Source organism: Symphalangus syndactylus, chromosome 14, assembly GCF_028878055.3.
Source record: "Symphalangus syndactylus isolate Jambi chromosome 14, NHGRI_mSymSyn1-v2.1_pri, whole genome shotgun sequence".
Classification (NCBI taxonomy): domain Eukaryota; kingdom Metazoa; phylum Chordata; class Mammalia; order Primates; family Hylobatidae; genus Symphalangus; species Symphalangus syndactylus.
The window spans coordinates 44,982,960-45,127,138 of NC_072436.2; the positions used below are offsets into that span (position 1 = coordinate 44,982,960).

Sequence of the window (144,179 nt, forward strand, 5' to 3'; positions counted from 1 at the left end):
CACGTTCTCAAATGTAGAATCAGACTGAGAACCGCCACCTTCATTTCTGGTTCCACTTTGCTTTTCACATACATTTAATAACAGCAATCACTGGAAACACAATTTCAAGAAGATATAACATCGTTAATACAAATATTGCATGCTCTAATGATGAGACTGACAAGTTACATCATCCCACAGGAATATTGCGTATTCTGTGCTTCCTGTGGAAATTTAAACTATCCTGCAGAATCTTAGTAAATTTGCTGAGACATCCTGGGCACCTCAGCACACTGTTTGGGAACTGTGGGTCTAATTAAAGAACATATAAAGCCAGAGTGAAATTAAATGCAGTTGGCCAATGAACAACATAGATTTGAAATGCACAGGTCCACGTATACATGAATTGTTTTCAGTAAAAGTTACAAGTGGCTGCATTGTATTCCATGATGTATATGTACAACATTTTCTTTATCCAGTCTATCATTGATGGGCATTTTGTTCGATTCCATGTCTTTGCTATCGTGAATACTGCTTCAACGAACGTACACATGCATGCATCTTTGCAGGGATGTGGATGAGGCTGGAGGCCATTATTCTCAGCAAACTAAGACAGGAACAGAAAACCAAACACCGCATCTTCTCACTTATAAAGTGAGAGCTGAACAATGAAAACACATGGTCACAGGGAGGGGAACAACACTCACAGGGGCCTGTCAAGGGAGGGCATTAGAGAAAGGAGCTAATTCATGCTGGCTTCAATACCTAGATGATGGGTTGATAGATGCAGTAAACCACCATGGCACATATTTACCTGTGTAACAAACCTGCACATCCTGCGCATGTACCCCAGAACTTTAAAATTTTTTTTAAAAAGTTACAAGTGGAGTGTGCTTGTCTCTCCTGCCTCCCCTTCCACTTGCCTCCTCCATCTCCTCTGCCTCCACTGTTCCTGAGACAGAAAGACCAATACCTTCTCTTCCTCCTCCTCAGCCTACTCAACGTGAGGATGCCAAGGATGAAGACTGTTATGACGATCCACTTCCACTTAATCAATAGTAAATATATTTTCTCTTTTTCATGATTTTCTTCATAATATTTTCTTTTCTGTAGCTTGCTGATTATAGTACTATAGTTCATAATGCATATAACATATAAAATATGTGTTAGTTAACAGCTTATATTATCAGTGAGGCATCCAGTTCATAGGAGGCCATTAGTAATTAAGTTTTAGGGGAGTTAAAAGTTATATGTGGATTTTCAACTGCACGGGGTTTCAGCACCTATAATGCCTGCAGTGGTCAAGGATCAATTGTATTCTATTTAAGAGATAACCAATATGGTTATTTTTTCAATATAGAAAATTTATGAGAAATGGCAAAAATGTGGCTGGAAAATGAATTTTGAACTAGCAAATGAATACCACCTTGAAAGTGTTTAGTTTTTGTTCTGAAGCTAACAGCGTCAAAGAAAGTTTTAAAGAGGAGAGAGTGGATTGGTAAATCTGTACATAGATAAGCCTATATATAGATATTTCTATGCATAGAGATAGATAAACTCGTGTGTGTGTGTGTGTGTGTGTGTGTATTATCGTTATGTTTTAGGAGCATAAGATGGTGGCCATGAGGGGAGGATTGAATTGAGGAGAAATTATAGGTAGGGAGACTGGCTCATACAATAATTTTAGTGCAAGTTGAATAAGAATCTTACCCAAAGTATTAGGAAAATATTCTTTTCAAGAATATATTAAATTGGCTGGGTGTGGTGGCTCACACTTGTAATCCCAGCACGGTGGGTGGAGGCCAAGGTGGGTGGATAACCTGAGGTCAGGCATTCGAGACCACCCTGGCCAACCAACATGGCAAAACCCCATCTCTACTAAAAATACAAAACTTAGCCAGGCATGGTGATGGGGGCCTGTAATCCCAGCTACTCAGGAGGCTGAGGCAGGAGAATTGCTTGAACCTGGAAGGTGGAGGTTGCAGTGAGCTGAGATCGTGCCACTGCACTCCAGCCTCATTGACAGAGTGAGACTCTGTCTCAAAAAAATAAATAAATAAAAGAATATATTAAATAGATTATGCGAATACAGGATTCAAAGGATTTAGTTAGCTATTAGAAGTAAAGTGATGTGTACATATCCTCTGACTCCTGGCTTCTTAGATTAGGCACCTAGGTGGAAGATGATGCTATTAGCTAAGCTATATCCTGACCTGCCTTTTGTATTCTTTTCACTCCTGTGAGCTGTGGATAAATTAAAACTCGGTTTAGTCTGCGTGTCAGCTGATCTCTAACATCATTGCTGGTGTCCATCACTGTTTCATTTTCTATCAATGCCAAACCATATTCCATGCTGAAGACATGGAATATTGCTAATTTTAGAGTTTGAGGGGCCCATGCCTATACATTCCAGGCTATTTTCAGATTTTGTTTTCAAGTCAAGCCTTATTAAGTCAAACCTATGCCCATTGGTAAAGGCACCCACGCAACTTTTCTATAATGAGCACACATGGGTAACAGTTAACACCCGCCTTCCCTCTGGATTGCAAACACTGCCCATTAAACACAGAGACGGGGCTTACTAGGGGAGAAGGAGGTTGGGGTGAGTGTGGGTGGGGGTAATGAGTTTGACCACAGTCAAAGCCTGAGGAGTTCTAGGTGCCCAGTGGGCAGACACACTCCTGATCTGGCCTTCGGAAGAGGTCAGCAGGTGCCCCCCAGACAGGGAGACATCATCTCAGGAGCAGGCTGGTATCCTGCTGTCCCACTGAGGAGCTGAGCATCCCTGCTAAGGGAAGCCTCCATTTGCAGGGTAGGTTGAGGGAAAGAAACTAAAGCAAGGGCAGCCAGTTTTTACAAGCAAGAGGACAGTGTACTTAGATGGAAGCTACCTCATGAATGTCAGGTGAAGAGGCAGAGCTAGCACTGATCATTCGGCATTCGCCTAACAAATATTTACAGATCACAGAACACAACAGATGACATCGTCGCTATTATTGATTCATGCAGGGAAAGAGACATCAAAAAATATATGTAATTATACTTTAAAAGTATTTACTGCCTTATAATATTTAATAAATAGCTCACCTCTATTATCATTGCTTCTTGCTATTCCTTCTTCTCCTGATATCCAGGAGCTTGATCCTGTTGGATTTTCTCATTCTCCTTTTCAGCAAGGATTTCGCCATGTTGGCTAGACTGGTCTCAAACTCTTGGCCTCAAGAGATCCATCTGCCTCAGCCTTCCAAAGTGCTGGGATTACAGGCATGAGCCACCACTCCTGGCCCCCAAAGAACTTTTATTTGTGTAGGCTTTATCAGCTCTATCTATTTATACTGATTGTATTTGAAATCAAAACTGGGAAATTTTTAAAATAATTCATTTAAAAATAACAAAAATAAGCTATTACAGTAGCCTTGCCTTCTTGGTGGGGGATCTGTTTCAACACCCCCAGTGGATGCCTGAAACCAAGGAAAATACAGAACCAGATAGCTGTCAGTCTTAACACGTTTCCCTTTGTGTCTTCCACATACAAATTTAATGACTTTTTCACCTTAACTAAGCCCCTAGCACTCACTGTGGCCATAACTTCTGCAGTTTGAGATGTGACAGTAAAGCCAGTACAATTTTTTTCTTCATTGAAATTTCATGGATAGAAGATTCATTCTTACTGCAGATCTTAGCAACCTCAGCATCTATTTTTTTTCTTAGTAAGTCGGAAACTTTGGCTTTTGCTTAAAGGAAGAAATTTATAGCTTTCTCTTTGGCATATCCAAATTGCCAGCATCACCACTCTTGTCCTTTGGGGCCATTATGAAGTAAAATAATGGTTTCTTGCACACAAATACTGCAATAGTCAGACGGTGTATCTGATCACTGAAACAGCTGAGTGACCAGAGCGTGCGTGGCAGAGACAAACGTGGACCCATTGGACAAAGTAAGGATTCACATCCTGGGCAAGACAGAGTGGTACAGCAGATTTCATTACACCACTTAGAACAGTGCACAATTTAACACTCAGAAATTGTTTATTTCTGGAATTTTCCATTGACTATTTTCAGACAGTGATGGACCATTTCTGCAGGTAACTAAAACCTCCAAAAGCAAAACCAAGTTTAAGGGAGGAATACTGCACATGCTAACTGAAAGCACATATTTTGGTGGAAAAGTCACTCTATTTTTTAAAATCTCATGAGATGAATCACATCATTTCTCATTTTTGCAAACTGTTTTAATGTCTGGCTTAAAAAACAGGTAGATCCTCATGGCTGCATGTGCAGTCACTCTGCTACAGTATCACATGCCACAACCTCAAGAAAATCCACATTGCCTCACAAGAGATAGCGAGTGAAAAAGGCAAATGACACTTAGTAGTTATTACAAAAAGAATACATCTGACTCCACCAGCCCTTTGGAGAGGGCCTGGAGCACCCCCAGAGCCCCTGGCCACACATAGAGGCCTGTGGCCCCAAGAACCTGCCTGCATGTGGCCAGCCCACGCTGACTGTGGACTGCTGGACTGTGCCTTCTAGAGCATTCTTCCATGGACCTTACCATTCTCAATAGTGGTAAAATCATGAATGTATATGTATTTTTCCTCTTATCATCTCTCAATGACTCATAGATAGGAGCATCTGGAGCATCCTCCACCACCCATGTGTGTCAGACCATCCTTGCATTGCTGTAAATAAATGCCTGAGGCTGGGCAATTTATAAACAAAAAAGGTTTACTGGCTCGCGATTCTGCAGGCTGTAGAAGCCTGGCATCAGTATCTGCTCAGCTTCTGGGGAAGCTTCAGGGAGCTTTTACCCATGAGAGAAGGTTAAGCAGGGTGGGTGCATCACATGGCCAGACCAGGAGCAAGAGAGAGAGTTGGGGAAGATGCTGCACACTTCTAAACAATCAGATCTCTTGAGAATTCACTCACTATCAGAAGACAGCACCCAACGAGAGGTATCTGTCCCCATGACCCAAAAACCTCCCACCAGGCCCCACCTCTACCACTGAGGATTAAATTTCAACATGAGATTCAGAGGGGACAACGTCCAAACTATATCAGCATGTAAACTAGAAAAAAAGGGCACATTTTAAAAAGTGCTAACCTTTTCAGAACAAATTATTCATTATGTCTCATCAATACTGCCACCATAAGTTAAGCTGAACTAAAAGGGTAGAAGAAATTGATTCTTTCCCTCTAATATTTGTACATGTCACAAGATAATTAGTTCCCCTAGCCAAGTCAGTCAAAAATTTAAAAATTATTTCTTGCATGTAATGTAATGCAGCTTACTTTGGTATTTTTTTCAGTTTTGTTTATTTTTTGAATTAAGAAATTTATGGATATCTAGGCCAGGCACGGTGGCTCATGCCTGTAATCCCAACACTGGGAGGCCAAGGCGGTAGATCATGAGGTCAGGAGATCGAGACCATCCTGGCTAACATGGTGAAACTCCATCTCTACTAAAAATACAAAAACAAAATTAGCTGGGCCTGGTGGTGGGCTCCTGCAGTACCAGCTACTTGGGAGGTTGAAGCGGGAAAATGGCATGAACCCGAGAGGTGGAGCTTGCAGTGAGCTGACATCACACCACCGCACTCCAGCCTGGGGGACAGAGCAAGACTCGGTCTCAAAACAACAACAGCAACAATAAAAAAGACATTTATGGATATCTAAATTGTGCTATTTAATATATAACTTATGATCAATCCCAGTCACGTAAGAATACTCTTGGGAAGCATGTATTGAATTTAAGCTGTGTTGGAGACCTAGAAATATATTGGGGGGAATAACTTGAGCTGAACAAGAGAAATATGAGACAATCTAGTACTACTTTTAAAAAACTATGTGAGGTTTTTGAAAAAAAAATTAGTCCAAAGTTTCTACTTCGTATTCATGCTTCTGATATCTCTTAAATTAGCATCATTATTATCCATTAGTTTCTATAACTAAAGCTATTTTATACCAGTTCTATCATTGACTGAAAACAATTTAAATTGCTGTAGGATTTAGGCTTCTGAAATGGAATGGTGTTTTCAACTCTGCTGTAATTTTGCGTCAGTACGGGCTGCTTCACCTTAGAGTGATTAGAGTTTTGTGAGAGATGTATAACAAATTGCAGGGCTAATCAAGGGAAAATTACCCAGCAGTTGAGGTGGGTTTTAATTAATTATATTGCTAGCTTGTTAGGGAGAGGTCTTTGAAAAGGTAATCAAAGAAACATCACATATGGGCTGTTTGTTCTCTTAGCACTATATTTAAAATGGAAAATTCTCGACTACTCTTCAGTCCATCTTCAAAGCCTCTCAAGGTCTTGGAGTGGAGTTAGGTGTCCTTCTGGTAACTTTCTGATTTGTCTCCCTTCTCCCTGTGTGGAAATAAACAAAAACCACTGAAATAAGAACAAACGAAGGGTGTTTGTTCAGAGCTTGCCATAGCAAGGGAGTTGGCCACCATCAGCTGTGTTGGCAGAGACTCAAAGGCAGGCAGAGGAGTGGGAAAGCTTCTTGGTGGCAAGAGGGGAGGGAAGACTCCAGGCGTGCCCTGATTGGAGGCTATTGGTGTGGAGGAGCTGGAAGTGACTAACTAGAAATAGGGCCTCCTGTGTGATTGGTTAGGGGGGTATGTTTGGCTTACTCTGTTGCCTGAAAAATATACAAGGCATTAAGAGCAGGCACCTGTTCCATTATTAACATCTATATCCACAAATTCTAGAACTGAACTCCTCTTTAAAGGAGGGTGACAGAAAGCACTTGCACATGGTGGGGGCGCGGTGGCACACACCTGTAATCCCAGCACTTTGGGAGGCTGAGGCACATGGATTACTTGAGGTCAGGAGTTCAAGACCAGCCTGGCCAACACGGCGAAACCCCATCTCTACTAAAAATACAAAAATTAGCTGGGTGTGGTGGTGCATGTGTGCCTATAATCCCAGCTACTTGGGATGCTGAGGCAGGAGAATCACTTGAACCCAGGAGGTGGGAGGTTGCAGTGAGCCAAGATCGCGCCACTGCTCTCCAGCCTGGGTGACAGAGCAAGACTCTGTCTCAGAAAAAAAAAAAAAAAGAAAGAAAAGTAAAGAAAAAAAAAACACTCCTCTCTATGGCAAAACACTAACCACAAAGTGCAAAGGAGCAATGAAAGTAGAAAATCACCAGCTTTGCAGGTGGAACCATAAATGGTGGCTAAAACTAGCAGTGACTGTTTCTCACTTTCTGTTCCTCTTTGAGACAGCCTCCAAGTATGTCCACACACATTACCTTTTAATTTGAAAGGAATGACTAATAACTTTACAGTGGGGAAAACTGGTAGGTACCACCTTAACCGAGTAACCAGTTAACCTCACCCAGGACTGGAACAAATAAACATAATGGGCCTTTTGCAAAGTATGCCCTGAAAGGAACATAACACTCTGTGGCCTTCCTGGTGAAAAAGATAAAGATACAGGACAAAAAGCATAACCTAAATTTAATCTAACTCTGATCGTGGGGGAAACAACAGATGAGCCCAAATTGAGGAACATTTAACAAAACAAATAGTTTGAATTCTGCAAAAATGTTAATATCATGTAACCAGTACACAGAGGAACTGTTTCGGATTAAATAGGCTAAAGAAACATAACAGCTAACTAGAACACATGATTCTGGATTAGATCCTGAATGGAATGTGCGGTTTCTTGTTTGTTTTTTGCTTAAAGGACATTAGTTGGATAATTGGCGAAATTTTAATAAACTCTGAGATTAGATAATAGTATTATTATCTATTTCCCTAATTATGCTATTTCCCTAATTATGATAACTGCACTCTTGTTACATAAGACAGTGTTCCTGTTCTTAGGAAACACAAAATGAAGTATTTAGGGTTAAAGGGGTATGTTGTATGTTACTTGCTTTATGACAGTTCAGGAGGAAACATAAAACAGTTGAGGAATGATAAAGCAAACACAGTAAAGTGGTGATATTTGGGAAATACGGACAACTGGTATTATTTGTCTGCGGACAACTGGTATTATTATTTTTTTCTGTAAATCAGAAAGTATTTCAAAATAAAAAGTTAAATGTGAAAGAAATTAAAATAAAACCTGTTACGAGGATTAAATGAGTTAATGCTTACAAAGGATTTAGAACATAGACCTTAAAATATTAATGATTAGATGTAATTATTATTACCATAGAATTAAGAAGTGGCAAGGCTACCTCTATCTGGCCTATACACCCTTATCCTTAATTCCCTCATCCCTGCACTTCATCATTCAGAGTTTGGAGAACTCCAATGAGACAATGGATAGAAAAGTCTTTACATAAACTGTGAAGCGCTGTGGTTTGGTGAGCGTCTGTGAGCTTGGATGTAAGCTTGGATGTGAACTCAGATTCTTGTGTGCAGCTACCTGATGATCTTTGTCTCTATTGCTGATGAGGTTCTTTGGAATCAGAAAGTTCAAATAACATCACTAAAGGGACAAAGTCAGGACCAAAACCCAGAGATCCCAACTTTCAGTTCTGTCTTTTTAATATTGGATAGTGGGCTGCAAGGAGAAGTTTAGGAAAGGATAGTTTCTTCCACATACTGACACGTTTTTCTATTGCTCTGTCTGGTAGAGCTCATTGCCAGCTGAGGTCAGGTTGTGGCCCCAGGACCCTGCCTCTGAGGCCAGCCTCTATTTCCTGGACGGCAGCCCACAGACTAGCGCGGGTGTCAGCAAGCCTAAGGGTAACCAATTGCATTTTGGTGTTATTGTTCCTACTGCAGATACTGAAAATGGCATCATTCCTATATCTGATGCTAAAAAATAATGTTTTTCTCTCTACCTACCTGAAAACATTGACAGAAAGGTAGAAGAAGCTCCTGCTGGCCGAGGATTTGGGCCCCTACACATATGCACACATATCCAAATACCTGAAGCATTTTTTTTCTAATGGTGGTCTATTTCCTTATGAACATTTCCAAAGACAAAAGGAACTACTTTTTAAAAAAAATCTATGGGTTGGCTAGGAAACAAACGTTTCTACCTAATCTTGTCAGTGGATAATGGGTTCCAAAAAGCAAGAATCTGAAATTCCTTTTTTTTTTTTATACTGTCGGCCACATGAAAATTCGTTTCACTGATTAAATAGGAGGAGCCCAGATATAGAAGATTTTCCTTTCTGAGGTACTAATTTCTCAAGCAAGGGAAGAAATCAATGTGTTTTTGCAATGCTACAGATGGAAAATCTCAGGTAAATCAGAAAACAAAGGCATCTTGTTTAGAGAAAGTGGTCCTGAAAGTTTCTGTTGGTGAGTTTTCTCATCTGTAAAATAATCTATAGTTTTATTGTGAAATTTGAGTGGCATAATGAATGGGAGAAAAATATATTTATATGAACAATAGGTAAGTGAAATAGCCCAGATTCACCAGTGGTGGAGTTAGAAAATATTTACTCTTCATCCCTGCCCCACCTGAATGCTGCTCAGCTGAGTAACTGAGCTTCCCGATTTGGTTGATTGTTCATGATGTGCTTCAAGTTCCTGAAACAGGAAGGAATTGTCCCTGTGAAAGCTTAGCTGGTTAGTTAACACAGGGTGAGAAAAGAATTGAGGAACACTGAATTTAAAAAAAAAAAAGAAAGGAAATTCTTATTATTATGAGCAAATGGATAACAGCAAGTGGATTTCTGAATGCTGCCTATCTGTAGGAATAAGTTTATTGTGTTTTGTTGTTATTGATGATTTTTTAAGGAAAATAATATTATAGTGCCAGAGGAACTCAGGAATTCCTCATGAATCTATAGACCAATAAAATAATTAAATAATCTGCTCCTTGTGTCTCTGAGTAATTAAACTAAAGGGTGCCAAAATATTTTATTTACCATTACACTTTGACAGAAGCAATCATCAGCATATAGCTTCCTGTATATAAACTGGCTTTGTGGTTTCTGTGGGAAGCAATAGATTCAAGTCGGTTTAGTGACTGTGTATTTACTACCTCGATCACAAGTAATGAACTCAATCCACTTAAAGTTTTACAACAGTAATTTGCATATTTGCCTTAAGATGGTAGTTTTTCTACTTCTATAAAGTTGACTGTTATTTGGACACTTTTATTTAACTCATTAAAATTTCTTTAAGATATCAATTTCGGCAGCATTTATGCAGAAAGGACAGTAAATGTATAAAATACATATACACTACAAAAAGTGTACAATTTTTTCTGTTTCAAGGTAAAGTGTTTTAATAATGGCCACTGTCATTTATTAATTACTACAATTTATTAGGTATAACATGTCAGGCACTGGGGGAGATGCTTTTAACACATGCTCTCTACTTACAACAAACCTTGAAGATAGGTACTTTTTTTTTTTTTTTTTTTTGAGAGGGAGTCTCTCTCTGTCGCCCAGGCTGGAGTGCAGTGGCACCAGCTTGGCTCACTGCAACCTCTGCCTCCCGGCTTCAAGTGATTCTCATGCCTCAGCCTCTCGAGTAGCTGGGACTACTGGTGGGTGCTACCACGCCCGGTTCATTTTTGTATTTTTAGTAGAGACAGGTTTCAACATTATGGCCAGGCTGGTCTTGAACTTCTGACCTCGTGATCCGCCCGCCTCGGCCTCCCAAAGTACTGGGATTACAAGAGTGAGACACCGCGCCAGGCTGAAAGTAGGTACTGTTATATCCATTATATAGAAGAGAAACAGAAGCCCACAGACTTTGCAACCCCCTCTGCGCCCCTCTACTATTAAGAGCGTGAGTCTTTCTGCAGTATTTCCTTTCTCTATCCCCACCGGCTATGGGTCTCTATCAAGTTGTTTGTTTCTGTTTTGTTTTGGTCACTTTTAACCACACTGTATGTATTTCACATTTATAAAATATAATTTTTCTTTTTTAAAAAAATATCTGTGTAACACATTGTTCATTCAGGCAGTTCCGCAGAATTCCATGTGTCACACATAATTAATACAATTGGGGAGATACTGAGTACGCGTTTTCGGCCCACACTTTTGTTTGAACACAGTGCATTATACTCACTCGATTTTAGTTTAATTCCTGTGCTGTTTTACATTTCTGTAAACTCTTTGAGGGAGTTCTGGGCGCCCACTGTCTAGCTCAGAGTTCCAGTCTAAGGTAGGCACCAATGAATGCTGAATGAATTGGGTAGCCAGTTAATTGCTTTTCCCCCCTAAAAAAAGTCTAAATTACTTAAATAAACGTACGTACTTGTGGATTTTTAAATAATACATTTAATGGAAGATCTCTGTCTCCAAAACGTGTGTCCTTCTAGCGATTTAGGGTGTGGGGTGGGGTGAGGGGTGACTAACCAGTCCCCCTGAGATGGGCCCAACCTTAGCAATATTATCCATCTACCTGGGATTCCCCTACACCTGAACAGCTTGTTGGGTCCGCGAGAGAACCAGCGGGGTGGGGCACCCAGTGCCAGGAGCGCGCGCGGTGAGCCACGGTGAAGTTCAGAGGAGAGTATTTACCAGCAAACAAAGAGCGGCGCGGTTCGGGTTCCTAGGACCAGCTGCCGCCGCCGCGAGAAAACGCAAGGGCCGCCGTGACAAGTGGACATTCCGCACGCGACCAGACGGACACTCGATCTGCACCTCCCCGCGGCTCCGCCCGCAGGCTCCAGCTGCCCAGCCTGCAGCTGCCCACTGGCTCCCGAGGCTGCTTCACCACGTGTCCCGCCGGCTTCTACCCCAAGAACTTTCCGTCCCTCTTGGGGTTGGGGACCGGCAGTGGGGAAGGGCGGGCAGGTGAGGGTCTCCAGGGAGCACCGTCACCGGACTTGGCGAGCTACCCTTCCCAAATGGAAGGTGGCCCGCTCCCAAGTCCATCCCAGATCCTTAGAGAAGCTCTGGAAGCGTGGGCCAGGCGGCAGCGCGAAGCCTGGCTGAGCGAGAGGAACAAAGGGAGCGAGCAAGCCGGGGAGGATGCTGCGCTCCCCTGCGCCCCACCCAGCCGGCTGCCAGGCGCTGCCAGGCGCGCAGGTAGCCTGGCCTTCGGCGCTGGCAGGGGGAGGTGTTGGAGAGGGTACACAAAGACTCACTTCCGCCGGGGCAGGCGCCCGGACTCCCTCCCCGCCGCCCACAGCCTGTGCACATTCCTGCATCCCTGCCCCCGCCCGGGACCCGAGTGCCCCGGGGGTGTCCAGGCACCGTGCCAGGCGGGTACTGTGCAGGTAACCTTCGGAAGAACTAGGGCTGGATGGAGGCGGCGGCCGGGGAGAAACACGCCTTTTTAGGCTGCCGTGCTGCCCCGCACCGCCCCACGCAGCCCAAGTCTGCAATCACTCTCCGCGAGAAGCAGAGATCCGCGCGCAGTCAGGGAGCGCCCCGCCTGCGCTCGCCGGCGGGCCGAGCTGCCGGGCCGGGGGCGCGGGGAGGGGGCAGCCCAACTTCCCAGTGCCCGGCTCCCGCCAGCTAGGTGAGCCTGGAGAGGGGAGGATGAAAGGGATGGCGGAGAGGGAGGGGGCTCTGGGGCGAGCGGAGCTCGGGGGCGGGGCGCAGCGCAGCCTCGGTGCGGGGGCCGGGAGCCGCCGCCTCTCCCCGGGGCTCGGGGCCGCGGTTCCTCTAGCCGCGGGAGCCGCCGCCGCGCTGCCCGAAACAATGAGGCGTGCGGCACGGGGCTGAGCGTAGCCTCCCGCCGGCTTTGAGGCCGAGCTACCCGCTGTGCCCTGCCGCCCGCGCTTGCAGCCGTCGCCGGCGCGGAGCAGCGCTGGCCCCAGAGAGGTGATTCGGCAGGCCGCCCGGGACGGGAGCGCGGGGCAGCTCCGAGACCCCACGGTGGCAGCTCCGAGACTCCACGGTGGCAGGAGGAGGACTCGAGCCTGCGGCAGGACGACTCCCGCCGTGCACTCGCCTTCTGCAGCCCCCAAGTTCCGCGGCGTGAGTCGGGAGACCCCGGCCAGGGTCCCAGCTCTAGCGGGCGTCAGTGTGAGTGTGGGAGCGCGTAGCGCGCGCACCCGAGCGGCTGCCGGGGAATAAAATGTGACACGCACGCCTCGGACTCCAGTGCCGCGCTGCCAGGGGGAGCGCCGAGCACCACGGTGTCGTGCGCTTCGAGGCGCAGCGTGGGGAGAAGGCTGGTAAGGCAGGACACTGGGTAAGGGTGGGCGACGCCTTCCTTGGTGGCGCTGCAGCCTCCGCGCTGGAGATACACTACGTGTTTGGGGCCAGACCCGTGTGTGGGGAATGTTGAAGGTGGTTTGGGGAAAAGCAGGAAATTCTGGAGAAGCGAACGAGAGGACGGCTTGCGCTTTGGGGACGGGCGGATACAGTTGTGTCCCTGTGGCTCAGTAACGGTGATCTTTTATTTTGGCTCTTTTGGCTCTGGAAGGGAGTGAAGATTTTTGTCTTTCTTCAGCCAACTCCCGTACAAAACTACACTTCTTAAAGGTTAAAGTGTGTTCTGTTGATTTCTGGTTCTCTGTAGCTATAATGTTTGGGGTAGTAGGGATCTTTACAATCCAAGTGTTAATTCTTATGTAGTTGGCAGGCGGCAAACTCCGCTTTTGGGTTTACTTTCCGCGGTGTACGGAGTGGATATTTGATGCATTCTTTTGAGTAGGGAGTGTGAGGTCCATCTCATTCGGATTTGCCGGTTCTGTGTTGGGGGACTGAGTGAAGTTAAACTCAATGGCTCCCGCAAGTGCTGCCTTCCAAAGAGCTGAATAGCTGTGTTTGGAGAAGCTGTGCTTTCCAGGAATTTAAATGAGACTTTTTGTGATTGCCTTCCAGGTCTCTCCTCCTAGTACCATATTTGTTTTGTCAGGCTGAACTTTCAAAGCTGTTTTGTAATCTGAGAAGCGCTTTTGGGGGGAAAGTAATGCTTGGCTGGATTTTTGTGAACTTATTTTTATTGGACATGCGAAAAATTTGACGAGAGGCAAACCATATTTGGTTGAAATCATTGTCTTTTGTACCACTGCCGTTCTGACCATAAAGGGGCATGCTGGCCCTCCTCGCCGCGGACTGTCTGCTTAGGTGAGGGGGTCTTTGGTGGGCTGGCAGCACACTTGAAAAACCCCATGCTGGTTACTTTGATGCTTCCATTTTTTGAAATTCTGACCAACATTTTTTGCCAACTTGAAATATAATTTATGACTAAGGAAGAATTCCAATAAAGTGAAGTGCTATATATATGATGTATATGTATATACATACACATATTATATATATATATGTGTGTATATATATGTGTGTGTATATATATATATATATATATATGCTGCAAAGTTAGGGTTAAAACTTCTTTTAAAAGGAAAAATGATATGTGGCCTTGAACCTGTTTTCACCCACTCCCCTTGCCCCATTATTTTTCTGGAACTGACAACCAAAATTTTTATAGCACTTGAGGAATTTTGTACTCATGCCTTAAAAGAAACTGTTGGCAAAGGTGAATGGATATTGTGCTCAAAACTAATGAAACTCTAAAATAATAGGTGAAGTGCCTTGAATTTTACTGCAAAGTTAAGAAGGCACTGTATCCAGTTCTTACTGTAATAGATACAAATGGTAGCATCTTACCTTTTTGCTTGGTGCTGTGAAAGCTTCTGGAGTTTTGAGTTAAATCTCTTGTAGAGATTGTGATAGGAGTCACTGCTTTATATGGAATACTGAGCTCCACAGTTTAGAGAGGCTTTGGATGGATACTCCTGGAGAGAGTGAGGTCAGAGCAAGGACCAACATTTGGTGAGTTTGCTATGTGGTGCACACGATCTAGGAAGAAAGGATACAAAATTCAGGATATTTAGACTACAGGATTCAAAGTTGAGACAATTTAACATTTGAAAACATATGAATGATTTATCATGCAGAAGAGGGCAATTATCTGTGTTGAGTTTCTGATGAGGATAATTAAGAGGGAAAAGGTTTACTCTGTGGGGTGAAGACATAAGTTGAGTTGTGGCCAATCCAGCCAGCAAAGATTGGTTAAATAGTGAAGGGACTGCTGAAAAAATTCCTGTACCTGCTTGTTTCTGGAGGTTCCAACCCGCCACCCCCGAGTTTCTCCTCTTTCTGAGATGATTTCAGTGTGTGAGGCTCTGGTCTGTTGCTTATACTGATACTGACTGAAATTTTACCCTCCAGGTTTAGAATTTATCCAAGCATTTCTCAAGTGATTAAATCTTTTCTGAAATGACAAACTCATTTCTAGGCTTCTGCCACTCCTGCTTAGGTAAATAAATGATAGGTTCCTTTCCAAAAACTTGGAGATATTTGTCCTCTGGGAAGCTCTTAATTAGTTTGCAGATTGCTGCCTCATTGGTGAGACTTTGAATAAAAATATCTTATGCATGATAGTAAGGACAGTCTTTGTTACTGCATTTGCTCTTTAAATGTATTGTGTTATTCCTGATTGAGTTTTTTCTTTTCCTGGATTTTCTGTAATATGATCTTAAAATTTAATTACTTAAATTAAATTAACTACTTAATTCAGCATGCATAAATGTCTAAGGGAATCAGATAGTACCCTCATGGCAGGTGTATGTTAAGCTTTGATTTTCTAAGCATTGAAATCTGAAATCTCATCCCTGAAAAAAAAGTGGGATGAAATTCCCAAATGACTATAAAAGTAATAATTGCATATAATTATATACTAATTTTGGAAAGTGGAAGGGAAACACTTCTCTTTCCAAATTTTGGAAAGTGTAAGGGAAACACAGGTGCATATTTGCACAGAAATTTTCAATGTTCTTACACCAATTGTTGATATCAATGCCAAAGACTGAATGGGCTGTAGATGACCAGCCACTGTTAGTGGATTACCACATTTTCATTTTAATATACCTACCATTTTTCTGAAAGCTCTCCTTCCAACTTTTGAGAAATTTGTTTCTAAATGTTATTAAGTACACAATACAAAGACATCAGTGTTAGAGAAACACGGATTTATTATGTCCCTTCCAAAATTTGAAATTTACTCTTGCTTGGTCCCAGCCACCTCCCACCCCTCCCATTGAATTGACAGGGGAACAGTTGCAATTCAAAATACTTGGAATCTACCTAGTCCACAGGTGAAATAACATTTAAAGGGGTTGAAGTATGACCTGGGCAGTCCTAAGGCTTTTCAGGAGTTGGTGATCTGGTCCAGCCCCAGCATTGGTCCTAGCCCTGGTGAAAGCAGGGTCCCAGCACTTGTGGGACTATTGTCTTCACTATGCCACCTGCAGGTTCCTGATTATCCCACAGTACCCAGCGCCACTGGTTGGTTGGGGGAATTGTTCTGTGCATGGAAATGACATCAGAGGCATGCTGCCCACTGTGGGGGACTTCTAGCTGGACAGAACTGTTCTGTGCCGTCCCGGCTTCTGCTGCCCTCTGTGGTCTTGTCTAGGGAAGAAGACCGAATTGAAGGCATGCAGTGGCTTTACAAAGCTAGAAGCATGTGAAGGCTAGGTTTGTAGTTTTGCACTGGACTTTCTTAGAGAGCCAAGGAAAGCTGTTGGTGCTCCTGCAGCGACCAGCAGTGGGGAAAGACAGCCTTATCAGAGCTCAGTTTCCAGGGCTGGAAAAGGAAGGCTTACATTAAATCCTTTCCAACATGTCTTCTGGTGTGAGATTCCACAAAATTGATAATTGTAAGTTGTGGCATACTTAAAAGCTAATTCCTGTGCAGCCCCAGGAGATAGTAGTAATTCAAAGAATAATAATAGTAACTAATTTGCACTTATGATGTACCACATCCTGCCATTTGCTTTGCACAGATTATCAAAGTGTACTTTAGCCACAATCCTGGGAGGTATCATTGTACCCATTTTACAGGCGAGAAGACTGAACCTCAGAAAGGTAAAGTGCCTTGGCAGAGCTGGGATTTGAACCTGTGTCTGGGTGTCCAAAGCCCCTGCTATTAGACTGAGATCCACTCAACAGAGGAAAACAAGAATGACAACTCCTGTCATTGTGTGGGGCCGGAGACCCAACTAAGACTGTAAGTTTTCATATCCTCAAACCAGGCTGAGCCTGCTGGATGGGGAAGATTGTATGCGATGGAAGAGGATGTCAGGGAGCCCACGTATATAGAAAGCATGTGTTCATCAGAACCTGGAAGCAGAAAAAGGTTTAAGCTGCAACTTAACAATGGGCTATGAAATGTGGAATATCCAGGCAGTCAATATTAGAATGAAATTTGGGCTGATATGAAGCATGTCATATCAAGTGAAATTTCCAAGGAAAAATTTAGGCTAAGATTCAAGAAAATGATCCATCTGCTTTGATTTACTGGGTTGGTAAGCATAGCAAGTTCAAAAAGTAGTCTCCTGGGACATTCAGAAATACATTGGCTAAAGCATTAGAGAATACACTGTAAAGAAAAATTCTGCAGTATCTTGATGATAAGTCTTTGTTTTCAGAAGTTTATAATTCACACATTAAGTTCTACTCTGGGCTGCTTCTACTGTTTGAGCCCGAGAGAAAAATGCTTTATTAAATTTAAAACAATTGGTTTTCCATGTTCAAATTATACAAATTTTTCAAGTAGAGGTTCTTGCATGTTGGTAATTGTGGTTTCTAAAATGACTTAGCTTTAAATTAAATATGGGAAAGGGTAAGTCTCTTAGATAATCCAATAGCTTTCATTATTCAGAAGTAAAATGTGAAAGTAGCTTCTTTGAAAGTGTAATGATGACTTTTCTGAAATGTAAGTATATTGCTATGTGCCAAAAACCCATAATTGTGCCACTGACCTCAAATGGGTAGAAAAAAGTACAGTTAATATGGGATTTGTTTTCTAAATGATAGAGCTAACCCAGTTACAAGATGGAACTGTACATATAGGATTAAATGAATGGATTTGTTTTTACTGTTAGAAGAGGGATCTTGCTATGTAAATTATATTTTAAAATTAGGGAAACTATACCCCATTAGAAATCTCTGTATGGGCCTGGTGCAGTGCCTATAATCCCAACACTTTGGGAGGCTGATGTAGGCGATTGCTTGAGCCCAGGAGTTTAAGACTAGCCTGGGCAACATAGCAAGGCCCCCATATCTACAAAAAATTTTTAAAAAATTAGCTGGGTGTGAGGGCGTGCACCTGTAGTCCCAGCTACTCAGGAGGCTGAGTTGGGAGAATCACCTGAGCCCTGGAGTTTGAGGCTGCAGTGAGCCATGATCACTCCATTGCACTCCAGCCTGGGTGACAGAATGAGACCCTATCTCAGAAAATAAAGAAATAAATAAAAGAAATTTTCGTATGAAAAAGAGGAATGTCTTTCAAAAGAATACATGTGCACACATACACACACAGACACACACACTTGCAAGTAAGTACCAGAGGAATAAATTCCCGCATTATGTGTTGTTACATCAGCAATCAGGAGTGGGAACTTGAATTAGGATACTTCAGCATTAATTGTTGGGATTCATGACTGTTGCCTAACAAAATCAGGACAAGAGCCTAGCCCTTCCAACTGAAGGAAGAACATTCTTTTTCCTATGTGGCTTATCTCTGGGAAAATTTTATCTTCCAAATTATATGGCTTGTGAGAAGCCAACAAAAATGTTTAAGGTTTAAACTTTCTCTTAGTTTATTATAAATAGGATACATATGGAAAACATACTTACGTGTGTACATATATGTGAGTGTGCATGTTTGTGTAAATGTTCTTTATGGCGACAGCAGACATCATGCTCAACATGCAAGAACCTCTACTCCCTTGGTCCCTTTGGTGATATGCAGAATGCATTTGACTGTTGAGACTAACTTTTACATTTGACTGTTGAGACTAACTTTTGAGATTGGCTTCTCAGGCAGGTCCCTCAGGGAACCTGGCCCCAGGTTGATGACTGGAATCCTACATATTGGTTAGCTGTTCTCTGTGTTGACAGAGATGAACCACTTGAGATGTTTTAGGTCAACTAGAAGTTTACCAAATACTATAGGTGATTCAATGTTTTTTTCTGGAGAGCAGGCGACTATTTGGAATTGCCCTGCATTATAGTGTCTTTTAATCACTATAGACATAGGCAAAATAATTAAGACCATAAGCCTAAGAGTTATTTTAAAAGAAAACTATGTGCTCTAATTTCTAAGGTAAAGTTTGAATAATTTATGAATAAATGGGAAATAGACAAGTGTAATATGGTTTTCTTTTAAAAGTATGTCAATATATGTATAGCTATGTATATAATTGGTCTATAATTTCTATTATATACATTATATACATTAGATATGTATAAACTGGTCTATAATAGTGTATAATTGGTCTATATGTAGATATAATAGTATGTAATTGGTCTATATGTATATATATAATAGTATATGGCCGGGCGCGGTGGCTCACGCTTGTAATCCCAGCACTTTGGGAGGCCGAGGCGGGCGGATCACGAGGTCAGGAGATGGAGACCACAGTGAAACCCCGTCTCTACTAAAAATACAAAAAATTAGCCGGGCGTGGTGGCGGGCGCCTGTAGTCCCAGCTACTCGGAGAGGCTGAGGCAGGAGAATGGCGTGAACCTGGGAGGCGGAGCTTGCAGTGAGCCGAGACTGCGCCACTGCACTCCAGCCTGGGCGACAGAGCGAGACTCCGTCTCAAAAAAAAAAAAAAAAAATAGTATATGATTGGTCTATAAGTATAATAGTATATAATTGGTCTATATGTATGTATAGATCTATATGTATAATATAGTATATATTATAGTTTATAGATTATTATCTATATATAATAGTATATAATTGGTCTATATGTATAATAGTATATAGTTGGTCTATATGTATATATAATAACATACAGTTGGTCTATATAATAATATATAATTGATCTATAATGTATATAATCGGCCTATAATATATAATTTCTATTATATGCATTAGATATATATATAATTGGTCTATAATAGATATGTATATAATTGGTCTATAATTTCTGTTGTTTAAAGGGCAGCTTACACCCTCTGAGTGACAGTGTAGTTAAAAAGCATTCTTCTTTGTGATGTTCAAAATTAGTAGCTGGGAAAGTTGAACTAATTAAGTAATTGGCCTGACTCAATACTTGATATGTTAGAATAACATTCATGGCGTGCCTTTAAGTAGGTTATTTCGTTAACTATTTGAGGTGGGAGAGTTTCCAAAGTTGGCTTGATAGTAGTAGGAAAGTGTCTGAAAGGTATGGCTTTAAAATAATGTGATTGCTTCCGTAAGTTAAATCTAAACCTTTGTTACTTGCTTCACTCTACACTTTGCCCCACAGAGTTAAAACACGTCATCTGTATTATCACAGATAATACAGATGCAGAGGGTTAACTGCGGGTGCCGAGGGTTAACTGTGACTGGCGTACAGATTTGGTTTGGGAATTACTGTGTGCATTCAGCACCTAAGCAATAGCCACTGATTACATCATGCTGTATTATCATCATATCCTATTAATGCCCCGTATATCACCATTGGATACATACACAGAAAAGGCAGGGTTAACTTTTTTTATTTGGCATTTTTTCAGTATTGTCTCATGACTGTTAAGCACAGTATTCTATGTAGAACCAGAAGTCGGTGAAAGGAAAGCTTTAGACTGTATTACACAATGTGCCTCTTAAGGGGTAATGGAAGGACTCCTGGCCTAAGGTGTGTTTCTAGATGGTGTGTATCTATCCCAATTATAATTTCGAAGCCCATGAGTATAATCAAGTGCTTAATGTGCATGTCTTACAGGTAAAACTAAGCAAACTCATTTTACTCCGTGTCGATCCCTGTCTTTCAATTGGCCAAATTAGCTCAATCTTATTCTTACCACACTGTGTTGAAAATGAGAGGTAGGTTTATGATGTAGGAATACGATCATCTCTCAGTATCCTTAGGGGATTGGTTCCAGTATTCTCCATGGATACCCTAATCCATGGATGCTCAAGTCCCTGATATAAAATGGCATAGTATCTTTGCATAACCTAGGCAGATTCTCCTGTATATTTTAAAACAATTGTTTCTAGGTTACTTATAGTACCTAATACAATGTAAATTCTATCTAAACAGTTGTGCTGATTTTGTTTTTTTTATTTCTATTTGAGAGACAGGGGTCTTACTGTTCTCTCCAGGCTGGTCTTGAATTCCTGGACTCAAGCGATCCTCCTACCTTGGCCTCCAAAAATGCTGGGATTACAGGCACATGCCACCACTATCAGCCTGGTTTTTGTCTTTTACAATCAGGGTCTCACTCTGTTGCCTAGGCTGGAGTACAGTGGTACGATCATGGCTCACCTCAGTGTCAACTTCTTGGGCTCAGACAATCCTCCCCGCTCAGCCTCCTGAGTAACTGGGATTACAGGTGTGCACCACCACACCTGGTTACTTTTTAAAATTTTTTGGAGAGACAGGGTCTCACTCTGTTGCCCAGGCTAGTCTTGAACCTCTGGTCTGTAGCGATCCTCCCGTCTCAACCCCCAAAGTGCTGGGACTACAGGCATGAGCCACTATGCCAGCCTACACTGTATTTTTATTGGTATTTTATTGTTGTATTCTTATTTATCTATTTGTTTTTCCAAATATTTTTGAGTCTTGGTGGGTGGCATCTGTGGATGTGGAACCTGCGGATGCAGAGGGTTAACTGTGACTGGCGTACAGATTTGGTTTGGGAATTACTGTGCGCATTCAGCACCTAAGCAATAGCCACTGAATTTTCAGGGTGGTGGGCACAACCTCCAGCCAGGCACCAGGGTGCAGCCCTTGAGGTCCCTGCTCAACGCAGACAGTAGGACCTTGGTCACAGGGCTGTTCCTTAGAACTGTTCCTCACTGAACTGAACGGCATACCCATATTGATTGGTTTGTTTCTCTTTTAAGTAACATTCAAGTTTGTGTGTGTGGAGAGGTTGTAGGAAACAGGATTGTAGAAAGGTGCTCACGCCTGTTTTTGTTTGTTTGTTTTATATATATATATGGTGGGTGGAAAATAAGGATTAATGAATGCAGTAAGGTATTTGGGCACTCTTGTTTATCTTGTGTAGGTGCCAAACAAATATTTTTATAGAGATGTGGTTAAGCCTCTTGGCATGTTCAACTGTGTACTTCAAAATAAAATTTTCTTCATTTGGTACTGACAGTCTCTAAGGCGGGGGAGAAATAGAGACTAAGTCACAGGCCCCATTGTTTATGATGGTAGAATGGGAGGTAGATACTAAATTTTACTAAAAGAAGCTCACAGGTGCTGATGTGTTCAGACGCTTGGGTGAGTGACGTCATTGCACCCAACGAAGGTGTGGAGCTCACAGGCCTTCTATCGTGTGTATATACATATATATGTAATATTTTAATCCAGATTTACTTTCATGTGACATTGTCAGCTCCATGTAATCTCACATGTCAGATTTCATCAACTTCAGGTACAAAAGATTGAGGTGGAATATTGCCCCCAAACCACCTACTGGGATTGAAGGTCTGCAAGAAGCCAACTTGGCTATATCCCCAGCTTGAAAATCACAGAAGGCCATAAGAGGATTTCCTAAACTTTCTGAAGGTGGTATTGTAGTCAGTAACCACTGGCCCATGGGATGCATTCCCCTCATAGTCTTCAAACCAGAAATGTCAAATGAACATCTCTGCATGATGTCAAATGGAATTTGGGGGGAGAACAGGGTACAAAGAAACATGTCATCTTTACTTTCCCCCACCAACCACCTTTTTTCTCTCTGAATAGACTCTTTGGAGTCCTGAACGTTTCTCTTCCTCATTTTCTGCCTCTCTAAGCACATGTCTTTCTCACCAATGTGCTGCTTCTGTCCACATGTGGAGGGAGGAAGCTGTGGCGCCTGCTGCCTCCAAGGCACAGGTTTACTCTGGCTTTTATGCAGTTACCCTATCTGTCTTGTTTTCTTCAGCCATATACCTTAACCAGAAAATTGCTACATGAAAAAGTTAATTATTAAATCTTTTTCCAGTGCCAACTTGCACAGAGCATGTGTATGGTTTGATGAATTTTCATAAACGGAATATACCTATATAACCAGCACATCAAGAAGCAATTCTTACCAGCACCCCAGAAGCCTCCTGATGCCCTCTTCTGGTCACTGTCCCCCAATGGGTACTCACTATTCTGATTTATATCAGAGTAGATTAGTTTTGTGTCACCTGCTCACCAGTTTATACTTAAAGTTTAAACAAAATAACTTTTAAACAATTTATCTTTTTTAGAAAAATAAGGTAAAGTTAACCAGGAATAAAGTATTGGTTGTGCTATTAAAATACAAAAGTTCAATATTTGTTCATCAAGTATTGGTTGTGCTATTAAAATACAAAAGTTCAATATTTGTTCATCATTGAAACTTTCATGCTGTCTGAAGTTCATTTTGTCATAAAAACCCCAGGATTGTTATAACATAAGAGCCTAGTTTTGCCGTTTGTGCAGTACTATAGATCTTCCTTCGGTAGACTGTAACCAGAAGACCAAAAGTAAATTTTAAAATGTAGTACAAGCCAGTACATTTTACTCTAAATCTTGAAGATATATTTTAAAATATTCCAGTTTATTAGAAATAATGCTGGACATATAACATTTATATGAAAAAAACACTTTAAAAATGAAATTTGTGTACAGGCATGGTGACTTGCACTTTTAATCTCAGCTTCTCAGGAGGTTAAGGCAGGAGGATCTCTTAAGCCTAGAGGAGTTCAAGATTGCAGTGAGCTATGATCGCTCCAGTGCATTTCAGCCTGGGGACAGAACAAGACCTCATCTATTTACAAAAAAAGAAATCTACCAACTGAGTTCAATTTTATTTGGCATTTAACTTGTAGCCTCTGAATTGTGAATTTGGAAAAAATTTAACATTGCAAGTGGACATTGATATAGGACTCTTAGCCCAAGGACTCTCTCTTGTTTCTAGATGATATATTTCTATCCCAATTATAATATAGAAGCTTACTATATGGTCAGTTCTAGAAGCTTTTCTACATAATATAATTAGATTCTCTTAGGAGATGTTTTAAAGAACTAGCTCATCAGGAAAAGTTCATCAGGACATGGAAGATTAAAGTCATATAGATTCCTTGTAGTTTTGTTCTTACAGAGAAATTCTACATTGCAATTTGGAAATAATGAATGTAAATATAAAAACCCAGTCCAGGCCTGTCCCTTACCCCATCAGTTCCTGGTCTGTACTTGGAGTGTGCTGACCAGCTTTGAGAGATGTGTCCATGATACCAAAAACTAAAGTTCAAAGGAATATAAAGAAAAAGTAGAATGGGCTGGGCGCAGTGGCTCACACCTGTAATCCCAGCACTTTGGGAGGACAAAATGAGTGGATTGCCTGAGCTCAGGAGTTCAAGACCAGCCTGGGCAACATGGTGAAACCCCGTCTCTACCAAAAATAGAAAAAAATAGCCAAGAGTGGTGGCACTCGCCTGTGGTCCCAGCTACTCTGGAGGCTGAGGTTGGGGGCATTGCTTGACCCTGGGAGGCGGAAGTTGCAGTGAGCTGAGATCACACCCTGCACTCCAGGCTGGATGACCAACAGAGTGGGACCCCATTTCAAAAAAAAAAAGAGAAATAAAAAAAGTAAAGTGATATCTTAAAATTTAGTAGAATGGAAGAGAATAAGAAATATAAATGTGATTTCAAAAGTGAAAAAGGAGAACAGGCAAACTGCCTAATGAAAATCAGATGTGCTCATATTATATTGTATAAATTCAGAATTTTCTTAAAGCCAAAGAAGTTGGCTTAAATACAGAGCCAGATGCAAATGGTACCATTTGGTATGGAGCTGCATATTTGGCAGCCAAAGCTGACACAGCGTTAAGGTTCTAATGATTTGGTGTCTGTTTCCTGAAAAGGAAGCTGCCTCTGCTACCTGCTGCTGCAAATGCTGGCTTGTCTACAATGTGCCCTTGGGCATGCGCTATTTAAGTGGCTTGAAAATATGTGATTATGCTTCATGTGCTTGTCCACAGTCTCTGCCCTTATGGAAATAGTGACATTTACAGTTTCTAGAGGGTGAAGTGTTTCTTGGGCTTCAGCATCCCGTGTTTATCATACTCTTTAAGGAAAAAATTGAGTGGAAGCAGCGCACTGCTCATAGCTAACATAGCATGTTCTATTAGAATTCATTTTACAGATGTCTCCATACACTCTTGCCCCTCCTGCATACCCATCCCTTTGCCGCTTTGGCCAAGAGTCCTCCTTCCAAACCTTAAGCTCGATTGTGCTGCATTCTCTTCTCCTTAGATTCCCCAGTCATCCTCCATTGCATACGGAACACTGTCTGCCCTTTTTAGAACATCATGTGCTTCTGGCTTGGATCCACGCTCATGGTCTCCACTTTCCTACTCCCCTCTTAGCCACAGCTACCTTCAGCATCTCTCCTTGACCTGGTTGTTATGGACTTGGTTCTTTCCCTCTCCTTCTGCCCGCCTCCCAACCCCTAACTTCCACCAACTCCCATTAACTTACCAGCAAGCCTTCCCTGACACACACACACCTAACATGATTTAATGGTGCCTACTTGCAGCACAGCATCATTTCTCTGTTGCTATACTTGCTACTCTGTTATAATTGACTTTGCTCCCTTCCCATCCCTGCTGAACTGTAAGTTCCTTACAGGCAGCCTCCAGAACTCCGTGTCCCAGCTATCGAGCATGTTGTGTGGTACTGAGCCCTGGAGGTTCTTCATAAATCTATGTCGAATGGATGGATCTAAGAGTCCTGTTAGACTGAAAGGATGGCTGTCCACTCCCTAAATGTGATTTCTAAAACAAAAGAGAGGAGGTTGGATTTTTTTCCCTCTTTCTTCAAGTTGAATCGCCATGAATAGAGCTCCTCAAATTCTAGTGATCTATTTATAAACAGAACATTCTCTAAGGACAAGACACCATGGCCCAGATGGGCCATTCTGCACATACACTGTCTTATACTTTGGAGTTGCCACTAATCACTTTGGAGAAACACATTTACTAGCAATGTTAGGAAATCACTGCTCAACCATTCAACCTCATAATTTTTGTGCCACTTGTGAATCTCACAGAGAAAACCTGACATTCACGTTTCTGTTGAAAATGATTAAAAATAGGGTTCAGCATCTTTGTTTCTTCCTTCAGCAAAGCATTCGGAACTAATGGACATGTGTAATCGGTAAATAATTAGTAAATATATTGGGTTGGATCTGTCCGTGGAGAATTTATGAAAGCACTTTGTCTTGGATTCATAAATGTTGTACAAATCCTACAATTAGAACTACATACATTTTCAGCACCTGGTGTGATAATAAGGCTGTTCCAGAACGAATGGGCTCAGCAGTGTTTTGTTATTATGCTGCCCACCCAAGAATCATGTATGAAATTTGAAAAAGGTACTTCTACACCAGGGGGAGTATACAGCGTCAGTTGTCCATGAAGAATTATAAATGCAGGGCTTTGATCTTGGGTTTAGCCCAACCCCATTGCAGATGGAGAAACTAACACACACCTTTAGCTTAAAGCCCAGGAAGCTGCTGTGCTGTCCCCTGCCTGTGTGTATCAGATGCATGGCCATGACCTCGTTCTGCCATCGCTCCCTGCAAGAGATGGCTACAGGGCTGGGGACATCTACGGAGAGAGATGAAGGGTTAGTGAGCATTTGGGGTCATTAGAGTTTATGTGGAACTTTGTATATTTTCAGAATTTCTTCCCAGACTCACATCCTTCTGAGTGAGTGTTTTGTTCAGTTTTATTTTGTTTTTTGAAATTTTTCAGCTTCCCAAAGGCAAGGCTAAAATCAGGGGAATGCTTGGCACATGTCAGTTAATTAAAAGGACTCTTTTCCTTACTCTGAACCTGTACTAGAATTGAAATAAAAAAAAATTACCAGCGATTGAAGTTAGGAACATTAAGTGATCTTCAGTATTAAATAGAACTTCACAGGATGTAATGAAAGCACATGAAGTTTAAAACAAAAGGAATCTCTTCTCTACTAAAAATACAAAAAATTAGCTGGGTGTGGTGGCGGGCGCCTGTAATCCCAGCTACTCGGGAGGCTGAGGCAGGAGAATGGCATGAACCTGGGAGGCGGAGGTTGCAGTGAGCTGAGATCATGCCACTGCACTCCACTCTGGTTGACAAGAGTGAAACTCCATCTCAAAATAATGATAATAAATAAATAAATAAATAACAAAAGGATGTATGTGGGGCACTTGAATAAATGATGTCACTTTTCCATTTATGTTAGACACAGGGACCTCTCATACAAGTGAGGAAAGAAGAGCCTAAGTGTGAGTGTCCTCACATCTGTGGAAATCATTTTAAATTACCTTCATAAGCAACTTAAAAGGACTTCAGTGACTTCATGGATGCTGACTATTCGTGGTTGTTATTCTGACTGTGTCAGCTTGGCAGTCCCCACCACTGCCTGGGGCTGTTCCTGATTTCCACAACATAAGCACAAACTCAGGTTTGGCCCTGGACTCATGCACCAAGCAAAGAAAACTTCATCTTCTATTAGGAACCTAAGTTGGTTCCTAGAGCACTTCAGCACTGCTGGTATTTCAGATACTATACAGTCATGTGCAACATACAACCTTCAGTCAGTGACAGACCACATATAACACAGGGGTCTCCTGAGATTATAATGGAGCTGCAAAATTCCAATCTCTTAGAGACTTGTAGCTGTTGTAAGGTTGTACTGCAGTGTGCATTACTGCATTACTTGTATTTTAGTGATGATGCTGGTATAAACCTACTATATGCCAGTCATAGAAAAGTCTATCATATACAATTATGTACATGGCATAATATTTGATAATGATTATAAACGATAATAAAGTAACGATAATAAATGTGTTACTGGTTTGTGTATTTACTATACTTCTATCGTTCTTTTAGAGTGTACTCCTTCTAATTAATAAAAAAGAAAGTTACCTATAAAACAGCCTCAGGCAGGTCCTTCAGGAGGATTCCAGAAGAAGGCGTTGCTATCATAGGTGATGGTGGTTCCATGCGTGTTATTGCCCCTGAAGACCTTCCAGTGGGACAAGATGTGGGAGGTGGAAGACAGTGATGTTGATGACCATAACCCTGTGTAGGCCTAGGCTAATTTGTGGGTTTGTGTCTTAGCTTTTAACAAAAATGTTTAAAAAGTGAAAAATAAAATAATTTAAGCATAGAAAAATGCTTATAGAATAAAGAAAAGATATTTTGTACAGCTGTACAATGTGTTTGTGTTTTAAGCTAAGTGTTACAAAAGAGTCCAAAGTTCTTAGAAAATAAGTTTATAGAGTTAAAAAGTTACTAAGCTAAATTACTAATCTTAAGCTAAAATTTATTATTGAAGAAAGAAAATCTTTTTTTGTAAATTTCGTGTAAACTTACACTTTGCCTAAGTGCACAGTGTTTATAAAGTCTGCAGTAGCATATCGTAATGTCCTAAGACCTTCACATTCGCTCATCACTTACCGACTCACCCAGAGCAACTTCTAGTCATGGAAGTTCCATTTATGGTAAGTGTCCTATACAGCTGTACCATTTTTAAATCTTTTATGCCATATTTTTACTGTACTTTTCCTATGTTTAGATATGTTTAGCCACACAAATACCATTGTGTCACAATTGCCTAGTATGCGGTACAGTGACATGCTGTGTATGTTTGCAGCGTAGGAGCAAAGCAATAGGCCGTACCACATTGCCTAGGTGTGCAGTAAGTAGGCTGTACCATCTAGATTTTTTGTGAGTACATGCTGTGATTTCATACAACGATGAAATTGCCCAAGGATGCATTTCTCAGAATGTGTCTCTGTCATTAGCATGGCATGACTATATTAAATTTAAAAATCTGTTAAAATTCTTTCACTTTGCTTAATGATCTTAGATCCCTGCACACCCCCAAGCCCTTTTCATTTTCCTTATGAGCCGTGCTATGCCATCTTAATAGGGTTTACATTGCCAGTTGGTTTCTCCACACTTTTTAATTATATTGTTGTCCTAGAGAAGTTTTTAGATGACTGGATGTGGTTAGAAAGGTCTGTGACTGTATTCCGGAATGTTAATGTCTAGGAAGCCTTCATCCTGTGCCCAAACCAACCTGTGAACCTGAAGAATGTTGCACTCTTCAGGAAACCCATAATCATTGGATATTGGCACTGGATTTGAAAGGATCTCAAGCTTTTGGGAGAAGAGATGAACTTGGCCTGGGCACACCTTTAGTAATAAGTTTGGTGTTTTGCTTGTTTATTTGTTAGATTGCTTTTTCAACTGATTTATATTCCTTGAGAATGTGTACTCTCAGGCAGTGAAAGTAAACACAATTTTGTGGCTTCCTAGAAAACTGGTAATAAATAATATGGATCTAACAAGAAGAAGTGGCCTGGGTTTACCTGTTTACATTTCATGACTATCCAAGCTAAGTGGAAGTTTTCGCATTTTTCACCCTCTTAGTGAATTACTATTAAACATTCAGTTTATACATCAAAATAACTATCTTTATTCGTTTTTGGAAAGAAAGGCTGTCTCTTGGTGTCCAGGAAACAGAAGACTAGCATCAGGCTGGGGGCTCTGCACAATTCCAGGACTCACTCTCTGGCCAGTGAAGGGTGGGGAGAATCTCATTCTGTGGGGATGTGCAAAAAGCGGCTGAGTGTAGCGCTCCCTGATACCCCAGGTGACTGCCTGTACAGAGCTGGCTTTCCCACCCTCCTCTCACTGGCCATCTTGCAGACAGACCCCAGGTACGTCACCTTCGTTAGTTGTGTTGGTCCGTCACACCACGTGAAGTGGAAAGTGGCACAACACAGTGGCTAGCCTCATCACAGTCTCCACAATTAAATAAAGGATTGGCTGTCTCCCTGGCTCAAAGGTCAGGTGCCTTGTGGGCAGGGCCCTCTGTTCAGTCCTGCTTGGTGTCGGGAAGGGGTGAGGTGCAGAGAGGACAGTCGGAGGCCCAGCCACCTGGGCAAGTGCAAGGGACAACAGCCAACGGGTGTCCCCTTGGAGCTGTCTAGGCTTAAACATCAGACTTGGATGCCCCCCACTGCTGTGTGTGAGTCTCCCTATCAGTCAACTTAATGAGAAGAGCTTAAAAACAAACAAACCCTTTCTTCCCTACCCAGGGTTCTTTCATGTTCTCAAAGGTCTGACTGACAGCTTTGAAGGCCCTGCTTCTGCCCAGAGAGCCAAAGCAGCAGCAGGAGGGGGCGTCTGCACTTTGTCAACAGTCAACCCATGCCCTCCCTGACTGGGTGAGAGCTGGAGCCTCTCTGCCCCATTTCCAAATTGCGGGCTTCCTAGGATGGGAGCAGTTATCACTGAGTTTAAAGGGCGGTCGATATTTTGAAGTTCCTGGGGGAGGAGATGAAAGGATGAAACAAGATGTATTACAGTTTGCTGCAGAAAATTAACAGAGTAGCCCTAGTTTGGTTTTTGTCCAAATACCTCAGTGGAAGAAGACAAGCTCTGTGCAGAAGGAAGCTGCCAGAGGCCCACACCCCTTTCCCCATTGGTTGTACCTGTTTGAAAGGTGCCCCTCCCCTCCAAATGAAGAATTCCAGGGAGTCTGCAGCTCCCTTCTGAATAAAATGGGGTCAACACAAAGGAGCTTTGGAGTCAGTTCGGATGTACCTGTCTTGTACTTGTAGAATATTCTGTTCACCACTCCCAAAATGCCCTCCAAAGCCCACCGCCCCTCCCCTGCCACCAGTTCTTAAGATATGGGAGCTCATCTCATTTGCCTTTATATCCCCAGTGGTTAGCAGATTTCTTCCACAGATGTTTGTTAAACAAAAGAAATTCCTTTCACCATAGATGTGGGTTTATTACAACCTAGCAATGGCCCACCACCAGTCTACTTTTGAATCTTACCACCAGCTTACAGCAGAATGTAATGACACTCCCTCAATGATGTATTTAATAAGTGCTTTTTCTTTTTCTGTATTGCACTCCCTGATGTATGCTCTCTAGCCACAATTCACACATGTGGGGGCACAATTTCAGACATTTGAAAAACAAGTTGACCTATGATGTTTCTGAAACCCCCAAACTCTACACAGATGCTAGATTGATGACAGTTTTGTCATATTGGATTCTCTCCTTGGCATTCTTCAGTTTCTAGTCTCCCAATCTGTTTCTTTCTCATCTCCCATCTCTGTCTCTGATAACGGCAGTTCTAAGTGTTAGCAGCAAGCATGTTTGAAGCACTGCTAGAGGCTTCAGGCGCAGTGATGTTCACTTTGGGACTTGTACACAGATATTTAGTTTATTATGGCCAGTTCTAAAAATTTATGACCCATGAAGAGTTTATTTTCAGTAAAACTGAGGTCAGAATTGGACATTTAATCTGAAATCCATATGGCACTGAGATGCGGGGTGCATGAATGCACTTTGTAACCTGTAGAGGGCAGTCTGTGAGGAGAGACGGGGCTTTGGAGTCCACATATTTAGTCTCAAATTCCAGGCCCTGCACCTTGCGGAGATTTGTGTGAGTTACCTTTTTCTTTCCTTCTTTCTTTTCCTTCTGTTTGTTTTAACAAACCACGAAAAAATTGACCGTATTCCAGGCTTCCGTTCCTTCCCCTGTAAAGTGAGAGTAAATGATCTGGTTCCTTTTGACAAAGTATTTTAAATTGCCAGCCAGAACACCTGTGCTGGGCTCAAAGGTGGCATTTGTGGCTATTATCGTTAGGACACAATAGAAGAATTAAAAGAAAAAGAATTGGCGGCATGTCTAGCACATTTTTTGGCTCTTGCTTAAGCAGCGTAAGTGGCATAGGGTTTTGTTTGTTAGTTTCGCTCTTGCCTTACCTTCTTATATATAATACCTTATTCTTTGAGATGACTTATGATTGATTTAACTTACAACCCAGACAGTGGCTTTTGTGGGGGGAGGGAGCGGTTGAGGAAGAAAAAAAAGAAAGTCTTGGATAGAAACCCCCTGACTTTGAGTCCTCCATGGGACACAAGCAAACAGAATTTTAATCTGCTGCTTCTAGTCCACATTTGGTGTTCAGTGGAACAAACCCTCTTTGAGACTGAATGCCTACTTAGCAGCCAGTGCAGATTTTGGCGGTGGGGGTCAGGCAGGGGGTGGGTTCCTAACCACACTGTGATCTGAAAGATTAGACCTGCATGAAGTGCAGCCTCTGCTCAGAGAGGTAATCAAGTATTAGGAGAAAAAAAAAAGCAGAAAGACTTTGAAGTTGCATAAACCTCGTCATTTGGGATTTCTGAGGTTCTTAGAAATGACTTGGCCTTTGTTGTCTCTAAAATCATAGGCTTTGCCGATGCATCCCCGAGTAACAGAGTTAGATGTCCCTGGCACAGAGTGAATACTTGTTCAATGAATGGAGAAAGCACAACTGAAATGATTCAGAGAATGGGGAAAAAATTAAGAAAAAGGAAGAGGGATAAACAATTGTCACATGTCCAGATTGCCAACAGTGGAATCGTGACAAAAATTTTCTGAAACTGAATAGCCCTGTTGCTTAAAATAAAAGGCTGAATAAAATGGGATCAACGCAAAGGAGCTTTGGAGTCAGTTCGGATTCAGATACTGACTGATGCTTCCAAGTTGTGTGACAGCCAGGTCTGGCTGTGGGACACTGTGCGAAATTAGAATGTGGAGCCATTTATTCAAAAAACAGGAAAGAAGTGCCCTCCAAGATACTAAAACAAAATGTTTTGCCCTTTCCTTCCCACTGCTTCCCTGCCTTCTTTTCCCTTCTCTTCCTTGCCTCTTGAATTGTCACAGTATTTTTAATGTTCTAAGTAAAGAAAAATTAAAAATTTAATTATTGGTGTGATTTTTGTCTGTTTATTGTTAACCTGTGCAATGCCAGTTTTAAATGCAAATTTAAAAGCATTTAACTTGTTTGCATAATCACTGAAGTTACACAATTTGTATTTCATAGCTGTTACATGCCTATGTATTTCTTTCTGACCAGAGCAGAGGAAACACTGCCAAAAACTAACTCTGTTGTTTTTATTTCACTTCTTGATACATGCGTGTTTTACCAACACGTTCTACCTTCAGCTTCCTGATGAGTAAGGCAGGGCTTTCCTTCTGTGTCACCATTTGGAGCACAAGTGTTTGGCCAATACAAGGAAATAAGAAAGGACATGATAGGGGCCTTGGTCGGTTGTGTTTCTTAAAGTACAATGGCCTTATTTTTGTGTTGAAGCTAGTTCTGGTTCTAACGGAAAGCATGGCCTCAGGGAGCTGTGGGATCCTCCACTTGTCCTAGAGGTGCCATACTCACCTTGCACTCGTTTTGAGTCCTGCTGAATTCCCAAGCATTGTGGCCTCACCAGAGTCCTGTGCTCATGAGGCATCATGAATGTTGTCTCCAAGTGGGCAGCAAGGAACGGTGGACGGGATGTGGCACACATATGACCCACGTCTGCTTCATCGTTCCACTCTCTCCCATCTGACTTCAGGTACGGCACACAAAGTCAAAGACAGAGTTATTGAGAACTTCACGCCAGTGGCAGGAGAGTATTAAAAGAAGTGTGGCTCTTCGGGGTGTCGGGTCCCACGTGACTGCACAGGTCACATGCCCAGCAAGTCAGCCCTAGAGACTTCTGATGGATTCTTAACCTCAAGGAGCCTTCATTACTTCATCATAAAATTGAGGCCCTAATATTACCTAACTCGTAGGTTGTTCTTCTGTTTAAATGAAGCCATCTTTATAATTTATGTACTAATATCCTTGGTACCTAATAAGCCTTTAATAATAAAGTTAATTCCTGCCACTTCTACTGCTGAGCAAGTTTTCAAATGTGATGGCTCTGTTGTGGTAAAGACAACCTAATGCAAATGCAAGTCAGGGTCATTAAATGTCACCTCTAGAACTGAGCAGGCTGCAAACAAAATTTTGTAAGTCACAAATATATTTTATTATCTCTTGAAAACAGTGTACAAATGAATAAGCAAATAAAATATAGTAGCCTAAAGGCTTTGGAGAACTAATCCATTTTATAAAACTATAAGGCCTGAATTCCAGTCCCACATCTCTTTAACTGCGGGAAACTTGCTTTCCTCCTCTGTACCTCCGTTTCCTTGTGTCTAAAGTGAGTGTGTCACACATGTCTGACATGGGCCCTAAAAATTGTTACATCATGGCTTAGTGTCTTACAATGAGGATGGACCTAAGGTAAAAGTTAAGCCACATAAATAAATGTTCGTAATAAGGACGAGATGGAGAGAAGAGGTGTAACAAATTTTACTATTGCTTACTACCTATTACTGTTACCTGTTGACCGGGTGTTTCCATGTGTTAAGCACTGTACAGCTCTCTTTCTCCCCAGACAAGGCTTTTCCCTAGCAGAACTGATGCACATGTACAGCATGTCAGTATCACGTAGACACAGGCTGTTTTGTAGCCACGTTTCGCCCCTGTAGAAACTCTAAGCATGTGCTTTCTGCATCTGTTTCAAGGGTTCTGCATACATAAAGCTCTCTAGGTAGGCTGAAATGCCTGGAATTAATACCTGTCTAAGGGCAGAGTTTTCTTGATGGAGTAAGATACAGTAGTGTGCTGGAGTTGGCTTGTACCTTTTCAGGAATTTTATGAGCCAGTTTAAAAACAAAGATGGCAAATACTCCACACTCATCACTTTCTGATTATTTTATTTCATTTTGCAATTTATTTCATATTATCTGCGCTCTCGAAGTTATTTACTTTTATTGTATCTGTGTGGTGGAAATACTCATACAATGATGAGCTCTTGCACATCGCATCCCAGTTCTGTTCAGTAACATCCCATTGGTAGTTTGAAATTGGCTATAGTGGAAGCGCTTACACCATAGAATGGGCAAACACTAACAATCAGGGTTCTTCCTCCACTCCCCCTCCCTGAGAGATGATTGTAAAACACTTAATAGCGAACTACTGAGTAGAAATCAGATTTACTGTCGGAGTTCCTTTTGGAAGATTCATTACAAGCTGTGGCTTTTGCAGACTATTAGAGAACCCATTAGAAAGTGTGAAAAGGAAAAAGGACAAGAAGAGAATGAAGATTCTTTGAGCATCTGTGCCTGGCAATACATTAATTGCCTTTCCTATGGAGCCCAATTAAAATCTTCCTGAAGGCGGGCCAGGTTGTATGATATTACATCTGTCTTCCAGTTGAAGAAACTGATCTGAGGTTTAATAACCTGCCCAAGTTGATACAGCTAATAAATGAAAAAAACTTATGTTGGAAATATATTTGAATCCAGGTATTTGTTACTCAAATGCTTATTATCTTTGCCTTCTCGAATGGAAAATTTGAATACATTTTGAAAAAGAATAGTGTTAAATGCTATAGTAAGATTTTTGTGAGTATAATGAATTCCATATTCTGTCTTTCATTCAAGTATTTGTACATCACACGCTGAAAGTAAAATGTGCCAATCACTGGTCACGTAAAGGTTCTACCCAGGGAGGAATAGTTACCTATGAAGTGTCGCAGGAACAGGGGAGAAGACCAAGGGCCATCAGGGCAGGAAGCTTAAGAAAACAACCCTTGCACAGACTTGCAGGTGTGTGTCTGGCAGTGCCTGTAGTCTCCAGGGCTTGAAGTGCTGCAGAGAGAGAGGTTGGTTTTGGTAGAGGTAACAAGATTTACAGGATTGTGGTCAGACAGACATCTGTGGGTCGTTTGGAGATTCCAACCAGTGGGTTGAACATTGTTTCTGTGGAATGCAGTTGCTCATCTTCCCAGCCTCCTCTGGCTTTTACTCCCTTGGATCTCTTCTAGTGCAGCCCTTTTAGGGGCATGCAATCCAAAGGAAAGTTTTGACATGACAGGATCATGGGCCACACACCCCCCCAGATTTCGTTTCAGTGAGTCTGGGATAGAACCCAGGAAGTTGCATTTTAAGCACACCTCCTTAGAGGTTCTGAGGCAGCACCAGGCACCACACTTCCAGAAATAATACTGTTTTGTAGCTTCTGTGCTGTCTTCCCAAGTAAGAGGAAAGAACACGCATGTAATGATAATAATATCTCTTCCTAGCTCCACATCATCTTTTATACCCAGTCTTTATTGATCCTCACAATTACCTTGTGAGATGTTCAGGGCAGTTAATTACTCTTCTTATTTTACAGTTGGGAGAACTGGGGATGGGAGAGGTTAATTAAGTAGTGCCAGGTCCTACCTTTAGCAAACGGAGGACCCAGATTTCTCAGTGTTTTGCAGGTGTATTTCCTTGGTTGCACAGTGCCCCATAGTGGCTACTGCCTACACGTTCTACAGGTGCCACTTCATGGTGGTCTGCTCTGGAACCAGCCTCAGAAACATTGTGCGTTAGAAAGGGGGTCACCTGTGCTCCCCAAAATATCTTGAACCCCGTTGGAATGATTCTACACACTTCACAGTGTGTAGTTTTGTTCTTGAGGTTCCTCATGCCCAGTTTCTGCAGCATCCTGTTTAGCTGCAGAACTCCAAAAACACTCAAGAAGCAAAAATCCATGATCCAATCTGTTCTGTATCATTGGATGACAAGGAGCATATCGTGAGTGGAATAGATTTCTGTAGGTTGTAAGTATTTCGGTCCCTTTCCATCACTTAATGACCGAGAACAAGAGAGCAAATGTGAGCCAGGCAACCCGTCCTCTCATTCTGTGTCTGCCTCCAGCTAGCTTTGTAACCATAGGTAACTCACCTCGTTTCTCCAGACCACGGGCTCCTCATTTGTAGAAAGAAATTTGGAGTCCTCGTAAGGCTTGTCCCAGCTGTAACACACATGATGGCAAACTTCCAAGGGAGAAAAATATCCCCAGGAGTACCATGTTCTTTAGCTTTTCTAATAGGAAAAAAAAAAAAAAAGACGTTTACGTTGTAGGCAGTGCACTCACGATTCTATTATTGTATTCATTTATTTTTAGGTTGGGAAAAATAGAAACGTATTTTATCAAATTAATTAGATTTAAAATAGCTCAATGATTTGTTTTCTCCAGCATTTAGTCATTTTCTTGGCTGATTTGCCCTGTCTCTGTCTAGAAATGTTTTTTTCTGTGCCCTGCCTCAGGTTGGTGCCTGGGTCATAAAGTACAGCGTAATAAAAGTAAAATCCTCTCAGCCCATGCTTCTCACTTGTTTTCACTTAGACTGATACTTTGTTTTATTGCAGAATTGGGACAAGCAATTTTACTCTGAGTTAAGCAACCAAGCCAGAAATGCTTTTTTTTTTCTTCACATAATCCAGTGTAAACCCATAGTAGCCATACATGGCTTAACTTGAACTTTACATTCTGAGACAGCCAGAACATTTTTAGGGTATTTTTTTTCTTTGAAATCAAAGTAATAAGCCTACACTGTTCAGAAATGAATTCTAGGTATAGATTTTTGTCAAATTCATCTGACACTTTAAATAAATTTCAGACTGATGAATTCAGTGTTTGTTTGATAGAGATCATAAACATTTTCCTTTCTTGAAAAGCAATCTAGGGAGTATGTATTTGTACTGTAGTTAATGCTGTGTTAAGTCAGTGTAATATAGCTGCTGCAAACATTTGTAGAGCAAAGAAAAAAAGCCTTTATTTAAATCTTGCCAAGAGCAGAAATAAAATAAGCAAAAGCACACTGGAGTGAGAGGCAACATAAAGACTGGTACTGCTTCACGACTCTGGTGCAGCAGCATTAGCATTTCATTTAAGCTGCATATCATATATGGAATGATCATTCATAATTTCATGTCTGACTGTGTGGCTTCAAGAGATGTTTGTTGAGTGAATAAATGATTGATTAGTGCTTTCTTTTGTGATACAGAACTGTCATTTAATCAGCGTGGAAATTAGATGCAGATACCCTTATTGTAATTCCATTTGTATATTTACATAAGAGTATGAAATAAGAATAAATGAGGTTGGATGCCGTGGCTCATGCCTGTAATCCCAGCGCTTTGGGAGGCCAAGAGCAGGCAGATCACTTGAGGTCAGGAGTTCAAGACCAGCCTGGCCAACATGGTGAAACCCCATCTCCATCAAAAAATACAAAAATTAGCCAGGCTTGGTGGCGGGCACCTGGAGTCCCAGCTACTCGAGAGGCTGAGGTGGGAGAATTGCTTGAACCTGGGAGACAGAGGTTGAAGTTAGCCGAGATCACGGCCACTGCACTCCAGCCTGGGTGACAGAGTAAGACCCTGTCTCAAAAAAAAAAAGAAAAGAAAGAAAGAATAAATGAACATCTATTTTATTTAGTAATGAAATATTCTTGGCTGACACAGGCACAATGAAGACTTCACCAGTTATTGCCACTAAATTATAGGATCATGGAAGATAAGAACATGTTGTATTGTCTTTCTAATCCCCACCATCTAGCACAGTGCCTGGATATATAATAAATGTCTAATCCACACACACACACACACAATTATATATAAAAATGGGTATTCTCATCAAGGGGTAGGTTGGCAGTTTATATGCCATGACTTATTTATAAATTGGGAGAAAGAGATTTCCATAGATCAGAGAGAGGTTAGGGCAGTAAGGAAAAAGGGCCGGGATGGGCTGAGATGAGAAGATAAACAGATTACTTGTTTAATATGGATATTAAAGCAGAATTCCTCAGGCTTTGTGATTCTTGGTGTCATCTCAGAGACACACAGTTTTTAGATGGTGTTTTTCTTCTCCTTTGCTGTGCTATTTTCCTGTGTCATCCTGGTTAGTTTTATGTTCATAGTCTGATGATTTAGCCACAATTAGGGTCTCACTCTTCTAATCTTCTTTTAATTTTTATCACTGACATTTCAAGAGCAGATTCAGGTTTCCAGCATTTGGCATGGGTGCCTCCTAAGTGTGTTAGACTATAAAACTGCTGAAGCCAGCAAAAGTTTCGTGCAGTCAATCAAAGCAGGGAGGGTATAGCTATGTTACTGTTTTCACTTTTCTCTTTTTCTAGTTCCATGCAACACAAAATAAACTTTCAGACATCCTTCTAAGTTTCCATATCCATTGTATATGGTTGAGTTTTAGCCAAAACCGTTTGTGAGGGAAGGCCTTTACTGATCTGGGATGGGGATGCTGAAGCCCATTGCACCTTATTCATGTAATTAGACGTGATAAAAACATTAAAATTATATTTCAAAAGTTGTTGTTAGTCTATTTCATAGAAGCTTCTTTCCATATCACAAAGTCTTTATGGAGTCAGTAACAAGTGGTTTGATCTTTATAAAGAAGACCTGTGATACAGCCATGTACCTGCTCATGTTGCAGTACATGGTGTACAGCTCTCATCTGCCTTACCCTTTGCGGCTCTTGTTTCCTTCATGTGAGATGCACTCCATCCCCAAGTACCTAACCCCTCACTAGCCATTTGTTCCCTGCTTAAATTTTTCTGCCTCCAAGAGACCTTCCCAGGCTCCCCAATTGAAATTATGCCCTAAGTCTTTTGTCTCACCACAGCACCTTAATCATTTCCTCCTCAATCTCCTTCCTGGATTGACTGAGTACTTACTATGTGCCAGGCACTGTTCCAGGCTCTGAGGATGCATGGTCAGCCAGAAAGACAGATCTCCCTGCAGGAGCTTAGAGCTCACTAGAGAAGAAAGGCAGTAAACAAATAAGCATATCCAGTGGCATCAGTACCAAAAATCCAAAGATGACCAAGAGAGGTAGAGAGAAAGGGATGCAAACGTGCTGTAGGGAAACCCTTACTGAATAGGTGGCGTTTGAGCTAAGACTTCAACAAAACTAGGAGGAAGCCAAGCCGGGTTCTAGAGCAGGCTTGTCCCAGGCAGAGGGAAGGGCCCAAGCAAATGCCCAGGAGCTGTGTGAGCTGACTCAGGGGCAGCAAGGGGTCGGGTAGGAGGGAGCAAGAAGCAATGGGTAAGAGAAGAGAGCAGAGAGACAAGCAGGAACACAGCCTTGTAGGCCATGGCAAAGGGTGTCTTTTTTTTTTTTTTTTAATTTGAAGTATAAGGAAGAATAATGGAGGGTTGAGCACAGGCATTGCCATATTAAAGTTCCATTAGAAAAGTGTCACTCCGACTGCTGCATGGAGCATCTACAGAAGAAAGACAGGATAGAAACAGGGAGACCAGTTCAAAAGTTCTTCATAGTTCAGGTGAGAGGTGACTAGGTCCACATGGGGGCAGTGGAGAAGGCAACGCATTGTCAGAGTCTAGATGTGTTTTAGAGTTAGGGTTATCTGGGTTTGCTGGTGGTTGGGATTGGATGTGGTTGTAAGTGGAAAAAGGAATCAAGAAAAACATCAGAGTTTTAGACCTGGGCAACTGAGTGACTGGCCATGCTATTTACTGGATGGGGAAGACTAAGGAAGGAAAAAAGAATAACAAATATTTGTTTGGACATTAAGATTGAGATTCTCAGAACACATTTAAGCAGTGATATCACATAGTTTATTGATTATGTGGATCTGCAGTCCAAGGGAGAAACCAAGGGTATAGATATCAACATGGGGAACATCAGTATATAGAGAACACAGCACAATTATAACTGTGCATGTGGGTAGCAGATGTGTATTTTCCATCCACTTCCAAAAGTATTCAAAAAATGCAACTTTATCTAAGTTCAGCTTAGGCTATATTTTGAGACCCCATTCCACTGAGAACAGGGAAATTTTACTGTCAATTCAGCCAACACTTTCAGGTGATTAAATAAAGTTGACATTGTAAACATAGGTTCTTTATTCTCCCTCTAATTCCTGGGGGCATAGACAGCCTCATGACATCAGGAAGATTGTCTAGTCCTTAGTAGCATCCACTTGCACATATGTTGTACTGTCGCAGCATTGGCAGCCAGCCTGGTCTCCTGCTTTGTGAAGCATTACAACATGTGCTGCCGTCTGCTGCCTGCCCCCACCCCCATGCCTGCACACCTTCTTTAGTTGTGCAGATTTTTCCTTCTTTGGGGCCCATCTGGCTGTCCTCCCTTGCCATTCTGAGCACAGACAACTCTGGCTCACACATTCATCACAGTGCTTCCATTTCCAGTGGGGTGGGGAATTCCTGCAAGATCCTCACATCTAAGATTCAGAGGTGCAGAGTGGATCACAATCCCTTCTACATTCAATCCTCAAACTTACCTAGGGCTCTAGTGTCCTCTTCCTCTTGGTGCTAGCCCAAGAGGGTTTGGTGTTGGCAGGATATGGGAATCCTCTTTGGAGACACTCGTTGGTATCTAGCTCATCTACTTCAACTCCCACTCTTGTTTTCCATCAGCCCGGAGATAATTTTTATCTTCCCTTGGCCAAAAGAAAACTGGCTTAGCAAGTATGCTTTCCATTTTTTGACCTTCCTTCTTCACTCCTTGAAATACAGCTTTTGAAATTAAAAGCCAAGAATTGACATAACTCCCCTCTGATTCCTTTGCCTCAATTATCCTTTAGGGCTGGGGAGTCTTGTGTTTATCACTGTGAATGGAGGAAGTTTGTAGGGTAAAAGGGAATGGAAAAAAGTCAAGTAAAACTACACAGTATCCTGAAGAATTTGTATAATTTCTCTCTTTGCCACATTACTGTCAGCTGAGTGCGGGAGTTCTTTTTGATTTTCTCAGCATTTTTACCTAGACTTCAATACAGAGCAGGTGCTCCAATGTCTGCAGAATGAGTAAAGTGATTAAAAAACATGAGTAAAGTGAGTAAAAAAGTAAAATGAGTAAAGTAGGTGAATGTGTAGTGCATGATCAGTTCTGTGCTCATGTGTACACATGCTCACATATACAAAAAAGCTTTTATGCTGCTGTTCACAAGGGAACAGTGACTGCCTGGTCATGACTGGAGTTTATTGATAAGAAGATATGACAGCAAGCTAGTCCTCAGAGATAGAAACCTCAGAAATTATTTTGTGATATTCAGAAATTGCTCATAATCTAGTAGTATCTTTCTTACTGGCATTGAAAAGTGAACACTGGACAAGTAGACTGGAGAGAAAACACCTGACCTGTGTGTACGTTATTCTTGTCAGCAGCGAGGCCTTGTTCTTGAGTGTCACCCCAGAAACCTCCTTAGACCGTGCTGCTCACACCTGCCCAAAGAGGCTATTCAACGGACAGAGAACACTCAGCTCAAGATGATCAGAGGGCAGAGCTAAAAACCCTACAGTTAGAAATTTCTTTGAAGGGCCATATTTTGTATTAAATATTCAAGTTGATTTTATATTTGACTCCAGAACATGTGTGTATATGTGTGTGGTTTTCTTGATTTTGTTTTGTTTTGTTTTTGAGATGGGGTCTTGCTGTGTTGCCCAGGCTGGAGTGCAGTGGCACAATCTCAGCTCACTGCAACCTCAGCCTCCTGGATTTAAGCAATTCTCCTGCCTCAGCCTCCTGAGTAGCTGGGATTACAGGCACCTGCCACCACACCCAGCTAATTTTTGTATTTCTAGTAGAGACAGGGTTTCAGCATGTTGACCAGGCTGGTCTCAAACTCCTGACCTTAGGTGATCCTCCCACCTTGGCCTCCCAAAGTGCTGGGATTACAGGCATGAGCCACGGTGCCCGGCCGTATATGTGTTTTAATATAAAAATTAATGAGTTTCTCTCAGCTCAAGTCTTCTATTAAAATCAACACCTCATGGCTGGCTTTTCCAGTCACTTCTATGGATAATGTATCCCATCATAAAAAGCAAGATGTTAGGTCGTTAGCACCTTGGCATTTTCTTTGAATAAGGTCTTAAAATTCCATCCTCAAAAATAAAACTTAAGTAGTGTCGATACTACTCTACCACAGCCTTTACAAAGCCTTGCAAAGCAAACAGCTTCCATCTGCACATGCCCAGGAAAATGCTTACCTGTCTATGACTTTCACTGGCACCTCTGCATCTGCCAAGGTGATTTTTGTGTATACCAGGATCGTCTTTTCATTTACACTTATTTTATGAAACCAAAAATTGACCCAGATTCCTGTGGCATATTATTAAATCTAAATATTGACTGTTCCTCATGTCATGAAAACTGAACAAATTGGTAGAATATCTAAATTCAAAATGTCCTTGCCAATGCATTTTTTCTTGGTTATTTTCAACAACACTGGGAGGTGATGAGAACAGATGTCATTGTCAAATGCCCTTATTTTGACTGCCTTCAAAGATACCAGATCCTGTCCTAGCTTCACCACACAGTAACAGGCAGTGCTTTTAAGTAATTAATACCTCACTGTCACTCATTTTTCACAAGCATAAAATGGGCTTGATCATAGCTCCTCCGTCATAGGATGTGAGGGAAACTGAAATGGTAACTGCTCAGCACCATAGTTGGTGCCATGAATGTCAAACAGAGGAGGGTAAAATCTCAAGGGTATTAGTGAAAAAGCCAGGTGAAGCTTTTGTCCTGGAGGTGAGCAACAACTTGGGCAGCCAATCCTCCCTTTTCCCTTCCACATTCAAGTCTAGATCTTGAACAAACCCATTTGAGGGACAGTTTGGGTCTATAGAGACTCACACCATGATCCATGTCTCTCAGTGGACTGGGGACTCCTTTTCTGTGGGAAGGATTAAAAGGTGGAGTGAGAAGCCAGGGTTGTTACGCTTGGTTTGTCCCTCAACATGGAAAGAGGAGAGATGCCATTATCCCAGACAGTTAGGAGCCAAGATGGAATACGTGAGTGCTTAGCTCAGCCTGCAGGCATACAGCAGAGCTGGGATTTTTACATACCTATTGTTTATGGGAGTTATACTTTATTTGCATTTTCTCTTTTAAAATATGTTATTCTATGACAACTCTGTGAGGTTGGGATGCTCTTCATTTTACAGAAGATGCAGCCAAGGTGCAAAGAGGTAAAGAAACCTGCCCAAGTTTACATGGATAGTAGAAGTCACGATTGTAATCCTTGTTCCACCAGAAGCTCAGCACTCTGTGAAGCCTTCATAAACCATTATAGCATTCAGTAATTCTTGTCTTGACTGGTCATGTCAAGACCAGAAGAAAGCTTTAACTAAATCTGGAGTTCAGTGTAAAATGTTAGATGTATGTTTTGTGTTACCAGATCAGCAAGAATTGTCACCTAAGGGGATTGATTTGGAAATAGAGATGTAAATATAAATGATTTATCTTATTTTAGAACTTTTTACAACTTTTATTACAACTTTATGTTTATAAATTTTTATTGTTTAAAATTATTGAATACTTTAAATATGTGGTAAAATAGAAAAACTAATATAATAAGAGTTTATGTACCTAGATGTAACACATATTAATGTTTTGCCATATTTACTTCCAATTTTTTCTTTATAAGGAAGGAATTCTTTAGTAATGAAGCAGGCATCCGCTCTCTCACTCATCCAAACCCCTTTCCTCCCTCCTCAGAGATAGCTACTAGGTGGTTTATATTATGTGTTTAAACATTTTACATAAATGGCCCAGTTCTGTATGTTTGTTTTGCAGCCTCTATTTTTCTCTCAACTGTTACACAGGAAGTTTACCCACAGAAATGGAGCTAAGAGATTTAGCTTTGCTTTATCTTTTTAAGTGTAGCTCTTACCACATAAAACACCATTTCCAAAGAGAGAAACAAATGCCATGTGGGGCCTTTGCAGTCATCTGAATGGGTGCCCCTAAGCACCTTTTCTTCCTTGGGTTCTTGTGAGAGGCCTCACTGGTCTGGACTGAAGAGAGATTCTGGAATTTGAATCTACAGTATCCTTTTCGTTCATGCTTGTTACTCAAGAATTTAAATACTTCCCAAGAATGAAGTCACTTCTCCAAGGGCAAGGTATCATGTGCTATATATGCCACCTTATGATAGACTTAATAAATATTTGCTGAATTATAGCAGCATAAATTACAATAAGCTGATTAACACAGTGAACCCATTAGAAGACATTTATCAGATATTCAGCCCCTGACAGGGTTACTTTTTATGACTGAGACACTAAAGAGAGGTCTTTATTTAGGCAGGCCTCATTCTGTGCTTATTAGCTTGAGTCAGACACTCGTGTTTATCTAAACCGGGGCATGTCAGTTTATGGTCAGTTAAAGAGAGGTGCCTCCTGGTAAACCATCAAGTTTACACACATGGCGCCTATACAGTATATTATAATACATATAATGTAACATATAAATTAAATTACTGTATGTAATAGATATTAAATTATTTAGTATAATATACGGTAATATCGTACAATACAATACACTAATATACAGCGAAATCCATGTGTGTTATGCCACCTTTTCCACTTTTACAGAATTTCAAAACCTGGACTGAAAATATTTATTGTGCTCTCTTTTTGGGCCAAGCACAGCGCTAAGCACATTACTTTATTCATTCATCTCATAAAGCAGTGATGATCTGACACTCACATTTGATGAAAATGAGGCTTATCCGAAATCAAGGCTTATCCAAAATTATGCAGCTGCCAACAGGGCTTTCTGGTCAACCGTGCATGGCCTTTACTCCTCAGAATAGGTGGCATTATCTTTCTCACTCTGTAACACCCACTGAAAGAAATGTGGCCTCTGCTGGTACAGAAGCCTCCTTGTAAAAGCCACCTGCTGGCCACCTGTGCTTTTACCTCAAAGCCCACTTCACATTTTAGGAGTTCACCTAACCTTTCAAGTCTCAATGGCAGGTATACATCTTCCATCTTCTTAGTATTAGCCATCAGGACTGAAGCGAATTTACAGCTCCAGTCATGAGCCTTGGCACATTTCTGGTATGAAGTATAAATATTTGAATGCTAATTATTGTAAAACAAACAGGCCATTGAGTCCAAAGCAGATGAATGCTGTTTCTGGAAGCCAGCAGACCCTAACTAGTAGGCAGCTTGTGTTGTGTCTCTGCACAATCACTGATAGATGTCTGGAATCATTTCCACCTCTCCCTTCCTCAACTGGGAGCTGCCCAGAGTGGCTCACATATGTGAGTCTTTGCCTTTTAAACTAGTTCCCATCTGCCCTGTCTCTTGAGGAAAAACCCTGTACTGCTGGAATGACCTGACTCAGAAAGATAATGGTATCATCTTCTAAGAGCAACTCACCCTTGTCCAGCCCCAGCTCACCATGAGTCTGTCCAGCATACACATTCTCATCCCTGGCACACCTAGCCTGGGCATTCCACTGGCTTGAAATCACTGATTCTCCTCCATACCTATGCATCCTTCGACGTCCAGCTCTGGACCTCCTCTTCTTTGAAGGCTTCCAGGCTTACTTTAATCCATATTGCTTGTCATTTATTCAGCAGTCCTGGGACCATGCAACAGCAAAGGCAGAACTGTTTTGCCTTCCTACTGAGGTAGAAAACCTCTGCAACTATGGGCCTAACACCTGTAGTCTCTTTGGAAATGTTAGTAAATTGGTAGCCCATTCTGCCTAGGCAAAATCCGCTTGGCAGGTGTCCGAAGACTAAGCTATCTCTGACGAAGGCAGGGCATGCGAAAGTATGGATTGTAAAGCCTAACTGGGAACATCATTTACTCCAGCAAACAAAGATACGGATGTCAGAGGATCACTTGTTCTGCTAAATGTAGGGAGCTGGAGTGAAATTAGACATAGTACTTTGTGGCCAAAAGGAAAAATAAATCTTATTAAAATTTTAAGGCTGGTGCTTGAGTTGACCCCAGCAATTTTTTCTGGCTTCGTATTCTAGTGAAAAAAAGACAGGGGCTTTGGGACAGTAAACCAGAAGGGAACCACTTGGAGCTTTCATAGGCCTAAGGAGACAAATAACGTTTACTAAGGAATTTGTTGTCAAGAGTAAACTGAGATGAGGAATTGAGACAATGTGAGTGAGGTGCTAGATACAGTGCCCAGCACAGCACGGGCATTTGGCCAGTGGCAGCCTGGGATACTTTGCTGCTCGTGCACCCACCAGCCCCGACTCCTGCCACGACTGCTGTTAATGACTCAGACCTAACCCTACAATAGCCTAACCGTGATTTTGCCTGGAGCCACCCAGACACCTCTGCCAGGATGAGAAGCACAGTAGATGAGGAACCCTTCCCCTCCTGAACCAACCAACAGCCCCTGGTCAGGCAATGCCATTACAGTACATTTCCCCCACTTATTTTCTTAATTTCAGACATTCATTGATTTCAGGAATATTTATTGGGAACCTTCCAGAGGCCAGTCCACATTGGTTGGTGGGAATACAAGAATGAATAAGATGTAGTCCCCGCCTTCAGGAGCCTTACAGGCATCCCCATTGTGGGTTACTAAAACATCTGAATTTTACATTAACCGGAAGCCCAGCCACCAGTGTTTTAAACTTATGCCTCAACCAAGGGCACTGCTGGGTCGGCCAGCCCTAGCAGTGCCCTTCCTAGCAGATGGGATTGCTCCAAGCATTCTGGTGTCAAACAGCGCCATCACAAGGAGGGGGCACTGCCTGCAGGGGTCTGCCCTTCTGAGGAGGCAAGGACTTGGCAATCCCGCAGGACTATACTCCTTAGAGAGGGGGATGTCCTCCCGCTACCACAGGCTCCGCTGACCTGGCCGACCTTTTTCTTTCTGTTCTTCTGGACATTAGCTTAAGAATGGGCAGAAACTAGAGGGATAATGAATAAGGGAGTGCCTCCTTGGTGTTCTGCCTTTAGCAGTCTGGAGACTTTCTCACATTTACCAAAAGCAAAGAAAGAAGAGAGAAGGGCCCATTTGTAAAAAGTGCCAATAAGGGTGTTAAGAGATAAAAGAATTCCAGCTGAGGGAGGTGTCTTCCTCTTTGCTGCAGACTGGATGTTTTCTTGGATGTGTGACAAGAGCTAATTTTAGAAAAAATGATTCTCGAAAGAAAATGACTCCTGAAGACCATTAAGATACACGAGTATCTCACCACAGCTCACATGCTAAATCCTCTTTATTATTTCAACATTAAAATAAATACTTAGACTTAACATTAGTCCAGACAACTCTTCCACACAAAAAAGGATGTGAGTGTGTCTCAGACCCACAGAAGACCTGGCCAGCTGGCAATTAATAGCAGACACATCAATCAAAATGTGAAAACAAAAAAAAAGAAAAACACTGTCCAGTCAAGAAAATGGGCAATAAAACTTGTCAACCACAAGGCTTAAGAGGGACATCATTAAAGTGGTAAGACCTAGAATTAACTTTTCTTTGCCCTTGAACAAAATAAGAAGTTAGCTGCATTAACCTTAAGCTGCATTGTAATGTTCCTCTGTGGCAGTGTTTACCTTTCATAGTTTCATCTGACAACTCGTAATAAATTGTGCCTTTTGGAAAATGTGATTTCTCTCAGAACAATTTGAAGGAGAATTTAAACACTCTTTTGTGCTAGTTTGACTGTCCCTAAGAAATGTGACTCGTGTCTTTGTTTTTTGGGCATTAGTATTTAAGATATGGGCACTGACCTTCCTAAGCAAGTGGAACAATCACCGTGATTTCCAGCAGTGGGGCACTTTTGATTTTGCCTCTAAAAATAGAAGTTCCCTAGAGGCCTGGCCAGAAAGGGCAGAGAACAGGGAGAAAGAATGGAAATGGAAAAAAGTAGTCCAAATAGGCAGAGAACATCCACTGGGAATTCAAACCTTTGCATTGCCGGGTAATAATATTAGAATTGCAGTGGAAAGGAAAAGAAAGTCACACCCAATCCAGTATGAGTATAATCTTGCCAGTGCTCTTCCCAGGGGAAAACTGGCAAGAACTCGACAGCCCCAGTCACTTAAACCATCGTAGACAAAGCACATGTGAAGGTGTGATTAAGGAACACTTTCCCATTGGTGCCTGGGGACAGATGATTTGCCTGATGGGCCTCTTATATCCCCCGACGTCATTTATATCACACCAGCTAATGATGGGATATGGCAGTGAGTATTACCGACGACTTTCTTTAAGCTGTATAATTATAGTATTTCAGATATACTATATCAGAGGAAAAGATATGTTTTCTCTTGCTTAGCCAAGCATTCCTATTAGGCTTGTGGTCATTTCAAGGAAAACAGTGATCCAGGGCTGTAACATTGATGACGTCCCTTGCCTCTCTCTAACCTGGATTTGTTACAGATAACGCTGATGACTGAGACCCATGATGCAGATCGTGATTTCTGTAGCATTTTGCTAGCAGAGGATTTGACATTGCCTTGAGACTTAATCATTTTGGAGAATGTTCCCTTAATTGGCAGCAGAAGGTTTGCGGCTCCAGAGGCTGCAGTGGAGGCTTTTGGATTATTAAAAGTTGAGACCTAATCACAAATTGAGGCAGTGCAGCAAATCCACTCCTTCCTATTATTCCTGTGCATTAGGAGCCACTTAAGCTCCACCTAATGAAGAGTCTTCATTTTTTGCATTGTAATACTCCTTTAAAAATGCTCAGAGAGCTTCACAAATCCTGCCTCTTTCTACTTCCCAGCACAGCAGGCAGAGAGAGCAAACTCTGCCACAGGGTCCTGGCACCGACGCAGCCCCCTCTATCCTGCCATGTGCTTCTTCTCCTTATTTGTGTCCTCTGACATCCTCTCATTCTTCTCCCTTCCTTTCCCGTATGTCATCTCCCCATGACAAACAAGGGTAGTTTCTTCTGGGTAGAAACTAGGCGTTTTCTTATCATGGAGGCTGTGTCTGTGTTGATGCAGAGAAAAACACAAAAGCCCTGTAAAATATTTAAACCTGAGCCAATGTGAGTGACCATGGCCCAGGGAACAGTCTTAGGAAGTCCTGAGAACGTGTGCCTGAGGCAGTTGGGTCACAGGTTGGTTTTACACACTTTAGGAAGACAGGAATTGTAGATAAAATCATTAATCAATACATGAAAGGTGTGCATTGGTTCAGCATAAAGTGGTGGGATATTTTGAAATGCGGGTTTATAAGTCATAGGTACATTCAAAGATTTTCTGATTGGCAGTTGGTTGAAAGAGTTAAGCTTGGTCTCAAGGCTTGAAGTCAATAGAAATAAATGCTTGAGTTAAGAGGGGTTGTGGAAGCCAAGGTTCTTGTTATAGAGATGACGCCTCATAGGTAGTGTCCTTCAGAGAGGATAGGTGGTACATGTCTCTTTTGGGACCTTAAAGGTATTACACTAATGTTTAATCTCTCTTAGGTCCAGGAAAGGCCTAGAAGCGGAAAGATAGGCTGCATTAATGGAGATTCTCTACCAATGCAAATTTCCCCCACAAAAGACAGCTTTGCATGGCCATTTCAAAATATGTCAAAGAAATATATTTTGGGGTAAAATATTTTGATTTCCTTCAAGGTCTTCTAACTTTCACGTGATGCTATACCACAGTCAGGTTGGAATTTGATATCTTATCGCCACAAAGAGTTTGGTCAGCTTATGATGTCTATTTTAATATTAATCCTGGTCAGTTGTGTCCAAATATCAAAGGGAGAGGGAGTATATGGAGGCCTGTCTGACCTCCCTTCCAGTCATGACTGGAAATTCAGTTTTTCAGGTTTCTCTGGGGTCCATCTGGCCACGAGGAGGTCTGTTGGGTCAGTTGAGGGGCTTAGGAATTTATTTTCAGTTTACATTTGTGTCAGCCTTAAATAATGAGGTTCAGGAAATATGATTAAGTACAGAGTTTATTTGAGCGCAAAGCTTGAGGCTGGCCACCTGGGAAAGCACCAACTGCAGATTAATGGGTTCAGTGTTTCCAAAACGGAGAAGTTAAAGTTTCAATTATATAGGCAGAGTCAGAGAAGTTCCAGCAGAATCACAGCATTTTCCGTACAAGACCAGGTATATATGCCACAGCTGTTTGATTGGTTACAGATTGTTCCATTTTAAGCAAGAATACTTTATTATTCCATGAGGAGGTGCAATGATCTGAGAGGGTCTTATCTCTGGCACTGCTTGGTCTTTCTAATTATTTACGGGAACAAAAAGGCAGAAGTTGCAGCTGTCTGATGCAGGCTGCATAGCCACATTCCTCCCAAGGCTCAAGATAATTTTGAGTTCCAATAGCTTTAAGTTTGAATTATTTTAAATTTGAATTATTTAATTTTACATCTGATAATTTGAATCCTGCCATGAAATGTCTCAAGTTCACTTTCTCAGATCAAGTTCCTGCAGCTTCTTGACTCGTCAAACCAAGGTCATATTAGATTATCTGGTGTGGGGGGCACTGGCTCTCAGCCCCAAGCTCTCTAGGCCAGAGATTTTGAGCTCCTCCCAACAGGTCAAAGCTTTGTTTTTGTTGTTTCACTTCCCACCACTGTGCACACATCTCGTCTTTGCCTCTGTTTTTAAAAAATATTTTCTGGAGCAAATGCTGAAATCAGAAACCTGCATTTCTCATTTTTTAGTTGCCCACCAGAGCTGTTGCTCAGTGCAGGGAAACCAGGAAATGGTAACTACCAGTCAGAAACAAAAAGACTGTCTTTTAAATCAGCTGCTGCAGCCTTGGTATTCCCAGCATGGAACTTCTAAAACCTTTGGAATTTCCTTAGCGATAGGACTGTTTCATTTTGCTAATGAGGGAACTCACTTTGTGCCCCCAGATAGCTTCAGCTTGGGCTCTGATCACCAGAAAGACCAACCAGATGAAATTGCAGGGTTTCAGGAGGCTGAGGCAGGAGAATCACTTGAACTCGGTTGGCGGAGGTTGCCATGAGACACGATCGTGCCACTGCACACTCCAGCCTGGGCGACAGGGCAAGACTCTTGTCTCAAAAATAAAAAAAGAAAAGAAAAAGAAAAAGAAAAAGAAATCGCAGGGTTTGAACTTTTTGAACTTTGGGCTGCCCAACATCCAGGGAGAGGAGTGGCACTGGAGATTAAGTTCACTCACATGGCCAGTGATTTAATCAATCATGCCTATCTAATGGGAACCCTAATAACAACTGTAGATTTTGGGGTTCACTGGAGCTTCTGGTTCATAAACACACTGATGTGCTGAGAGGGTGATACACTCAGATTCCACAGGGAAAGAGCGTGGAAGTGCATTTCCCCCAGATCTCACCCTGTGTGCATCCTTTACAATAAAACCATAGCCATAAATATAGTACTTTCCTGACTTCTGTTAAATGTTAGCAAATTATTGAACCTGAAGAGTGTCCTAGAGTCTGGGGATTGGTAGTTGAACAGTGAGTGGCTTTGAGTAACTTGTGAGTAACTTGCCCAGAACCACAGAGCTAACAAGCAGCAGATGTTACATGCAAATCCACACAGCTGGCATGTGAAACGAGGGCAGTCTCCTGGAGGCCTGAGCCCTTAACACATGGGGTCTGCACTAACTCCCAGTAGCAAGTGTCAGAATTATGCTGCAGTGCACCCAGTGGGATGCAACAGAATAACTGTTATTAAGGATAATTTTGCAATTCTTATAGAAGTCTTGAAGTATTAGAAACAGCTTCTAGACCTTTATATTGGTCACTACAGCTCAAAGCACTGTCCCTGGGTGGACAGGTTAGACAGATCATGTGGAAGGTGCTACTCAAAGTGTGGGCCCAGACTAATGCACATCCACAACTGTTCATTACCAGTTCTTGGTAAGATGTTTACAGAACTTGAGAGCAGGCATTCAGAAACTTTTATAGCAATTGGACAATGCCAAGACATTCAGAAATGGAAATATTAAAATATCACACAGTGACAATTTGGGGGAAAAATTACCCTTCACCACAGATAGTTTGGGGACTGTAAATTTAGAAAATATAGCCTTGGTTGGTATGACCAGATGGAATCAGAACTTACTGTGAAAGGTGTGAGCCATAGGATGAAGCAGATGGATTTGCATGTAATATCTGCTGCTTGCTAGCTCTGTGGTCTTGGGCAAGTTACTTAATTGCTCTGGGACTCAGTTCCCTCATCTAGAAAATGGATATGACAGTATTTCCTATCTAATTCGATGCTGGAAAGACCAAATAAAATAATCCAGAACAAGTGCTAACCACAGACCTGTATATATAGTAAGCTAACTGCGGGTATTCTTCTACATTTGCTTCTTGGCATCCGTGGTTCTGGCTTGGGTAAAGTATATTCTGTCTATGTAGGTTTGATGTATTACTGTATATAAAATCTATAGCCTTGCTCTCATGTGAATACAAAATAAAGCAAACACTGTTTAAAAGCCACAATTTATACATGTAAGCGAATGTTGCATTTTGTAGAATCCCTCTGGGATGCTAGAGTCTTATCTGAAAATGTTGCAATTGTTGGAAGCATTTTTGGGACTTCTCTTTGCTTAATTTTTCTTTTTAATGATTATGAGTACAAGATAGTTGTATATGTTACTGATGATTTTGGGAACTTATTTAACATTTCCATTAGAACCTGTTCCAATGATCTTCTGATGTAACAAATCACCTTAAAATGTAGGAGTTTACTCAGCATCATGCAATATGCCCTTGTAACAAACCTGCACAGGTACTCCTGAATCCAAAATTTAAAACAAATACATATATAGGTATATAAATGTATTTATACACATCTATACATATCTCAAACCAAACAAATAAAAAATAACTTCGTGGTTTAGAACAACAGTCTATCATTCTCACTCACCGTTGACTGACTGGGCTAGACCGGCTCTCCTATCTGGTCTTCCATGGGGTTGCAGTCAGAAGTTGGCTAGAGATGGAGTCATCGGAAAGTGCAACAGACTGGACATCCAGAATGACTTCTTTGCGCTTCACATTTGGTGCCTGGGCTGGGATGGCTGGGACGATTGGAACAGGTTGGGGCTGGCTAGGTATCTCTCATTCCATGTGGACTTTCCTAGCTTGAGCTTCCTCAATGCATGCTGGGCTAAGCTTAGGGACATGTCTTCACTGGTGTCTGGCTTCCCCCAGGGTGAATGTCCTTAGAGGCAGAAAGTGGAAAATGCGAGACCTGGGCCTGTTAACTGGCATAGTATCACCACCGCCATATTCTACTAGTCCAAGCAGTCCTTGAGCCTGTCCTTATTTAATAGGGGGAAACACAGAACCTGCCTCTCTCTGGGTAGAGGGTCAAAGAATCTGTGTCCACCTTTAACCTGCCATAGAGCCACAAAAAGAATGTAGTTTTCTTAGTTTAGCACGTCCTTTCCCACCAGCGACATTGTATGACTTCCCAAGGTGACCACATTGAGGTAGGAACATTCATTTTGATTTCAGTTCTTATCCTTTTGAGTGAAAACACAACTGGGCCATGCCCTACATGCCTTTGTGTTTTGGCATTGGTCAGCCTGTACTGGGGAAGGAGCGTGGGGGTCACACATTTCCCCTGACAGACCCTACCCTCAGAATCACCCTACTTTCTGAGTATCTCATTTCTGCTAACGACTTCCTTGCAGTCTGTGTTGCCTCCCTGCACTCTTCTCTGCCTTACGTGCCACCAAGGAATCTCCTGAAAGCCCATGGAACCAATGCATAACTCCTTTGCTCTCAGAACTTCACTCTCTCCCTATTTCTTATACGGCACGTGCCCCAGACATCCAGGTAGGCACTCCAGACCCTCCACAGCTGGAAGAGGATAGCTTTCCAATTATGTTTTCCCCAAATGGTCTTGCTGCTTCTTCCAGCACCCCCACCAAAACACCCATCATAGCCACAGACACACAGGGCCCTTTGCAAAACACACACACAAATGCAAGCTCACATCATTTACCCAGCCAATATTTATTGAATATCTGCCTGTGCTTGGCTTGGTGCTCAGCTTGAAGTTCCAGCAAGCTTAGTTATTATTCCACAAACATACCTTAGGTTATTTTCCCTTTCCAGGACTTTGCTTAAGTTCCTGAAGTTAGGAGCATTTCTTATTAATGTTTTATTGTTTCCTTTGGTACCAAGTGCTGTGCTACCCACATAGCAACACATATTAGTTGCAACGCTGTACAGAGGAGAGGTTCATTCTCTTTCATTGTATCTTACTTTTCATCTCTGCCCCTTTTGTTACCCTTTCTCTGAGTCTCATCTACAATCAGCAAGCTCTCTCCTCATCTCTTCTCCTATTTAAAGTTTTAATGTACTTCCCTCTTATCTCACCAAAAGTTCACGGTAAGGGTGAAGTAGGAGGGTAGTCTTGGTGGCATTGTTGAAGACAACAGGCACCCTGAAATAACATTCAGCCAAGACACAGTCACTGAAGCATTGCTTTATTCAGTGCCATCGGCGGACTTCTGGTATGTTCTAGGCAGCCTTCCAGACTGGGGAGAACAGGAAGAATCAAATATGGTTGTCACTCCTTAGAAGTGCACAGCAGCGCTGCTGTAAAATCTATGAGCTCTGAGCTTTTGGTGGTCTGATAAGCAGACAAAAGAGAGCAAACCATGCTTACCTCTCTGGCTTTGCTTTATCAAATTGGAATTTTATAATCTCAGAAGTAGGGGGAACTTGTGGGCAGGGGCACTACTGTCAATTAAAGTGGGAAGGCAATCGTGTCCCTGAGTCACATGGGAAGGATTTTGCAAATATGCACTCATCCATCGCCTCTCTCCAAAGACTCACCTGAGATGGTGAGATACCTTGTTTTGCAGAGGTTGGTGGGAGGTGGGGGCGGGGGGAAGGGGGACAGATAGGACACCTGGATTTAGCTAAAACTCCTGGATGATTCTGGTTTCTAGTGCCCCTTCTACAACCCCACCCCACCACCTACAGAAGCACTGCTCAAGATAGAATGTCCCCAGCAGCATCTGAGCAGATGCCCCATGTTGGCTAACTGTGACGTCTGGCTGTTTTTCAGGTTCATTCTGCCACCCATCTGCTTTAAGACACAAGGTGCTGACCGCAGAGACCTGCCATGAAACCACACTTGAAGCAATGGAGACAACGAATGCTTTTCGGAATATTCGCTTGGGGGCTCCTCTTTTTGCTGATTTTCATCTACTTCACCGACAGCAACCCCGCTGAGCCTGTGCCCAGCTCCCTCTCCTTCCTGGAGACCAGGAGGCTCCTGCCGGTGCAGGGGAAGCAGCGGGCCATCATGGGCGCCGCGCATGAGCCCTCCCTGCCTGGAGGCCCGGACGCACGCCAGGCGCTGCCCCGCGCCCACCTAGCCGGTTCCTTTCACGCGGGGCCTGGAGACCCGCAGAAATGGGCCCAGTCCCAAGATGGGTTTGAACATAAAGAGTTTTTTTCATCCCAGGTGGGAAGAAAATCTCAAAGTGCTTTCTACCCGGAGGATGACGACTACTTTTTTGCTGCTGGTCAGCCAGGGTGGCACAGCCACACTCAGGGGACATTGGGATTCCCTTCCTCCAGAGAGCCAGGCCCGCGGGAGGGGGCTTTTCCGGCTGCACAGGTCCAGAGGAGTCGGGTGAAGAAGAGGCACCGGAGGCAGAGAAGGAGCCACGTGTTGGAGGAGGGCGACGATGGCGACAGGGTGTACTCCTCCATGTCTAGGGCCTTCCTGTACCGGCTCTGGAAGGGGAACGTCTCCTCCAAAATGCTGAACCCGCGCCTGCAGAAGGCGATGAAGGATTACCTGACCGCCAACAAGCATGGGGTGCGCTTCCGCGGGAAGCGGGAGGCCGGGCTGAGCAGGGCACAGCTGCTGTGCCAGCTGCGGAGCCGCGCGCGCGTGCGGACGCTGGACGGCACCGAGGCGCCCTTCTCTGCGCTGGGCTGGCGGCGCCTGGTGCCCGCCGTGCCCCTGAGCCAGCTGCACCCGCGCGGCCTGCGCAGCTGCGCTGTCGTCATGTCTTCAGGCGCAATCCTCAACTCTTCCTTGGGCGAGGAAATAGGTAGGTCTCAGCGGGGGGACCAAGTCGCCCTGTCTTGAGCCAGTGTGTCCCTGGGGGCCGGTTCTTTTCTGCGCGCCTCTGGATCTCTGACGGGGCAAGCTGGGGTCTCCGTACCAGGTGTTCTTAATATTAGCTGGAGATTCTTCAGGTGCTTTCCCATTGCTGGCACAGAATAAGTCTGTCTAGGGTCACAACAGAAGTACTTTTCGGGAGACTTTTAGAGCAGGGATTTGGGGAATGCTAGGGAGCAGGAAGGGTCCTCCTCATAGCTGATGCCAGTAGGCAGTGGAAGGAAAGCGCCGCCCTTTGTCCCCGGCGTCCTTCTCACTGTTCAGACTTCGTGTCCCATAGAAACCGCAGTCTGCATGGATATGCCCCCAGGCTGTGGCTCCTGAAAGCCTGGTGAACTCATCCTGCAGTAGGAATAAGGGAAGGGAACAAGAGGAGGAAGCAATAAAGCAGGAGCTGCCCAATCAGGGCGTCAGCTCCAAAGAGCAGGGTGCATGAAGATAATGTTGGTTACTGTGGGCTCCGAGAAGAGCCCAGCTGCTGTTGGGAACATCTTTCCCATGGGAAAATAAGTTCTGGCCTCCCAACTGTTGGCGCAAATCCAACCTTTGGGGCACTGCCAGTGCACCTACCAGGGACCTTCTCCAAGATGGTAAATAACATGCAACACCTGGGCTTCCTCCCTCCCTGCCAGGCTCTCTCTTCACATCCCTGTCAAGAGCCCTGGAGCACATCTATTTCCCAGCTCCTGTATCAGTCAGGGTTCTCCAGAGACTCACACCAGGAGGATATGTGTCTATACAGAGACAGATTTATTTTAAGGACTTGACTCTCATGATCGTGAAGGCTGGCAAGTCTGAAATAGGTAGTGCAGGCAAGCAGGTGGGAAACTCAGGCAGAGTTTCTGCGTTGCTGTCTTGAGGCAGAATTGTTTCTTGTTTAGGAAACTTCAGTCTTTGTTCTTAAGGCATTCACCTGGCTTGAGGAAGTGCACCTGCATTGTGAGAGTCGTCTGCTTTTCTCAAAGTCTAGTGATTTAACTGTTAATCACATCTTAAAAACACCTTCCCAACAACATCTAGACTAGTGTTTGACCAACCAACTGGGGACTGTGGCCTAGCCAAGATGGCACACAACAGTAGCCATCACTATTTCTTCCTAGTTTTCAAGTAAAATACCAGTTCTAATCTTTTTTGATTGATGGGGGCATGGCAGAGTTCAAATACATTTCCCTCCTGCAGAGTGGTGTAGGTTCTGCACCAGATGGGCCTGCCTTGGCTCTCCTCAGAATTCCCCTTCCTTGCTGGATCACATTCATTTCCCCACCTGCCCCAGACTCTCACCCTGTCTTGCCAGAGATACCCAGGCTCTTGTGTTGCCATAGCTGGGCTCTCCCTCAGCAGTTTCAGATCCCTTTGCTCCTGGAACTCCCCCGCCGTTCCCAGGCTAATTCCATTGCTACACCAGTCAGCAAGTGGCTTAGCCCTTTAGGCTCATTCATTTGACAAATATGTGTTTAGCCCCTAGTATGTGCTTGATTCTGTACTAGGAGCAGTAAAACAAATGTGAATCAAATACAGCATCAGCCTCAAGTCCAGTTATAAAACAATCATGTCGTGTACACTCTCACAGTAGGCGGTGTTAGGGCATAACTGGTCTGGAAATGACATTCAGGGAATGTTGCTCCCTCTTTGCAAATAAGTAATCTTTGTTGTCTTCATTTTAAGTGGATCCATTAGTTGTTCTGTGTCCTTGAAGAGTGGCCCATGTTCCATAGTTCTCTTGGAATAGGGTGAAGCCACACTGTAAGCAGGCTCAGAAGCCCAGACCTCAGCTCAGCAGAAGTCCTTGGGCATGAGGCTGAATGAGAAATATTTTTAAAGTTAAAAAAAAAACAACAAGATAGTGAGTCTGGAATCAAGGTCTGGGGTCCCTGTGTCCCTGTGCTGACATTACAGCAGACTCATAATAACACAGTCCGTGTGTCACATAAGCTTGTAGCCAAAGCCGGAGCAGAGCAGCCTGCAATTTATTAAGAAGAAGCAGTGGTTTAGAGGTCCCCGGGGTGAAATAACACCACAGTTCTTTCTCATTTTTGAGGGCCAATATTAATAATGTGGAGAAGGAATTTAAGTATTATGCTTGAAGCAGGCAGTAACTTGCTTCCGGTTTGGTTTTATTTTAAACACCTCTGCATCAGAGGTGAAGATCTGATTTGCTCTTGCATGTCAGTGAGCAGTCCCTTGTTCTTTATTTCTGCGTAAATATCCCTGACAAGAATCTTGTAAACTCTGTTTAGAATTTGGAAGAGAACGTGAAAGACGCTGAGAAGTCCGTGTTTCTGGGAAACTTGAAATGCCAGTTATATCTTTGTTAATTTCTAGTATCCAAATCTAATTTATTTGGCATGCACTTGCATGAGTCTTTATGATTAGAACTGTAGAATCACAACTGAAGAACATGCCTGGAAATTTCTTCAAAATTCTCTTTATTGTTTTGTCTAGGGTCCTTTGGATCAGTTTGTGTATCTACTATTTTAAGAACACGTAACCATAGCATGGCTCAATTTGTATAAACAAAAAGTTTCATTTGTATAAGTTGGTATCTCAGCATCAGCAGTGTACATGCCAGGTGCTGACCTCGCTCCTTCCTTTTCACCTGAATATACGCAAGCAAACCCACATAGTTATGAATGGCTTGGAGAATACAAACAAACTCTGGCAGCAAATTCCTTCAGGCAGCTTAGAATATTGGGGGCATGCTGTAGCTAAATTCATGTTGGCCGCTAAGTATCTACTTGTGAATTGGCTAAATGAACATCAAAAGACTTACCAAAGATCACGATCTTATGAAAAATTGAAGGCAGAGCTAGAAAGTATCTCAGATGATCAGTGCTTATCAGTCCTACCTACGCTCTGCCAGGAGGACCCCTCTCCACGCTGATGTCAAAGGGAGACCCAGTCAGTCTCAGGTTTGCTCACTGGCTGCCCTTTTGCTCCCCCTGGTGTTTGCTCCACTGGCAGTGCAGCCCCCATCCCCCTACCCTTCTGTTGGAACTGAGTCACACAATGGAATTGGTTTTGGTTAGAAAAGTAGAGCAGTTGTAAACACTTCCACTATGAATATGTTATTGAAAAACAAACTAATTGTTTTGGAAACCTGGATCATTCTTTCCTAGAGTCATAAGATGATCTGTTTTCACCCATGCATATAAGCAATAATAATTTGCTTCTATGCAGTGCTACTGGCATTCATGTGGAAACATGTTACAGAGGAGAAAGGTCTGCTCTGAACCACCAGTAATAGCCTTCATGTGGGAAACCAAGATCTGTGTACTTGAAACTCAAATTCTGGCAAGTGCATAGGAAATGGGACACGGAGGGAGAGACTGGGGGTGGGATGCATAGACTGGTGGAGAGGGCTTGAGATTTGACATGTCCTGTTACCTTTTAAAAAAGCAAGAAAGAAGAAAGAAGTCCATATACTCATCCAATTAGCATTATTTGTTGATCACCAACTCTCCACCAGATCCTGTGCTAGACACAAAAATGAATAGGTCACAGGCTCAACTATCCATACCAGCACACTTCAGTGGTAAACAGACAATTCCAGTGTTGTGGGTTGGAGAAGGGCAGAGAGATATGTAGGCTGACAAGGCAGAAATGACAATGGATTCCTAACTCCCCTGAGGGCTGGTAGAGAGAAGAGATTGGTAAAGACTGCTCCAGGGAGAGGAGACCAAGCTGAAGGCCCAGCATCATATGGAGGTCAGAAACAGCCATGTTGTGCTGGTGGTGAGAACTACAGGGAGTACATGGGCTCTTAGGGACAGAAGAGAGAAGCAGGCTTGGAAGGCAGATCATCTTCCTGGATGCCCTTGCAAGCCACTCTATGAAAATTAGACTTCACTTAAATGAAATCATAGGTACCACTTATAGTACAGACAAGGCCCTGTTCAAAATGCTCTTGTTTTTTTCTTGTTTGTTTGGTTTTTTGTTTGTTTTTTTTGTTTTTTTGAGACGGAGTCTCCTGCTGTTGCCCAGGCTGGAGTGTAGTGGCACAATCTTGGCTCACTGCAACCTCCACTTCCCAGGCTCAAGCAATTCTCCTGCGTCAGCCTCCCGGGTAGCTGGGATTACAGGCACGCACCACCAGACCCGGCTAATTTTTGTGTTTTTAGTAGAGACGGAGTTTCACCATGTTGGCCAGGCTGGTCTTGAACTTCTGACCTCAAGTGATCTGCTCGCCTTAGCCTCCCAAAGTGCTGGGATTACAAGTGTAAGTCATCGCACCCAACCCAAAATGCTTCTTATGTGCTAACTGTTGTAAACCTTACAACCCTAAGTGATAGATAACTGTGTTCCCATTTTACAGATAAGGAAATGAAGGTACCTCCAGTCACATGTGCAGAGCCTGGATTCAAATCCCAGTCTGGGTCTCCAGAAACACTAGCTCTCACCCCTGTGCCCATGATATGCAGCCATTGCAGATAGTCACTGTAGAGAGATCACTCCAGGGCCTGGACTTGAGGGTGCGAGGGATGTACTTCAAGAGGTGAGGGTTACAGGTCCTGGGGAGAAACAGGGCTCCCAGGGTGATGGAGCTCCCAAAGCGATGCTTTGTCCAATCCCAGGCAGGCCATTCTCTAGTGACTGGAGGCTTGCTCTCCTGCTGTTTGAATTTTCTCATCAGCATAGGAGAGGGGGATGATGTGGTGAATGGGGCCTGGGGCAGGGCTCCTTGAAGGGCTTTAATTTTCCTTCCATGGATGCACTTGTCTGGCTCCATTCTCAAGGTCAACGCAGCATGGTTCTGGCCTGGAAATGCCTTCTCCAGAAATGAAACTTGACTTTCTTCCCCTTGTATTTGCTGTCTGACCTATTCCTTTTTTTCTAAATATGAATGGACAGCTTTTATTCTCACAGTGCATTATCAAGGCATGCACAGCCAGGTGTACGTTTACAAAACATGTCTGTGTGACAGACAGTCTCAGCGCACCCTCCCTTTCCATCCCAACCCCACATTGCTCATAGAGGCTGTTCAGAGAGGGCTTGCACTGGGCCTAGCCACAAGCCTACATGACCCTGCCTCCCTGCCCTCTCCACGCAGGTGGCCTTTTAACTCTGCAGACTAATACCACCTCCAGAGGAATTACACTGCATTATCTTTCTGTGCCCTGTGCCTCGTGAAGTCCTTGGATGGTTTAGAGCACAGCTCCACAATAAGACAATGGGCATTTAAATGCCGGGATATTTTCAAGGGTGATGCAATTAATTCAGATTTATTAGTCAAATAATAGGAATGCACCCACCGCTTGAGGCCCTTGGCTAGGCTGTGTCTGAGGGACGGGCAGCATGGTTTGGAGAGAACTGGGATTGAGGAGTGCTGGCATCACACTTCCTCTCTGGCTTGGGGCTGACTCCCTCCCAGCACCTGCAGTCATCTCGCTGTCTGGAGTCTCCTCTCACTGTCTGCAACCGGAGGGTTGCCCTAGCTTGGCAGTTGGAACAGTGAGATATAAGCTTACCCTGAGACTTTCCAAGGCCCTTTCGGGGGTCCATTAGAAAAAACTATTGTGATAAGTGTACTCAGAGTTCTTTTCCTTTCAGTTGTTGACGTTTGCACTGGTGGTACAAACACAATGATGCATGAGACTGGGGCTTCTTAGCACAAGTTAGGGCAGCAGAACCCAAAGCTCAACTTTTGAATACAGGTGTTTTTCAGATTCAGTGGGACACATGGGGAAATAAGAGAAAAGCACTTATGTGTGCCACTTCACAAAGGAAAAGCCCTTGGGTAATTGTATTGTGAGCCAAACTAGCCACTTTTTTCATGAAATACAATTTTAACTTGAAAAGAAATGTTAATTATTCAGACTTGGATATTTGGCAGATATATTCTGAAAAAGGAATCAAGCGAGCCTGTCACTTTTAGGAAAATAACTGATAGTATTTGTTGCCAATGATAAAATTCAAGCTTTGAACCATGAACTTGGAAGTTTTCCAGACTTTAAAAACTGGTGAACTCCGTGGTGATACTAATCAATGTGGTGTTTCAATTCTTTTTTTTTTTTTTTTTGAGATGGAGTTTTGCACTTGTTGCTCAGGTTGTAGTGCAATGGTGCAATCTTGGCTCACCGCAACCTCTGCCCCCTGGGTTCAAGCAATTCTACTACCTCAGCCTCCCGAGTAGCTGGGATTATAAGCATGCACCACCACACCCGGCTAATTTTTTTTTTTTTTTTGTATTTTTAGTAGAGACGGGGTTTCTCCATGGTGGTCAGGCTGGTCGAACTCCCAACCTCAGACGATCTGCCCACCTGGGCCTCCCAAAGTGCTGGGATTACAGGCATGAGCCACCATGCCCAGCCAGTGTTTCAACTCTTTATAACAAAATGCATCACTATTTGGAAGATCTGAATAACATATATATATATATATATATATATATATATATATATATAAAACTTATATATAACTATGCCTAGCTGATAGTTTCATTGTACAATATTATACAATTATGGATGAGTGAAAGATCCATTTTAAGAGAAAAATAGACCACAAGTTTTAATGTAACAGAGGACAAAAAGTTCATTGATAGGTTTCAGATTCCAAATTATAACCAACCCTAAGAAACTAGCCCTTGTAGAGTTTTGTTAGGTATCAAAGAAGAATATTCACAGTTCTTTGGAAGGACTCTTTAAATAGCTCTCTCAATTCAACAATGTGTCTGAGCCTTCATATACTTCAAATAAAACAACATATTGCAACAAGTTGAATTCAAAAGCAGATATGAGAAACCAACTTTCTAAAAAACCAGCCTTTAAAGATACTTGCAAACATTTAAAACGGTTCCAGTCTTCTCAGTATTCTTTTGGTTTTTGAAAATATGGGGGTTTTTTAAATTGAAAAAAAGCTATTTTAAAATAAATTAATAGACATTTTAAAATTCCCTGTTTTACTTTCTAGTATGGTAAATATCAGTAGATATATTCCATATGCCTAAAAAGTGTTTGGATTATCAATAAATTTCAAGAGTCTACTGTTTTGGGTAATCTAGTTTTTCTACCTCAAATATTATTTGAATTTTTTGACAAAACATTATTCAATAAAAATAAATAAGAAATCTATTACCTCAATAAAGTATGAACAAATCCTTAAATTGTGAATTAAAGAACTGGTTTTAACTTGGAGGCATTCATGTATTTTGGCATCATTTACACAAAGAATAGATCCCCTTGAATCTAGAGATTGGCAAGTTTTTTACAGAGCCTGGTAGTAAATATTTTTGGTTTTGTGAACCGCGTCTCTGTCTCTGTCTCAGCAAGTCAACTCTGCAGTCATAGACAGCATGTACAATGAGTTACGGTGGAACTTGATTTACTAAACCAAGTGGCAGGGCCACATTTGGCCAGAAGGTCATAGTTTGCCAACTCCTGCAAAATTTCCCCTAAAGGAACATTGCAGGGTTTTGATGACATAGCCACCTACACTTTATGCATTCACGTATTCCAAAAGTGAATTAATTTTGGTGCTAAAGCTGGAATTTGAATTCTTTTAAGTTTGGGGTTTGTCAGTGAAGGCACCTTTTTAAACATTGTTGTAGTGGGGGCATGCGTGGTGAGTTTCTGCTATTTGGGGAGCAAGAAGAAGACTCCAAAGGAGCAGATAGCAGGGACTCAGGGAAGAAGGCAGCTGCCTCAGGCACTTGTGCGGGCTCGGGGACTATAAATGCAGCTCCCCTTGGGCGTGACAGACATACCTCTTTTCGCCTCTCCCTCACAGACAGGCACTGTCCTTGCTCCAGGCCGAGCTTGGAATCTGCATGAGATATTTAAAGCTAAAGATGGCCCTTAGAAAATTGCTTTCTTGCCCATTGACTCTGGCTTCAGGCTGGTTTCTAGGAATTTCAAGACGCATGTATGTTTATAGGCTGCCTTCTGTAAAGGGAACATATCCCCTAGTCCCAATGCTAAATCAGGTGAACCCACTTTCCTGTGCCTCCCGCTCGTCACCTCCTTGCCAGGCTCCAGGATAGGAGTACCTTGTTTTCATCCAGGACCTCCCAGCGCAGCATTCAGAGAACTTGGGCAAGTCGGGCTGTCAAGTTGAATGAAGTGAGATGTAGATTTATGTTGCATTCATAGTTCAAGTTTGGTGAAGCATGGTGTGTGGTTATAGAACATAAGAGCGCTGGCAGCTGGTGGCATTGGTGGTCTCTCCATCTCGCCAATCCTCGGGGGCTACGGCAGTCTGGCAGGCTATTGCTGCTAACGCAGAGTGCTCCAAGGTTGCTCTCACACAGGTCTTCTTGCCATCGGCAGCAGTACGTAAGGCTGCGTCAAAGTCAGGGCTGACTGACTTTCTTTCTTCAACATTACATGCAGAATCTCTGCTTAAGGGCTGGCTTTCTTTTTAAGCATACACCAGCACCAAAAAGCAGCCCTTGCCTTCTAGTGTCTTTATCTGCTCCAGTAGAGTCTCAAGATGTCTTGGAAGCTTTGGGAGAATGGCTGCATCAGGCATGTCACTTGTAAAGAGTGTTGAAAAGGTAGCAAGTATCTCAATATCACTTAGATAATACAGTGTCACCCATAATTGAACAGATTTTATATCTATATGTATATATATCCATATTGTTGTTTCCTCTAGCCAAGATCTCATTCTCAGTGAAGAGTAAATTCTCTGAAAATCATGTGGGGATATCTTAACTTTATTGGTGGTGTATAATTAGCTTCAGGTATTGAAAGATTTGCTTTAACATTTTTTCCTAGATTATGTGATTCTACAGAGAACAAAAGTAAGCTTGTCACTTATGTGTCCTTAGATTCTCATGATGCAGTTTTGAGATTTAACTCTGCTCCTACACGTGGTTATGAGAAAGATGTTGGGAATAAAACCACCGTACGCATCATTAATTCGCAGGTAAGACAGATGGAGTGTTTTCATGGATGTATGTTTCTTAGGTTTAACTGGATCAGTGTAGAGAAATGAGTTTAACTGGATGAGTGAAGAGAAGTTACCTGGTTAATTATGACCGTGGTACTTGTTTATTTCTATCGATCTTATAATTAATAGAAATTAATGAAGAAAACTGCAGAGAAATAGGAATTTAGACATGACATGAATAGGAGGAAATGAATAAGATTAAAAAGAAAAATCAGTAGAAATAGAAATATATATATTTATAATCATAGACTTAGCATGTTGCATTTTGTGAACTGACAAAAGTTAAACTTAGAAGAAATGGCAATAAAGAAAGCAGAGGATAAAGGGGAGAAAAGCAAAGTATAAAATCTGAGGGTTCATAAGAGATCTTTGCAACTTTAGTCTGCCATTTGGAAATTTTAAAAAACGAAAAGGAATTGTTTAATTGGAAATGAAAATACCTCATTTCTTCATGTTCTTAATAAGAATGGCTTGCAAATTTATAGCAAAATTATCCTCAGAACAAACCACAACGATTTCTGGAGTTTCAAAATATGTAGAAAAAAGTGAGGTGATGAGTGATTTATGGTGAGTTGCTTACAGAACAAAAGATTAGCCTTCTGCACAGTTCACTGCACCAGGCAGCCTGCTGCCAGATAAGAAACAATTACCATATTTCCTTAATTCAGAGATGTCATTTGACTGTAAAATCTGCCATTCATTTAATAACAACTTTTTACAAAGGAGGAGGTAAATGCCACCAAATTAGAATACGTATCATCTGTAACATACATTCTAACTAAGAAACTTTAACATGTGAAGGAAAAAAGTACATCGTAATAATGGTAAAGAAAAAAAAAGCATCTTAAAACTGAGGGAAAATAATACGTTGTTTTTTCCTGAAATAATAACTTTACAAAGATGATTGGCAGCTGATATTGAAGAACTCATTTAGAACTAGGTAGGGCCACAGAGGGAAGGCTGCGGCTGGCACCCTGGAGGCTCCTTCTGAACTCACTTCATCCACACCTGCAACTCTGTCTCCAAATTGCATGTGAAGGCAATTGTAGAAGAGGTTGTGGGGCTTGAATTAGCTAGGGAGTTGCATCCTTCAGGATCTGGATTCAATACCGCTAGACATGAGTACATTGCTGGTGAAAATGTCAGAAGTTGGGTTTTTTTTTTTTTTTAAAAAGTAATTTCCTCAAACATTCTTTAAGTGCTTCTGCATGCGATGCCTGCCTCTCTCCCTCCCCCAGAAGAAAATACAACATCTGAGCCACCTTTTTCTTGCGCTAGTTCTTTTTAATTTTCACCTCTTTTTAAAATGCAATTTTTAAAAACCAAACCCTGGCTTTGAAATGGTTTTTTTATGTGTTTGCAGATTCTGACCAACCCCAGCCATCACTTCATTGACAGTTCACTGTATAAAGACGTCATTTTGGTGGCCTGGGACCCTGCCCCATATTCTGCAAATCTTAACCTGGTAAGTGTTTCCCTGGATTCGCCCACCCCAATGGTCAGAAAATAGCTTTGACTAATTAATCATAAGAGCAAGGCAAGGATTAAGCTTTGACAGACAATGAAAGTACCCATCAATATCAATTTAATGCATGTTTGTGAACACCACATTGATACCCAGTTATAGTAGCACACTTGTGAGCATTAGTCATCTAATGCCAAAGTGCTTTTGTGCAGAACTGGTGGGCAGGGCAGCTGGGTGGGGGAAATGTAGAATATCTAAATATTCAGAAATTTCTAGTTACACTAAAGGGTTGAATGATTAAACTCAGAATTGTTTCGTTGTGATAGGGCTACATTACCTTTCAAGTAGTTGGAAGACCTTTTGAAATAAATTGAAAGTGATGGCAGGAAAATCTCAACTTTGTGAATCCACAGCTCATTTTTATTTAAATGGGGCCTGTTCCAGGCTCTTCTTGAGTGTGTTCCTCTTTGGCCTCTGCTTCTGAATCTGTTTAATTTTATGCAATAGGGCTGAAACAAGTTTATTACTAGCCATAAAAACACAAACAGGTTATATTTGGGACATTCTGGTAAATCATTGCCTGTCTAAACAAGCAGCCAGCTACTTTTGGTGAAATTTTTCATGAAAAGCCAGCATGCTTGTTTTTCAATGAGGGCTGGAAAAGATGGATAGTATTTAGCCTAGTAAGAGATGCTGTCAGTTCTGTAAATGAGTGTCTTTGACTTGTTTAGTCAAGACCAGAGAGGATGCAACCTTCTTAAGATGAGTGTCAGGGAAAGATCTTTGCTTCTCTGAGAGGTAACCTCCCAAGATAGAAGCGGCTCCTGGAGAAGGAGCATTTTGGTCACTGTTGACCTTGAGACTGAGGCTGGACATTTACCTTGTATGATTACTCACCATTCTTGACCAGGCATGCAAGTCAAAATCACCTGGAGAGTATTTTTCAAAATCTGTCAGAGCCCCATCTCCAGAAATGTAGGATATATATAGCCTCAATGTGTATTTTTTGAGAGGGCTCTTTGATTCTCATATGTACCCGCCACTGAGAATCAAGCATCAGATGGGTGTTTGAACTTTTCGACTTCCTTTACAGCCTGAGGTTCCCTGGTTTTAAGCTCTCACAGCTCTCTTGCTATTTGTGAACAGGCTGAGAGTTTCTAGCTATTTCTTCCTCTGTTGGAAGCAGCCCAGCCCAGGGCACAGAGCTGGCCACCCAGCAGTGCTAAAATCCCAGTGACAAGGCCGCTTTCTGTAAGGCCTTTGCTGCCATCTGAGGCCCCAAGAGGAGGGAGGGTAAAGGAGCAACTCTCCCTCTGGCCCCACATTCCTCTTGCTCCCTTGCCAGTGCTACATGGCTTGGGGCTTCGTTTATGAAAGATACTCTGGTCCAGTCATTCTCAAAGCTTTTAAAGTGACAGTGCCATTTCATTAGTGGAATATTTCCTGTGATCTTAATATATACCCATTATACACCCCCTGATGTCTGTTTAAAGGGAGTTCGATGAGCTAAGCTTCTCCCTACCCTCTCCAAATCCATGTCGTGGTTACAGCTGAGACGCTTCTGAAAACTTCCTTTTTAAAAAACATCCTTATTGATTTTTCATACAATAACATACATTGGGTAAACAAATATAAGTGTACATTTTGATGAATGATAAATTTATACACTCATGTATCTATCATCACAATGAAAAACTGGAATATTTCCATCACTCTAGAAAGTTCCTTTGTTAATCAATCCTAGTCAATCTTCCCAGCCCCATCCCAGGCCCAGGCAGCAGCAATACAATTTCTGTCACTATAGATGAAATTTGGAAAACTTAAATTTGAAATACACTGATCCAGTCCCAGGGGTCAACAAACTACACCCATGGGCCAAATCTAGCCACCAACTGTCTTCATAAATAGTGTTTTATTAGAACACAGCACGCCCATTCAGTATTTATTGTCCATGACTGCTTCCGTGCTATGATGGTACAGTTGAGTAGAGACGACCGACTCTATGACCTGCAAAGCCCAAGGTATTGATTATCGGGCCCTTTGCAGAAGAAGTATGCTGATCCATGATCTAGTCCATTTTCCTCATTTTACTAAAGCACAAAGCATTATCTCTGCTAGGGCTAGCACCCTGGTCTCTCTTTGTTCTAGTCCCCTCATCCCAATGAGGAAGTGTCTGTAGATGTCATGAGTCATGATCTTTCCCCATCCTCTAGCCCCAGCCTGGCCCCTCTGCCTCAAATCAACCAGCCATGCCCTGTCTCCTTTCACAGTTCTTTCTACTTGACTGCATTGATTTTTTTTCCTTAGTGGTACAAAAAACCGGATTACAACCTGTTCACTCCATATATTCAGCATCGTCAGAGAAACCCAAATCAGCCATTTTACATTCTTCATCCTAAATTTATATGGCAGCTCTGGGATATTATCCAGGAGAACACTAAAGAGAAGATTCAACCAAACCCACCATCTTCTGGTTTCATTGGTAGGTGTTATGTTAAAAATTGGAATGATTGGGGGGCAGACAGGATGAGTTCTAATATTTAACAAATATACAGTCGTGTTATACAGGTTGAGAATACCTTATCTGAAATGGCTGGAACCAGAAGTGTTTCTGATTTTGGATTTTTTTTTTTTTTCGGATTTCAGAATATTTGCAGATATTTAACCAGTTGAGCATCTCTAATCCAAAAATCCAAAATGCTTCAATGAGCCTTTGCTTTGAGTGCCATGTAGGCACATAAAAAGTTTTGGATTTTGGAGCATTTGAACTTTTGGTTATTCAGATTAGGCATGTTCCACCTGTATAGTAAGAGCCATTAACAGGGGGTTTTGGAGGGAAGGTAGGTTAACTAAGGAAAAAAGAAACACTTGTGTAACAGACTACTCTGAAATTTCAAGGTGTAAAAGCAAGAACTGTTTTATTTTTCTCATGGTTTTATGGGTCAGGACAGGCCTGACTGGGCAGTTCTTTCTGTTGCATATGGCATCCATGGGGGTTATCTGGTGTATTCAGCTGCTTTGTGGGATGACTTCACTCCGACATCCATCTGGTCCGTTCGCAGGGGTGGCTAAAGGCCCAGCTCAGCTGGGACAGTTGACCATGTGCCTGCACATAGTCTCTCTTGCATGGTGGTCTCAAAGTAATTAGACTTCTTAAATGGCAGCTTATGGATCCTAGGGAGAATGTTTGAAAACACAGAATATCAAGAATTTGAATTTCAAGAATCTGAATTCTTCTCTGCCACTGCCAGTTTCTTAAGGCCAACACCTAGGGACTGGTACAGCATCACATGTGCAATTCTATTGGCCAGAGTCACTACAGGGCTCACTTGATTCCAGGGGACAAAACATAGACCCCCGCCTCTTGAGGGAAGTGAGGGAGGCATGTCCAGGAATGTGTGGCATCGTGAATCTACCACCCATGCCTGTTCACATAGCTTATGCCAGGCTTGGTTGTGGAGCTGGATCTGTGACCACAGGATAGTGTGTTGTGTTTCAAGATTATGAGTAGGTACGGGCTTTGATGAGACTAGTTGCAGTACTTCATTTAGCTCTCTTAACTGAAGAGTACGCCATCTTTCATCTACAGATGGGTTTTATATAACAAGAGCATCACACTGGGCCTACGTTGTTTTCCAGTCAAGCTTTGATCCTCAGACTTTTTGGATTTTACCTCATTTCTTTATCTGTGTTTTAGCTTATCACCCCATTGTCTCTTTGATATTACCTGAGTAGGGTAATATTAAGGAATATCCTAGACCCTTTTGGCAATATTAAAACCTATACAAGAACCAAAGCGTATTGGTTTTGTCTTTAACGAACTGTAATGTTCTCTTCTCCAATTTCAATGAATTTACAACCCTTTTCCTTTCTTGGGCTGCACAGTGGTTCCCCATGAATAAAGGAAAGATTTGTGGAGTTAACACTGGTTTGGTTATGAATTCAGGACACACAGATATCCTGAATTGAAGCTTGCAGATTTTAGAGTGGGTTTTGGTATCATAATAATGTGAAATATTTTACATATAATTTAAGAACAAAATTTACAATATGATTGCATGTTATTTTCCTTAAGCTCAGCTTTTTTTCTCCCCTTTAAACTCATGCCTTTGACACTCTTTGTTTCCAAATCACTCTTTTGAAATCCTAAGTTCTTTATCTCTTGTATGCTTTCATAGGATCTTGTTGATTTAGGAAAGAAAGTATAATCTAGTTTGTCAGCAAAGGGTAAACAGGATAGAATAATGCCTAGACAGCATAATAGGATGTGACAGAATTTTAATAAAGTCTTTTTTGTATCGTCACCCTCTCATGAATTCATGTGGCTAATATTTGATTAGAGCAAAAGTTTTAAAGCACAGTTAGAGGGGCCTGTCAGATACACTTATTATCAACATGGGGTTTAAAAAATTCAAGTTAGATAGTCATAACTGAAAAAAAGTACTTTCCTATGTTGTTTTTGTTAAAAAGAAATCATGCCATATATATCCAGCTTCCTTTTAAAGCTATTTTCTGAGAATTTAAAGTTTCAGAAGCTGAAGATTATCTTTAAGCCTTCTTTGACATGAAGAAGGGGCTACAGTTTGATGCAAGAAGTTGAGGTTGCGCGGGGTGGGTTGAGTTTGAATTCCCCTCTGCTGCTTCCTAGCTTTCTGACCTTGGGCAAGTTACTTAATCCTCTGACCCTGAATATCCACAGATGAGAAATAGAAATACTAATAATCATTATTATTTTCTAACACTGTACTGACCAATATGGCTAATTATGTTTCAATTACTTCAAACTAAATAAGAGGAAACCTTTTGTTTCTCAATCTCACTAGCCCCATCTCAAATTCTGAGTCACCACGTGCTCCTGATGGCTACCATATTGGACAGTGCAGAGACAGAACAATTCCATTGTCCCAAACAGTTATGTAGACGGCACTGTTATGTTTTGCTAGTCACAAAAGGAAAGAAAAACAGCAAGTTGATGAGAAATCCCTCAGTTCCCACTGGGCAGGCTGTGCTCTGTGGGTAAGGGTTGGGGGTGGGCAAGGATAGAAGAGGCAACAGAAGATGTGGTCTGGCGTTGTTAAATTTATTTGTGGCCCTTGTGCCTTGTCATGGTGAAGCATGTGAGAACCCTCACCAAGGATGGGCAGTGGAGACAGCTTGGATGAGTTCTGATCAGAAAAACTCCAGCACCTTCCGATGACCCACGAGAACGCAGTAGTCTTTGCCCCTCCTCTTTGATCTTGATCATAAATAGGCTGAGAGCCAGAATCTGTTTTATAATTTATCCAACAACCTTAAATAGCAGTAAAATGATGTCACCCACATTTCAATCTGTCTGCTATAAGAATTTTAAAAATCAATGACTGGTTTTTTTTCTGCTATCAAAAAGTGTTCTCCAAATGCCCCCTTCGTGCTCTGAGGTCATGTTGAGAAGGTATTGACTTGTTATCTCAGCACCTCATTGTTTCCAAGTGCTCTAACCTCTAACGTCAGCTCCTGAATGAAAGAACTCATCGAAGAGCTGTTAGAAGGGATTAGAACATTTCAGTTTGCACAGTCCCATCTTCAGCCCTGGGTACACCAGTCAGCAGGACGGTCACCATCACAAAAGATCACCCTGGCAGTGTCCCTGGCCTCCGGTTGTTCTGATCCACAAGGGGCTGCACTGGAGCTGAAACAGTGTGCCCCACTTCCTATACTGATGCGCTCATTAGATACATATATATATATATATATACACATAGCTGCACACATGGTTGGCTTCATAGTGCTTTTGTTTTCCAATATTTTTGGCTGAAACCTTTACTGATATGTTCATCCTTATAGTCTCCCATGCAATTACTTATGTTTCTAAACCCTCTGACATAGTTTGGATATTTGCCCCCACCTAGATCTCATGTTGAATTGTAATCCCCAATGCACCTGGGCCTGGTGGGAGGTGTTTGGATCGTGGGGACAGATCCTTCATGGCTTGGTGCTGTCTTCATGATAGTGAGTTCTTGTGAGATTTGGTTGTTTTGTGATTTTTTTTTTTTTTTTTTTTGAGACGGAGTCTCGCTGTGTCACCCAGGCTGGAGTGCAGTGGCACGATCTCAGCTCACTGCAACCTGTGCCTCCCAAGTTCAAGCAATTCTCCTGCCTCAGCCTCCCAAGTAGCTGGGACTACAGATTTGGTTATTTGAGAGTATGTGACACCACCTCCCACCCACTCTGTCTGTTGCCCTTGCTTTCAACATGTGAAGTGCCAACTCTGACTTTGCCTTCCACCATGAGTAAAAGCTTCCTGAGGCCTCCTCAGAAGCAGATGCCAGCACTGTGCTTCCTGTACAGCTTGCAGAACTATGAGCCAATTAAACCTCTTTTCTTTATAATTTACCCAGTCTCAGGTATTTTATTATAGTAGTGCAAGAACAGACTAACACATCCACTGCATACGTTTTCTTTATACATGCTTAGGAATCTGCATGTTTGAAATAGAGAGACTCTAAAAGTTGACTATTTTGAACACAAAAGACATTTATCTGTATGGAGATTATCTGGCAGCAATTAGATTCCCAGGGAGATGTTACTGAACCCCTTAAATGTAGTGCTATTAGTGCTATTCAAGGCCTTGTTACTGGGGCCTGAATCCTTCATACAGGTGAAAGGTTGTGAACAAGGAAGGTAAGGGTCACCGTCAAGTGGATATTAATTGCACACTTCCTGTGTGCCAGACACAGGACTGGGCCCCAGAAACCTGGTGGTGAAGAAACCAGACAAGGGTCCTACCCACCCAAAACTTGCAGGACAGACATAAATAAAATCATTATAAAGTATGATAAGTCCAACGAAGGAAAAGAAAAGGATGCATCAAGGAATGGTCAGTGTCTGTTTTGCTCATCATTGTATTTCTTCTGTTAGCCTGGTACATAGTAGATACAAATAATAATTACTTGGTGAATGAATGAATGTTTTAGCTCAATGTTTTTCAAAATTTAGCATGTATCAGAATCACACAAAAGGTTTGTATGCTAGTAAACCATTCCTGCAAAGCAAAAGTTAGATACTAAAAAGATTAATAAGCATTTATTCTGTCACACAATTTCCATGGGTCAGTAATCTGGGAGAAGATTGGTTGGATGATTCTGGCTCACAGTGTCTCATAAGGTTACAATGAAACTGTCTGGATTCAGGCTGGATATGTGTTTCCAAGATGACTCACTTGCATAGCTGAGCACAGGAGGCCTCAGTTCCTTATCGCATGAACCTCTCTCCATAGCACTGCTTGGGCATCCTCACAACATGGCAGCTGGCTTCCAGAGAACAGAGGATCTGAGAAAGAGCAACAAGGAAGGCCCAATGTTTTTCCGATGTCATAAGCTAACACATCTGCTACATTATCTTTGTTATACACAAGTCAGCACCATTGTTATGGGTGGAAACTATACAAAGGCATGAATAGCAGGCATGAATTATTATGGAGTCAGTTTGCAGGGTGGCTGTCACAGTTTTGTAAACCAGATTACTGGGCCCACCCCTATTGAGTTGCTGGAGGTTGTGAGAATTTGCATTTCAAACAAGTTCTCAAGTCATACTGACATTGTTGGTCCTGGGGCCACACTTTGAGAACCATTCTTTTAGCTTTTTGGAATCTTAGGAACTTTAGAAATCTAGTCCACAGGCTCTGTACTGATGGAGGTACCAGCAAGGTGATATGCATTCGGCTCAGTAGGAGGACACAGGAATCTTGAATAACTACGAATCATGTACTTATTGCAATCTTTAATCCCAAGTGGGATAATTATTTTTATTTGTGTTTAGTTAAAACAATGTAACATATTACTAAAAATATAACATTTTAATATATTATCATCTTTTGAAATTCTGTAACATTAAATCCTATATTCCAGCAGTATTGGATGTTTTTGTTTGTTTGTTTGTTTTGAGACAGCCACTCGCTCTGTCACCCAGGCTGGAGTGCAGTGGAGTGATCTCAGCTCACTGCAACCTCCGCCTTCTGGGTTCAAGCATTTCTCCTGCCTCAGCCTCCCGAGTAGCTGGTACTACAGGTGCGTGCCACCACGCCCGGCTAATTTTTTGTATTCTTAGTAGAGGCGGGGTTTCACCGTGTTAGCCAGGATGGTCTCGATCTCCTGACCTTGTAATCCACCTACCTTGGCCTCCCAAAGTGCTGGGATTACAGACGTGAGCCACTGTGCCTGGCCTATTGCAGCATTATTGGATGTTTTAACTACAAATACAATTACTCTTTTTGTTTCTTTGGAAGACATAACTATAAAATTTACTCGCTTTACTAATGAACTCAGTCTTTGTCCTTAAAACTTCTTGTGAGGCCAGGTGCAGTGGCTCACGCCTGTAATCCCAGCACTTTGGGAGGCTGAGGCGGGCGGATCATGAGGTCAGGAGATCGAGACCATCCTGGCTAACACGGTGAAACCCTGTCTCTACTAAAAATACAAAAAACTAGCTGCGCGTGGTGGTGGGCACCTGTAGTCCCAGCTACTCAGGAGGCTGAGGCAGGAGAATGGTGTGAACCCTGGAGGTGGAGGTTGCAGTGAGCTGAGATTGCATCACTGCACTCCAGCCTGGGTGACAGAGCGAGACTCCATCTCAAAAAAAAAAAAAAAACTTCTTGTGAAATGACATACATTACAATGTGAACTGTAAATGTTTTTCTTAAAAGTGGATTTGTGTTTGTTCCTATCAAGTTGGGACCCAGATTCTTGGATACACTGATTAGTGGGGTATAAGTTTATAAAAAGCAAGCAAAGTTCCAACTCTCATTGATTTCAGGAAGGCATTCTCTCACTAACATTTGGGCAGATGCAATTTGGTGTGGTCAACTTGAATGTTTCTCCCTGTAAAATTTGTATGTTGAAATTCTAACCCTCAAGGTGATGATATTAGGAGGTGGCACCATTGGGAGGTGATTAGGTCATGAAGGCAGAGCTGCCCTCATGGATAGCATTAGTGCCCTTATAAAAGAGACCCCAGACGGCTCATTTGCCTTTTCCACCATGTGGAGACACAGCAGAAAGATGGCCATTAATGAACTAGTAAGTGGGCCCTCTTGAGACATTCAATCTGCTGCATATTGTTCTTAGAATTTCAGGCCCCTAAAACTATGAGAAATAAATTCTTGCCATTTATAAGCCACCCAGTTTATTGCATTTTGGAACAGCAGCCCAAATGGAATAAGACATTCAGCCAACACCTTCCTCTCAAAAAGCATAACATTTTTTGCACTTTCATTAGGAACCCCTAGCCCAGTACCAGTAGTCTCTTTGATGGCTCATACATCACGTGGTCTTTCCTGTTGGATTAGGAAATCTCTCTCTCTCTCTCTGTGTTGTGTTTGTGTGTGTGTGTGTGTGCACATGCATGTGTGTTTTCTGCTGGGAAAAAGAAAGCAATAAATATTAAAGGGAAAAGGAGTATAGAAGCAACTTCTGTTCAGTGCACCAGTCTGAATGTTTCTTGGCCTGGAGATATTGTGATATCAGAATTGTCATTGATCCAGTACCCCATAGGCAGGGCTGAGCTTTTTCTTTGGTGCTGTAAGATCTGTGCATTATTTCCTATGGAGGAGAAAACCAGACTTCCTAGTGAAATCAGATTTGGACAGAAATATTTAGTTTGCAACCAAATAAATTCTTCCTGTTTTATCTGAAAATAACAAGGCTTCCTTTTCTGCTTCAAGAGAAAGAACAATAAGTTTCAAAATTTGAAGAACACATTGACCTAGCATTGAAGAAAGCAAACTCTAAGAACCTCTTCACCAAAAGTCATTTTATTGTTGGAAAAACCCTGATTTTAGAAGTTTACAATTTACGTACATAGAAAATTTATCAAAGATAACAATGATTCTGTTTTCCTTATAAAAAATGAATTCTAAAACATGCGAAATATTATTGACATAATATAAATACATTTTAATATGATGTTAAATTATGCTTTTATTACAAGCTTACTTCAATATTAATAAGATTCTTATTAATGGAGAAACCACATGGCAAAAATGGCAAAAACCACAATTACTTTTGTACCAACCTAGTATAATTTGAATTCAGGTCATGTGATTCCCCCAGTTTTGTTCTTTTCACTCAGGATAGTTTTGGCTACTCTGGGTCATTCTATTGAATGGGTCTTTTGTGATTACATATACATTTTAAGATTGTTTTTTCTGTTTCTGTGAAGAATGTCATTGGTATTTTGATAGGGATTGTATTGAATCTGTGGATTGCTTTGGGTCATATGGACATTTGAACAATATTGATTCTTCCAACCCATGAACATGGAATATATTTCCATATTTTTGTGGCCTCTTCAACTTATTTCATGGATGTTTTATAATTTTCATTATAGAACTCTTTCACTTGTTTGGTTAATTACTATGTATTTTATTTATAGTTATTGTAAATAGTATTACCTTCTTGATTTCTTTTTCAGATTGTTCATTGTTGGCATATAGAAATGCTACTGATTTTTGTATGTTGATTTTGTATCCTGCAACTTTACTGAATGTTTATCAGTTCTAATAGTTTTTTGGCAGAGTCTTTAGGTTTTTCCAAATACAAGATCATGTCATCTGCAAACAAAGATCATTTGACTGCTTCCATTCGAATTTGGATGCCCTTTACTTCTTTTTCTTGTCTGATTGCTCTAGCTAGGACTTTCAGTACTATGTTGAATAACAGTGATGAAAGTGGGCATCCTCGCCGTGTTCCAGATCTTAGAGGAAGAGTTTTCAACTTTTCTCCATTCGGTATGATACTAGCTATGGGTCTGTCATATATGGCTTTTATTGTGTTGAATTATGTTCCTTTTATTCCCACTATTTTGAAGGTTTTTATCATGAAGCGATGTTGAATTTTATCAAATGCTTTTTCAGCATCAGTTGAAATGATTATATGTTTATATGTTTTTTTCCTTCATTTTGTTAATGTATCACATTGATTAATTTGCATATGTTGAACCATCTTTGCATCCCAGGGATAAATCCCACTTGGTTGTTGTGAATGGTTTTTTAATGTGTTGTTGAATTCAATTTACTTGTATTTTATTGAGGATTTTTTAATCAATATTCATCAAAGATATTGGCCTGTAGTTTTCTTTTTTGATGTGTCTTTGTCTGGTTTTGGTATCAGGATGGCCTGTAGAATGAGGTTGGAAGTATTCCCTCCTCCTTTATTTTTCAGAATTGTTTGAGTAAGATTGGTATTAGTTCTTCTTTAAATGTTTGGTAAAATTCAGCAGTAAAGCCATTGAATCCTGGGATTTTCTTTGCTGGGAAACTTTATTACAGTTTTGATCTCATTAATTGTTACTGGTCTGTTCAGATTTTGGATTTCTTTATAACTCAATATTACTAGATTGTATGTGTCTAGGGATGCATTCATTTTTTCTAGGTTTTCCAATTTATTGGCGTGTAGTTGCTCATAGTAGCCTTTGGATTTTTGTGACATCAGTTGTATTATGTCTCCTTTTTCATCTCTGACTTTATTTATCTGGGTCTTCTTTCTTTTTATCTTTATCTGGCTAAAGATTTTTCAATTTTGTTTATCTTTTCAAAAAGCCAACTTTATGTTCCATTGACCGGTGTATGATTTTCTTCATTTCAATTTCATTTATTTTGCTTGATCTCTATTGTTTCTTCTACTAATTTTGGTTTTGCTTTGCTCCTGCTTTTCTACTTTTTAAAGATACATCATTTGGTTGTTTACTTGAAGTTGTTCTACTTTTTTATGTAGATGCTTATAGCTATAAACTTTCCTCTTAGTACTGCTTTTGCTTTATCTCATAGGTTTTGGTATGTTGTGTTTTCATTATCATTTGTTTCAAGAAACTTTTAAATTTTTTTCTAAATTTTTTCACTGGACCACTGGTCATTCAGGAACATACCATTTTATTTTCATGTGTTTATATAGTTTCCAAAATTCGTCTAATTCCAAAATTCCTCTTGTTAATTCTAGTTTTATTCCATTGTGGTCAGAGAAGATACTTGATACAATTTAAGTTTTTTCAAATTTTTTAAGACTTGTTTTGTGGACTAACATATGGTCTACCCTTGAGAATGATCCAGGTGCTGAGGAAAAGAATGTGTATTCTGTAGCCATTGGATGAAATGTTCTGTAAATAATTATAGGTCCATTTGTTCTGTGACACAGATTAAGTCTAATGTTTCTTTGTTGATTTTCTGTCTGTATGACCTGTCCAATGCTGAAAGTGGGGTGTTACAAGTCTCCAGCCTTTATTGTTTTGGGGTCTATCTCTCTTTTTAGCTCCAGTAATATTTGCTTTATGGATCTGGGTGCTCCAGTGTTGGGTCCAATATATATTTACAATTGCTATATCTTCTTGCTGAATTGACCCCTTTATCATTATATAATGACCTACTTTGTCTTTTTTATAGGTTTTTGGCTGGAAATCTATTTTATCTGATACAAGTGTAGCTACTTCTGCTTTTAGTTGGGAGGTGGGTTCCATTAGCATGGAATGTCTTTTTCTATATCCTTATTTTCAGTCTATGTATGTCTTTATTGAAGTGTGTTTCTTGTAGGCAATAGATCATTGGGTCTTGTTTTGTTATCCATTCAGCCACTCTATGTCTTTTGATTGGAGAGTTTAATCCATTTACATTCAGTGTTATTATTGATAAGTAAGGACTTACTCCTGCCATTTTGTTGTTTTCTGATTGTTTTGCAGTCTCCTCTTCCTTCTTTCCTTCCTTGTCTTACTTTTAGTGAAGGTGATTTTCTCTGGTGGTATTTTAATTTGTTGCTTTTTACTTTTTGTGTACCTGTTGTGTGTTTTTCAATTTGAGGTTACCATGAGGTTGGCAAATAATATCTTCAATTCATCATTTTAAACTGATTGCATCAATAAAGAGAAAACCAACAAAAATTCTACACTTCAATGCTGTCCTCCCACTTTTTAAGTTTTTGTTGTTTCCCTTTAAATCTTTTTTTAATGTCTGTGTCTTGAAAAGTTGTTATAGTTATTATTTTTGATCATTTTTCTGTCTTTCTACTCAAGATATGAACAGTTTACAGGCTACAATTAAGTATTATAATATTCTTTATACTTACTATAGTGAGTACCTTTTGTACCTTCAGATTTCTTATTGCTCATTAACATTCTTTTCTTTCAGATTGAAGAATTCCCTTTAGCATTTCTTCTTGGATATATCTAGTTTTCTTGAAATCCTTCAGTTTTTGTGTGTCTTGGAAAGTCTTTATTTCTCCTTTATGTTTGAAGGATATTTTTGCTGGATATACTATTCTAGGATAAAAGTGTACTTGTTTTTCCTTCTGCACTTTAAATATGTCATGCCACTCTCTCCTGGCCTGTAAGGTTTCCACTGAGAAGTCTGCTACCAAACATATTGGAGCTCCATTGTATGTTATTAATATTTGTTTTTTTTTCTCTTGCTGCTTTTAGGATCCTTTCTTTATCCTTGACCTTTGGTAGTTTGGTTATTAAATTTCTTGAGGTATTCTTTTTCAAGTTAAATCTGCTTGGTGTTCTGTAATCTTGTACTTGAATATTGGTGTATTTCTCTAGGTTTTGGAAGTTTTCTGTTATTATCCCTTTGAATAAACCTTCTACCCCTATATCTTGCTCTACCTCCTCTTTAAGACCAATAACTCTTAGATTTGTCCTTTTGAGGCTATTTTGTAGATCCTGCAGGTGTACTTTATTCTTTCTTATTCTTTTTATTTTTGTCCCTTCTGACTATATATTTTTAAATAGCCTGTCTTCAAGCTCACTAATTCTTTCTTCTGCTTGAATAATTTTGCTATTAAGAGACCCTGATGCATTCCTTGGTATGTCAATTGCATTTTTCAACTCTGGAATTTCTACCTGATTATATTTAATTATTTCAATCTCTTTGTTAAATTTATCTGATAGGATTCTGAATTTTTTCTTTCTGTTACCTAGAATTTCACTGAGTTTCTTCAGAACAACTATTTTGAATTTTCTGTTCAGAGGTCACATATCTCTGTCTCTCTGTGACTGGTCACTGGTGCCCTATTTAATTTGTTTGATGAGGTCATTTTCCTGGATGGTTTTGAGGCTTGTGGATGTTTTCTGGTGTCTGGGCATTCAAATATTAGGTATTATTGTAGTCTTCAAGTCTGGGCTTGTTTGTACCCAACATTTTTGAGAAGGCTTTCTAGGTTTTTGAAAGGAGTTGGGTATGGTATTATGATCTAAGTTTTTGGTCACTTCAGCTGTATCTGCATTAAGGGTCACTCCAAGCCCAGTAACACTGTGGCCCTTGCAGACTTGTAGAGGTACTGCCTTGGTGGTCTTGGATAAGATCCAGATGAATTCTCTGGATTCCCAGTCAGAGACTTGTTCTCTTCCTTCACTTTTTCTCAAACAAACAGAGTCTTTCCCTCTGTGCTGAGCTGCCCAGAGTGGGGAAGGGGGGACAAAAGCACCTCTGTGACCACCATCACTGGGACTGTACTAGGTAAGATTTGAAGCCAGCATAGCACTAGGTCTCACCTAAGGACCATGGTAACCACTGCCTGGCTACTGCCTATGTTCACTCAATGTCCCAGGGCTCTACAATCAGCAAATGATGAAGCCAGCTAGCTTGTGTCCTTCCCTTCAAGATAGTGAGTTCCTCCTGGCCCCAGGTGGGTCTTGAGATGCCATCTAGGAGCCAGGGCCTAGAGTCAGAAACTTAGGATTCTACCTGGTGTTGTATTTAGTGCAGCTGACCTGGCACCCAAGGCACAAGACAGAGTCCTCCCCACTATTCTCTCCCCTTTTCACAAGCAGAGGAGTGTCTTCCATGGCCACTACCAGCCCAGGCCCACAGTGAGTATTGCCTGGCTTCCACCACTGTGCATTTAAGACACAAGGACTCTTCAGTCAGCTTATGGTAAATGCTACCAGACCTGGGATTCTCCTTTCAAGGCAGGGGGCTCCCCTCTGGCCCAGGGCAGGTCAAGAAGTGCTGTGTGAGAGCCAAGGTCTGGAATCTGACACCCCTGGAGCCTGCTTGGTGCTCTAACCTACTTTGCCCAAGCTGGTACCTTTGCTGCAAGGCACAGTGCCCTTTACTCCTCCTTTTCCTTTTTTCAAGCAGGAGTCCCTCCCTGTAGCCACCACCACTGGGAAAATACTGAGTGTCACCTGAAGCCAACATGGCTCTGAGTCTCACCCAAGGCCCACAGTGAGTTCTGCCTGAGTACCACTGCTGATTATTCAAGACCCAGCAGCTCTTTAGTCAGCAGATGATGGATCCAGCCAGGACTGAGTCCTTCTCTCTATGAAGCAGGTTCCCTTCTGGCTCAGATGTGTCTAGAAATGTCATCCAGGAGCTAGGGCCTGGAATGGGGGCCTCAGGACTCTATCTGGTGCCCTATCCTACTGTGGCTGAGCTGGTATCCAAGTTGCAAGACAAAGTTCTCTTTACTCTTCTCTCTCTTCTCCTGACAAGGAAGGAAGGAAGGAGTCTTTTCCAGAGCTGCAAGCAAGTACTCCCTTGGCTGCCCTAGCTTGTGTCTCACCGGGTCACATGCCTCCAAGTCCACTGGCTCTGAGCCCAGCACAGTACTAGGACATGCCCAGGAATGGAAGTCCTTGTGGCCTAGACTGCCATTGATGTTTATTTAGGACACAGGAGCACTTTAGCCGCTGGTGGCGAGGCTTGCCAGAACTCAGGTTGTGACCACTGGGATGGATGATTTGCCTTTGGCCAGGGCTGGTCTAAATGCTCCTTCCATAGGTTCTGGCTGAGTTCTGCCTGGTGTTGCTTTCTACTATAACAGGGCAGCACCGAGTTCCATTGCAAAGTCTCCTAGTGACACTTTCCCTCCCCACAAGTGCACACATTCTCCTCCCTGCTGGGGGATGGAGGAGGCACGGTGTTGGCAATGTAAGACTGAGTTTCCTACTCTCTTCAGTGCTCCTTTCAGTGATAGAAAGTTAAAACCAGGTACTGTGATCACTCGCCTGGTTTTTGGTTCTTACAAAGATGCTTTTTTTGTGTGGATAGTTGTTGACTTTGGTGTTGCTGCTGGCAGGACAATTAATTGGTGGAGGCTTCTATTCGGCCATCTTGCCCTGCCTCCCTATATCCTTATTAAAGTTTTAAAACTAATGTATACTGAAGTTAGCCCTCTCAAATTTCTAAATTAATATTTTTAAATCTTGTTTTCTGTCTTTAACATCAGATTTTTGTTATTACTGAGCAACTCCACCTAAAAAATATTCTGAAGAATCATTATTAGAGTTGACTATTTACTGCAATTAATCAAGGAAACCTGACTCAAAGTTGCATATCGATTATTGATAATTATTTTTCAAAACATTTAAACCATAACTTTGCAAATATGTTTTGACTTTTGGTATCAAGATTATTACTTGGAATTCAGTAAAAGCCTGACTAGCTTTTTAACAAATCCCATTTCATTAACATGTGTAAGGCTGAGGAGGTTTAGAATTACTATTTATCCTCACATAAGTACGTGTCCAAAGCTTTCACCAAACCTTAAGGAAGAGAATGACTCTGCCTTACTTTATTAGTTTTTCTTTGCAACTTTTGGGATAATCTCCTATAACTTTGCAGTCCTTATAAAAAGAAACAAAATAATTATATAACTAAATGTTTACACATTTTTAAAAACACCAAATAACTCCACCTCACTTTCTGGTACTGCCATCCTGACTTTATTTTAGTGTATACCCTTCCAAATCTTGACCACATCCAGATTTTAGCATTGTTGTAATAAACAAGGCTCCCTCCCTGTGAAGCACCACAGCACAGTGCATGGTGTTCCCTGATTGAAAAAACAAATGAATGAATGGGAGGCTGTGATTTATGTCATCTTATAGACTCTCACCTTTGATTTAACTGGTCTCATATGTAGAAGAGTGGCCACCCTCCTGGCCTGTCACTTTATGTATGCCCTGTGGCTAAGACCTTAGATTCTACAGAGACCAGAATCAAATCTTGGCCCTACCACTGAATAGCTATATGACCTTGAACAAGTTACTTAGCATTTCTAAACCCTGGTTCCTTCATCTGTAAAATGAAGATACTGATAGTACCTTTAAATTTGAATTATCATGTGCCTAAGCGCAATAACTAATGTTTACTATTTGCTGTTATTGTAATGCGTGTCATCTAAAAATTTATGCTAGGTCAAATAAGAGTCTTTCCCAAACAGAAAAGGAGTGCTCTTTCATTAAGACCTATAATCAAGGTGAAAATAGGCTTTTGTTTTCCTTGCTATTACAGAGATCATATAATTACATCAAACATATGTATCATATGTATCATAATATATGCCTTTGTTTAGTTGTTGATATTCTGGTTGTTTCAGAGTGCTTGATATTATCAAACAATTATGTTGACAAGTCATTATGTATGTATTCCTACAAAATATGTGCAGTATGTGACTATATAGACTTTTCTTTAAACTATTTCCTTAAGATAAATTCCCAGGAGTATTAGTGCCAGTGCAAAGGGTATGGCATTCTGGTGATTATTGATAAGAGCTGATATATTGCTTTCACAAGAATTATGTAGTTGAGTTTCTAATTAGACTCCATATTTGTCCTCTGGGTTCACAGAAGAAAGTACACTAGTAGATACATTGGATTGTGTTACATGTACTATCTCCTTCTCTAGAGAAGCAATAAAGGAATTCATACACCTATTATTGGACTGCACATGTATTTTTAAAACTAAAAAGATGTAACATGAATCGGGGTAATTTAGATGATCCATAAGGACTCGTTTCTTTGGAACAACTTCTCCATCTCATTAGCTTCCGTACACTCAGCCCATTGGGAGCTACTTGTTCACATATGAAGAGCATTTCTCTCTTTCATCCCTAGTCAGATACTAGAGATTTTATCTTGTTATTCAGTGCAATGAAGTCATTTTCACTGTGCCTGACTGAGGATAAGGAATAATTTACTTGGAGTCCTGTAGCTTCTATTTTGCCCGCGTAATGACATATTTTTATAGGTGAGTGATCTCACCCGGGGTCTTCATGCATAGCTGGATGGGTTTGCCACCTGCATGCAGTAGGGCATCCAGGCACACCAGTAGGCACCAGCCTTACCCACCTCGGCTCCCAGCCTGAGTGTTGACAGGCAGGCAGGCCTTGTAGCCAGGGCCTCCGCCCAACAGACACACAGACGTGGAACTCCTTTTTAAGGTACAATTGCCAATTCTTTTTATTGCAGAAGCCAGCAACACCACCACCCTGCTTTTTTTTTTTTAAATGCAACCACTACTCATAATATTATAACTAATATTTCTGAGGTTTACAGGTGCAAACACTGTAATTTCAGGCTAATTTATAGATGCACAGAATAATAGGCTTGAAAACATGTCATAACTTCTTTTCTTTTCCATTTTATATTGGCTTTTGGAATCTCATTTTTTTAATGTGTCACCCAAACTCAGAACATTAGCACAAAATAATAAGCTACTTAACATCTATATTTAGGATTGTGTCAAATGTGTCACAGTTTTGTTGGTTAGGAACAACTTTTTGTATTTTCCTGTAAATAATGAATCCTGAGTGTGTGATAACAACAAATAATGCAGTGTAAATGAGCTAAAAGTTGACCTTCCAGTATTATTCTTGCATTATACTATTTTGTTTAGTGTGGTAGAGTCTTCTTAAATTACATCAGGTTCAAATTTCCAAACCATCTTTTAGTTACAAATATTTTCTAGAACTACCACTTAAAAAGTCACTTTTATCTCTTTAAGAATCTCAAATGTAGCTGTCATTATTTTCCATTTTATGATTGAATTTAAGGAGAAACCACAAAACAGCTGCTAGAGTTCTGTTAGCCTGGCATATTTAATACACTTAGCCTTTTACCCTTACCCCTCATTCAGAAAAGTGTTCTGCAGTGTTCTATTGGTGACTCTTAGAAACTGCTAATTTACTTCATGTGTGAGTTATGTTCAAGTGTTTATTAGAATTGATTTAAACTGGTAGTTTTCCTGTTACTTGTATTATGTTCTGTTTTATATCCAGAGCTGATTTTGCTATTTAATGAAGGGCTATTTTCATCAAGGAGAAAATTTTGTTTTTCTCAATGATTTGGGATGTTATTTTAAATATTCTGCCAAGTGAAAAACAAAGATAGTTTTGGCATAACCACAATTAAGCTAAATGCTAAATGATCATACTAGACTCTGATAACACATCAAATATATCTATATATGCCAATTACAGATGTATAAAGGAAACCTCAGTCATCTAGAATTTGTGATAATCTGAACATGTGTTAAAGTTTGCCTTTTATTCAGGTTTTAGAGCAAATAAATAAGTGCCCATTCTGCTTACTATGCTGAATCATATAACATGACATTTTATCAAGACCAGTAGAAACGCTTTTTAATTGGTTTGATAGTTATCTTGCATTATACGACGTTTAAAAGCATACAGTTCAGCAAATGAATGCCTCTTGAGTCATAATTGCCTAAAAAATACTAATACTTATTTTCTTCAAATGAATCCCTCATATAGACTCATTTGTAAAAACTGGCCGTATCAAAGCTTGCAGTGAGCCGAGATCACGCCACTGCACTCCAGCCTGGACGACAGAGCAAGACTCCATCTCAAAAAATAAAAAAATAAAAAAACTGGCCATATAAGAAACTTAACATTCATACTGTTTAAAGATTCAAAACAGCTGGCCCCATTCCCATTTGATTGGCTTGGAAAAATACATTAAAAAGTGTCTAAATCTTGATCTGCCTATCAAAAAGTCCAGCCTCATGTTGAAAGCAGTAAAACTTTTATTAGTGATTAAAGTTGTTAATTTTTTGTAGTTCTTAAACAAAATTACTTAACAGAAAAGTTTCTTAAATGCTTTTTAAAAGCTGTCCTTTACTGAATTGCATATTATTAGATAATTTGTATTCTTCTTGCATTTTATGTAGTCCTGAGCAGACATAAGAGAGGAAATAAAAAAAGAATCAATAACATTTTTAGCATAACCAGATGTGAATTCCCCACATCAGTCTGGCATGAGGAAATGATTACAAAGTAATGTGATACTTTGAATTTGTGCATATATGGTATCCGGGCAGAAAAGACAACACTGCCAGCTTGACTGCTTATCTTCAGGAAGGCCTGCTTATAAGACTGGCCCTTGGCTGATGTCTGGGAACTTGGATTTTTTGGGAAGGTTCCCACCCCTCTAATTGATAAGCATGGTTCACTGTGTGTGTACTGTTTATGCAAGAAATGTGGTTAATGCTGGATACTTGCTTTCCTTCTGAGAGTCTGGAATTTTAGTACATGCCAGGCAGAGACTGCTGACATGACCAGTTTCAAATAGAAACACTGAGTACTGAGTCTCTCAAAAGCTTCCCTGGTTGGCAACATTTCATTTGTGTTGTTGTCTCCATTATTTCTGGCTGCTATAATAAATACCATAGACTGGATGTCTCAAACAACAGAAATTTCTCTCTCATGGTTCTGGAGGTGAGAAGTCAGAGAGCAGGCGCTGGTCAGTGTGGCTCCTGGTGTGGACCCTCTTCCTGATTCAGAGACAGAGCATTCTTGCTGGTTCCACACATGGTGTTGTTGCAGAGAGAAATCATCTCCACAACATCTCTTCTTACAAAGGCGCTAATCCCATTCATGGGGGCTCCACTCACGTGACCTAATCACTTCCTAAGGCCTCACTTCCTAATACCATCACATTAAGGATTAGGAAGGATCTCAACCTGTGAGTGGGAATGGAGACACATTCAGTTCGTAGCAGTGGTCACAACTCGTTGCTGGGGGAATTCAGTCCCTGTGCCACTCCCTGGGAGAGGATTCTTGAAGCTCGCACCTGGTTCTCCCTCAACTTTTTACCCTGTGCACTTCTTCCTTGTGCTGATTTTGCTTTGTATCATTTTGTATAAATCATCATAGTGAGTAAAACCCTGTGCTAGATTCTGGGTCTTCCTATTGAATCAATGAACCTAGGGGTGTGTTGGGAACTGACACAGTACCTTAATGGTGGTGACTCAAGAGTTCATTTGAGAGCTGTGTGCTGTTGGTAGTCATTGGTGAATGACAAGGCTCAGCATTGGGGCATTGCAGAAGAGATCTTTTGGTAGTTCATAAACATTTTTCTCAGTATGATGTTTAGGATACTTTCTTCAAGCCATCCTAAGAATGGTCATGGGCCTTCTACCTGTCTTTAAATTTAAAGGTGAAATCTTTAGTTTTATTTAATTTCGTTACGTTTTTAAAGAAAGGTGCTCTCAATTGCCAATGACTAGTACTGTGGTCAGCTTGATAGATGTTGAATTTAATTGAGGAGGCCTCAAGCAGCACTTAAAGACTCTATTCTTCCCTAATCCTGTCCCCGTCCTGCCTGCCTGCAGTATCTACTCCCCGCATACCCCATTCTGAACCATGTAAGAGCTATTATTGTATATGCCCAAACATTGACATCTACCTAGTTCTTTTTTGCAAAGTACGAAGAAATTTATTCTTCAGGTGTTTGTGTATTGCTAAGTACTATTATTAACTCTTAGGAAAATTGATGTATAGATGGAATCAACTTTAATACTAATAATTTTCACTATTTATTATATGACAGAATCTGAATCTAAACTCAAATTTATGTATAACAACAGCCTTAAAGAAAATTAAAAGGCAAAGTATGCATATGCTAAATGAATTGATCATGCTGCCTGAAAAAAAAAGTTAAAATGTTAAAGAATATTCTACGTCTTTGGCACCATAAGTCTCCTTGTCTACCTTGCACATTACACAGTTTCATTATTACTAGTTTTATTTTTTATTTATTTATTTATTTTGACAGGATGCCACTCTGTCGCTCATGCTGGAGTGCAGTGGCACAATCATGGCTCACTGCAGCCTCAACCTCTGGGCTAAGGTGATCCTGCCACCTCAGCCTCTTGAGTAGCTGCGACCACAGGTGCAAGCCACCGTGCCTGGCTGATATTTTGTATATTTTTGTAGAGACGGGGTTTCACCATGTTGTCCAGGCTGATCTCAAACTCCTGGGTTCGAGTGATCCACCTGCCTTGACCTCCCAAAGTGCTGGGATTACAGGCGCGAGCCACTGCACGCCCTACTCCACAGTGAGTTTTAAATTAATTTTTTCCTTTTTTTTTTTTTGAAGATGCCTCCATACCAGTTCCATATCAGTGGCTGCAGCTGGCTGCCACCTAAACACTCAGGGTAGATTCTACTATTAATTTTAGGATGCTCCAAGCCATGGTTCATAGTTTCAGGAAGCCACAAATTCATGAGACTACAAAACAAGATGGAGAAATCGTTGTTGCTAAATCTCTATCTGATAGGCAAAGATCAGGAAGAACTGTGCAGAAAACTCAGGACAAACACCCACTCTCATAGCATCTATTGGCTTTCAATTTGGCCTGCCATGAGCTAACTGACAAATTCCTCTATTTCTGAAGCTGAAGAAGTTCTTTTTAAATATAGAGTACTTATATAAGAAAATACTAAAAGTGTACCTATTTACATATATTGAAAGCATAACTATTTGCATAGTCTATGACAAAATCTATATTGTATATTTAGCAGATAACATAATTTAAGATATAACGGTTAACTAGCAGCAAGGGTAAAATTTTTCTCTGGAAATACAATCAGATTCAAGCATCTGATAGCTCTTTGAGTCCAAGAGGATAGCAAGGATGTATAGGGAAGCTCCCCAGAGTTACTTGGATTTGGTAGCAGTTCAAATCTAGATTAGCTGTCAACATGCAGAGTGTCTTGCTACCTATGAGACAACTGAGGGATTCCTCAGCAGTTTTCAAAAAATATGTGTGTTAGAACAACCTGGTCCTTAAGGAATGGAGAGTAGACCAGCACTGGTCCAGGAACGTGTGTTACTGGTCTACAACTAGATTAGTGTAGAAACTGGAAGGATTTAGACACCTTATAGCAATTTCACGTAGCCATGGCATCCAAATAGTTGATCATTTTTCTCATAGTTCCTCATTATGGTATTTTACAAAAGCATTGGTCTGTGATAGGTTGGAACTTTTCTCTAATTGGCCTTTCACCTAAAGGGAATGCTTGTTAAAAGTTCAGATTCCTGGACCCCAGCACAAACCAATAGAACCTGAATTTCTGGAAATGAAGACAAGTCCCAGGAACCTGCATTTGATCAAGCTGCCTGTGTCATTCTTTTCCATGCTGAACTTTGAGGACTACTGCTTTATGGGGAGGACCAACTGCATGGCTTACATACTCCCCCAAGTATAAGATTGGCTTTTGAAAACCATCCAGTTTAAGAACTACAGTTGCAAAGGTCACAACTCAAACACAATTGACTTTAGTCCTTACGGATGTCATTGTGTTACTAGCTCGTAGAAGTGCCCAAGTAGCAAAGACCTGTGGTTTCTGGGGACAGTTCCACTGCTAGGTTATACAGTGACTTTGTACAAAAGACACCCTTGAAGCCACCCCCCTGCCATGTGCAAGGAAAGTGTTGTAATAAATACATTGATTAATGATGCCCGTGATGAAGTCCACCCCCTTCAACGTGGTTCCTTGTGCAGAGCTGGCAGAGCAGATGTCATGCCCAGGAGAGGGGGAGCCCCCAATGCTGGGCAGTGCACAGCAACTTGGTCTGTAGCCCCTGATTAGAAAACATCAAGCCATCCTCAGCTCCACAGACACAGGCTCTGGGAAAACTTCAGCCACCAGAGAACATTCACACCAGAGCATTTCTTGTTTGTTTAGGTTTGTTTGTGGGTTGTTTTGTTTTGAGACAGAGTCTCGCTGTGTTGCCCAGGCAGGAGTCCAGTGGTGCAATCTTGGCTCACTGCATCCTCCGCCTCCCAGGCTCAAGTGATTCTCCTGCCTCAGTCTCTCAAGTAGCTAATATTACAGGCACATGCCACCATGCCCAGCTAGTTTTTTGTATTTTTAGTAGAGATGGGATTTCACCATGTCGGCAAGTGACTGGAAATAAAAGAATTTAATTCTCCATGGGCAGATGTCATTCACCATGTGAATTCCTTGTATATGATTTTATACAGGGGAGAAAAAATATTTGAGAGCAGTCATTACTAATCAGGAGGCAGACTTTTGACCACTGCACTCATGTTTCTCCATGGGTGCAGACACTCCGAGCATCTGGGGGGTACTGCTTCCTTTTTCTCAGTTGGTGCCACCCGAATGCCTGAATCACAGTGCTGTAGGCTGACCTAAGGGAGGGGCAGCAGCCAGGCAGCCGTGGAAGAAGGAAGGAAACTGGTAGAAGGACCTGTGAGAAAAACAAGAGTAATTGACCCAGTAACTTGAGGTTCTGACCATTGCTCTTGAGAGCAACTTGACTGCATAGAATTTGAAGTGCACAGTCCCCTTGTCTTTGTTAGGAGTGTGTTTTACTCACAACTATGATACCATATCATGACTCTGACATCTTCTACACAAGCTATCCTTGCTGTCTCTGGAGCAGTATCCCTTCTGCTGTTTCCTTCTACCCCTTGTCCACCAGGCAGCCCCTTGAGCTTCACACTTCTCCACCTTAGGGCAGCCTTTCCAGATTCCCTCGGCAAAATTAGGCCCCTTCTCTTCTCTGCCAGTGTCCCTTACACAGGACTCCTCTGGTATGGGATTTTTGTGTTGCACACATGGTTGAGTAATTAGGGAATATTACTGTCATCTTCAGATAAATATTGGCTATAACAGGAATAACTGTGCTGCTTTATGTTTTTTATAACAAGGGATATCCCTTTCTGAAAAGAGATAAACCTTTTTTTTTTTAACTTTCAAGCTAATAGTGGCATGGTGGTGTTAAGAAAAGAAAGAAAGCCATTAGTCTAGATCAAGAATAAAATGTACTCAGGCTAGGCGCAGTGGCTCACACCTGTAATCCCAGCACCTTGAGAGGCTGAGGTGGGGGGATCACGAGGTCAGGAGATCGAGACCATCCTGGCTAACACAGTGAAACCCTGTCTCTACTAAAAATACAAAATATTAGCCGGGCGCGGTGGTGGGTGCCTGTAGTCCCAGCTACTCGGGAGGCTGAGGCAGGAGAATGGCGTGAAGCCCGGGAGGCGGAGCTTGCAGTGAGCGGAGATCGCGCCACTGCACTCCAGCTTGAGTGACACAGTGAGACTCATCTCAAAAAAAAACTAAAAAATGAATAAAATGTACTCAGTGATGATTAGCTATTATAGCTGATTATTTGAAACATTAAAAAATTAAAACTTTAACACTGATAGTGCAGTGAGAAAAATAATTTTGTTAATATGAATCTTAAACTCTGTCCCTCTAACTCCATTTCTTTCCATTCAGACAACTATAGTATTTTATAAGAGCTGATCCATTGTACAATTTTATGTTACAACTTTTCAAACAACTGTATTATAGTCAATTTATAATCAAGCAACTATTTTATAATTTAGGTTTTATAGCATTTGTTTCTTTGGAACATTACAGTCCCACCATTGCAAACCAGGTGGGACATGTGTATAGAATGTGATGCAAGAGACTCTAATTTGGGAGTTGCAAATCTGTCCTTCATTAGAGTGTGGTTCCCTTAAGTTCACTGACTTCTTTTCATCTCTCCTTACCAGGCCCACAGTGATAAATTGAATGAGTGAATAGATATATATATATATAGTATTACGTTTTAATATGCCCCCATACTCCATGAACTGCATACACACCACTTAATGGAAGTTATAACATTGCAAATGCAACAATAACAAAAAAGTGAGTGCAAAGCAAGTGTCTCTTGACACAGTCATATCCCATCACCACCACCGCTCCCCCAAAAAACTCATCCCTCTCATGTGAAGTCGTTCATTAGGTTCTAATTTTTGGTTTTCATGTCAGGAATCCTCATCATGATGTCCATGTGCAGAGAGGTGCACGTGTATGAATATATCCCATCCGTGCGGCAGACGGAGCTGTGCCACTACCACGAGCTGTACTACGACGCAGCCTGCACCCTCGGGGCGTACCACCCACTACTCTATGAGAAGCTCCTGGTGCAGCGCCTGAACACAGGCACGCAGGGGGATTTGCATCGCAAGGGCAAGGTGGTTCTGCCCGGCTTCCAGGCAGTGCACTGCCCTGCACCAAGTCCAGTCATTCCACACTCTTAAAAAGGGTTTCTTGGGAATCAATGTGCAATAAGGTACTACTGTTGTACTCAAAGTCACAAAAGAATACTTGAAGATAGATTTTAGACAATGTAGTTTTGAATCTTTAAACTGTAATTTAGTGGTGGTCATGAGAATTCTTCTCTTTCTAAGCCATTGAGTATGTATTACTGCTTTGAACATAGAAATGGATTTTTTAAAAAATAAGGCTCAAGAAAGATGCAAAACAAAGGATAGCTAGAAAGAAAACACGTGTATGACCATGGGTATGATACGTCCAGAAATGTTAACAACTTATTCTTCTGCCATGAGTACCCCTCATCAGGGTTGGTTTCAATGACAGGTTTTGGTGATGTTCCTGACCATATGAAGTGGTTTATGTTTAGAAACATTCAAATTGAGGGACATCATTTACAGCATCGAGTGTGTCAGTTATACATGCATTCATCATTAAATATCCTAGGTTTTATGACAGACATTGAGATTATCACTCAGATGTGTTTAACAGCAAAAATTCCCAGCACATCCTGGCAAAGGCTCGTGTTTCCAACCGTTGCATTCTTCATCTCTGCCTCCCATTGCCCACTGAATGCTTTGCTTTCTGTGCATCAAGACCGAGTTCTAAAACCAGAAAACATTCATCTTGAAGGGTCCAAGAAAAAGCCAAATTCCGTATAGCACCAGAGAGGAGGCCCTTTGTTTACCTGCAGTATTTCAACCAGGGGAATTAGTATCACATCCACCAGGAGGCACATCACTGGCAAGTAACTAGAATCACAGGGCTGCAGGTGCCCCTGGACACTCCCCGGTTCTGGCTTTTCTGCCTTGTACCTCCTCACCTGCAGATCTACCCTGCAGCTTTTGCATAGTCAGTGACACACTTGACAATTGGCACAGCTGTGCTGGGGAACACAGGAGACACCTTGCTCCTTCCAAACTAGAAGGAAAGATTTCGGAGCCATCACCCTGTGCTTCTAGGGATGCACACCTGTCTTTATTTTACAGGTCTCTTGCAGGTTTTTATCAGCCAGTGGGAACTCCACAGTGATGAGCACTGAATCTTCACTAAATCTTCCTACAGACATTTAGGAATCCAGTCCTTGCTTTCACAGATATGTTTTACGTCAGCAGCATGACAAAGCCATATAATTAAATAATTTATGTGAAAGCATTGCTTATTAACAAGGAAAATATATAGATGCTTCAGAGGGAAAGGCAGCTAGAGGGAAATTTTCATCCCAATATGTTAGCTATATTCAGGGTTGATTTTTTTTTAATCTCAACTGTCACTGATACATTGAAAAATTTTTGCTATGAATGTAGTGAAACAGAAACATTTTGTAATACCTTAATTAAACATGCTATTATTTCAATGTATAACCAAAACATATCTCCATGGTACAGTTAAGACTTGCTGCAATGACAATAGCAGCTTAATTAAAAGCGTTCTCCCTTGCAAAGTGTATGAATGTCAGGAGAGTTTAGTGGAAAAGTTTTCTTTGTTTCAGGATTGGTTTCTTCTAGACTGTTCTCGGGACTACTTTCTTGAGCAAGAATGGCTTACAGAGACTGAAGGCTTCTGTTTGGTTAGTCTATTCAGCAGATATGGAGCTGGATAACAAGACATCTCCTATAGCTTGTTATAATAGTGAAGGAGAAACTGGAAAGTTTTAATCACAATAATATCCAATAAAAGCCCATTTTGAGAGTTTTGCTATTAAGTCAATGAGAAGGGATAGGTAACTTTGTCCTATATATTAACTTATGTCTAAATAGACATGGTTAAGCCATGTTCCTTTCTAATTTCTTTTTTTTTTTTTTTTTTTTTGAGACAGAGTCTCACTCTGTCGCCCAGGCTGGAGTGCAGTGGCAGGATCTCAGTTCACTGCCAGCTCCGCCTCCCGGGTTCACACCATTCTCCTGCCTCAGCCTCCCGAGTAGCTGGGACTACAGGCACCTGCCACCACACCCGGCTAATTTTTTGTATTTTTAGTAGAGACGGGGTTTCACCATGTTAGCCAGGATGGTCTCGATCTCCTGACCTCGTGATCCGCCCACGTCAGCCTCCCAAAGTGATGGGATTACAGGCAGTGAGCCACCGAGCCTGGCCGTTCCTTTCCAATTTCTTGAAAGAACTTGGTTTTGTCCTTATGTTTACATGTGTGTAATAAGTTCAGCAACTCTGGAATGTGGGTGAGGTGGCTCTGGTGGATGAATATTACCCCCTACCATCCTTGGATCTTTCTAGACCTTCCAGGCCATTAAATGCCCCTGACTATTGAAGCTCCTTTTATAGTTTTGCAAGTGGATTTACTTGTAGGCATCCTTACTATCCAGCACAATCCCCCTTGGCTGACATGAGAACTTGCTTAGAGGAGAATTTATTGGGGTCAGTGTAAATATTCAAGTTCAAAAGCCTCAGAACCCCACACTTTAAAGATTTTTAAATAGAATTTTGTTGTAATCATTGTATTTTTAAAATAGTACTTTCAGTTTCATTGAGGTTACAAGAAAGACTGAAGAGTACAAAGGAAATTTAATTATAATTTTTGCATTTATTATGGCCTTAAAGATTCTTGGGAATCAGGGTCTGTTCACCAGTCAATAAATGTAATACACATATTAATATAGTACTGACTGGGCATTCTTCTATAAAAGTTTAAGTTATTTAGCTTCTAAGAAAATGTTAGGCAGTTATAGTTAACGTGATGACTACTTCTAGTATTAGCCAAATGGGTCCTAAGTGGCAGTATTTTGCCAGACATTGACTAAATCCTTACATGCCACATTTACTGAATTCCAATAAACACACAGTTCTTCTGTGGAGTAGTTAACAATAAGTGGCAGCTCACTGAATTTCTCCCAGGTTCTGTCTCTTCCAAAATCCTCCATCCTCTCTTATGAAGGGAAGCTGATTAAAAAAAATCCTCTTGGTGCAAGCTGAAGCTGTTAAAGATTCCTTTTTTCACTCTCAGGACCAACAAACATTCTTTTGTATTTCAAGATAACTTCACCCGTTGTTGTTGTTGTTGTTGTTGTTGTTATCACGAAGAAACAAACTTTCGGGTAACCTTTAACAGACCTGGTCTTCTCATGGAATACCAATGCTCTTCCCAGGGAGTTGACCTTTCCCACTATGTCCTTACAGAGCTGCTTTTACAGAAAACTTTGTGCTCAGGACCAAGGGATGGTCAATTAAAAGTTGCATATAAGCATCAGGCTTGTGCATTAAAATAGGCAAGGAAGGGCTTTTATACATCTTTGAATGACCAGGTCTTTCCTTGTCTGCCTGAAGGCAGAGCTTTGAGAGACAGCACTTCCCATGTGTCTGGTCCTCTTGGTCTCTCAGCCGACACTTAATCAATCCTGGACTCTCCAGTAGTCCTCAGTCATTGTAGCCATAGCATCTGCAAAAAAAGAAATGCTAAAATAATCACTAGCATTTTCAAAATTAGGAAATCAAAGTAGCTGGGTCACTCTCTTACATGTGTATGAGCCAGTTCATTCTGCTGGGGCAGATCGTACTTATGCTGCTGATTGACTCTTCTGAGCAGTAACACATCTCCTGAATTAATTAGGTAGGTCCCGTTTGGGCGCATTAAGTGGGATCGGTCTTAGATATCTGAGTGCCAGTATGTGATAGAAGAATTTCATACGCACAAATGCCATGATTCAAGTTCTCTCTCCAGTTTTTCTTATAGATCAACACACAGTACATGTGGTCAGTTACTTGGTTGAATTTCTGCTTAGCTGTGGCAAGAAACAGAGAAAGGGAGTGAGGTGGGACCAGGGGAATTATCAGAGAGACATGAGTGAACCTATTGACCAGGTAGCTTCCAAGTATGTTCTATTGTGTTGTCTGTTTCGATTTCTGCCTTTCTGATAGTTTAGAACTCTTACCCACTGGTTACGTGACTGATCAAGGCAACTCCATCTGGAAATTAATTGCTTAGGTAAAATGTCCCTGAGTTTCAACTTGTCTTTTATACTCTGGATATTCTCTTATGAGATTATTATGCATGTTTCTGTCACATGGGCATTATTTACACACTTGATAAATGAAAGGTATTTCTCTGTCTGTTCAAGGAAATAAAATGTAAGTTCTTGCTTTATTAAATGAATGAAGCCTTTTGGTTAAAAAAAAAGTAATCTAATATGTTTCTGTTCAAACTTGAGCTAATGACATTTAAAGAATTAAAGACATTGATCTAGTTCTTAGTATAAAAAGTGTACATGTAGTAGATACAGTTATATAATTGTGTATATACATATCTACACACATGGTTGGTTTTATATTGCTTTTTCATCAATATTTTTGACTGAAACCTTTACAGTAAATTTTATTTTAATTATGTAACCACTAATATTTTGAGAGAAGGAAGCAAATGTTGTATGTCCTTCTGTTAAAAGAAAAAAAAATTCAGTCCTCCACCAACCGCTTCCCACACATTCATACTCTGCACATCTTGGCTATGTTAAAATGGTCTGACAGAATTATTGAAAAGGCACTATGAAGGTAGAACACTACCTTAATATTTTATCCTAGTCAGAAGCCTGATTTAACACTGAACTTTGAAGGGAAGCTTAGCTATAGCTCATGGCTTTCAAAGATTAGAAACATTTACTGGTTCTATGGAAAATAGTCTTCTTGCTAGGTAGATTTGAAACAAAGAAATTGCATTGGTGGTGTTAAAATCTAACCTTTATAACAAATCCTGTTTTACTCTAGATGAAATACTTAGACAATTCTTCCGGTGGAAACCAGTGAACTTTTTTAACAGCTTTGGGAATTCTTTTGTATGATAATTTTTAAAATGAAATGTGTACTCTTCAAACTAATTAAGGCTTGAAGTTTTCCAGGAGTCACATTTTAAAAGTGTTTGTACACATTTTAACACTTTGATATTTTCTATTTTGGTTTTGTATATTTTTATGTATACACAATGTACAGACTTTTTTCTTGTAAATAAAACATGTTTTCATTTGTCTAGAAGTTTCTTGTTTTAATTCGTAGAAGTTACACATACAAATAAGCAAGTGGCAAAATAATCCATCACTAGGAAAACAAATGGCAAAACTGAAATCTAATTAGAAGACTGAGTGGCAACAGAAGGAACAGCAGCAGGCCTTCAGCCATGAATATGGATGCAGCCTGGGCCTGAAACCACAGGTGGGCAGGTTTTTTTCTTCCAGGGATTAATTGCCACATGCCGGAGAATGAAAGTGGCGAAATCAAGTGGAAAAGGCATATTTAGGCTAACAAATCTTGATGTTGACTTAATAACCCAAGATTTTGATGAATGCATGGCTTTGGGAGACTCTTCCTCAGCTTGACAGGGCATTAAGTCTTGGAAAACATAAATAAGTTATTTGAGGAAAGTCTAAAGACAGCTGAGTCACCTACAACGCACCACAGTGTCAAATTGGCCTTGGTATTTTCATACTTGTGATGTGAAGGGAAAATCAGTTAATTAGGCTCCTGGAAAGAAATTCTCGGTCATTTGCGCTTTCTGTTTAGAATGTGAGGAAATCCTCAAATCAAGGAAGTCTTTGGGGTTTTTGATGTGAGGACAATGTGAGCAGGTAGGAAATTCAGTCATCCATCACCTCAAACAGCTGTGCTGACTCAGAGAGGACTCTCACCACCTTCGTGCTGTTGTTGTATTTCTTTCCCCACAAGATGACCACTTTCTTCCAGCTAATTAAAAGGTAGACATGGCTGCACCAGCCCTTATCGGGAAGGGCTGGAGTGGATCACTGGAAGGATACTGTTCCAAGCTCTTGGAGAAGCCAGGCATGTGCAAACCCCAGGGACTCTGAGGGGCACACACAGGAGTGTGTGCACTAGATGCTACTGGGAGCATTCAGAGGAAGAGAAAGGAATTGTGTAAGATACGTTGCACTCAGAGACAGCAGGAGCTAGGGGAAGGAGGTGAAGTGAACAGCAGGGTAGAGAGAGAGAAGGCTAAAGTGAGAGGGAGTGAAAAGTAAGTCCAGGGGTCCCAGATGCCATTTGTATATCCAAATCATCAACTCAGAAACAGAACTACCTCACAACCTAAGGCATACCCAGTCAACCGCACTGAGTGCACTGAAGTGCTGTGTTCAAGAGACCCTGGTGCACAAAATGTGGCAGGGAGAAGGCCTCCTGCACTAGATCTCTGTAAGCCCCTCATTGCCTAGAGCACGGGCTGGCCCACAGCCTACTTTTGTAAATAAAGTTATATTGGAACACAGCCATGCTCATTCATTCACATGGCTATGGTTGCTTTCACCCTACAAGGGTAGAGTTGAGTAGTTGCAACAGAGACTTTGCAGCCACCATGCCTACCTGGCCTTTTACAGAAACAGTTTGCTGGCCCCTGATCATGAATACAATCTGTGGAAAACTCTTTAGGCTGGTCTTGTGGTAGACGATGTACATGTAATCCTCATAAGACCATCTTCTAAAATAGTATTATATTAGCCCAGGAAAGTTGAAGTCAGAGCAGTTAGGTGTCAGCCTGTGACACACAGCCAGGAAATGACAGAGCCAGGCATGCAGTCTCTGACTGGCTTCAAAGCCTTTGGTCAGGAGCATTGTGTTAGTCTTCTAACAGCAGCCTTGCCCTGGGATGCTGCCCTAACACTCCAAAATTCTACAGAGGACCATTGCCTTTTGAATATTGTGAGAAACTGTGCTTTCAATTTATGGAGACTAACACTGGGGCTTTTCCAGAGGCTTTTCCAGTCCTCTAAACCCCCAGAGCCCCGGAATCTTTCTGAACTGTATGTGTCAGTCAAGTACAATTACTTTGTTATAAGAAGGCAGCCTCTATGATTGTCACAGCCCAATATAAAGAGTGCCTCTGATGTGGTGTAGAGAAAGCAGCCAGGAAGGATTGACATTCCACAAGCTCTATGCCCAGCCACTCTCCTAGCTCATTGTATCATGCTGGAGAAAAAAGCAGTACTTAAGAATGAGGAACCCCCTGAGAAACTGATCAGAAAAGTCAAAGCAAAAGAAAAATCAATGACTTGGGAAAATATGTCTTCTCTTGTTATTGCTGGCTTATCATCCCAAGGACGGGAAAAAAAGGAGATAGAAACAGCAACATGCTCTTTAGTTTTTAAAACAATGCTGGCATGAAGAGGTTAAAGAGGGTATGGGAGAGCTGAGGAGGGTGCTAGAAAACCTAGAAGAAGATATTCAGGGACGTCAGCCACCCACGTGGGCCCAAGTAGAGGAAGAGCCAGCAGTGATGGTGACTCACAGAACTCATTTTTAGGAATATTGTGCAAGCAATTGCATTCTCAGACAACTTTCTTCTAAAAACTACATAGTAGGTATGTATGAGAAACAAATATTTTTCCCTAACTAAATTTATTTCTTACCTTCAATCCCCTTTTCAATGCAAGGTAAAAACTACCCTATTTCATCTAATCTAAGACATCACTAAGTATAAAATGCACCATTCTTTTGCACCCCAGGACAAAGAAAAACGTAATCAAACTAGAACATGAGTCTCCTGTCCCACTTAGGTGTGCACTGTGAAGCATAGTAGTCATGAGCCACATGTGAATTTGGCATAGTTGAAATGTGGCCAGTCCTGAATTAGGTGTGAAGTGGAAAATACAGGCTGGACTTTCAAGACTTAGTATGAAAAGGTGAATGTAAAATACCTCAATAACTTTGTTATATTGAGTACATGTTGAACTGATATTTTCAATATATTTCTTCAAATAAAAACATGTTACTGAGATTAATTTTGATGTTCCTTTTTCTTTTAGTCTCGCTCTCGCCCAGGCTGCAGTGCAGTGGCGCGATCTCAGCTCACTGCAAGCTCCGCCTCCTGGGTTCACGCCATTCTTCTGCCTCAGCCTCCAGAGTAGCTGGGACTACAGGCACCCGCTACCATGCCCGGCTAATTTTTTTGTATTTTTAGTAGAGACAAGGTTTCACCATGTTAGCCAGGATGGTCTCGATCTCCTGACCTCGTGATCCGCCCACCTCGGCCTGCCAAAGTGCTGGGATTACAGGTGTGAGCCACCGTGCCCGGCCTGATGTTCCTTTTTATGTCTTTGAACATGCTTACCAGAAGATTTAACATCGTCTGCTCACAATATATTTCCAGTAAACAATAGTAACTTCGAACTTTGTCAAAAAAGCATTTTAGACTTATTTAGGCATAGATTTTTCATTACATATCACCAAGGGATATAAAGGAAAGTGCAATATGTGTGAAACTGATCATTTAAATTATTCTTAAAACATTTATACTTAAACAGTAGTTCTCTTCTGAATCACTTTTTGAATGAGTCATTAATTTCTATGATTTTTTTTTTTCTTTTTTTTTTGAGACAGAGTTTCACTCTTGTTGCCCAGGCTGGAGGGCAATGGTGCAATCTTGGCTCAGTATAACCTCTGCCTCCCGGGTTCAAGCGATTCTCCTGCCTCAGCCTCCTGAGTAGCTAGGATTACAGGCTTGCACCACCACTCCTGGCTAATTTTGTATTTTTTAGTAGAAATGGGGTTTCACCATGTTGGTCAGGCTGGTCTTGAACTCCTGACCTCAAGTGATCCACCTACCTCGGCCTCCCAAAGTGCTGGGATTATAGGCGTGAGACACCCTGCCCGGCCAATTTCTATGATTTTTTTCTATCCCAAATTGTCTTCTGCACTATCAGAAGCAATGGCAATGTGCCACTTTTAAAGAGCACTCCACAACTGTTTCCAGGATTTTCTTCTAAGCTACTGATACATTCTGTAATTATAACCATGAGTATGCCTGAAGATCAACACAGCAAATTCTGAGCTAAGAATGAGAATTTATTCCTCGAATTTACAATTTATCTTCATTTGTGACTTAATAGTTTTGTCATTTGCTGGCATCATTAGCAGACAACAGTAGGGGCCAACTGCTTAAGAGAAAAATATGGACGGTATACTATACATTGAGAAAAATTTAGCAATTATCATAGTTTTTACCCCTGCAAATTAGGAAATGATTGCTATATTAATAAAGCAAGTTGTTGTTGTAACAACTCCCAAATATAAGATTTGGGTTGTGCATCCATGATAGTTCAGTAGGGTGTTTGGCCAACATCCTTCCACATGGGGAATCCAGATACAGGTTCTACACCTTGAGGCTCTTCCCCCTGCATGAGGACTGCAGCGCCCCCCACTGCAGCCTCTGCATGAGCCATCATATGGGGAGAGAGCTGCAGGACCTCATGGACACTTTCAGGCCTAGCCTGGGATGGTATGCAGGACTTCTGCCCACTGTGCTGAAATCAATCACATGCTAGCTATGTGACCTTGTGTATATTACTGGATTTGGAAGATGATGTTGAATAGTAAGAGCTAATATTTATTAAGCACTTCATTCTGCCCAATATCCTGCCATATCACACCACATGAAATAATGTATTTAATCTTATAGACGAAGTACCATTGATTTTGCATTTGACAAATGAGAAAACTGAGACATGGAGAAATAACCTAGGTCAGAGCTGGTAAGGGGCAGAGCCAATCCAGGTAGCTGGCTCTGTAGCCCTTGATCCCTTTGTTGTGCTATTACTGTGTTATCGACTGTTAAAAGGAGCCTGCCACAAAGCCCTATTAGCCACCAGACATACTAAACAGCCATACTTAATGGATAATATGAGACAAATAATTCGCTTTCAAGAATTAGCCTCTGTCTCCCTTCCCCAAGGAAAATAAGCCTGGAAAGTAGAAAATAACATACATGTTGAGACTGAACACCCACTGTGTAGCAGATGCTGCACCAACATTACCTGATTAATTCTCACAACATCCTTGGAAGATAGCTATCATCACCCCCATTTGATATACAAGGAAATAGAGGCTCTAGGAGGCTCTCCTCCTTGATCAAGGTCACTGTGGCAGGGCAGGATATGAGCCCAGGTCCTTTTGCTCAAAGTCTGTAATATGTTCACCCCTCACTTCTTTGCATAAGAAACAAAGTGAATACAGGTATAAAGATGGGGGCTTGCCTATGCCAAAAACATGGGGACATCAACTGTGAATGGGATTTCCAGGAAGATTGTCTTAGAATAGAGCTCTTTTATGTCCTAACTCAGAGAAAACATCGACTGCAACAAAGCCTTGGGGAGTTTCATGCAGCCATTAAAGCCATGCCTAAACAAAAGTGCATGATGCAGGAACTAATATGATGTAATGCTAAGGGAAACAAGTAGGATAGAAAACTGTATCTATGTTGTAATCTCTTTCTTATTCATGTAGACAGACATATTTCTTACAAATTAATACACAGATATATGTGTATGAGTCATACCTGTATACTTCTATGACTTAAAAATCTTTAAAGATGGCCAGGTGCAGTGGCTCATGTCTGTAATCCCAGCACTTTGGGAGGCCAAGACAGGCAGATCACCTAGGGTCAGGAGTTCGAGACCAGCCTGGGCGACATGGTGGAACCTGTCTCTACTAAAAATACAAACATTAGCCAGGTGTGGTGGCAGGCACCTATAGTCCCAGCTACTCAGGATGCTGAGGCAGGAGAATCGCTTGAACCCAGGAGGCAGAGGTTGCAGTGAGCTGAGCTTGGGCCACTGCACTCCAGCCTGGGCGACAGAGCTAGACTCCGTCTCAAAACAAACAAACAAACAAAAAAAACTTTAAAGATGCCAAAATAATTATCTTTGGGCAGTGGGGAAAAAAGGTACTTTCTGTCTTGTCCTAATACCTTATATTACACACATTTTTAAAAGGACAGTAAATATAATCACAAATTTTAAAAAGCAAGTTTAAAAAATATTAGGGAAGACTTTGGGTCTAGTGAAAAGAAACTGGGCTCTGATAAATGGTGTGAGTGATCGGAAAGGAAAATCCACATCCTGATTTTTGTTTATTCATTGTTTTAATCCAAGTGTGATGAGGGCCAGAGCCTCAAATGTCCACAACAACACAGGCTGCATAGCACCCAGTGACCAGAATTTCATCTATATCCAAACCCTTGGGGCAAGCACCTGGGATCACATTCTTGATTTGGAAGTCGTGGGTCAGTCCCTGCCTCCCAAACTAGCTATGTGACCTTGTGTATATTATCTATTTTCTCTGAGTTTGGTTTCCTCATGTGTAAAATAGAGATGATGATAGTACCTACTCATTGAATTATTGCAATTATTAATTTAGACACAGCATGTAAATTATTTAACACAGTCTGACACCTAGTGAATATGAATTGTTGGTGGTATTATTATTATTATATTTTGATCTCCCCAGTCCAGTATAACTAAATAATTAATAGAGGAGAACACTGATGAAGGCTAGACGTTGCAGATGGTTGCTTTTTCAGGGAAGTTTCATCTGCTTAAATTTTAAAAGTGAAATAAAACCAAGTCTTTGTGGTGATGATTTGTTTTCAAAGCTCTCTAAACAAAACTGCAGGAATCCTTTTCCATTAAATGAGAAATATAGGTAAATATGTTTTTCAACATTTTTTCTCGTCCTGTGTTTTTTTGTTTGTTTTGTTTCGTTCTGTTTTGTTTTGTTTTGTTTTTTTCCATATAGAGGATCTGTGCCTGCTGTCAAGAGGTCTCCGATTCATGGCTCCAGGGATGGGGTCAAACATGTCTAAATGATCCTTGTCAGAATCTGCACACTCACTAAACAAAATGAAGCTAGCAAACAGAGGGAGCGTTGTAAATAGTACGGCTACCGTCTGCATTCTCTTCTTTCCAGTTTTGCACTGTACTGGAGCTTTCCCACTGTGGTATATTGGTTATCTTGCGGCACAACAGACCATAGTGGCTCAAAACAAGAATGATGTGTCATTCCTCATGCTTCCAAGGTTTTGCTGGGCAGTTTCTCTGCTTGCTTCTCCTGGCACATTCCAGGAGCTATGTTCAGCTGGAAATGCAGCCGGGCTGGACGGTTCAAGATGGTCACATTCACATGTCCAACAGGTGGCATTGGCCATCGCCTGGGTTCCCTCCTTTCTCCTCCATGGAGCCGCCCAGGCTTCAGTGAGCCAGAGTGGCTCCCTTCCAGCAGACCTCGAGGTAGAGCCCTAAGAGGGTAAAAGGGAGAAGGTGGCAAAATGACCCTGGAAAAGGGACATGCGTCAGGACGGGATGATCTGTGGCTGTAGAGCAGCTCACCACACTTGAGTGTGAGCTCTCAGTTCTTCTGCTGCAAGCCAGTTGCTCCTTGCCCAAGTCACTGTATTTCCATTTTCTCATGACTTTATCCAAATTGGGAGCAAGATTCCCCACCCATAGAAAAGCAGAGAGATGTTCTCACACACGACAGTCTGCAGTTGACTAGCTATTGCCAGTGCTGCACCCTGGGGTCCCCTCTACTCTGCAGTAAAGCACACTCACTAAACAAAATGAAGCTAGCAAACAGAGGGAGCGTTGTAAACAGTAAAGCTACTGTCTGCATTCTCTTCTTTCCAGTTTTGCACTGTACTGGAGCTTTCCCACTGTGCACCCCTTCTCCCCAGAATCCTCACTCCATGTGGGTCTGGGTAAGACTGTCAATCAGAGGCACTCAGAGGAGATTTCAAAGATAAAAGAGAGTGAAGGGCCATGAGTTTCTAGAGGCAACTGGGGGCAAAGGTGTGAGCAGATGCGTGATTCACAGCGGCTTCCCAGCAACTTCTGGAGACCCCCCTACTTCATTGCTTCTACGGAGAGAATGGCAGGAGCTTGCTAGAAGTTCTGGAGAATTATGGGGGCTTCCTGGGGTGCACTTAAGATCCACCCTCAGGTGTGCCAGCTGGAGATCGCTGGTGGCAGCTTCCCCAACCTTCTCTCACAGTTCTTCCAGCTGTTTGTGCAAGCCACTATTTCCTTACATTAAAACCTCTAAACCTGGAGAGCATAGCGTGGCTTCTGTTCCTTATCTGAATGTTGAAGGATACAGTTTTTCTTACCAGAGGATTCCTCAGATCTGACCAAATATGAACGTAGTGGAGACCTTATTGCCAGTGGAAAATGGGATGTTTACCACCCATGACATGTTGTGGCAAAGCCATTGAAGTTCTCAAGTGCAGTTAGTTGCCTGGAACCAAGTGCCTATAGAAGGCCAAATATGGGAAATTGAGCAGCTGCTACATGGAATGTTCTGATGGAAATGAAGAGTCCAAGGTTTAATGTGGGGCTTAATGGTTATTTCTTACTGGACCAAAGATTTGGAGAAAAGGCAGTGACATGCTTGTCACTTTAAATTCTCATCTTAAGGCATGCATACAGAGGTTCTATGGCTGTCCTCAAGAAATCTCTTATTTCTCATAGCCGAACAACCAGGACTCAGGGAAACTAACCAGGCTAAAATTGAATCCTGAGAGTAGCTAAATTATAATACAAATTGAAATTGCGTTGTTGTGTGGTATCTTATATAAAGTTAAAGTGTTAATCAGGAAAAAACATCCCTGAGATTAGAATGGGATCAGTATGATCCTATTCCTACCATTCTGAGGAACTTGAATCCCACGTCCCAGCAAGCCCTACCTGCCAGAGTAGCCCTTCCTCCCCAAGCAGAGTAGGTGAGCCTCCTCTTACTTGAAGACTGTGTAATAACTGCATCTGAAGTAGTTAGCTTGCAAGGAGTGATGATTCTCCCTCAGACCCACCTCATCAACTCTCAATACTTTCACATCTGTAATTAGAGTCTAATAACAGCTATGGATTCACTGTGAACCATAAGGGGAAAGGTATAAAATGTGATCTCAAAAGAGATTCTATATATGATATGGTTTGGCTCCGTGTCCCCACCCAAATCTCATGTCAGATTGCAATTCCCAATGTTGGGAGAGGGACCAGTTGGGAGGTGATTGGATCGTGGGGGTGGATTTCCCCCTTGCTGTTCTCATGATAGTGAGTGAGTTCCCATGACATCTGGTTGTTTAAGTGTGTAGCCCTCCCCTCTTCACTCTGTCTCCTGCCACCATGTGAAAATGTGCTTGCTTCCCCTTCAACCTACCACCATGATTGTAAGTTTCCTGAGGTTTCTCCAGCCATGCTTCCTGTGCAGTGTGTGGAACTGTGAGTCAATTAAACCTCTTTGCTTTATGAATTACTCAGTCTCATATAGTTCTTTATGGCAGTGTGAGAATGGACTAATATAATATGCAACAAAATAATTGCAAAATTTTATTGGTTTACATCGAGTGTAACCTGAGGATTACATATAGAAATAGATTCTGAAATAGATTCCTGGTTAAATCTCTATTTGACCATACTGTTCCAACCTGTTTCCTGAGTTACCCATCAGGTTGACAGATTTGAATGGGTGCCATAGTTACAGAAGGCTCTGTAGCTGATCTAGCCTACTGGGCAAGATGCCTTACATAGCCATATGTCTAGCAGGTCCACGGTGGGCATTAGCAGGCCCTGATAGCAGATTACATGTGGAAAATCCCTTAAAATTTTGGAATAAGATCATCCACTCCTTCATATAACTCCTCTCCTTTTAAGAAATAGCTCCTAACTTGCTTCTGGGCCCTGGTAGCATCTACGTAACTCAAGATGCACATTGAGAGCTGCATCTTCTCTAAGTCAGTGGTCCCCAACATTTTTGGCACCAACGACTGGTTTTGTTGAGAACAATTTTCCCACAAACAGTGGTTGAGAGGGGGTAGGATGGTTTCAGGATCAAACTGTTTCATCTCAGATCATCAGGCATTAGATTCTCATAAGGAGCACACAACCTAGATCCCTCGCTTGCATGGTTCACAATAGGGTTCCTGCTCCTATGGGAACTTAGTGATGATGCTGATCTGACAGGAGGCAGAGCTCAGGTGATAATGCTCACTCACCCACCACTCGTCTCCTGCTGTGAGATCTGGTTCCTAACAGGCCACGGACCAGTACCAGTCCATGGCCCAAGGATTGGGAAGCCCTGCTGTAAGTCACTGAGCCACAAAGCTGGGCATGGTAGCTGCTGTCCATCATCAAGTTGAACTCCTATGTGGGAAATTGGGCTTAAAGGCACAAGTAAGTTGCTTGAACAAGTGGCTTCAACTTCTGTGCACCTCTCCTCTTGCAATGATACCTTTACCTCAACTCACACCTGTGGCCCGACAGGAAGTTCCCAGTGACCAGGAGATTGAAGAAGAAGAAGAAAAAAAATCCTTGACTTCATTTTCATATGGTTCTGCTGGCATCTTTGAAAGCCAGCAGCTGCAGCTCTACAGAACCACAGGGGAGTGACCTCAAGGCAGTGGAAAGGGGGATCCTCCCAGGTTTGTTCACTATACCTGCAAGGAGAGGGGCCAGAGGTTTGGAACCACATTAAGTGAGAGGTCATGCCCAATGGCATCACAGGATGTTCAGGGACTTGGAAGTGAAAAATCAATGCTCTGGGAAAACAGTGAATGGAACTTTCTGAAGTCACAGAGCATGAGGACATGGACCCGTTGGAAATTCTTCTCAACTATGGTAGAGGTGGCTCTTATCAAACAGCAGAATAAGGTAGCCTGATGAGTGGCTATCAGTCACTCTTTTTGCCACCTCCCCAAAGTGGGCCCACTAGACTTGCATGTGAGGTGATCGTACTGGCAGGTTTGATGGTCAAGTATGAGCTCAACAATATGGGCTTTCACCCACCAATGCTAACCTGGTCATAGCATCTACTGACGGTTGACCCTGACCACAGCAGAGGGTGACACCAAACCCTCTAATTTAGCAGCTTTCTTTCTGGCAGTCAGCTGGCCAGCTGGTTGGATACATTGGATCCCCTACCCCATCCTATGAGGTGTTACATCCTAGAGGAAGGAAAATGCTGGGTGGAGGGGATTGTATGGGAACTTTCGGTAATCTGGGTTGTGAGAGCTCAGAGCTCTCATAGAGTTTCACATGTCTGAGGCCAGCAAGTAGGTCAGCATGAGATATTCAGATTGGGGAATGGGCAAGGATGGAGAGAATCCTCCAATAGAAGGATGTGTTCCTGGGGCTAAAAAGCAGTCAGCCTCGGGTTTTACAAGAGTGAGTGGGAAGTTACTGGGCATGAGTAGTTTCCCAGGAGCCTTGACTCAAGATACACACAAAGACTTCGTTTCCCAGCCTTCCTTGCAACTGTCAGTAGTCACATGACTGAGTTTAGCCAATAGAATGTGAGCAGAGATGGTGCACACCATATCGCCCATAGCGTCTACAAACCTGCCATGTTGCATGTCCAAGTTCTTTCCCCTTCTGCAACCAAGTGACAAAGGCCATGTGACCTTGGGAAGCCACTCTTTGAAAATGACAGACCTTCCATCAGCCTGAGCTCTACAGTGATACACATCCCTGTTAGGTCAGACAAAAACTTTGGTAAAATGGTTGCTTAACACAACTTGGAAAGGAGGGAAACCAGCTAAAATGCTGCCTGCTGGTGCATTTAACATGATGTAAGAAAGAGATGAATTTGGGAAATTCTGGCAAGTTTGTAAGAAAAAAAATAAAAAGGAGAGAATAGAGAATGTGCATAAATTTAGGGTCTAGCAGGGTTAAAAGGAGCAGAAAATAGCTAGACCACACATTTTTAGGAAAAAGACTAAAAAAGGCTTCCAGCAGTAATGACCCATTAAATTTTCTCAGTTAAGTGGCTTGTCCTGTGGCAAGTATCAGATCAAGGGTGGGACTTTTTCTCCCCTATCCTTACCAGTGGTTCAAATGGCCTCAGAGCAGCTGCCATTACATTGAGGCTATAATGGAGTCCAGGAAGAAAATAAATTCAGACTTTATAATTACATCCAGGAAAAGTCTTATGTTCCTGCACAGAACAGAGTGGAATCACACAGATTAAACAGAAGCCTTCAGATGTTTGAAAGAATTACCTTGCCAAGAAGGCCGGACAAAATGAAAACAAAAACAAACGCCTGTAATGGTTTGAGTCTTACTGCAACCTTGGCTCCTCAAAACTCACATGAGCACAAAGTGGGCAGTGAAAGTTCATGGTCCCTAAGAGGAAATCCTCTCTAACACTCTGAAGTTCCCTTCTGAGGTGAACACATAAAATAATGAACAAGAAAGCCCTCCCAGAGGACAGAAGCACAAAAATTGATGGATAGGGAAGTTCCTTCTAGGCTACATAGAAACAGGATTGCATCAAGAACTTTGCCCCATGCCAGGGCAGAGGCTTGCAATTCCTGCCTGTAAGGATTTTATTATTGCTACGGACCAACAGCTGCTGTGTGTGCAAAACCATTCATTCCCTTTTTCAATAGAGACATTTTTGTTGTGGTTATCTTATTCTTGCTTCAGCATTAGGAGTGAGTGTAATGGAAGATGCCTGGCAGGGTAGGAAGAGGATAACTTGTCTTTTAGTTTGTCAAACCATACAAAGCTACCTTCAGACCTCATAGAGTATACCGCACATAACCGGGAGAACCTGGACTTTAAACTTGATGTGGTATCTGGATAGGTCTTAAATTGTCTCCTCTAGGGAGAGAAGAAGGTATCTTCTCTACCTTCTTCCCAGAAGCCTTGACTCAAGATACACACAAAGGCTTCATTTCCCAGCCTTCCTTGCAACTGTTGGTAGTCACATGACTGCATTTAGCCAGTAGAATGTGAGCAGAGATGGAAATAAGGATATGAATGGATATTTGGGGAGCAGAATGATGGACTAGGACCGAGACTGCTGGCATCACACCAGACTTCATGTTCTATTCTGCCTTTTGTATACTCACCTAGACAGTATCTCCCAGTCTCCTTTACAATTCGATGGGGCAACATGACTGAGTTTTAGCCAATGGAATGTGACTGAAAGTGATAGGTACCAATTACTGGGCTGGTCTATAAACACTTCTCATGTGTGATGAGGCTCCAGGTTCTTTCCTGAAAGGCTGCATGGAGCCAAGCTCCCCAAATGACCTGAACTACTAAGAACTGCAATAGGAGCAGGAAACAAGCTTGTCTTAACCCAATGTATATTTTGGGGTTGATGTATTATTCCAACTAACATTACTCTAAATAATACACTGATTGTCCCCTTCTGTTTTCCAAATTTCCCAATTCCCTAGGCCACTAATCAAGATTGAACTTATAAATATGCATTTAATTACAATTTTACCAATAATTGTATGGCCTTTCTCTCCTCCACATAGCCCCTTTGTGCTCCATTACCCAAAGCTCCTCTATTGGAGATACTTTCTTCAGTTTACTTTCTTGTTGATCTCAGGCAAAGCAGTTAAGCTCCTGAGTCTCAAAACCATGGGAGTTAATAGCAGAAATGCCTTACATGGCTATGTGAGGAATGGCTAAAATAAGATCTAGCCCATATTGAGCACAGTGCCTGATACACAATACATATAATGGGGAAAAGCTTTTTCTCTGCCGTCTTAAGTTCAAACCTGTAGACTGTAAATTAACTGACAAAAGATTAATAAGAGAACAGACATACAATATTTATAATATTTTTATGTGCAGAAAGGCTTCACAGAAAAGAAGTAAAAACCCGAAGAATGCTAGACTTGAGGCTACTATAAAATTTTAAGAAAGGGTGAGAAATTGTGGAGAAGTGACTAGAAAAAGGAAGGAGGGTTTGGGCTTCTAGGGTCAATAAATTATGGGAAGAGGACGAGGAAATATGTGGGGGAAAACTAATGGAAGATAAGAGTTATTTTAGTAAGGTTCAGTTATGTAAACTTAGCTCTAGTTCTCTGTCTGTGGTGATAAGAGTTGCTCTCCTCATCCTGGTGTGGGGACTGGGGTTGGGGGTATTTTAGGCCACTTGCACAAAGGGAAATTTATGCTCTGCTTTTAGGCAGAAAAGGGGAAGGCAGAGAACCTTTCTTACATGTGTTGATTCTCAGCTGCCTTTAGCTCACAATAATCCTCATGCCAAAGTAGCATATTTTGAAGTGGCATATTCTGGACTTCTCCATATGTGTTCAGTATATTCTTTGTATGTTCAGTAAATGTGATTGTTACTGTTATCTTAAAAAGACCATATTCATTTGAAAATACCACTGGTCTGAATTCTAAGAGGGTAAACACCTTCAAAGGGTGAGATTCCATCATGCTTGAGTGGATAACTTAAGACTAGCTGGGGACCCAGATGGGGAGAGTTTTGGTTAAAGGAGCAGACATGGAATTGAACCTGTCACTCAGGAGAGGGCCTGGGAACACCACAGCAAAAGCACCTATGGTAGGATCCAATGGCAGAGCCAGTTAGGGGTGAGACAGTAGTCATTTCTAACAGTTGATCTTCATCTACAGCAGACATCTGGTAGCTGAGGGGATGAGGAAACTAGGTTTGAGAATAAACAGAATCATAAAGAAGTAGCAGGGATGTGGGAGAACACAGTTTAAAAAGCAAATAACTAAGCTGTGGGAACCTACAGACTCGGGAGCCACTCTCTTTGGACAAACCTATGTTTGTTCTTTGACTAATGCCAGAACAAGACCCACGTAAGCTCAGTGAAGGAGTGTGGGAGACAGACAGAGGTAACATCTGAGGTAGAACCAGGCCAGTCAGTAAGTCAGTCAAGTCAGGCAAAAAGGCCTACTACGGGTAGTTCCAGAATCTCTAAATTTTTAAGATAAGAATGGCTTGGGAGCAGTAATCAGGTTGGAAGCTGCATTAGTATTACACAATACTGAGAAGAGCTAAATATTCATATAAAAGACTAGTAAGTGGTGTTTGTTCTATTTTACCTAGTATTTAGAGGCATTTTGTAGAGTGAGAGTTCCCAGGGTACCCATTTCCCCATAGTGCCAGAAACAGAAGTCTGAGACCAGACATCTATCTAGTTTGTAATGAAAAGCCACATTTTGTTGATCTCAGCCAAGCTTCATAGAGCCCAGAAATAGCAGACATTTGCTTCAGATTCAACTTTCTCATCTCCACCGAGATCTATTTTTTCATAATGCCGTCCTCAGGCCACTCATATTATAATACAGGTTCTTAGGCCACATTCCTAGACCTCCTGAGTCAGAACCCCTGGCTATGGAGCCCAGAAATCTGTATTGTTAACAAGCCTTTTAGTGATCTTTATCACTAGCATTTGTGAGCTATTTGTCTACGCAATAGTAGATGCTCAATAAATGTTCATTTGTTTTTTCCTCCATGTTTTTAAAGAACATTTGAAAAGATCCTTGCCCCTGGAGAGTTATCTCCCAGCTCCTACAAAGCCGAGTATCAGAAAGAAATTGAAATTGACTCCTTTATTTGCATATAAATGCCTGCTGTGGCCTGAATGTTTGTGCCTTCCCACAAATTCCTAATTATCAGTGTGAACAGGATTAAGGACCTTATAAAAGAAGCCTAAGAAAAACCCCCTGCCCCTTCCACAATGTGAGGACACAGTGAGAAAATGCCTTCTGTGAGCCAGGAAATGGGCCCTCACCAGATACCAAATCTATGGGCACCTTGTTTTTAGACTTTCCAGCCTCCAAAACTGTAAGAAATAAACGTCTATTGTTTGTAAGTTACCTGGTTTGTGATATTTTCTAATAGCATTCCAAAACAGGCTAAGACAATACAGCCCTGGCTGTTTCCAAAGGAGCTGTGCTCTAAAGTTATCTCTTTTATTTTACATAACTCCAGCCTGATCATGGAAAGTCAAAGATCTAAGCATTCTGAGTTTTTTATTAGCTTTTGTGTGTTTCATTGACTTTGTATCTTCAGTGCCTGGCACACAAAAGGTACACAAGGTGTGCTTTTTGTCATGTATTGAGTTTTAAAATAAGACTCAAACTAGAGTCACGGCTTAGTTTATTGCTACAATTCTGTTCATATCATTCATCATTTATCAGAAGTTCTATAGCAAAAGTTCAGCAGCTTTAGTCTCTATTATGAAATAGCATTGTTCTTAGTGTTCTTTCTGTGCACTTCACTAATCACTGTGACTCAGTAATATATAATTATCAGGGCAAGCTTTGCATTCATATGAGCACTTATTGCATCTATGCATGCCTATTAAAACATGCCACAATTTTTAACAATAGGAGAAAAAATATTAAAATCGCCATGGAGATTTTATTTGCTGTTGTTCATGAAATGTGCCCCGATTAAGACCATCAGTCTTGAATTCATTTTTGATCATTTCACTCTAACTACACTCTTAAAATAATTATTGAATAGGATACTAGTTTTCATCACTCACAATGGAGAAAGAAAATATCAGGAAAGGAAAATAATCAGCACTGAATTCATCCTAAAAATTTTATGTGGATTTTGGTGTGATGCCTTCAAATAGCATGTACTGTGTATCAGGTACTATTCTAGCAGATGGGGCATTCAAAGAAGAGAAATACAAGATCTCTGCTCTTTGGGCATCTCACAGGAGAGATACAAGTATGTGCAAATAGTTGCCCAATGGACACCCCTGCTTGTTCTCTCTCTCTTGTTTATCCCACAGTAGTTAATAACGTGGATCCAGGGGAAGTAAGAGGACACAGTATATACAGCACCCTGAAGAGCAGCATGCTCCGTTAACCACCCAGAGTCAGTTATGGGAAGAGGTGGGCTGGTAGATGGAAAGCAATGGTTCCTACTCTTGGGGAATGCTCTCTCTAGAGGAGAGAAAGGAACTGTAGTACCATCAGAATTTCCTTAAGAAAGGACAGTGCATATATGTTACATTGGGAATGGGGCACAGGGTGGGATGCCTGCCCAAAGCCTGGTACACAGGACAGGCTCAGCAGTCAGCTGTCTGGCTTGGCTTTAGCACTGGGGTTTCCCATAGCCCTGGAATGAGCACCATGAAAACATCCCTGACCTCTAGAAGCTTACAGTACAGTTGAAATGACAGAACAAATGAACCGTCCAATTAGGGATCATGGAAGGACCAAACTGCAGTGACGATAAGTTTATGGTCCAGTCCCACTCCCCACTAGCAGCATGTCAGCTGGTAAATTGCTGAAACTCCCTTATTCTCTTGTTTTTGTTACAGTGAGGATATACTCATAGCCCCAATCTCTTGGGTTGTGGTGTTCGATGAGTGGACCTGGATAAAGTGCTTGGGAGGCAGCCATCATACAATGCTTGCTCTACAAGTGTGAGGTCTGCCTATTCTTTGCTGAGCAGCAACCACAGAAATCTGCCTGGGCCAATACTGTGCCTGAGAGCTCTCTAAGTTAAAAGAGATTCCCAAACAGCACTCACTTCACGCTACTAGAGAAAGAGGTTGTGGTTTTCAAGAGGAACAGCAGCCGTTCATGACTGTGCAGGGAGGCATCCTTACCTTCTTCTTGGGAGCAGGTTTGTAAGTGAGCGTCTTATTCCACAGGTGTGGGCTAGTGACATAAGGTCATCCTCTCCAAGATCAGTGGCAAAGAGACAACAGTCAACATGATATACGGTTTTTCTCAAAAGAAAGACTCCTAATTCCTTCCCGTGAAAACCACATGTTAGTAGCAGCCTAGTTGAATTAAAGACATCTTAGGGCTTAATTTAAAGAGAAAATAAGGTTTGCCACAGTAATTAACCAAAAAAGAGACAAGATGTCTTAGAAGAGAGATTCAAATTATCCCAATGCTGAAGTTAATAGGAATGCTTTTTTGCTTTTCTCCCTAGAGGTTATGTCGATCTGGCAAATTAGTAATGTGCCTCAGCTCATTGGTATTCTATGCCTAGAACTTGTGCTGCAAGATAAAAGAATGTGACTGTGGAAGTAAACCCTACAATAATGCCTTTCCCTGAGCTTCTCTAGGGGTTATCTGGTTTATTCACCCGTCCCTTTCTCAGCCTAGTGATTCCTAAGCACTCATCCATGAATCCCTATTGTAAAAGAAAAGGTAGATAGTAAGCTTAATTTTCATACCACAGGCAAGAAAGTCAAAGAGTCATAGCCTAAGGAATAGACATAAATAACCAAGAAAACAGCCAGTGTGGGAAGACCCAGGGACACCCAATTACTACATAGTCCCCCCCGCAGCCCAGCCCCATCTCCAGGAAGCCTGACTGCCCTTCCACCAAGCTTTCTTTCCTTCATTTCTTCATCCATTCATTTATCATTTTTCAGATATTGAATGGCCATCTATGATTTTCAGGCGCTCTGACACCTATTCGGGGTACAGGCATAAATTAGACAATCATGGTGTGCCTTAGCTGGGGTTAGGTGTTTCCCAGCTCCAGTCTTCTGTAAATCTGTCCACCTCTCTCAGAAGCCCAGTTATAAATTCTATATTTATTGTTCCTTGAATAATGGTGTTTTAGTTAATATGTCCTTTCATTTTTTCTGGATCTACTTAATAGGCATTTCAGATATTGAGTATTTTTTCAGATGATCAAATCCAGTCTCATAGCTTGAAATTCTATCTACATACCAACAACTACCAAACCAATTATTTACCTTTTGGATTCTAGACTTTTATATCCAAATGCTTTCTTGACATCTCTACTTGTAGATACTTGTAGATCTCTACGTCTAACAGAGATCTCAAAGTTAACATGTTCAAAATTGAACTCCCCCAATCTTTCCCCCCAAAACCTCCCACAGACCTCCATCTTCATAAATACAATCTCCCTTCCTCCATTTGCCCAGAAAAGGAAGAATAAAGTCACCTTTGGCTCTTCTCTCTCACACACTTCCATATCCAATCCAGTCACAAATGTTGCTAGTCTTCTACCTTTGTAAGATTTTGAACATCATCACTGGTCTAAGCCATCATTCTCTTTTCTGAGAAATATTGAATGATCCTTCTAATTGGTCTTCATGCTTTCTTTCTTGCTTTCCTTCTGTGTAACAATTTGGAAAAAAAAGTTCCAAATCTATCACAGTTAAGCATTGAAAGTGTTTACTTACATAATAAAGAATGTTGGAAATTTCTCATAATCCAGCAGGTTTTGTATACTATCGCTATATCAGCTGGGTGGTTTATTTCCTGAACTTCAATATATGGTAGCTCAACAGAGAAAATCACACCATGCTTTGGACTTAAATTCTAGGGAGTCCCATTACCACGTTAATTAACCAGATCTACTGGGCTTCCTCCTTAAATGCTGGGTGGGTCCACCCCTCTAAAGGAGATGGTGCCCAGTAGTGGCTGGCACCCTCTTCCCAGAGGAGAGGCTGCTGCATCCTACCTTGGTCTGTCATTCCTGTGCTTCAGCAGCCCCATCTCAAGTCATTTGCTTTGTGAATTCCAACTCCTGCTGCTGCTGTAAGCTCCAGATGAACAAGCAGCCTCCCCTGTCTGTTTTCTGGCTCACTGATTCCTCCACTTGACTTTAAATTCTAACCAAATACCTTTTCCTACTTCTTTCCTGGGATTCTTTTGTCCCCTTCCTCTGGGCTGTGTGTCTGAGTGCTGTCATTATCACCTAACTCGGTGGAGGCATTTCAGAAGAGACTTGAGACAAAACACAAACATCATAATGAAACTATAATGTATGTCTTTATGGCTGCCATTATCTTCATATAAAGAAGGAATGGTTTTTAAGGGATTAATAAGTGGTGTTGAGAATTTAGAAATGTTAGCAAATATGTGTGAATCTGCTTTCTGTTAAAATTTACAGCTTATAGGAATAAAGCTTGGCTACTTTATATAAGGACAAAAAAGAACAAGAAAGAAAGAAATCACTGACAAACTTCCCAGGAGACAATTCACAAGATTTTTTTTAAACAACATTATTTCTTCAAGTAAAGAGTTGATGTTTAATAAAGTCTTTGATACTTTTTGTAAAATGCATTTCCTTAAATTTGATTATATTCTATTGTTCTTGGGAAAAACTCTCCCAATTAAAAAAAAATAGTGATAGATTTCTAACAAGGCATATTTTCCAGATGTGCATTAAGTTACTGCTCATGCATATTTATTCACATTCAGATCAGTCTTATTGACAGAGAAACTAGCTTTTTTCATTTCTGCAAGTATCAGAACATTTAAGGTCATTTAACAAACAAACAACTGATACATGCTAGGAACCACTTTAATATTTAGGAATCGATAGCCACCCAACCAGAAATGCCAAAGAATCATGGCAGCCAAAAACTCAGTAGACTACTTCCTGCCATATGGTTGGGTGTGACTGCAGTATGTACTCCCAGGCTGAAATCTACCACTTCTAGTCTATTAGACACAGGGGCAGCTCTTGAAGTTCTACTCAGAATAGTGGATAGCAAAGTTCTGAAAACAAAAACTATCTCAAGATATGATAAAATAAATACACATAGGGAGAAGATTCTGGCAATATGCTGAAATAGGAAGCTCCAGGAATCTGTTTCCCCATCCAGACAACAACTGCACTGGCAGAATCTGCCTGATGTAACTATTTTGGAATTCTGGAGTCTATTGAAGGCTTGCAACGTCCAGGGAATGTCTTAGAAGTAAATTTCAGTTAATTTTGGTCAACTTAGACTCAGCACAGTAGTAACTACCTATTGACAATCCCAGCCCTGTGGCAGGCAGCTGTGCCCATGACCTGAAGAAGCCTGCATACAGCTTGTGGGAGCCAGGGTGGGCAATAAGGACCCAGTCCTCCAAGTATTTGTGCTGTGATTACTGATTGCTGCTTCTCATCACAGAAGTATAGACAAAGAGGCCGGTGGCCATTGCTATTGCCCCACCCTCATTATTGGTAGCCCCTCTCTGGCTGAAGTGATTTCCAGCGTACTTAAAAGCCCAGCATTATTTTTCTTCTCCTTAATTTTTATCTTTTCCCCTTTTGGGAGCCATCCATTAGAGACTGGGACATTCCGAAGTGACTGCATATATGGGGGATATTGGAAGGTGACTATGTATGTCCAGGGAAAGGCACAGGCTCAGAAAGACCTGAGAAGACCTTAAGTTTACACCTCAGGCCAACCCTCAGCCCTGAGACAGCCTGCAACAATGAAAAAACAAAAACAGTAAGCAACAACAACAACAAAAAAACAAAACCAAGAACAAAAGTCCAGCAAACCCTAGGGAAGGGAGAGAACCTAATTTCCAGTGTTATCAAATCATTAGCTTCAAATGTCCATTTTTAACAAAAAAAATCAAGAGACATACAAAAGAAAAGGAATGTATGGCTCATTTTAATGGAAAAAAAAGAAGCTGCTCCTGAAAAAGACCTGATGTCAGATCTACTAAACAAAAACAATTATCTTAAAGATACTCAAAGAGCTAATGAAAGATGCAGAAAAAGCCAAGAAAATGACATAAGGACAAAATAGAAATATTTGTAAACATGTACAAACCTATGAAGAAACAAAAAATAAGTTTAATGCTAAAAAGTGCTATAACTGAAATAAAAAATTCACTAGACATATCCAAAGGCTGATTTGAGAAGGAAGAAGAATCAACAAATTTGAAATAGGACAAAGGAAATCATTGAATCTGAGGAACAGAAAGTAAAATGATTGAAGAAAAGTGAACAGAGCTTAAGGGACTTCTGGAACACTGCTGGGCAGAACAACACATGTGTGGTGGTAGGCTAAGAAACAGAAGAGAAAACAGGAAAGATAAGTTATTAGGAGAATTGATGCCCAAAATCTTTACAAATTTGATAAAAGACATAAGTAAAAATATCCAAGAAACTCAGTAACTCCAAGTAGGATAAACTCTAAAAGATCCACACTGAGACACAATATAATCAAACTGTCAAAAGCCAAAGACATAGTCTTGAAAGTTGCAATAGAAAAGTGATTCATCACATAAAATGATCATCAATAAGATTATGGGTTCAAAGATATAGTTAGATAGGGGGAATAAGTTCTAGTGTTTGATAACACATTTGGATGAGTAGTTAACAATAAAATATTTTATATTTCATGATAGCTAGTAAAGAAGATTTAAAATACTCCTAACACAAAGAAATGATAAATGTTCAAGTTGATGGATATCCTAAATATCCTGATTTGATCATTGATTGTATATTGAATATACAGCTTACACATTGTATATTCTTGTATCAAAATATCATGTGTATCCCACAAATATGTTTAATTACTGTATATCTCTAGAAACATTTAAAAATAATAAAAAAATTATGAGATTAGAAAAGGAGAGTCTCATCATAAATATTGGAGACCAAAAGGCAGTGGGCTGATATATTCAAAGTGCTAAAAGAAATAAAAATATCAACCCCAAATTCTATATTTGGTAAAATTGTCCTTCAAAAGTGAAGGAGAATTACAATATTCCCAGATTAACGAAAGCTAAAGTAATTTGTTACTTCTAGACATACCCTAAGAGAAACACTCAAGGGAGTTCTTCAGGATGAAATAAAAGGACACTACTCAGTAACTCAAAGCCATATGAAGAAATAAAGATCTCAGTAAAGATGGACAAATAGGCAATTACAAAAGCTAGTACTATTATAACAATGGTTTGTAAAACCACTTTGTTTTATACATGATTTGAAAGACTTTCTTTTTTTTAGTTTAAACAACAGCAATTTATTTTCTCGCAGGTCTGAAAGCTAGAAGTTCAAGATCAAGTTGTCCATAGGGTTGGTTTCTTCTGAGGGTCGTTCAACTTGGTGTATAGATGACCATCTTTCTTTCTTCACATGATCCTCAGTGTGTGTAAAAGACTATTTAAAAAGCAAAATAAGAAATGATTAGTCTAAAAGCTAGAATTACTTTAACTTTGGTTTGTAACCACATTTTGTTTCATACATAATCTAAGAGACTAATTCACTTTTAAAAACAATTGGTTTATGTTGTTGAACATACAAAGTATGCAGATGTGATTATGGTACATTAACAACTGAAAGGGCAGAGGCAGAGATGTAAAGATGCAGTGTTTTCATATGTTATTGAAGTTAAGCTGGTTTAAATACAAATTAGAGCATTATAACTTTGTGATATTAAAGATAATAGTAACCACAAAGAAAATGGCTATAGAATACACACAAAAAATAAGAAAGGAATTTAAACATTTCACTATAAAAAATTAACTAAACACAAAAGAGGACAGTAATGCAAGAAAGGAAAGACAAAAAAGCTATAAGCCATGTAGAAAACAAACAGCAAAATGGCAAAAGTAAGTCTCTCCTTATCAGTTAGCCTTAAGAAGAAAGGAAATTCTAACACATGCTACAACATGAATGAGCCTTGAGCAAATTATGCTCAGTGACATAAACCAGTGAAAAAAAGACAACTACTGCATTATTCCACTTGCATGAGGCAGATAGAGTAGTCAAAATCATAGATACAGAAAGTACAATGGTGGTTTTCAGGGGCTAGAGGAAGGGGGGATGAGGTTATTGCTTAATGGGTACATAATTTTGATTTGGGAAGATGAAGTTCTAGAGATAAATGATGGTGATAGTTATATAACAATCTAACTGTACTTAATACTACTGAACTGTACACTTAAAAATGGTTATGGTGGTAAACTTTAAGTTATGTGCATTTTACTACGATAAAAAAATTAGAAAAGAAATGAATATACTAAATTAATGAAGCATTACGATCTATTTATGGTTGAGGAATTTATCAAATGTCCTCAAAAGGAAGACACAACATTTTAGTATTGTTGTCCTTCACGAACATTTGAAGTGATACTATGGAGTCCACAGATATTTCTTTCTACTAGTATCAATATCAGAAAGATAATATTGGGTAAGAAGAACTATGATGATGGTCTATGTCTTTATGTTAAGTTTCATACTGAATGCTTAGTCCAGTAGAAATAAAATTGTTTTGGCTTGTTTGAGTAAGGAAAGCCTTTGAATGCTGTGCTTTGCAACAACATGGATGAATCTCAAAATATCATGCTGAGTAAAAGAAGCCTTATCAAAAGAGTACACACAGTAGGATTCCATTTACATGAATTTTAAGAAAGGGAAAAACTAACCTATGGTGGGAAAAAGAAATCAGAAGAGTGGTTGCTTTTTTAAATTTACAGTGGCTGTAAATTTAACTGAAGACAGATTGACCAGACATGGTGGCTCATGTCTGTAATCCCAGCATTTTGGGAGGCCGAGGTGGGTGGATCACTTGAGGTCAGGAGTTTGAGACCAGCCTGGCCAACATGGAGAAACCTTGTCTCTACTAAAAATACAAAAATTAGCCTGGCATGGTGGCACGTGCCTGTAATCCCAGCTACTTGGGAGGCTGAGGCAGGAGAATTGGTAGAACCCAGGAGGTGGAGGTTGCAGTGAGCCTAGATCACGCCGCTGCACTTCAGCCTGAGCAACAGAGCAAGACTCTGTCTCAACAACAAAACAACAATAACAACAAAGAATGTAAAAAGACAGATTGACAGAAACACAAAATGTTTTAATGTTTTACACACATGGGAGTTCACAGAAAAGAAGTGAAACTCAAAGAAGCAGTTAGACTTGGGGCTTACATACCATTTTAATCATTTTAACAAAGGAAAAAAGGTTTGAGCTTCTAGGAGTGATAAATTATGGGAAAGTGACTAGGAAATATTAGGTTGGTGCAAAATTTATTGCACTTTTGTCATTACTTTGGCAGAAACTGCATTACCTTTACACCAACCTATGTGAGAAATTAATGGAAGTTGAGTGTTATTTTCCTTCGGTCTGTTTATGTAAACTCGTTGATGCCAACTCTGTCTCTGGTGATGAGTTGCTCTCATCTTTCTTGTATAGGACAGAGAAACACCTCACAAAGGGAAATTTATGCCCTTCTTTTAGGCAGAAAAGGGAAAGAAAGAGAACTCTTCCTGCATCCATTGATTCTCAATTGTCTGTGGCTCAAAATAATCCTTAAGCCAAAGTGGCACATTTTGGGGAGGCATACTTTGATCCCCTGCAATATGCACACTATGGTATTTTTATTCTATTTTATTTTTTTGAGACAGTTTCACTCTTGTTGCACAGGCTGGAATGCAATGGCATAGTCCTGCTACTTCTCAACATCCACCTCCTGGGTTCAAGCAATTCTCCTGCCTCAGCCTCCCAAGTAGCTGGGATTACCAGCATCCACCACCATGCCCGGCTAATTTTTGGATTTTTAGTAGAGATAGGCTTTCACCATGTTGGCCAGGCTGGTCTCAAATTCTCGACCTCAGATGATCCACCCGCCTTGGCCTCCCGAAGTGCTGGGATTACAAACATGAGCCACTGCACCCAGCCACACACTATTTAGAAGGATGTATACTGATGTATGGAATTTACTTCAAAATGCATCAAAAATAAGAGGAATTATGAATAAATGGCGGATTTGATAAAGAAATAGATGTGTAATTTTTTTTTTTTTTTTTTGAGACGGGGTCTCACTCTGTTGCCCAGGATGGAGTGCAGTCGCACAATCATGTCCTACTGCAGCCTCGAACTCCTGGGCTCAAAAAGTCCTCCCACCTCAGCCTCCCAAGTAGCTGGAACTACAGGCACATGCCACCATGCCTGACTATTTTTCTTATTTTTTGTAGAAATGAGGGCTTTCTATGTTGCCAGGGTTGGTTTCAAACTCCTTGGCTCAAGTGATCCTCTTGTCTCCACCTCCCAAAGTGCTGGGATTACAGGCATGAGTCACCACACTTGGCCAGTTAAATACATATATATATAATAATTTAAATATTATATATAATTTAACATTTCTATAAATATTATACCTATAAATATATATATAATTTAAATATTTGCCAATTTAATTATTGGCCAATTAAAAATATATATATATATAGAGAGAGAGAGAGAGAGTAAAATGTTAACGATAGAACTAGATAGTGAGTATATGGATGCTTATTATAACATCTCAACTTTGATGACCATTTGCAAATTTTCATAAGAAAGTGCTGGAAACTATGCTGTGTTCATTGGTAGAGCCTCTACTGTCCAGAAAATGACATCTGGGTGACCCTTTTGTAAGGCTGCCCCACTTACAAGACCCACTAGCCCATTCCATGGCTTCTCAATGATTTAAATTGTCTCCCTAAGAATTCTGCATTTTTCTGGAAGCTTTCATTGTGCATACAGGCTTCTGATTTGGACTTTTCTGCTTCTGACAAATTGCCATTCACTACTTCACAATCTGTGGCTTTGTAACCCCACTTCACACCAGAGAGAGCTGAACTAGCCTCTTACCCTTTATTTTCCTTGAAAGCCTCAGAGCAGATTTTCTTAAAACTCAAGAGGGACAACGAGGGTTTACATCACTACCTTGAAAACAATGTAACTGAATATTTGGCTTTCCTGCTTTTAACAAGTGTCCTGTGCTCTTTCTGCCAATTCAAGCTCCTATCTCCAGCTCTGTGGTTTTCCTCCTTTCTTTTCATGCCTTACTCTGTGGACTATTTTCTCCCTTTCCAAGGGTCCAAAATAATTTGATTAACAAATAACTGTTTTCTCCCTAGAGCAGCTCTGTCCAATGGAAATAGAATGTGAGCTGCGTATGTAATTTAAAATTTTCTATTAGCCTCATTAAAAAATAAAGAGAAACAGGTGAAATCAATTTTCATGAGGTATTTTATTTAACCTGAAGCACTCAAAATATTGTCATTTCAATGAAGAGGATTAGGATATGCCACCCCAAAATGTGCTACTGTGGCATATTGATTATGTTGAGCTGATGGCAACTGAGAAATGGCAGGAGCAAGAAGAACTCTCCTTTTCTGCCTAAAATCAGAGTGTAGGTTTCCCTCCTCTCCTGGACTACAATGAAGAGGAAGACCCTTATCACTGGATATGAAGAGCCAGCACCGACCGATTAAACATTACTAAAATAACCCTACCTTCCATTTGTTCCCCCCATAGATTTCCTCATCACTTATTAGCCCTGGAAGCTTCAACCCTTTCCTTTGTCCAGTCACCTCTCCTCAATCAATAACCTATTGTTAAAAAGGTATCAACCAGGCTCGGTGGCTCACTCCTGTAATCCCAGCACTTTGGGAGGCTGAGGCGGGCGGACCACCTGAGGTTGGAAGTTCAAGACCAGCCTGACCAACATGGAGAAACCCCGTCTCTACTAAAAATGCAAAATTATCTGGGTGTGGTGACACATGCCTGTAATCCCAGCTACTCTGGAGGCTAAGACAGGAGAATCGCTTGAACCAGGGAGGCAGAGGTTGCGGTGAGCCAAGATTGCACCATTGCACTCCAGGCTGGGCAACAAGAGCAAAACTCCGTCTCAAAAAAAAAAAGGTATCTAAGCCCCCAAGTCTAACAGCTTTCTGGGGTTTATACTTTTCTGTGCAGTACTTGTGCACATAAAAATATTAACATCAGTAAAAATGTATATGCCTTTTCTCATTTTAATCTTTCTTCTTCTGGTAGAATTTGCTCATCCCAGGTACTGATCTGAGAGGATAGAAGAAAAGTTTTTATCCCCTCCACTCCATCAACATATAACCAATATAAACACTATCAATGAGATATATTTTTTATCTTTATTTTAATTGTTTTACTAAATTCTTTGAAATTCTGCATGTATTTTACAGTTACAACTGTGAAAGGAAAATATCTTGGGCCCCCAAAATCACTAAGCTAAGTGGAAAAGTCGAGCCGGGAACTGCGTAGGGCAAATCTGCCTCCCGTTCTATTCAAAGTTATCCGTCTGCTCACTGAGATAAATGCATATCTGATTGCCTCCTTTGGAAAGGCTAATCAGAGACTCAGAAGAATGCAACCATTTGTCTCTCACTTATCTGTGACCTGGAAGCCCCTTCCCTGCTTGGAGTCTTCCTGCCTTTGCTCCGAATGGTCCCACTTTTCCAGACTGAACCAATGTACTTCTTACATAAATTTATTGATGTCTCCTGTCTCCCTAAAATGTATAAACACAAGCTGTGCCCTGACCACCTTGGGCACATGTCCTCAGGCTTCCTGAGGCTGTGTCACGGGTGCACATTTTCAACCTTGGCAAAATAAACTTTCTAAATTAACTGAGACCTGTCTCAGATTTTCTGGGTCCACACGACTCATCTCAATTCAGACTAGCCACACCTCTGCACGTAACCATAACCACCAAATTCTACAGTGCAGCTCAAGAGGAATTCTACCTGTGGCCTTTAGTGTAAGTGTGTGTGATTCCTGTAACATATATACAGAGAGAGTAGATTGGCACCTTTTGTTCCAGGGGAAATAACATAATCAGGCTTCCTTCCATGTTTATAAAGGCTTCCCTGCTTCATATTTAGTTCAAAGGTTCTTGGGATGGGGTGGACAAATACGCACAGGGGCCATGGAACCTCCTGGGGAGGAGAGGAATTCACACACACACCTTCAATATCATCACCACACCTCTGAAGAACGGGGTGACTTCGTATAAGAAATCTGGCAATCAAAGACATCAGGGACCTGAAAGTCACTTATAGCACAAGAGAAAGAAAAGCCTAGAATAGTCCTAGGCTCTACTTTTGGGTTTAGAGTGTGAAGGGAGAAGACTCATTCTGTTTACAGCATGTGGTCATGTTGGAAATGCTAACACTATGAGCTTTCCTGGGGTAAGTGTGTGTGTGTGTGTGTGTGTGTGTGTGTGTGTGTGTGTGTACAAAGCTTTACTGGTGGGGGTTGAGCCCTTGGAGTTACAGAGTGACCATAGTACTGTATGCAAGAGACTTTCTTTAGAGGGAGCCTTGAGATGTCTGTCACTGACACACCAGTGACAGCAGTGCAGGCTTCAGCCACCTGAGTAAATCCCTCCACGAGCAGGGAGGGCCCTGGGATACAGTAGAGCTTGGGGGACCAGACATACACAGCTCAGCAATGAACAAGGGCCAAGCCTGCCATGATAGGGTCTCCTCTTGCCTTGTTGCTCTGAATGTGGTGCACAAAGTGGCAGTGCAGGGATCTCCAGGGAGGTCATCAGATATGTGGAGTCTTGGGCCTCCTTCCCACCAAATCAGAACCTGCATTTCAGTAAGGTCTGCAGAGGCTTTACATGCACACGGAAGCTTACGAGATTCTGCTTTAGTGGATTTTCCAGCTTTCTAGAAGGCACTAAACACAAGAACTAACATCCTGGATTAATTTATCACCCAGGAAGTCAAAGAAGCAAAAAGCTTTCTTGGGTTTGGCAGAATGGGGGCTCCTAGGAGTTAAATTCGATTAATAAAAGTAGTGCGACCTAATGTGTACCCTCTACCTGTGAAGGGGGCATATCTGTTATACTACTAACAATAACATTATACTACACTTGAAACCAAGCTGCCAAATGAAAAATATTGAAGATAAAAAAGCATATTACATATGTGTGTGTGTATATATATATATGTATGTATATATCATATTTATTAGATATATTATTAGAAACTGGCTGTCTGTTCTTTGCCATCATGTGCTACTTTGGATGGAGTATTCAGGGAAGGCTTTAGAGACACAAGTGTCTGGGCCGGGTGCGGTGGCTCATGCCTGCAATCCCAGCACTTTGGGAGGCCGAGGCAGGAGGATCAGGAGGTCAGGAGATCGAGACCATCCTGGCTAACACGGTGAAACCCCGTCTCTACTAAAAGTACAAAAAAAAAAAAATTAGCCGGGCGCAGTGGCAGGCGCCTGTAGTCCCAGCTACTCGGGAGACTGAGGCAGGAGAATGGCGTGAACCCGGGAGGCAGATCTTGCAGTGAGCTGAGATCGCACCACTGCACTCCAGCCTGGGCGACAGAGTGAGACTCTGTCTCAAAAAAAAAAAAAAAAAAAGACACAACTGTCTGGCTAGACCTTGAAGGGAGACTTTAGATGGGCAGAGCAGTGGAGACAATGGTTAATAAGAGGAAAAGCTTTGGTCACAGAGGTGTCAACCGACTGCAGTCACCTGCCCGTGAAACTCAAGAGGATCATTTCACTCTGTGTCTGTCTCCTACAGAGACTCCAGAGCCATGATCTGTGACAGATAGACTAGCAGGAGATCAGTGAAGCTCTGGATATTGGTTCCCACAAAAGATAGATGGAAATGCTTCCATCACGCCCTTCATTCAAAACATGTTTAGTAAGGACCTAGTATGTGCACTGAGAGGGAGCTTGGATGGATGGGGCAGGAACAAGTAGTATGTTTTAGACTGGATGGTCCTTCTAAGAGTTTGCAACCAACGGTCAGGTTAAATTGAAAGTGGAGTGACACTGAGTGGACTGGAAGGGCCAAAATCAGTGATATGGATGATAGGTACCACAGGAATTTTCAAGGAGAGATCAGTGAGGCACAGCATTAGAATTTAGACCCTATCAAAGAAAAGAAAAAAGTTATTGTTTTTATTCATTTGTTTAAATTACTTGTGCATCAGAAATGCACAATTATCACTGATATCAATGATGAGTACATACTCAGTGTCAAGCATGATTGATTAAGAAAAGGATCACAAGAAGGACAAACTGAGTCTCTTTCAAAAGACAAAAATGAAAGGAATCTGTCCCTCCAGTATCTTCCCTGGAGAGCCATAGGGGCCTGTCCTTGGCAATTCAGTATAGCCATTGAAGAGGGGTTCACTTCTAACCAGAGCAGTGCCCTAAAATTCACATGGTAGTACTGAGCCAAGGTTCCAGAAGCTGGTCTACCCATATCTGTGAAGATTATCAGCAGCAGACTGCAATGAGACCCCTTCTCTCTCAAGTTCCATTTGAGGCTCCACCTTGAATAACTTCAGTGACCAGATCAGCCTGAACTCCTTGGGATAGAGAGGGCTATCGGGGGCTGATTCTCAGGTCAGAACGACTTTTCCCGCTAACATGCTTCTGGGCTTATGTAAATTTAAACCAAGTGGGAAGATGGATGACAGAGTGATGGAGGGGTAAGTAGACACACAATAAAGCAAGGATGATGACAGTGGAATCTAGGTGATGGGTGTAGATTGACACCTTTTGTTCCAGGGAAAATAACATAGTCAGGCTTCCTTCTATGTTTATAAAGGCTTCCCTGCTTCATACTCAGTTCCAAGGTTCCCGGGACGGGGTGGACAAATGCACACAGGGGCCATGGAACCTCCTGGGGAGGAAACGGATTCACACACATACCTTGAATTTACAGTTCAATATCATCACCATGGCTCGTATGAGTTTGCTGGTGCTGCCATAACAAACTGGGTGGCTTAAACAACAGAAATTTGTTGACTTAGAGTTCTGGAGGTTAAAAGTCTATGATCAAGTTGTTGGTAGGGCTGGTTTCTTCTAAGGCCTTTTTCTTTGCCTTTTTGCTGTGTCTTCACACGATATTCCCTCTGTGCATGTGGATGTCCTAATCTCCTCTTCTTCATAACGACACCAGTCAGATTGGATGAGGGCCCACCTAACATATAATGGTAGCTTAGTTACCTATTCAAAGATCTCATCTCCAAATATAGTCACATTATGTGATACTGGGGGTTACGACTTTAACATAAAAATATGATTCACCCCATATCACGGATGTTCACTGTAAAATTCTTCCAACTTTGCTATGTGGTTAAATTTCTTCATAATAAAATGATGAGTAAAACTTAAATCAAGCAAATATATCTCTTGTTTACAATTCTTCTGGACAGTTTGGCCAGGGAGGAGACTACAAAACTTAGGCCAAGTGAAGCTTAAGAGTTTTATAGATTTCACATCCTCCATGTCAGCCCTTGTCTCTCTTCCCAGCCTCCAGCAGCAGAAACAAGAGGCTGGGCTGCAGCATTTTGCATTTTATTTACAGAGGCTGCTAAAATATCATGATACTTGGTAAAACATCTTAATGTCTCCATATGGTAGAAACAGACAATATCAATTGCTGTCATAGTCTGAGACTACAGTGCCTTCATTTATAGTGAAAATTCTTCAGTGAGACTCAAGTAGCTCTCCAGCCTCCAACAACACCTGCTGACAGTTCAGGACAGGAAGAAAGGTGCAAAGTCAACCGCAGAGGGAGGAGCACACAAACATGTGATGAAAACTCACCTGCAGACCCTACTGGACACAATGGGACAGGGGAGTGTGCATCTCTTAAGGATCTGAGCCGGGTAGGACCCCTGCCCTGTATTGCCTCTGAAAAAAATGTAAACAAGCCCCAGGCAATCCCAAGGGGTCAAGCTAAAACAGCTCTTGTTTGATTCTGTCCCTGAGATAAGTTCTCAGGACAGCTTAAGGAGTCTGTCATGTCTTCTTATTGTTTTTAAATGTTCAAAGCAAATTTGTCTAGAATCACACATGTGGTCCTTTGTAAACTTATTTCCTAAAGAATAAACTTCACCTTTTTCTATTAAAAACAACCAAACAGATACAGTTAAGATCCAATTAGTATCCAGAGTGATTTACAAATACGTAGTAAATATGGCACTTACGAACTGGTACATTGCAGAGTTCCATGCTGCTATTTCGGGGCCATGAAAAATTTCTAATTATAGTGGGAATAGAGGAGCTGGGGTGACGAGAGGGGAGGAGCTGCCTAAAGAGCCCCAGTGGGTTGCCCAGAGTGGTCACCGATTTCCAACAATATCTGCAACCACTATAGGCTCAGATTTAGGGCTGCCTCAGTCCATTTGCAGTTCTTCAATAAAGCGTAATGGAAATCAGCTTTTCCTCAATCAGTATTATGCTGGCTGTGGGTTTGTCATAGATGGCTTTTATTACATTAAGGTATGTACCTTCTATGCTGATTTTGCTGAGGGTTTTAATTATAAAGGGATGCTGGATTTTGTCAAATGCTTTTTCTGTGTCTATTGATATAATCATGTGATTTTTGTTTTTAATTCTGTTTATGTGGCATATCACATTTACTGACTTATATATGTTAAACCATCTCTGCATCCCTGGTATGAAACCCACTTGATCATAATGGATTATCTTTTTGATATGAAGTTGGATTTGGTTAGCTAGTATTTTATTAAGGATTTTTGCCTCTATATTCATCAGGGATATTTATGCCTGTTATTATTTTTGTTTTCCATATAATTCATCCCATGGACTAATCATACCAAGCAGAAAATGGACACACTTCTGGGTTTCTGCAGAAGTCTAAGAAAGTGATAGGGAAGGCAGGAAGCCAGAGCTTGGATGTTGCCCTGGTCAACAACTTGCAGTGATCTTGAGAAAGTCAGGCTTTCTGCTGGAGTTGGCTTCTCTCTTAATTGAAGATGACAGTTTTAATCTATGTCCCAGGAGAGCTGAGAGGATGAAAGGACTCAAAATATCCTGAATGTCACTGTCTGTGACATCCCACACAGTAAGATTCATGTGCAATATAGGACACATACAGCTTATTTTATTAAAAATAAGGGAGAACTTTCAAAATATGAAAGTTTAGCTTACCGTGGTAGAGGACTAGGAGACAATAGGACATTTCCTTAGCGTTATACACAGCCATTTGATGTGGTTTGGATGAAGTTCATTGAAAACACATATGAAGGAGCACTTGCAATCCACAGGTATGTGAGAGTCCAACTGGGGGAATCCTGGCTGAAAACAGACATCACACTCAGATTGCATCATTCAAGGAAGTTTCATAAAATGATTATTTGTAAAGGTTTGGGCGTGGTGTCGGAGACCATAAGGGATAGCACAGGACCTGGGCACCTCTGGAACTGAAGAGGCAAGAGAAAGAGGGATCACTCAAACCCAGTTCAGAGAGAGAGCCACCTGAGAGCAGCTGTGACCTAGTCCAGGGATGGAGTCCAGCCTGAGGTGACCCTGGAGGAGGGGATCAGGATGAATAAACGCCCAGCCTCATCTTCTCCTCTCTTCGATCTCTGCCCATCCCCACTGGCCCAAGTCGACAAGAGGCTAGAGGTCAAGGAAACCCATTGATGCCATCCATATGGGCCAGGCTCACAGACCCAGAAAGGTGTGGGAAGGAAGGAGGGTTTGTGGTCAGCACAGACTTTAAAGGAGTCCATTGTGTGATTAAAAACATAGGCTCTGGAGTCAACTGCTGAGAACTACTCCTGACTCCTCCACTTACATGAGTTGTGTGAATTATGCAAACTTCCTGCGAACTGCCAATAATACTATTACCAAGTGAGCCAAAAATCATTGAACACATAAAAATTGTGCCTCAAGGAGACAGAAGGAAAGAGTGGAAGCTGCTAGCCTTGTATCCATTCACTTGCTTTACAGTAGAATGCCTCTGGTCTGAGCTTTGTGGCAACGAAACAAATGGGGAAAGAGGCTAACAATATCTGCTAGGAGGAAGAGACTTTATTTATTAAATGCCATTAACAGAATGTCCCAGCCTAATGAATAACTTTGAGCAAATAAAACCAGAATCTACAATGCAAGGCTCCCTGGGGAGAATGCCACATAAGTAGTAGAACTCTCTGGGGCACAGTACGGAATGGCTTCAGCATCCACACTGTGTGGATCCTCACAGAACCTCACTTGGAGCCCATCTAGTAATCTCAGCTGACAGTGTCTCTGACATGGGAAGGAGGGTCTTGGGTGCTACCCAGGCTGCCCCACTCCTCTCTCTCTTTGTCTGTGATCAGAGCCACCTGAGCCCAGAATTACTAGGAAAATTTAGTATGAGGTAAGATCTCTCATGTGGATGAGGTTGATTTGATAAGCAAATCAGAACAGGAACTAGAGGAAGGCAAGCAAAATATGACACAAATTGAAGATGACACCCACTCTCACAGGCAGATGTGTACCTGAGAGCAGGGGCTTCCTTGGATTTTGTGCCCTGGTGCCTGTCATGCCTCACCCTAGTTCTGCCCTAAACCATCCACTGGGTTAGCTCACTTGGCCATTTGTGAACCTTGGTCAGTTATCCCTGTCATCTTGAAGATGCTCAGTAGCTGCCCTTCCTGTCTTGTGGCTCTATCAAGTCTGTTTTCTGGTTCTCCACAATTCGTGTGTGCTCTGAGAAGTGGCAAAGTGGCATCAGCTTGATCTGCAAATTCTCAGACCCCACTTCAGACCCATGAAAATATTATCTGCATTCTAACAAGATTGCCAGGTGAGTTGGGTAGATATTAATGTTTGAGACACTCTGCTCTAATTCACTGCAGTCTTTTGTAGCATATTAATGATTGAAATGGCGAGCACATTCAGCTCTTCATTGTCCCAAAGCTAAGCCAGGAGGCAATATTTAGTGCAAGGCATATACATGCTGTTCTTGACGGTTTTCATATAAAAGCTAATTTCCCAGGAACCAATTTGCTATGGTTTGAATGTATTTCCCAAAAAGCTGGTGCTGGAAACAATCACCAATGCAGCTGTGTTGTGAGACAAGGCCTAATGAGAGGTGAGTAGGCCATGAGGGTGGAGTGAATTGCCACTATCACTATCACTGGAGTGAGTTTGCTATAAAAGGGGGAGTTTGGTTCTTTCTCTCTGTCTCTCTCTCTCTCTCTGTCTCTTTGTCTCTTTGTCTCTGTCTCCCTCTCTCTCTCGCCCTTCCACCTTCTACCATGAGATGACACAGTAAGAAGGCCCTCACCAAACATTGGTCTTGGAGTTTGGACTTCCCAGGCTCCAGAGCTATGAATCAATATATTTCTGTTCATTATAAATTACTCAGTTTTGGGCGTTCTGTTATAGCAACACAAAACTGACAAAGACACCATTTTTTAAAGGGCCCTGTTCCTTTTATATCTCTGTGTACCTAACTCATAAGGCTGTTATTGAGAGTAAGTGAATAAATGAATGCAAAACCCCTGTGTGGTACCTGGTGCATGGAAAGCATTTGGCGAGCATTACCTCTTACTACTTCAGATGGATTTTACATAAGAAAAAAAACTGAGTTTTATGTTTCATTGATTTAAGGGAATAAATTGAGAAAAATGTAGCCATTAAATGTTCTTAAGTTTTTTACCCTAAAATCAACAGCTTCTCACCCTGTTCCCAAATTGACATGCAGATCAGTATACTCAAAGAACCAGGAGGCAAACAAACGAATCACACGCAGCTAAGGATGATGCACCACAAATGGGCATGCTTCATAATTTTTCACAGCCGTGTTTGAGGATTATTAATACACAAAGGGGATTCGTTGAATGCTGGGGCTCATTTTCCTGTCACTCTGTACCAGAAATGGAGATTTGTAAAGGGAGATTTTATGCCAGTTCTTGGTTATTAAAGTTTTTCTAGGCAGTAAAGGAGAGAATTTTCTGGCTTTCTCTAGAGAAAAGCTATTTACAACCTCATGAAAGGACAGAATGCTTGAAGTTTGGTAGGAGCCAAGCAAAACAAAGTCATATATTTTTATTTTAAAATCAGATTTCATGTGTCTATTCTGTTGTGAATTTATTGTATAGAGTCTTTTGTGACTTTGGAGTTAACAGAGGGTTTAGGCTGTCATATGTAATTCATTTATAATTGTATCCAGCAAGTTATGTCAGGACAGGGCTGACCTTGGTAGACACAACGTTTCACAATTCTTCACAATAAGACCTTTAGCCCAAGTCCCTGGATGTGTAATTAGTAGTGCAGATAATTTCTGCTGTTGACTTTTAGTTTTCCCTCAAAGAATTCCAAGGCTCAGTTAGGGCAATGTGTGTTTACTGTCTCCTCACGATTTTAAAGCAAGGCATCCACTGGGTCTCTCACTCAATGTCAGCAGCTGATAAACATTCTTGAAGCTGTGAATTGCTGGGAGGATGAGAAATGTTGTTTCAAATACCAGTTTGTGAACCTTAGCTTTCACATTAGTTGGATGTGAAAACAAGACCCTTGATTTTCAGGACACTGGCTTGAAAAATCACACAGTGGGCTGGGCGCGGTGGCTCAAGCCTGTAATCCCAGCACTTTGGGAGGCCGAGGTGGGCGGATCACCAGGTCAGGAGATTGAGACCATCCTGGCTAACATGGTGAAACCCCGTCTCTGCTAAAAATATAAAAAAAAATTACCTGGGTGTGGTGGTGGGCACCTTTAGTCCCAGCTACTCGGGAGGCTGAGGCAGGAGAATGGCATGAACCCAGAAGGCAGAGGTTGCAGTGAGCCGAGATGGTGCCACTACACTCCAGCCTGGGTGACAGAACAAGACTCCGTCTCAAAAAAAAAGAAAAGAAAAATCACACAGTGGATTACCACTGAATTCTTTACCCTGCCCTGAAGGATCACAATGTTAACTTCCGCTCTATGGAATAAAACTGGTAACACATCAAGAAGGGGCATTTTAAACAGGAAGCCATTTCCAAGGAACATAACTTTGACAGCGAATGAGATGTATTAAATGTATTATGTTAAAATTATAGGAATAAAAAGAGTTTCTAAGAAAGATGTGGGATAGTTTCAAAAAATGAAATCCAGAATAAATAGCTTAGAAGAGTAGGAAGGGGTTTGGAGAAGGAAGGTATGAAACCAACATCAGCTCCTAAGAAAGTTTCACTAGTTTGTAAGAAACTTGAAAAAAAAAAAAAGATAATAAAATATACAGGCTGGTGTTCAGGTTTGGAGTTCAATTTTTCAATGAATTGAGTTAAATTCCTGTGGGACTTCAAGTCAAACTGTCTGATAGGGCATTTAGATTTTTTTTTTTAATTAGGCAGGAGTTGCTGATAGAAGATGGCAAAACAAAAAAAAAAAAAAAAAAAGAATTACAAACAAAGTGGAAGCAGGGAAGGCTAGGATGGAATGAATAAACCATTTCAAGGTTTGCTCCCTTGCCCAAGCATGTGGGGGACTCCACAGCACCTCAAGAGCCTGGGCATAAGTTCTACCCATTCCAAAAGAAGGGACGTGTTGTGTTATCCTTTTCTTAGAAAGGGAAACCACAGTTCTTGGTTCTCTGTTACCTGCCATATGTGCACTTGATTCTCATATCTAGATCAGGGGTCATCTTCTATCTCCACAGTTTCCAGGGGAAGAAGCAAGGTCAGAGTTCCTAAATACCTTAGCAAGGTTGAGCAGCCAGCCAGCCCCAAGCAGGACTCAGCATTTATTTGATCTTAGAGCCCACTATTGTCCCACTATGACATCTTAGTGGGAAATGGGGCCTGGGGAATGAACTGTAGGAGTTTTATAACCATAGCAAATTAAATAAATCACCTGAAGGCAGAAAAATATTTCATCATTAGACAAATTGTAACCAATTTACTGGAAAATGTCTTCCTTTGTGTAAAGAGATTGATATGACCATTGCAATATTATTGTTTTTGCTATTTGTAAGTTAGATGGAAGCCAAGAATCATATCTAAAACCATTTGTTATAGGAGGCCATAGGATAAATTCCTGAATTCAGAAGAACAAGCCAATGAAATGGCCAAAACTACTCCACCTACATCCCTTTCCCCTTATTTAATAATTATGTATACAAGCACATGTATGCAGTGACGTCCCTTTCTGCTGCCCATCAGCAACAAGCCGCCCTGTTCTCTTACCTCTAAAATTACCACCAGCTCTGTCATGGGGCAAATCCCAAAATTGGCGCTCAGCCTGGGAGGCTATGTGGGTTTTTGGCTCCATGCAAGAAAGAATTCAAGAGCAAGCAGACAGAGTAAAATGAAAGTATGTTTATTTGGCCAGGTGCGGTGGCTCACCCCAGTAATCCCAGCACTTTGGGAGGCCAAGGTGGATGATCACTCGAAATCAGGAGTTTGAAACCAGGCTGGCCAACATGGCAAAACCTCATCTCTACAAAATATACAAAAATTGGCCGGGCGCGGTGGCTCACGCTTGTAATCCCAGCACTTTGGGAGGCCGAGGCGGGCGGATCACGAGGTCAGGAGATCGAGACCACGGTGAAACCCCGTCTCTACTAAAAAATACAAAAAATTAGCCGGGCGCGGTGGCGGGCGCCTGTAGTCCCAGCTACTCGGAGGCTGAGGCAGGAGAATGGCGTGAAGCCGGGAGGCGGAGCTTGCAGTGAGCCGAGATTGCGCCACTGCACTCCAGCCCGGGCGACAGAGCGAGACTCTGTCTCAAAAAAAAAAAAAAAAAAAAAAAATATATATATATATATATATATATATATATATACACAAAAATTAGCTGGGTGTGATGGTGCACACCTCTAATCCCAGCTACTCAAGAGGCTGAGGCTTGAGAATCACTTGAACCTGGGAGGTAGAGGTTGCAGTGAGCTGAGGTCATGCCACTACATTCCAGCCTGAACAACAGAGCCAGACTCTGTCTCCCGCTCCCCACCAAAAAAACGAAGTATGTTTATTAAAAAGTAAAGAGGCTGGACAGGTTTTAGCAGTCTTCTTACTGCATACTGTTTTATCAGCAGGACTTTGTGACCCGTGTAAATGAAACAGTAGCTGAGATAGGTCCCCATCAATTTAGAAGTTTATTTTGCCAAGGTTAATGACATGCTCATGACACAGCCTCAGGAGATCCTGAGGACTTGTGCCCAAGGTGTTTGGGCTACAGCTTGGTTTTATATGTTTTAGGGAGACACAAGAGATCAATCAATACATGTAAGATGTAGATTTGTTCAGTCAGGAAAGGTGAAACAACTGGAAGTGGCGGGAGGGGGCTTCCAGGTCGTAGGTAGATTCAAAGATTCTCTGATTGGCAATTGGTTGAAAGAGTTTATTTAAAGACGTGGAATCGATAGAAAGGAGTGTCTGGGCTAAGATAAGGGGTTGTGGAGACCAAGGTTTTTATTGTGCAGATGAAGTCTTCAGGTGGCAGGCTTCAGAGAGAAAAGATTGTAAATATTTCTTATCAGACTTAAAAAGGTGTCAGACTCTTAATTCTCTCCTAAACCAGGAAAAAGACCTGGAAAAAGAAAGGGGTTATCTATAGAATGTAGATTTTCCCCACAAGACATATTTGAGGACCATTTCAAAATATGTCAAATAAATATAGTTCGGGTTTAAATATGTTTATTTCTTTTAGGGCCTACTATCCATCATGTTGGTATCTTATTGCTACAAAGAGGCTGCTTTGTCAGTCTTAAGGTCTCTTAATGTTAATGCTGCTCAGGTATGCCTGATTTCCAAAGGGAGGAGAGTGAAATGAGGCATGTTTGACTCCCACTTCCCATCATGACCTGACCTAGTTTTTCACATTAACTTAGAAATGCACTTGGCTGAGAGGTGGGGTCCGTTCAATTGGTTGAGGGGCTCAGATTTCTTTTTTACTGAGATAGTTTCGCTTTTGTACAATGGTGTACAATGGTGTGATCTCAGCTCACTGCAATCTCTGCCTCCCGGGTTCAAGTGATTCTCCTGCCTCAGTGCCCCCAGTAGCTGGATTACAGGTGCCCACCACCACACCCAGCTAATTTTTTTATTTTTAGTAGAGATGGGGTTTCACCATGTTGGCCAGGCTGGTCTCAAACTTCTGAACTCAAGTGATCCACCCACCTGGGCCTCCCAAAGTGCTGGGATTATAGGCGTGAGCCACCGTGCCCAGCCATAGAATTTTATTTTTGATTAACACCTGTGTCTTGTTAAGCAAGTTCTACCAAATTTCTATCTCAACTCCATCTTCACAGACAGACAACAGCAAAAGGGCATGAAGAAATACAAGATTATGAGGCACACCAAAGCTGCCAAAGTGTTCTGATTGAATCCTAGGCAATGTCTAAAGACAAAATCACAGCAACTTTAGTTTAAAGATCTTACTTGGCCTATATTTGTGATTCTAGAATCAGGCAACACTTTATTCTGTAAAATAGAATGAGTGTTCTGATAATCTGAGCAGAGGAGGTTGGCTTTAGAGACAGAAAAGGGCTGAGGAATGCAGATACAGAGAACACAAAGATTGGTCATTTCAAAGTTACTTTTCTTACAGGGTTAAAAACAGAGGGACTGACTGGGCACAATCACTCACACCTATGGAGAAAATGAAAATATTTTGCCCCAAAATATATTTCTTTGGCATATTTTGAAATGGCTGCCACCTAGGCATCCTGACAGAAGTGGCCTTTCAAAACTGCCTTAAGTGATGTATTAATCTGTTCTCACACTGCTATAAAGACATACCCAAGATGGGGTAATTTATAAAGAAAAGAAGTTTAATTGACTCACAGTTCTGCGTGGCTGGGGAGGCCTCAGGAAATTTACAATCATGGTGGAAGGGGAAGTAGGCACATCTTACATGGCAGCAGGTGAGAGAGTGTGTGTGGGAGAAACGGTCGAACACTTATAAAATCATCGGATATCCTGAGAACTCCATCATTATCATGAGAACAGCATGGGGGAAACCACCACCATGATCCAATCACCTCCTACCAGGTCCTGCCCTTGACACATGGCAATTATGGGGGTTATAATTCAAGATGCAATTTGGATGGGGACACAGAGCCAAACCATATCAAGTGGGAAAAATGTGCATCTGTAGAGAATCTCTGTTAATGCATCCAGGCCCCTCCCCTTTCTTTTCCTTTCCCCAGATCCAGGAGACATTGAGAATCTGATACCTTTAAAAGTCTGAAAAAAAACAGTTTACCAACTATTCCATCTGAGGGAGGCTTCATCTACATAACAAGTCCACCTTTGCAGCCAAGCCTCTTCTCCACCTCCCACACCCTGTTTTACCAGAATCTAAGCCCCTAGTCTTTCTGTAACCTTGAAATGGCATACAAGTTTCTTAACTCATTGGGAAGTTAGGTCTTCATTCTGTAGACTCCTGTGTATGCACATTAAATAAATTTGTATGTCTTTTCTCGTATTAATTGATGTGTCTCATGTCAGTGATTTTTAGCAAAACTTTAGGGGGCCAAAGGCCTACAGCCCCAACACCTCTAATCCTTGCACTGTAGGAACCTGAGGTGGGAGGATGGCTTGAGCCTAGGAGTTCGAGACCAGCCTGGGCAACATAGAGAAACCCCTGTATCTACAAAAAAAATTAAAAATTACTTGGGTGTGGTGGCACACACCTGCAGTCTCAGCTACTCTGGAGGCTGAGGCAGGAGGATCATTTGAACCCAGGAGTTTGAGGCTGCAGTGAGCTATGATCATGGCACTGCACACTCAGCTGGGTAACAGAGAAAGACCCTGTTTCAAAAAAACAAACAAACAAACAAACAAACAAAACAACAGAGGGTACTTCCTTATTATACCGAATCAGGTTGACTAGAATCTCCTATTTTTAGGAAAACTGTCTTATTTCAGTGTTCAATTTGATTATATGGCACTTAGCACCAGTGACTCCATTCTAGTTTGGCCTGATCTCCTAGGGCCCAGCGCAGGAGGCCGCCCAAAACAGTGGTCTCTCATGCACTTCATTTCCCAGCACAGATGTTCCAAGGAGAGAATGAGCAGCAAAATGTTTCACTTCCATTCAACAAATTGCTTCATTTGGAACTGAGTCAAAAAGTTGCTAGCCCTTTTTTACATTGCTGATATTTCCAATATGTAGTCATATTTTCCTACATCTTAAGGTTTTGCTTCCAAAGAAGCAGGAGCTTGGAATTCTTTATAGAGAAAACATGTCTAGTGAGTTGAAATCTGCTCCCACCCTGCACTGAGATTCTATACCCCCAGTAGGCTGACCTTGGGTCTGACATTCCCTGTGCTAGAGCTAAGGCCTTTCAGGATTTAATGTAGAGTAAATTTTCATTTTCTTCCATTAAAATGGCAGTCCTCCAGCATTTTTTTCTCATCAGTTGGCAGTGAGTGTAAGTTCAGCACTTACTTATTTCCCTGGTTCAGCAAAAAGACATACATGCCACTTGACAATAAAGATTTAGTAAAAACTCATTTTGGAGGGGAATTACTTATTTGAATTTCGCCAACGAAAGTGAGATAATTTCAAAATGAGTCTACATGTTATGTTGCATGGTTAATGAGGATGGAGTCATTCCAAAATGATTGGACATTTTATTTCTAATTTTACAATTCTTTGAGTTATTTAAAACTTCTCCATTACTTCTCCATTGCTTATCTAATTTGTCCTTTTTTTCCTGGAAACTGTATATTTTTTTCCTCAATTTGATGGATTTGTTCTTATGCATCAAAAATACATAAGGATTGGCTGGGTGTGGTAGTCTCATGCCTGTAATCCCAGCACTTTGGGAGGCCAAGGCAGGCTGATCACAAGGTCAAGAGATCGAGACCATCCTGGCCAACATGGTCAAACGCTGTCTCTACTAAAAATACAAAAATTAGTTGGGCGTGGTGGTGGGCGCCTGTAGTCCCAGCTACTTGGGAGGCTGAGGCAGAGAATTGCTTGAATCCAGGAGGTGGAGATTGCGGTGAGCCAAGGTCACACCACTGCACTCCAGCCTAGCGACAGAGCAAGACTCTGTCTAAAGAAAAAAAAAAAAATATATATATATATATATATAGAATAGGTAAGGATTGAATTATATTCAATATACTATAGAAACATATCTCTATGATATTAGTTTTTCTTTCCATTAGAATCAATTCATTTATACTCACTTTGTTTCAATAACAAATATGAAGAAAATATCTGGGGATAAATTCACTTATCCTCAATTTTTTTCTATTTTTTTATATTCTTCTCATTACTTGATAACCTTAGTCCATAATCAGTCCTATTTTACAATCATGTATCACCTTTGCTTTCCTAAAAGTGATCAGTTTAGTATTTAGTTAGTTGCTGGATTTGAGAGAGAGAGAAAGAGAGAGAGAGAAAGAGAGAAAGATCATGTTTATTTCACCTTAAAAACCAAAGATAAAGATATTTGCCTCTATTGCATAATGCTTTAATCACCAGTGCTGCAACGGCTATTACAGATGGAATCCTAGCCTATGCAAGGGCTGTGGCCAAGAGATCTCTGCCAGAAGCCACCCTGTGGTATTCCTCAGGCCCCTCTCTCTGGAAGGAATTTTTACTTCCGACATCCAGTCTCCTCCCAGGATATTTAGTGGCCACCTAGGCAAATGCTAGGACCTTTGGCTTTCTTACTCCCCACACACTCAGGACTTTTCCTGCCCTTGTCAAGTACAGCTATATGTTAAAGAGTTTGTTTAACATCCATGCCTGTGGTCTTCCACATTACTCCAAGATGAAAAAGAGTTGTCAAAATGGACAAATAAACTTTAATCTATTCACTTTCTCCAAAATGACATTGAACATTTTCTCATGCATTGAGATGATCAATCAGAGAACATACATTAAAGTCAGGGGTGGTCTTCCTTCCTGGGGCTTTGGTTCACTAATCCTCCACTATGCACTGATTCTTGATTCTAAATGGCACCGGTGATATCTTACAGAGGGAAAGTCCAAGTTCTTTGCTTCTTGTCCATCTGGGATAATTTTTTTCCCTGAATTCCCAATAATTTTTTCTTGTTCTTCTCATTGATCTATTGTTGATTTTGAAAACTACCATCCCCATGATTCTGCTTCCTTTCTGATCCTTCATCATTTATTCTGCCTATAGACAGACAGGGGCTTTAAGCTTCACTTGGGAAGCCTGTCCAGGATTCCCTGAAACATCACTTCCAACTATTGGAATCCAGAGATCTCAGATGTGTTTAGTGTCTGTGGTAGGCAGACCAATGGTCGCCCAAGGACGCCCACGTCCTAATCCTTGGAACCTGTGAATATGGCACTTTACATGGCAAAAGGGACTTTACAGATGTGATTAATGATCTGGAGATTGGGGGTCAGCCTAGATTATCTGGGTAGCCCCAATGTGGTTTTATAAAGGAGCAAGAAGTCAGAGTTAGAGGAGATGTGCAGACAGCTCAGAGGCTGGAATGACGCACCACCATGAGCCAAGGAATGCGGGGCCTCTAGAGGCTGGGAAAGACCCAGAGCCGATTCTCCCCAGAGTCTTCAGAAGGACGGCAGCTTTGCCGACACCTTGATTTCAGCCCAGAGAAACTCATTCTGGGCTTCTGACCTCCGGTACTGTAACGTAATAAATTTGTATCATGTCAAGCCACCAATTTTGAGGGACTTTATTACAGCAGTCATAAGAAATGAATGTTGTGTCTTTTTTTTCTTCATTTAACCACCTTAGTTCTTTTCACGCTATCATCACTTGCTCTTTAATGTCTGTTATTTGTTAATGTCCTTTCCCCCTATTTTTTTCTGCCTGTATTTCACTGAGGATCTCTAAGTTCTGAGCACTGAGCACATCCCATAAATGGCCAGGTGCTGCTCCTGCCCCTAACAGTCTTCTGTCTTTGTTTCCCGCTAATTATTACACTCTGGAGGGGAGAGCTGCACAGTTGTTGATAGGGGCTCAGCAACACTTTTGCCTCCTTGCTTTAAACACACTTTGTGCTCTCTCTGTCTCCTTTCCCAAAATTGTTCTGTCCTCTTGAAGTTAATTAATCCTTTTCTTTTCATGAGATTTGAGAAAAGTGCCTCCCCTCATCATATGTCCCGTTTTTCATATTTGTCTACTGGATAATGGATCTTGTCTCTCCTTTGCATTCCTAAAAGTGATTACTTTGGTATTTAGCTGCTTGCTGGCTTTCAGAGAGATAGAGTAATATAAACTCTTTATCTTTCCTTCTAAGGTTTAATCTTTAGCTAATTAACTTCAGGTAAGAAATTCCCCACCTTCTAAGTCTAAGCAACTACTGTGCTACCAAAATTTATATCTCTTTTATGTTTTTAATCCAATCAGCCACATCTTTCATTTAAAATATAAAGGCATGCACATATTCTCAGACCATCCTTCTAAAAACTCACTTCCTCCAAGATTCAAAGTCTTCTGAGACTGTATATCTCTCCTTTGCTTACAAAGTTTGATTTCTCATGAGACAAATAGGTAGCTTTCTTTATCAAACTGTCTGTGTAATGAGAGTATAAATTGGTAAATTTTTCAGGCAAGCAATTGGACCACAAATTTCAAGGCCTTGAAAACCTCAGAGCTTTGTCACAACAATCTGCGAATAAATTTCATAAAGTTAGAATTTCATAGGAATTCATGACATAAATTTATTTACTTATGAAATAATTGGAGACATACACAAATATTTACATATACGTATTTATGATTGCATCATTTATACAAAATGTAGACAACAAAAAAACCAATAAAAAATGTGTAACCTTATAAAATTAAACACTGTGCAGTAAAATTTGAAAAATCGGATTTCTAGAAGGTCAGATTTTCAAAAATTATTTAATGACATAGGAAAGTGTCCATGATTCAAATCTTAAAAGCAAAAACAAAAGCAAATCCCAAGGTACAAGGTGAGTATAATATGAACTCCATTGGGAAAGCACAGACACACTCATTCACACACAAAATGGAAAGTACTATAAAGAAATACACCAATCTGTTAACAGTATTTCTCTCTACATGGTGATGATGTTACTAGTGACATTCTATTTTTTTTAATTTAATTTGTTTTTTTTTTTGAGACAGAGTTTCACTCTTGTCACCTAAGCTGGAGTGCAATGGCACAATCTTGGCTCACTGCAAACTCCACCTCCCAGGTTCAAGCAATTCTCCTCCCTCCACCTCCCCAGAAGCTGGGATTACAGGTGCCTGCCACCATGCCTGGCTAGCTAATTTTTGTATTTTAGTAGAGACAGGATTTCAACATCTTGGCCAGTCTGGTCTTGAACTCCTGACCTCAAGTGATCCGCCCGCCTTGGCCTCCCAAAGTTCTGGGATTACAGGTGTGAGCCACCGTGCTTGGCCCATTTTATTCTTAATGCTTTCTGTATTTTCCAATTTCTCCACAATAAACACCTAAAACTTTAGGAAACAAACCTAAAAACAAAATAGTTATTTGAATGTTGGCCAGTATAGTCAGTGATAAGAGTGCAGACTGGAGCCCGAATGCCTGGAGTCACAATCCGGGCTCCAAACCACA

The 144,179-nt window shown here is 41.4% G+C and overlaps 1 protein-coding gene across 7 annotated transcripts; it reads left to right on the forward strand.

Annotated features, from left to right (window-relative positions):
- Positions 1-12,265: 12,265 nt before the first annotated feature.
- ST6GAL2 (ST6 beta-galactoside alpha-2,6-sialyltransferase 2) lies at positions 12,266-104,490 on the forward strand. Of its 7 annotated transcripts, none has more exons than XM_063616666.1 (6): positions 12,266-12,377; positions 55,323-56,322; positions 65,158-65,255; positions 66,643-66,744; positions 69,052-69,226; positions 92,586-97,847. In XM_063616666.1, exons 2-6 carry the CDS (start codon positions 55,380-55,382, stop codon positions 92,855-92,857), a joined length of 1,590 nt encoding a protein of 529 aa, XP_063472736.1. In that variant the 5' UTR covers positions 12,266-12,377; positions 55,323-55,379; the 3' UTR covers positions 92,858-97,847. The 7 variants fall into 7 exon arrangements, with proteins under 7 accessions (XP_063472736.1, XP_055097931.1, XP_063472737.1 ...); XM_055241956.2 differs by lacking the exon at positions 12,266-12,377 and adding an exon at positions 12,487-13,038; XM_063616667.1 differs by lacking the exon at positions 12,266-12,377 and adding an exon at positions 12,487-12,886.
- The last annotated feature ends 39,689 nt before the right edge of the window (positions 104,491-144,179 follow it).

Bases quoted from the DNA above. Each gene is read 5' to 3' on its own strand.
- ST6GAL2 (XM_063616666.1), top strand. From the start codon at position 55,380: ATGAAACCACACTTGAAGCAATGGAGACAACGAATGCTTTTCGGAATA. The intron at 65,256-66,642 runs GTAAGACAGATG...ATGTGTTTGCAG, and splicing joins TACGCATCATTAATTCGCAG to ATTCTGACCAACCCCAGCCA. The intron at 66,745-69,051 runs GTAAGTGTTTCC...TTTTTTCCTTAG, and splicing joins ATTCTGCAAATCTTAACCTG to TGGTACAAAAAACCGGATTA.